The 144179-nt window shown below is 39.6% G+C and overlaps 3 protein-coding genes, 1 non-coding gene and 1 pseudogene across 4 annotated transcripts in view; 3 read left to right on the top strand and 2 right to left on the bottom strand.

The window, feature by feature from the left end:
• The window catches only part of RELN (reelin), a 561009-nt gene extending 554849 nt beyond the window's left edge, over nt 1-6160 (top strand). The window contains exon 64 of the mRNA XM_060195660.1: nt 5063-6160. Coding sequence (XP_060051643.1) covers nt 5063-5159 — 97 coding nt within the window. The 3' untranslated portion in view covers nt 5160-6160. The remainder of the gene's footprint in view (nt 1-5062) is intronic.
• A 38757-nt stretch (nt 6161-44917) lies between these two features.
• SLC26A5 (solute carrier family 26 member 5) lies at nt 44918-108475 on the top strand. Its single transcript, XM_060195710.1, has 18 exons — nt 44918-45123; nt 50271-50410; nt 55551-55661; nt 57193-57359; nt 58003-58167; nt 62129-62281; nt 67748-67830; nt 69778-69925; nt 73728-73841; nt 75030-75107; nt 77980-78075; nt 78702-78808; nt 84011-84080; nt 93879-93971; nt 96066-96173; nt 98231-98431; nt 101484-101538; nt 108294-108475. The coding sequence occupies exons 1-18, from the start codon at nt 44972-44974 to the stop codon at nt 108473-108475; spliced, it is 2223 nt and encodes a 740-aa protein (XP_060051693.1). The 5' UTR covers nt 44918-44971.
• LOC132540067 (small nucleolar RNA SNORA66) lies at nt 105990-106118 on the bottom strand. The gene has a single exon (XR_009551335.1). It is a non-coding gene; the product is annotated as a small nucleolar RNA SNORA66 (small nucleolar RNA).
• Nucleotides 108476-117965: 9490 nt separating the features above from the next.
• PSMC2 (proteasome 26S subunit, ATPase 2) lies at nt 117966-139073 on the bottom strand. Its single transcript, XM_007532678.3, has 12 exons — nt 138921-139073; nt 134412-134449; nt 131761-131842; nt 130804-130903; nt 128218-128349; nt 126921-126993; nt 126207-126302; nt 125329-125493; nt 122404-122491; nt 118536-118738; nt 118344-118440; nt 117966-118227 (listed from the first exon to the last, which is right to left on the bottom strand). The coding sequence occupies exons 1-12, from the start codon at nt 138988-138990 to the stop codon at nt 118070-118072; spliced, it is 1302 nt and encodes a 433-aa protein (XP_007532740.1). The 5' UTR covers nt 138991-139073; the 3' UTR covers nt 117966-118069.
• Nucleotides 139074-142726: 3653 nt separating this feature from the next.
• On the top strand, nt 142727-142908 carry LOC132539988 (small nucleolar RNA U3; annotated as a pseudogene).
• The last annotated feature ends 1271 nt before the right edge of the window (nt 142909-144179 follow it).

Below are 144179 nucleotides of genomic sequence, written 5' to 3'. Positions count from 1 at the left end.
GGTTATTACTTATTGTGCGTCATCTGCATATCATACTAGAAATTTTTATTTAATCTTTATAGCTCTCTGTGCTGCACTTTATCATATAGTATTTTCATCCTCAGTTATCAGAGAAAAGATACTAAGTTTCCAAAATTTGTTAGATACATGAGCCTACACTTATTTAAGGATAGCTTTCTTGAAAATTATCACAAGACTAAAGTGCACTGCCTCCTCTGGACAGAGAACTTTATATTGATTAGTTTGAATTGAAGTTTCCTATTTGCCAAAATTTACCTAAAAAGGGTGACAATCCATTGGAGTCTTACTTTCATGTTCATATAACGTCTTGTTTATTGTATCATCTGTTTCTGTAATAAACTAATTGTTGGGTAAAAATAACTAAATTTCTTTGAGCTCAAATTACTTCCACGAAGTCTCTATTTTTCTTCCATTTATTTTAGAATCTATTAAATTCTATGTAATGTTTCAGAACAATAAATGACCTAAGATAATGGCTCCAATGAAGAATGATTTTTAAAAATAAAATTTGTAATTGTCTAAACACTGTTAAGTCACTACACACACACACACACACACAAGAGAGAGTCATTAGTTCTTTAAAAAAACCTTTTAATATCCACTTTCCTATGCAGAAAATGGGAAGCACTTTATAATTCCACATTTTATCTACCTGTTCCCTAAATTCTCTTTGCAGTGGTGGAAATTTAAATAAACACTTTCAAGAAGCCATTGGTGTTCATTCTACTGTCTTCCATGATTTACTCATAATGGAAGCACTTGAAAATAGACCTAGTTCCATCTACAAACAGAACAAATTGATATCAGTGGTATACTTAACATACTTTAGAATATTACCTACTTTCACTTACCTTCTAATAAAAATTATTTTCCCCTGCAATTGCAATGAAGAAATAAATCTTGAAAATGTCATTGCACATATTACTACTTTCATTATAAGTGTATTTATAGAAATCCATCTACATGTATAAAAAATTGTCTCATAGATCTGATCCATTAAAAGAAATAGTAATTAGGAAATATTTACATTTATTTAAAAGTTCCCTAATGTTAGATATTTTAGTCGCTATTTAATAACCATGTAACCAGTAGCCGTTTAATAGCCATGTCAGCTTTTTAAATGATCCTAAAGGCAAATAGCATTTTAGCATACCTTCCCATAGTGCTTAATTCTTAAATGCTTATGAGCTGGAAAAATCTGCTTCATTTGACTCCAACCAAACTGACTCTAGAGGCACTTATGTTTCACATATCAAGTTTCTAGTTAATTTTCAGGATGCTCTGAAAATGTCATCATTTTTAACGTGAGTATATGAACACTGCACATCTTTAACAAACACCACAATAAATATTGTATACATATTAACATTTTCATGGGCCCAAAGATGTGCTACTAATAGACAAAATTATTTAAAATTAACAGGTATTCATAAACTATTACAAATGTCACTAAATTAGATAAAAACTTCTACATTGAGGGAGTCGGGCTGTAGCGCAGCGGGTTAAGCGCAGGTGGCGCAAAGCACAAGGACCGGCATAAGGAACCCGGTTCGAACCCCGGCTCCCCACCTGCAGGGGAGTCGCTTCACAGGCGGTGAAGCAGGTCTGCAGGTGTCTATCTTTCTCTCCTCCTCTCTGTCTTCCCCTCCTCTCTCCATTTCTCTCTGTCCTATCCAACGACGACGACAACAACAATAATAACTACAACAATAAAACAACAAGGGCAACAAAAGGGAATAAATAAATAAAATAAAATTAAATTAAATTAAATTAAAAAAAACTTCTACATTGGACTGGCTCTTGTAATATTAAAGATTTTCAACTTATTAATGTATTTTCCCACATATAAAGTTGGATAAAGCCAATCAGTTCCATGACAAAGATACATAACATAGAGAGAGGTTGTTTCAAAGCCATTAAACACACGTGATAATTTTTGTTAAAATGACCTTTTCCTTTGTTTCCATGTATTGATATCACATATCAATTTAGATTGCATTAAGATAACTAAACATCTTAAGTGTTGTGAGTTTTTCTCCTTTTTTACATGTAAAATATTTTAATTATCTTAAATTTTTTGGAGTACCTTATATCTTTAAACGTGTTTTTGATGGAGTAATTTTCATTGCTTTAACTTTGCAATTATTCCTTATAGTTAAAGAGTAATGGTTTACAACAGGAATCCAATCAGTAAGTCACCCAAAGTTCAACAAACATGCCTTGACCACCCATGGATGAGGCAGAAGGTTCAGTGCTGTGGTGTGGGGGTAAATGGGGACTGGGATATAGGTTGATACATAAACAGAAATTTGTCATAGGAAACCGTGACATAAATACAATCTCCACTTAAAGTAGAAAAGGAGCACTGCAAAAGTTCAAAATTAAGGTGGGGGAAAACAGTTCTGGAATGGGTGGAATGAGTGTATGTGGTGCTTGAGAAATAGTTCTGGAATGGGTGGAATGAGTGTATGTGGTGCTTGAGAAATAGGTAGGAATTCGGAAGCAATAGCAAAGATTGGCCAGTGAGGCAAGTAGAAGAAGCTCAAGTGTGAATCAAACAGTCTTTAGAGGATGTAGTGGAACAAAAAGTTTGGGAAAAATGGAATGGTATTAAATGTGTAGGGGACTTAAAACATCTGGCTAAACTGAGTAAAATGAGCTCCAGCGATAAAATAATTTGTATGCATGTTTTTGTTGTGTTTTTGTTTTTGTTTTTGTTTTAGCAAGGGAAAGTTTACTGAAATTGGTGTCCAAAATAGATAATATGCATGTATGGGATAATACACATAGAGATGTACAGTTATGCATTGTACATTCAATGATATGTTTTTGGTATTTCATGTTTCTCCTTCCCCATCCTCCTTGCACAGTAGCACTTTTTTCACTAAGGAAGAAGATCGGAGGGGTGGCTAGTTAAGTGATTGTGACAATAACCTGAGGAAAAGGAACAGAAAGTGATTCTAAGGTGCTGGAGGGAAACAGCTTGTGACAGTTTCAATATTTTCTGAATAAACATATAACAGAAGTTATTCTCTTGACACTTGATTAGTTCAGTAAATTTTCTCATTGCCTTTCTTTTTTCAATAACTGAACTTTACGTAGTTAGAAACTAGTACATATAGCAAATAAATAATGGATGATTTAATTTCATCCTTTAACTATAACATTGAAACTGGTCATCTTAGTTGATGCACATAACATTGTCAATCAGAAGAGAAAGGAGGAGGAGTAAAATTATCTGAAGACAAAATATATTTTTACTTTTTTCCCTCTGTAATACCTTCAGAATGTGTTCTTTATTTCCATTCTGTTGCTTCTAGAATTTTGATAATGTAGAAATCCAGATATAGAATTATTTACACTTTTTGTATATCAATGTGTTATGTATCTTTTTATCAGGTTTTCAGGTAATGCTATTAATTTTTGGTTAAACTTTGTAACTAATACAACTCACTTTGTATATTTTCCTTTACACAATTTTGTTATAAATTTTTTTTCTGATTAAGTTTAGCTACAGACTTTTTGTTTTTAAGTTTTTCTGTATTATGTAAGTGTTTGTATACTAAATCTAAGTAAAATACTTATTATGGTATGCTAGGTAAAACTGTCATTGTACACCTTTCCTGTATATTGGTCTTTAACACACTGTTCAATGAAAAGTTACATTTTCATTCATATTTACTCAAACTCAAGTTCATAACTTATTTACTTTTCATGATGGAATCACATCACATTACATTATCCCACTCCAGATGCATTTTATGGTTGTTGTCTTTTTTTTTTTTCTCATGGAAATAAAAAGGAAAAGCCTCTGGCATCAGACAGTATTCCAAAGAATCAGTGAAATTGGACAATACTAATAAGGTCATAGTATTAAAAAACACATTTTGATGTCACATGTAGACATGTTATCACTCAGACCAGTGCAGTGATAGTATAGATAACAAACCTCTTTAATTTTTTTTTCTTAACAGAACATTAACATCTGTCTCTACCAGTATCATTCAGTTTTCTCTAGTCTCCTAAAATCTGCTTTTAGTATTTTTGTCAGCTTCACATACAGTATATACACATGAAAATACATAAGCATGCATGTGGGGAATATATACACGAACACATAATTATACATTCAATTCACATTCTTTAAACTTTTTTTAGTAGAGTGTCTCTTTTAAAAGGTCATTATTATAGACTACCCCCAGTTGCTTATTGGTGAAGAAAGTAGTAACATTCAAAATTCTGAGAGAAGCTTACCTCACTTTGCCCCTAAAACTGCATAAAATAGGAAAATAAAGCTGACTCAGCTAGCAAGTTTTTTTGTTTGTTGGTTGGCTTGTTTGTTTGTTTGTTGCTTGTTTGCTTAGATTTTTAAGCTTTAACTGATGTTTAATAAAGAAATTAAATTATGGGGCTAGAGGGTAGCTCACCTGGGAAGGGGCCTGCTTTGCCAAACCCATGACACTACACTGAGGAAAGCTTTAGTACTGTGGTGTCTTTAGTACTGTGGTGTCCTCTCTCCCTCTACCTCTGTCTCTATCATTTTGATCATCTGAAAAAGTTGGTCCAGTGCAGGGAAGCCCTGATGATGACAAGAAAAAAAAAAATTAAATTATCTTTACCTACTTGTTGAAAATATGTTTAAAGGCATATTTGTTGAAAATATGCTTAAGGCACAGGTATAGTATATATTTCCTCTCAGATAAGATTCATTCAAATAAATGAAGTGGTCAGGAATAAATTTTAAAATCCCAAAACAATGTCAGCCCATGCTTGCTAGAAGTCAACGTAATTTACCATCTTTTCTGGTTTGGATCACAGTCATGAAAAGAAAGAGGTTCCCACAAAGCCAAAGACAGTAAATGTAGGTGTCAACCTTTAGCCAGTCTGTCCTGCATTATCAATGTCAGTATGACCTGTTCCACCTGAACATTTTTCAATAAATGTCAGGGTAACTTAAAACCTAGAGTGTTCTTGTGATGATGAGACTTACATGCTTTTTCTCCTTTCCCTCCCTGCCTCTCTATTCTTTCTGATATAACAGCACTCGCAAACAAAACTATATGATGAATTTTTCACGACAACATGGGCTCAGGCACTTCTACAACCGAAGACGAAGGTCACTTAGACAATTTCCATGAAGAATCAAAAAATCATTTTTCCTTCGAACGTGTGACGTGTTGCTTTCCATTCTGTTAAATCTCACACTGCATCTGATATCAGGAAATCTCTGCGAAGGACTTGGTGATTAACTGAAAGCCCTTCTCAAGACCAAGTGTCCACCACTTTCCTGCACTGTGAACTAATGACAAGTGACTTATTTTCTCATGAGTAAATGTCTTCATGTTGACGTGTCTGTGAAAATTGTGATCTGTTGTAATATCAGTTACAGTGGCAGTATTTGAAAATAAGAAATAGTCTAACAGGAAAAAAATTACGCACAAAAACTAAGAGATTTTATGTTTTAAAATGGCATTTAGTACAGTATTTAACATTCTTGGTCACAAAAATATTTAAGTGGACTCTATTTCAGCTCTGTATCATGTTTTATATGATTAAATTATCATGTCCTTTTATGTATTCTCTCCTACAATATAACACATTGACATTGTATTTACTTATTACTTCGCTGCTGAATTTCAGGCTACTTATATTATATGGAAAATTCGTTGAAGTACCTACTCAAGAAGATAGTTGTAAAGATATTGTATCTCCTTTAATATACTCCTTAAAATGTATGTTGATCTAGCGTTGTTTTGTGGACAAGAAAAGTGCTCGACCTTGAAATATTTTCTACTTAAAACTTGTGGATGAAAACCCTATCTCCCACAAAGGAGTTCCCATTTCTTTGTCTAAACATTTTTTTCAAGTGTTCTGTGGCTGATTTACTAACAGTAACTGCCATTTTGTGTCTGTGGTAACAGAGTGATTTGTAAAACAGTGGATGTTTTCATTGTATTCTATTTGTGGATTGTTTTACCTGCGGGTCAAATTCATATCTTCTGATGAAGTTGTACAAACACCAGCAACATGATAATGGCCCTGTATCCCTAAACTCTCTATTAACATAACTAAATGGTTCTACTGTAGAGTGAACCAAGCTAAAAGCCCATGCTTAAATAAAAATAATGTCCAGAAGTCATTTGAAATTCATTTGTCTTTACTCTTTTCTTTTTTCTTTTTTTTTTTTAAAGATTTTATTTATTTATGAGAAAGATAGGGGAGAGAGAGAAAGAACCAGACATCACTCTGGTACATGTGCTGCCAGGGATTGAACTCAGGACCTCATGCTTGAGAGTCTAGTGCCTTAGCCACTGCGCCACCTCCTGGACCACTTTACTCTTTTCTAATTAAGTTTTCTGTAGAATTTGTAAGCCTGGACAGGTTTAGAAAAGACAGTGTTGGGGGCAGGTTGAGCATACATGTTACAATGTGCGAGGACCTGGATTCAAGCCCTCACTTCCCACTTGCAAAGGGGGAAGCTTCACTTATGAGGAAACAGTGCTGCAGATATCTCTCTCTCTTTCTCTCTATCTCTCTCTCCCCTGCTCTATCTCCACCTCCTTTCTCAATATCTCTGTCTTTATGCAATAAATAAATAAAATGTAAATTTACTAGGATTTACTAAATATATTTACTAATATAATTACTAAGATTTTTGTTTGTCCAATAATAGCAATTATGAAGGCACATTTCAACTTCAGTCATTTTTCTCTTATCCAGCATTTTCTGTTAATCATTCTGTGATTACACTAAGAAAAGCCAATACACAGTTCTGAAAAGTTCCAACAGAGAAATTTCTCAGCCTGTTAGAGCACATGTTTGCTTGTCTGAGATCCCAGGCAGGAAGCTGATACCATATTATGCCAGAGCTGAGCAGTACTCTGATCCTCTCCTTCTCTCTAGCCCTCCTCTCTCATTCTCTTACTCTATTATAACAAATATATAAATGGTTTTTTTATATTTTTTTACTTTATATATTTTATTGGATACAGAGAGTAATTGAGAGGGAGGGTGGAGGTAGAGAAGAGATTTATTTTTCTGGATAACTTGAATCAAAGAGATTGAAGTCAACACAGAGATTCCAGACAGTAAGTGACTAAAATAAGTTCATCATTTTTCTAAATGCTAATAAGACTGCCCACAGAAAAGAGAGACACCTCTCTCCTCAGCACAGCTCTCTGCTACCTTTTCACTCCCAGAATACTGGAATCAGGCTTATGTTCTCCGGACAGAACACTGAGAGAGGCATCTCTTTTTAAAAAATCCATTAAAAAACTGAAATTGAAGAATTCTATTTTTAAAAAAATTCTGGCTCCCATATACATATGTCTTACTCATCCTAGTCTTTTTTTTTTAATATCTTTACTTATTTATTGGATAGAGACAGACAGAAATTGAGAAGGAAGGGGTTGTTACAGAGGGAGAGAGACAGAGAGACACCTACAGCCCTGCTTCACCACTCACAAAGCTTTCCCCCTGCAGGTGGGGGCCGGGGGCTCAAACCCAGGTCCTTGCGCATTGCAACATGTGCAGTCAACCAGATATGCCACTACCTGACCCCAAAGTCTTTTTTTTTTTTTTTTAATACCAGAGCTCTGGTTTCTGGTGGTGTAGGAAACCGAACCAGGGATTTGGAGCCTCAGGCATCAGTCTATTTGCATAACTATTAAGCTATCTCACTGTCTTGGGGAAGGTCAGTCTCTTAACTCATAAATTTCATACTCAACGTTACTTTATTTGTAACTAGCGTAATAAGAATGCTATTTTGTAAACAGTGCTAAGACAATTTCTTACTCAAATGACAAAACAAAAACTAGAGTCCTAAATATATCAGAACACAAAAATAAATCTCCAGTAAATTTATAACTGACAGGTGTAAAACTTTATGACTCTCAGAAAACAAATATCACTATTTGATCATGAAAAAGAACAATTTCTTAAAGATTATACAAAGTGTACCTTCTAAAATTAAGATTGAGAGATTTTGTGGTTTAGATTAATCTGTAAAATGTCTGCATTCCAGGACAAAGCATAAAGAAAAAAGAAGGAAAGGGGGGTGAGGGTATAGCATAATGGTTAAGCAGAAACTTTCATGCCTGAGGCTCTCAAGTCCCAAGTTCAAGCCCCCACACCACCATAAACCAGAGCTGAGCAGTACCAAATGGGAGAAGGTCATGAATGACAAGATATATACTCAACAAAGGACAAAACTAGAAAATACATAAGAAACTCATTAAAACAGAATAAAACAGCACACCTTTTTAAATGTGCAAATGATAAGAATGGGAATTCACAAAAGGAAAAACTGGAATAACAAAGATTTAAAAAGAAAGATGACAGAGGGGCCAGGTGGTGGCGCACCTGGTTGAGCGCATGTTACAATGCACAAGGACCCAAGTTCAAGCCCCGGTCCACACCTGCAGGGGGAAAGCTTTGCAAGTGGTGGAGCAGGGCTGCAGGTGTCTCTCGTTCTTTCTCCCTCTCTATCTCCCCCTACCCTCTCGATTTCTGTCTCTATCCAATGAATAAAGATAATAAAAATATTTTAAAAAAATTTTTTTAATAAAAAATAATAATTTGTTTAAAAAAAAAAGAAAGAAAAGAAAAGATGATAGTGTGACCTTTGGGACAAAATGGATGAAACTGGAAGTTATTACGTTTAGTGAAATAAGTAAAAGAGATGAAAGACAATTATGGCTGGTTTCACTTATGTGAATCTAGAAAACTGATACACATGAACTTGCAAAAAAAAAAGACAAAAGCAGAAGCAAGCAAACTATTTCTATGACTTATGAGAACTACGGTGATTACCTTTGGGAGGAGAAAGGATGAGAACGCAGACTTTATAGTGGATATGGTATGAAACTACTGGAATCTTAAAATCTTGTAACTCACTATTAATCACAAATGAAAAATAGGGGAAAAAATTAAAGATGCTCAACCTCTCTAATCACAAAGCATGACTTAAAGCACATGGGACTATAATGGTAAAGATCAGAATCTGAACATAGTACAGTGCTGTTGGGAAGAGAAATTCCCCTGTTCAAGTGTTCTCACACACTTGTACTTTTTTTCTGGCACAGCCTCACTTTATTTTTATTTATTTATAAAATGGAGATATTGACAAGACCATAGGATAAGAGGGGTACAGTTCCACACAGTTCCCACCACCAGAACTCCATATCCAATCTCCTCCCTTGAAAGCTTTCCTATTCTTTATCCCTCTGGGAGTATGGATCCAGGGTCATTATGGGGTGCAGAAGGTGGAAGGTCTGGCTTCTATAATTGCTTCCCCACTGACCATGGGCATTGACAGGTCCATCCAGACTCCCAGCCTGTTGTTTTAACCAGGCTGGCTTCACGGGCGGGTAACAGAGATGACCAGAGACACACGGCTGAGCTGAGAATGCAGTTTAATCTTTATTCACGAGCGGGCTAACATGTGCTCTCTTCTCTTTCTGCTCCCGCAGCAGAGAAGGACTCTTCCAGTACCTAGGTTAGGGGGCAGGGAGAAAGAGAGGCGCGAAACTAGCAGGGGCTAAACCACAATCTCCCAGAGGTGGGGGGGGGGGGGTGAGACCAAAACCGGTGTGAAGCATACAACAGTTCCCCCTTTTCTTTTTAACTAAATGACCATAGTATCAGGGGTGTGGGGTGAACAGAAACCTATATCATACAGGCATTTTTTTTTTTTTTAAAAAAAGAAACTGGCACAAACATGGAGGAACATGAAAGCCAGCAACAAGAAGCAGTGTGCTGCCAAGGGAAGGCCTGAGGGGGGCGTTTTTTTGCCTCTGGGGGGCGTTACTTGCCTCAACAGGCATTTTCTAGCATGGGGGGAGGGTGAGGCCTAGAGTCTCAAGGCAGCTGGCTGCAGTCAGTCTTTGAGAAAACCAGCAGCATAAAGGGAAGCTGCTAGTTTTGTGTAAAGTGTCCAAGAGGTGTACCAGTGAGTCCGATAGAAATGCCAATCCAAAGCAGATGTCCATGGAAGAATGTCAGGGGGTGGAACGTTGCATGAGGAAGGTCAGCTGCTGGAATTTCGCTTTTCTGTAGAGAACTTGACAGCTGCAATTTACTTACTATGAAACAAAACTTGTAGCAGGTTAGAAGTTTATCACAATTGATAACTCTATTACAATTGGAAGTCTTTTTTAGTATGATTTTAAGGTTGTTTAAAATTTAAACAATAGAATGTGAAAAGGTAAACATAAGAACCACAGAAAGAAAAAAAGCCTCATGCATGAGAATCATTAGCATAACCATAGTGCAATCTAACGTTTTTAACTGAGAAGGTAATCGAGAGTTTTACATATCAACAAGTCTAGTTAACCTTTTGTTACACCCATTCAAGATGGAGACACACCCTAGGTGTGTGCAGGTTTTTTTTTTAGACCAACTTAGTTAAAATATATTGATTTTTAACTAATTTTTACCTCAGACTTTAAATGTAAGTTAATTTTATCTTTATGAGAATTACGTTGAAAACCTTTTTCATTTAACTCTGTCTGGTAAGAATATAGCCTTAAAGTTACATTTTTAACCTTAAAGTTAATGTTTACCAAACTTTAAACACACACGTAAACATGGTCTTTAATACACAGGGAGAGAAACCTTTGTTACGAAGACAAGTTTCAGGGAGTGCATTGTCTAGCAGTGGCCTCTTGCGCAACTTCAGCTTCCAGGAATTGTAGGTAGCGATCTCTGCAGGAATCTCTGTGTATTCTAGCTTTTCTGCCTTCAGAGCTGAGTTGAGGATCTCGGCCAGGGGGCCCATTTTCAGCAGGGAGCCCGCAGTCTCCGGGTGGTCCGGGATCTGCCCAGACTTCATAGCAGGAGGGCGGGTGGGCCAGCCATGCAGAAGGCGAGGGCTGAGGTGCCCTGGGGTGGCGGCCAGCATGGGCTGCAGCCCTGCCTGCCATGCCTGCTGCCCTGCTCTCAGCAGCCAAGCAGCGTGGGGGAGCCCACGCCCAAAGCCCCGTGCCAGGCGGCAGAAAGCTGGCTCATGTGGGCTGGCATTGGGCTCTTGCTGGCTGGCGTTGGGCGGAAACCACAGAGTGGTCCAAAGATAAATGTTCCAGAAACAGCGAAACAGTCTCGTGAAGAAAGGGCAGAGGCCTTTGGAGATCTCTTCACAAGCAGAAGAGAAGACCATAGTGCATAGGTAGCCAAATTGTCACTTATCTGGAGGATGGGCAGGTCACGTCCCACGTTGTAGGCGCCATATGTTGTTTTAACCGGGCTGGCTTCACGGACGGGTAACAGAGACGACCAGAGACACACAGCTGAGCTGAGAACGCAGTTTAATCTTTATTCACGAGCGGGCAAACATGTGCTCTCTTCTCTTTCTGCTCCCGCAGCAGAGAAGGACTCTCCCAGTACCTAGGTTAGGGGGCGGGGAGAGAGGGGCGAGAGAGGCGCAAAACTAGCAGGGGCTAAACCATAATCTCCCAGAGGCAGTGTGTGTGTGTGTGTGTGTGTGTGTGTGTGTGTGTGTGTGTGTGTGTGTGTGTGTGACCAAAACCAATGTGAAGCATACAACACCAGCCTGTCTCTCTCTCTCTTTCCCTAGTAGATCAGGGCTCTGGGGAGGCGGGCCTCCAGGACACATTGGTGGGGTCCTCTGCCCAAGGAAGTCAGGTTGCACAGCCTCACTTTTAAGTGTAACCTCCATCATTGTCCAGCAATAGCAAGATCAATAGGTCAGGAGACAATTGCCGTTGAAAAGATAGTATGTTACCCACTCATGATTCTCAAGAGAATGACCTATCATGGCACACAGGGGTCACACAAAGGGGAAGTATCAAGGTCAGTGAGGAGGCAAGAATGAGGGGAAACTGGAGTAGGGCGGTAGCACAGAGGTTAAGTGCAGGTGGTGCAAAACGCAAGGACCAGTGTGAGGATCCCGGTTCCAGCCCCCAGCTCCCCACCTGCAAGAGAGTCACTTCACAAGCGGTGAAGCAAGTCTGTAGGTGTCTATCTTTCTCACCCCCTCTCTGTCTCCCCTCCTCTCTCCATTTCTCTCTGTCCTCTGTCCTATCCAACAACGACGACATCAATAGCTACAACAATAAAAATAAGGGCAGCAAAAGGGAAGAAATAAATAAATATTTTAAAAAATGAATGAAGAGAAATGTGGGCATAAACCTCTGTTGTAATATTCATGAGGAAAACAAAGCAAAGCAGGGTAAATAGGTTTAGGATTAGTTCAGATAATTTCTGTAGACTCCTGAGTATAGGAATTGTTTCCATTTGGTAGAAGGTTCCCAGAAGTATTGTTGCTGTAATTACAAATAATCAGATTCAACCTTGTATATTAAAAAGAAAAGGGGAGGGCTTATATTTGTGGTTTATTTACTTTATTTATTTCTTATCAAAGCACTGCTCATCTCTGCCTTATGATGGAACTGGGGACTTAGCCTGGGATTTCAGAGCCTCCTGCATGAAAGTCTTTTTGCATAACCATTATGCTGCCTCCTCCACCCTAGTGTGGATAACACATGGGGGGCCAGGCAGTAGCGCAGCAGGTTAAGCGCACATGGCGTGAAGCACAAGGACCACCGTAAGGATCCCAGTTCGAGCCCCCAGTTCCCCACCTGCAAGGGAGTCGTTTCTCAAGTGGTAAAGCAGGTCTGTAGGTGTCTGTCTTTCTCTCCCCCTCACTGTCTTCCCCTCCTCTCTCAATTTCTCTCTCTCCTATCCAACAATAACAACATCAATAACAACAACAATAACCACAACAACGATAAAAAAATAAATAAATAAAACAGGCCAACAAAAGGGGGAAAAAAAGCCGCCAGGAGCAGTGGATTCGTGGTGCAGGCACTGAGCCCCAGCAATAACCCTGGAGGCAAAAAAAAAATAATAATAACACATGGTAGTTAAAATGAATAAAACTAGAGTATACCTATTAATAACAATAGCAAGATGAGTCAGAAATTATAAATATAGTAAGATGTCACCTATCAGATTTTAAGACTTACAGATACTACACAATGCTACTGAACCATGCATATGTAGCAAAGAAGTTAAAGTATGTTTTAGAACAGTAAATACAAATTCATGGTGGTGGTGCCTCAGGAAGAGGAATAAGATGAGAAATGGGTGTGTGGAAGACTCAACTCTCTCTAAAAAGGTTATTTCGTTTATTTTAAGTTAGAATAAAATGTAATAAAAGAGTAAGGCTGTATTGAGTTATGTACTTTTATTATCCATTCTCATGTGAAGATCTAAATATTTTAGCAAAAAAGAAAAGATTGAGTAGGTTTTGCCTGGCAACTTCAATGGGGAAATCATATGCTAGGGATAAAGCAACATGTGAAAAACACAAAGGTGGGAACTAGTTTGTTCCCTTGGGGAGCTGCAGATCATAACAGATGAGGTGCTTACAGGAAGAGCCTTAGAAAAGTGGGCAGGGCCCAGTGTTGAGGAAAACAGAAATGACAGGTGACAGGCAGTGGCGCATCCAGTTAAGTGCACATAGTATTAAGCACAAGGACCCGTTATAGGATATGGGTTCAAGCCCCTGGCTCCCCACCTGAATCAGAGACACTTCACAAGTGGTGAAGCAAGTCTGCAGGTATCTATCTTTCTCCCTCTTCCCCTCTCAAATTCTCTCTATTCTGTCCAATAAAAATAGCTGCCAGGAGCAGTGTATTCATAGTGCCAGCACAGAGCCCCAGAGATAACTCTGGAGGCAAAAAAGAAAAAAGAAGGAAAGAAAGAAAAAGAAAGGAAGGAAGGAAGAAAGGAAGAGAAGAAGAAAGAAAGAAAGAGAGAGAGAGAGAGAGAGAAAGAAAGAAAGAGAAAGAAGAAGAAGGAAGGAAGGAGGGAGGGAAGGAAGGAAGGAAGGAAGGAAGGAAGGAAAGGAAGGGGGAAAGAGAGAAAGGAAAAAAGAAAAAATCAGAAATGAAAGACAGGGAGCAATTTCATATACTGACTGAAGTCAGTTTTAAATGTCTTGTGTTGGGATATTGTGCAGATGTAGTAGAACATGGGCAGGGCCCACAAAATATTATATTTCCATGCAAGTTTGATTTACAGATATCCACCACATTGCCCCCTCAGGGTATCGTCCATTCCCACGAGAGCTGAAACCCTAGCAACCATTGCTATGGAAGCGTTCTACCTTCCCAGAGTGCCTTGTTTTCTCCACCCCTTTTCTAGCCAATCCCGTCTGACTTGCCACTTCTGGAATTTCTCCCATAAAAGCCCTCCTGCTTCCTTCCACCTTTCTCTCTCTTGCTTTTTTCCTCTCTTTGGTGACCCAGAGAAGGGCTGTTAGGCATAGTGGGAGGTGGCCATTTTGCTAGCTCCACATGGCCTAAACCACCCTGCTCTCACCCATTTCTGGGGTGTCCATGTGAATAAAGATTTGTGTTCCTGCTCTGCTCAGGTCTCTTCTCTTTCCCCCACCATGCAACCTGACAGTCTTGAAAAGTACACGAAAGGCTGTATGTAAAATAGATGATCTTCGGGCAAAATTTCACTGGTTAAGGTGTGAAGAGAGATTAGAATCAGTTTAGAAAAGAATAGGGTTCTCATACAACACTGTGCATTGGATCCCCAGTACCCATTCAACCACTCATCTACCCCCAGCAACACCTAACCACCATTCCCTTGGCCTTGCTTTACTAGACTACATCTAGTCCAAGCTTCCACCTGTGTTTTTCCCCCTTTCCATCAGTAAGTGAGATCATCTAGCATTCACCTAAATTCAGGTTGGTTTTTTGTTTGTTTTGTTTAACATTTTATTGTGGGGTTAATTAATGGTGTATAGTAGAGCTGTTGACATATGGGTAAAATTATTCACCAAAGAAGAAATCCAAAAGACCATCAGACATATGAAAAAATGTTGCAAGAAATGCAAATAAAGACAACAATGAGATACCACTTCACTCCTGTAAGAATATCATAGATGAGAAAGGACAGTAACAACAAATGCTGAAGAGGTTGTGGGGGCAAAGGAACCCTCCTGCACTGCTGGTGGAAATGTAAATTTGTCCAACCTCTATGGAAAGCAGTCTGGAGAACTCTCAGAAGGCTAGAAATGGGCCTACCCTATTTCCCAGAAATTCCTCTCCTGGGAACATATCCTAGGAAATCAAACACACCCATCTTAATAATAAATAAATAAATAAAATCTGTGTATGCCTATGCTCATAGCAGCACAAAACCTAGAAGCAACCTAGGTGTCTAACAACAAGTGAATGGCTAAGAAAGTTGTGGTATATATCCATAATGAAATACTACTCAGCTATTTAGAATGATGAATTCACCTTCTTCATCTTGGACAGAGCTTGAAGGGATCATATTAAGAGAGGCAAGCCAAAATGAGGATGAATATGGGATAATCTCACTCATAGACAGAAATTGAGAAATAAGAACACAGCCAGGCAGTGGCACACCTGGCTAAGTGCATACATTACAGCATGCAAGGAAATGGGTTCAAGCCCCTGGTTCCCACCTACAAGGGAAAAGCTTCACAAGTGGTGATACAAGGCTGCAGGTCTCTCTCTCTTCATATCTCTCTCTCTGTCTGTCTGTCTGTCTTTATTTCCCCCTCCACTCTTAATTTCTTTCTGTCTCTATCCAACAGAAAAAAGAAAGAAGGAAAGAAAGGAAAAAGGAACAGATGAGTGGCTGAGCAAGTTGTGGTATATATACACAATGGAATACTACTCAGCTGTAAAAAATGGTGACTTCACCGTTTTCAGCCGATCTTGGATGGACCTTGAAAAAATCATGTTGAGTGAAATAAGTCAGAAACAGAAGGATGAATATGGGATGATCTCACTCTCAGGCCGAAGTTGAAAAACAAGATTAGAAAAGAAAACACAAGTCGAACCTGAAATGGAATTGGAGTATTACACCAAAGTAAAAGACTCTGGGGTGGTTGGGTGGGTGGGTGGGGAGAATACAGATCCATGAAAGATGATGAATGACATAGTGGGGGTTGTATTGTCAAATGGGAATCTGGGGAATGTTATTCATGTACAAACTATTGTATTTACTGTTGAATGTAAAACATTAATTCCCCAATAAAGAAATTAATTATTAAAAAAAAAGAAGAAAGAAAGAAAGAAAGAAAAAAGGAAAAGGAAAGGAAAAAAAAGAGAAAGTAAGAACAAAAAGGGAAGACACAAATAGAACTTGACTGGGCTTGGTGTATTACACCAAAGTAAAGGAATGTTTTGGAGAAAATTGAGAAATTTTATACATGTATTAACAACTTTATTTACTATAAACCATTAATCCCCCTCAATAAAATAAATAAATGTTCCTCATCTCACCATGAGTGTCTACAAAACATTTTCACTGGCAGTTTAGTTCCTTTTCCACCACCACGCACCAAGACCTCAAAGCCCACCCTCCCCAAACCCCTCCTTGCCCTTATTCACCAGAGTCCTTTGTTTTGGTGCAATACATGACAAAGTCTTACTTTGTGTTTCCCCTTTCTGCTCTTGTTTCTTAGGCTTTTTCTACTAGTGAGGTTATTCCATACTCATCCCTCCCTTTTTGCCTTATCTCACTGAACATGATTCCATTCAAAATGAGGCAAAGGAAAGGATTTTATCATTTCTCATAGCTGAGTAGTATTCCATTACCTATAGACCACAGTTTTGTTTTGTTTTTAATCTTTCTACCTTCTTTTTTTTAATTGTTTTTGTAGTTATTATTGTTGTTGTAATTAATGACATTGTTGGATAGGACAGAGAGAAATGGAGGGAGGAGGGGAAGACAGAGGGGGGGAGAGAAAGATAGACACCTGCAGACCTGCTTCAACATTTGTGAAGCAACCCCCCTAGAGGTGGGGAGCCAGGGGCTCGAATTGGGATCCTTGAGCCGGTCCTTGCGCTTTGCACCACGTGTGCTTAACCTGCTGCTGCCACCCGACCCCTATACCATAGCTTTCTTAACCACTCATCTATTGTTGGGCTTCTGACTTGCCTCCATGTTTGGGCTATTACAAATAGTGCTGCTATGAACATATATGTACATAAATCTCTTTGGATAGGTATTTCTGTTTTCTTGGAATGAATTCCTAGGATAAGACTTGCCAGATTGTAAGGTAGATCCATGTCTAGTGTTCTCAGTTATCTCCAGACTGTCTTCCACAATAGTTGAACCAATTTATATTCCCACCAACAGTAGAGTTCCCTTCTACTCCCACCACTACATCCTCACCAACACTTGTTTCTCTATTTTCTGATGTCTGACATTCTCACAGGTGTAAAGTGATATCGCACTGTTTTGTTTACTTTCATTTCTCTGATAATCTGTGACGCTGAGAATTTTTTCATATGATTGTGGTCCATATGGTTATACTTTTTGGTGAAGGTTCTGGGAACCCAGTGCACAATGGTATAGGAGAACCTAAGTTGCTGATGAGATCAGTGCACAGACACCTATCATGGAAGAATGAGAGATTGTACTCATGTGGCAATAACGATCTTATAAATCATTATTTTCTAAATAAAGCAATTTAAAAGTACAGAAAGAAATCAAGGAAAGTTAAAAATGCTCATCATATATGCAAGCTGTATAGAAACTACGAAGTAATAAATATATAACAAAAACTAAGAGGTATGAAAGAGATTTACAAGGAAGTATGTATTAAAAAAAATCATTCTGGGGAGCCGGGCGGTAATGCAGCGGGTTAAACACACTTGGCGCGAAGCTGCACGGACTGTTTTAAGAATCCGGGTTTGAGCCCCTGGCTCACCACCTGCAGGGGAATCCCTTCACGGGTGGTGAAGCAGGTCTGCAGGTGTCTACCTTTCTCTCCTCCTCTCTGTCTTCCCCTCCTCTCTCCATTTCTCTCTGTCTTATCCAACAACGACGACAACAAGAATGACTACAACAATAAAACAACAAGGGCAACAAAAGGGAATAAATATTTAAAAATAAAGAAAAAAGAAAAAATCATTTTGGGTCAGGCAGTGGCACACCTAGTTAAGCTCACACATTAAAATTCACAAGGATGTGGGTTCAAACCCCTGGTCCCTGCCTGTAACGGGCAAGCTTCATGAGAAGTGAAGCAATGTTGCAGGTTTCTCTCTCCCACTCTACTTCCCCCTCCCCCTCTCAATTTCTGTCTCTATCCAATAATAACTTTTTTTAATGTTTTAAAGAAAAAATAATCTTAACATTGTATGACAACATGCATATACAAACTTAAATCATTTGAAAATTTAAATCTGGGGGGTCGGGCGATAGCGCAGCGGGTGGCGCAAAGCGCAAGGACCCACATGGGGTGCCGGTTAGGCTCCCCACCTCCAGGGGGGGTTGCTTCACAGGCGGTAAAGCAAGTCAGCAGGTGTCTTTCTCTCCCTCTCTCTGTCTTCCCCTGCTCTCTCCATTTCTCTCTGTCTTATCTAACAACGACAACATCAATAACAACAACAATAACTACAAGGATGATAAAAACAACAAGCAAGGGCAACAAAAAAAGGAAAATAAATAAATAAATATTTAAAAAAAAAAAAAAAGAAGGGGAGTCAGGCGGTAGCGCAGCGGGTTAAGCTCACTTGGCACAAAGCGCAAGGACCGGCTCAAGCATCCCAGTTCAAGCCCCCGGCTCCCCACCTGCAGGGGAGTCGCTTCACAAGCGGTGAAGCAGGTCTGCAGGTGTCTTTCCCTCTCTGCCTTCCCTTCCTCTCTCCATTTCTTTCTGTCCCATCCAACAACAACGACATCAATAACTACAACAATAAAACAACAAGGGCAACAAAAGGGAATAAATAATTAAAAAAAAAAAAGAAGAAAATTTAAATCTGGATGTTCCAACTCAAGAGTTTAATAAAATACACTGAAGTATAAATTCCAAACTTCTGAAATATGCTACCATCTTTCAGATGTACTGAAAGGTATTTACTATGAAACATATAAAGTAAAAAAGTGAAACAAAAAAAAAAAAAAGCCTACATACATCCATTAGTTTAAGTTAAAGTTTAAACTGCAGGTGCTAATTCTGTCTCAGTGTTTGAGTTCTCCAATAATAAATTTTTGTAAGCTTTTTATGTAATAAAGACAAAGGAGGAGAAGGAGGAGAGGGGTCAGGAACTAGAATTAAGAGGTAGACCTAGGACAACAGCTGAGGAATCATTTTAAATTTTCTACAAGAATTTTACTGAAGATCCATGCTTCTCCAAAATAACTACTTCTTCACATACAAAATATAGTAATAAATACCAAAAATATATACTTTCACATTTCTTTACTGTGCAAAATATATATATATCAACTGACACTGAGGAATTCCAATTCAAAGGAGAAGCATGTTCTCATTTTTGCTGAACCTTCTATCTAGTCCTTTGGGTGCTTATTATAAGTGAATTTTTACAGGGTTTTTTTTTTTTTTTTTTTTTTTAGTCCAAGATGAATAGAAATGGGTACTGTCAATACAGACACAAGAGACCATACAATGACAGTGGGAAGGTCTGTCACTCTCCAGTGGTCTTATTACCTTATTCCAGTGTCTGGACTGACTGTGCAGAAATTCTGTCAGCACAGCAGAGGAAGAAAAGTTAAATCAAGGAAACATAACTTTTTATGGAGAGAGTACTGGTAGAATAACATGGATATATAAGTGAGTAATAAAGTTGCCTCAGTAAGACTAGAAAAAGTAAAACAAATATATACATACCTATGATATGTGTATATATATATCCAGAGTTATTATAAGATCCCCTTAATGTTTATCTGTAGACACCAGACATATTATAATAAGGTAGACACTTTTGAACACCTCTACAGTCACCTTAACAGAAGTTATATTCTTTTAAAGACTAAATAAAAAACCCAATCAATTTTATTCCAGTATAATTTTTTTCTAGAGCAATATTAATTTTTTTCATAGCACAACCAGGTGCGCCACCACCAAGCCCCCATTTTTTATTTTATTTTATTTTATTTTATTTTGCTTTATTTTTTGCCTCCAGGGTTATTGCTGGGGCTGTGTGCCTGCACCATGAATCCACTGCTTCTGGAGGCTATTTTTTTCCCTTTTGTTGCCTTTGTTGTTTTAACATTGTTGTTGCTATTATTGTTGTTGTTGTTGTTGTTGGACAGAGAGAAATGGAGAGAGGAGGGGAAGACAGAGAGTGGTAGGGAAAGAGAAACACCTGCAGACCTGCTTCACCTGCAGATGGGGAGCTGGCGGCTCGAACCAGGATCTTTACGCTGGTCTTTGCATTTTGTGCCATGTGTGCTTAACCTGCTGCACTACTGCCCAACCCCCAGTTTTTTATTTTTATTTCTGTATCAATAGTCAGACATTCAAATGTTATTCCAGTATAATTATTGCACATCACTATTTCAGGTTGATTCTTCAGGTCTACCTCTAAAGTTTCCTAAGTGAAACAAAATAATTACATTCTAGCATTTTCCATGTTTGAAGTTTGTTAAAACTACAAAAGATGAAAGCTGTCTTGAGGCCTTTTCCCCTAAAACATAATCCCACAAAACCAGAAGCATGCTCAAATGACCATAGAAAATCAGTTTTAAATCCTATAGATGTTAAGTAGACCTCATATGTGGATCATAAAGGGGAATTGAAGAGTTACTGAATACAAGACATTGTGATAAGCATTTACATAGTCCATTTACAAAGACTGTTACTACTGGGGGCCTGAAGGTGGCACACTGGGTTAAGCGCATATAGTACAACGACTGTTACTATAAAGTATAGCTTTTGCCTAAACGATTTACCAGTTTATAGTTCAATAAACTATGGTAAACCTCCAGAAACACTTCAAGAACCAAAAGAATGAGATTTCAGGTATTTGTTTAGGTGATTAATACTAATCACCTAAATACTTTGATATTTACTATGCCTAGATACTTGGCAGAAATGCCATTGTAGTTTTCTTTTTTTTTTAAAAAAAATCTTTTTAAATTATCTTTATTGGTTAGAGACAGCCAGAAATCAAGAGGGAAGGGGGTGATATAGCAAAGGAGAGAAACACCGGCGACACTGCTTCACCACTTGCAGGTGGGGATCAGGGACTTGAAACAGATCCTTGCACATTGTAACATGTGCACTCAACTAGGTGTGCTAACACTAGGCCCCGCCATTAAAGTTTTCTACTTCAATAGCCCAAATAATGTCATGGTAAGTGTGACACATAGCTCCTATGTTCAAGCTTCCTGTGAGACTGCATTCATAGACTAGTGAACTGAACTTATTACAAACCCTTAGTACATTAAAATGCTGAGATTCTGATATTTTAAGTATCTATCATAGTGTATCTTCCCTACCCTGCCTGGTTTGCCATGGTAGGTGAGTCTTTTTTTTTTTTTTCCTCTATGAGAGAGAGAGACAGAGAAAAGACCAGAACACTGCTCAGCTCTGGTTTATGGTGGTGCTGGGAACTGAATCTGGGACCTTGAAATCTCTAGCATGAACATCTTTTGCCTAGCCATTATGCTGTCTCCCAGCTCAGTCAATAAGCCTTTATAATAAGGAAAGAGACATGTTCTCACAGCAAGAGATATTTAGGAATGTCTAAATCAGAGAAAAAGTATTATGCCTGTTCTTTTTTATTTAATTTTTAATTTTTATTTATTTACTTTCCCTTTTTGTTGTCCTTGTTGCTTTTATTGTTGTAATTATTATTGTTGTCGTTGTTGGATAGGACAGAGAGAAATGGAGAGAGGAGGGGAAGACAGAGGGGGGGGAGAGAAAGACAGACACCTGCAGACCTGCTTCACCGCCTGTGAAGGGACTCCCCTGCAGGTGGGGAGCCGGGGGATTGAACCAGGATCCTTAAGCCGGTCCTTGCGCTTTGCGCCACATGCGCTTAACCCACTGCGCTACCGCCTGACTCCCTATGCCTATTCCTAAATGACACTTTCAGTTCAGGTTTTTTTTAAAAAAAACATTTTATTTATTTATTATTGGGTAGAGACAGAAAGAAATTGAGCAGGGAGGAGAAGACAGAGAGGGAGAGAGACAGATACTTGACGAAATTCAAAAGATGGTTTGGAAAGGCTATAGGACAGCAGATTTCTCACACTTTGCAAGTGTGAATGCAAAGTCATCAGATCCATAAAGAGAGGTTCTAGATCATAGTTAAGAACTATTGAGCTTTCATGTTACCAGGTGTAAGAACTCAGCTTCAAGCCCCTGGTTCCCACCTTCAGGGAGTGGGAAGCTTCACAAGTGGTGAACCTGTGCTGCAGATATCTATTTTTCTCTCTCCCTCTCTATCTCCACCTCCACTGTCAATTTCTCTCTGTCTCTATCCAATAAAACAAACAAACTATACAGGGAGCCAGGACAATAGCTTGATATTACACAGAAGTCTTTCATGCCTGACACTCTCTAAGGCCACAGATTCAATCCCAGTACCACTATAAAACAGAGCTGAAGGGGCCGGGTGGTGGCGCACCTGGTTGAGCACACATATTACAATGCACAAGGACCCAGGTTCTAGCCCCTGGTCCCCACCTGAAGGGGGAAAGCTTTATGAGTGGTGAAACAGCGCTGCAGGTGTCTTTCTCTCTCCCTATCTATCTTCCCTTCTCCTCTCGCTTTCTGGCTGTCTCTATCTAATAAGTAAAGATAATTAAAAAATTCAGGAACCTCACATCTCCACTATAGAGCCCCTACTTCCCCCAGTCCTGGAACCCTTGGACAGGGCCCACTTTCCCGTATGCCTCTCCCAATCCATACCAAATAATATTGCATCCGCCGATCACAACCTAACCAACGCAACGATTGCCACCTCAACATGCTTCACCTCAGACTGTGTCCAGAGACTTCACGAGTGGAATGACAACCCTTCAGCTTCATTACTCGGGTGAGACCTTTCCTTTCATAGTACACTCTAATTTCATCTCAGGTGGTTCACTTTCTAACAAAGTCCCATAACCTAGATATACACCAGTTTCTGTGAGAGAGAGCTTATGTTCACACGTATCCATAAACTACTGCAAAATATATACCTGAAAGCAGAAGTACACTAGAGTTTGCAGTGAGTACCCCCCTAACACTTCCTCTCCACTATTCCAAGCTTTGGGTCCATGATTGCTCAACAATTTGTTTGGCTTTGTATGTTAACTCTCTTTTCAATCACCAGGTTCCAGATGCCACCAGGATGCTGGCCAGGCTTCCCTGGATTGAAGACCCCACCAATGTGTCCTGGAGCTCCGCTTCCCCAGAGACCCACCCTACTGGGGAAAGAGAGAGGCAGACTGGGAGTATGGACCGACCAGTCAACGCCCATGTTCAATGGGGAAGCAATTACAGAAGCCAGACCTTCTACCTTCTGCAACCCTCAATGACGCTGGGTCCATGCTCCCAGAGGGATAGAGAATGGGAAAGCTATCAGGGCAGGGGGTGGGTTATTGGGTGGTGGGAATTGTGTGGAGCTGTACCCCTCCTACCTTATGGTTTTGTTAATTAATCCTTTCTTAAATAAAAAAAAAAAGATAATAAAAAAAATAAAAATGTAAAATAAAATAAACCACAGCTGAATAGTGCTCTGATGGAAAAGGAAAGGCAGGCAGGCAATAAATGTATTTACCATTTGACCCATCACTTCCAGGGATTTGCTCTAAAATTAACTTTCAAACATACAAAATATTCGTGTACAAGATTATTGATTGTTATATCATTTGCAACAAGCAATTTTGGGAAATTACATAAATATACAAACATAGGTGATTGTTTAAATATAGCTTGAAGGGAGTGCCCTCATGTGGAGAGGGAATCTTCAACACCAGTGCTTCCCTGTGCTCTGGTGCTAAGTCTCTTCACTGGAAACCAATGATGTCCCCTTTCCAGCCTTATGGCCTGCAGCCGAACAGTAGCTTATCCCTGTTGCTCTACAACGTGCAAAAACTCACAAAACAGGGGGAGGAGGAGTCCTGATCAACCAACTATGTAACACTTGCTAAAGTATATAACTAGAGGAAAGTTTTATATTGAAAACTTCCTATTAAACAAGTGCTACTTCTCACCTTTTTTTAGATGAATTCTCTCTTGCACCCAAAACAGTCTCTTTCCTTCCTTCCTTGACTACCCTCCCTCCTTAATTCTTTCTTTTCTGTTCTACTTTACCTCCCCTTCTAGTCCACATTTCTTGTAAATAGTATACATCATGTTGCTTTACTGAATACTTCTTTTTTTTGGAATTTAGCAAATTCTTTTTTTCTTTATTGGGGGGATTAATGGTTTACATTTACAGTAAAAGACAGTAGTTAGTACATGTGTAACATTTCTCAGTTTTCCGCATAACACTCTATAAAGAGTTGTTTTGTGAGTTCTCCCTCGAATGCCTTGGGAAGAACTGAATTCATCCCTCACTGCCCTGCGGCACAACAACCAATATTTGCAAGGCAGCTCATCAAGTTTTTCTGAATTTGAAAATATACCGGGGTGCTTTTATTTAAATAAGAAACATTTTTCTTGAACGGTATTCCTTCTGTGTCCCTTTGTTCTGAATGTCCCTTGCTTACTTCTTTAAAATTTCAGGAATCCCTTTTTGAAAAGTTCTGGGGCAGTGGGGGATGAAAGTGCTTCCCCATTTCCGTAGCTTGACAGAGCTAGCCTGGCAGAGCGCTGATAGCCGAGCTCGCCTCAGAGGTCGCAGGTGTTTCTGGGCCCCAGAGGTCTGCAGGGGTCCGGCGCTGGGCCTCTGGGCGGCTGGACCCCGGGGCTCCCCGGCTCGGGGCGGGGCGGGGCGCGCTTGGGTTACCCGAGCCCCTGGGGGCCGCGCCTTCACTGCGGGCTGGGCAGCTCCTCCCAGAGGCGCGTGAGGACTCCCTGGCGTCCAGGCGGCAGCGGCTCCGGAGAGCGGCGGGGCGGCGGCTCCGCCCAGGGCAGCCCCGGGGCAGCGCCGGCCGGTGAGTGCGCGCGGGAGGCCGCTGGGTCCTGGCGCTCGGGAGGCGGCCGGGGCGCAGGGGCCAAGCCGTGTGGCCCACCCAGCCTGGAATTCTCGCTGCCTTTCCTAAAGCCACTGTCCCTTGGCTTCTCCTCGTCTGTTTCTCACTTTCCTAAAACTAACATTCACATTTGACTTTCTCTAACAGGATCAAGTCTCCAAATCTGCTTTCCTTTGCAAATTTCTATTAACTCCTTCACCCTCTGCATAGATTTTTTACAAGAAGTTTGCGTCTTTACTACATGTTTGAGTCACTTGTATTCTAACCCTAGTCCTTGAAGTTTATAGTTTTGTCTTAAGAATTTCTCTAAGCCCCAAAACACACTCACCCTTGTCCAGAAGTTGTCTTAGTCCCAGACTATTTGTATCCCAATAGATTTTTTAAATATTTATTTATTTATTTTGTAGGAGATTGAAAGGGAGAGGAGAAAGGGAAAGAGGAGAGATAGAGAGACACCTGCAGCACTGCTTCACCACTTGTGAAGCTTCCCCCCTGCAGGTGAGGACAAGAGGCTTGAACCCAAGTCATCGTCATCGTGCATCGTACTATGTAAACTCAATCGAGTTTGCCACTACCCAGCCCCCCAGTAGAAACCCTCCCAACCCCTCAGTATTTCCCTTGGCGGTCTCCCTGGACACCAGGTGCGATCTCCGATTGTGCCAGAGTCATTTTTACCTGTCAGGGTTCCAGAGCAGTGGGAACCATGAATCCTAAGCTATCCTGGATCTTGAGCCTGGAGCCTAGACTTGTGTGTTCATGAAACTGCAAAGACTCCTGCCCTTGGAGGAGTCGCCACCTCTAGGGAAAGCCTTTCTTTCAGTACTTCCAATGCTAGCTAGCTACACTACCTTCCCAGAGGCTCGGATGTTCTGGTCCGAGAGGAAGACGCCTGGCTACTTGTGAAGACAGTTGGTCTAGAACTCACTTTCCTGATACTGACTGGTCCGCACTGAGTGGCCCAGGTCCTGTGGGGCGAGTATGCTGGATATTTGTTAGTGAAGATCACAACCTCTAAAATGAATAAAAATATATATAATAATAATAAAACGACAAGGATGTGCTACTGTGAAGAAGGCAGCACTCAGGCAATGGGATGGGTTAGATCTTTTCCTAACCGAATGTTTAGTGTGGATTCTGAAATTCTATCGGTTGATTTCGCCTATATATATGGAATATATATGGAATTGAAGCATATGAACTTGCAAAGAACAGTAAAAAAAAAAAAAAAAAAAACAGTAGTCTGTAAGACTTAGTAAGAACTATGGTGATCTTAGTGGTGGGGGTAGGGACAGAATTTTAGCGGTGGGTGTGGTGTAGAACTATACCCCTGTTATAATTTTGTAAAGGACTACCAAGTCACTAGTAAAAATTTTAAAAGAAAAATGTATGAATGGAAGTACCTACAAAAAATATGGCCAGGTTTTATAATGTTTTTATTTTTGTTTGATAGGAGGTGGCAGGGAGGAGTTGAGATTCAACTTTTTTTTTTTTTTTTTACTCAGTTTTGGTTTATGGTGGTGCAGGGGATTGAACCTGGGACTTTGGAACCTCAGGCATGAATGAGCCTCTGCATAATGAATGAGAGTCTCTGAATAACTGTTATGCTATTACCACTGTCTTTTTCTTTTCTGGAAATTGGGAACAATGTGCATAAGCAGCTATAAATATATAGCCTAAGGAAAGCTTGAAAGTGGAGGAGGATTTCAAATATACAATAGGAAGTATAAGCTTTTTATATAAAATTTGACTTACAGTTTTGCCAGACAATCCTAATTGTTGCAGTATTTGCTTTACAAGACTTTCAGGCTGGGGGCCAGAGGCTGGAGAGAGAAATTCAAACTAATTTGCATTAGAAAGAAACTTGGGGTAAGGAATTCCTAGGTAAAGTTGCTAGGGTTGATATCTTAAGTGCACTGCTGGAAAGCATTCTAGTCGATTAGGTAACACCTGAAGCCCCAATTCTGTTACGTAGCATTTCTTTTTTTCTCTCTTTAACTACTCTGAAACTATACAGAGTTACACTTTCCTCATTAATTTATGAGTGATACCAAAAGAATTGACTCAATCCTACCAGTATCTGAATGCCTTCCCCATGTGAGACTCTGCAAAAAGTTGCAGGAGAATGAAAATACAGGCTAGCTGAGACAGCACCATGGTTATGCTAAACAACTTTCATTCCCAAGGCTCCTAAATCACAGGTTCAATCCCAGGCACCACCAAAGCCAAAGTTAAACTGTACTGTTAAAAATAAATATATAAATTCATAACTGCAAAATACTGTAGTGTAGGGAATGGTGAGACAGAACTCTGATGGGGGAACGGTGTGGAATTATACCCCTGCTATCTTGTAATTTTGTAAATCAATATTTAGTCACTAATAAAACTTTATAAAAATTTAAAAAGTAAATAAGTAAATAAGAGCGGGGAAGACAGTACAATGGTTATGCAAAGAGATTCTCATGCCTGAGGCTCCCAGGACCCAAATTTAATTCCCTGTACCACCATAAACCACACCTGAGCAGTAGTACTCTGATAAATAATAATAATGACTGGTGCTGTGGCACACCTAGTTTAGTGCACATTATAGTGCACAAGGACTCAAGTTCAAGTCCCTGGTCCCCACCTGCAGGGGGAAAGCTTTACAAGTGGTAAAGCAGTGTTGCAGGTGTCTCTCTGCCTCTCCAGCTCCCCTACCATCTCAATTTCTAACTATCTCTGTCCAACAAATAAATAAGGAAAATAAAATAAATAAATAATAATAAATTTAAAAATAGAGTTATTTTCCAGTGGAGACAACAGTAGCCTGACTTGTAAGGAGTAGATACAGAATTACATTACCTTTTATTTACATTATGTTTTAGTTTGTTTCAAATAAAAATCAAAAGCAGTTCAGCTCTCATCTCATTCTGAATGTCATGGATGCCCCCTTGGTGTCCTAATCATGTTGTAATTTTTCTACCATTGCAGGTAGTTTGCATTTTAGCAATCACAAGTTTAAGGCTATCCTAGGGAATATTACTAAGGAGTTAAATTCACTTTCCCTAGCATTTGCACTACCAATGAATTAAGTCAGAATCAAGAAAGAAAACATGATAGTTTTCCTTTGATTTTAAATGATTGAAAGCTTGTGTGAAATAAGAGAAAGTCACCATGAATAAATTTAATCCACTGATGCTTCCTAAACTATTTTTTTTTTTTACTAAATCCACTCTTTTGAAGAAGAAATTTTAATCCTTCTTTTGGAAGATAGTTCCAAATGCCAATTTCAGAACATCTTTCATTGTAGTCATCAAAAACTATTAATGTCATCATCTTCTCCCCAATCTCAACCTTGAAGAGGATTGACCTTTTTTTTTTTTTTTTTTTTTTTTTTAATGATGGGCCTTTTTAAAATTTGGACAGTGTCAGGGATTTTTATTCCTGGAAAGAAGGAAAAGGTGAAGGAGAAGAAAAAAATAAATAAATAAAAGAAATATTCAGAAATGTTGTCTATCTTTTAGACAATTTGTGGAGCTCAGGTTTAAGGCCTCACTTTGTTTAGATCAGGACAGCAGGTTAGTTGGAGGGCAGATAAGTGAAGAAAAATGGAAACAAGCTAAAATGTGAGTAAAATCACACAGAGTGAATGTAATTAATTCATTATTGAATAAAAACAACTACTTGACTTTTTGAGTAAGTAGTTTGTGAATGGGAATTAGTAATTTTTTAACTAAAAATGGCAGGGGCCAGGTGGTGGTGCACCTGGTTGAGCGCACAGGTTACAATGTGCAAGGACCCAGGTTCAATCCCCCAGTCCCCACCTGCAGGGAGAAAGTTTTGCAAGTGGGGAAGCAGTGCTGTAGGTCTCTCTGTCTCTCTCCCTCTCTCTCACCCCCTCCTCCTTTCAATTTCTGACTGTCTCTATCCAATAAATAAATAAAGATAATTAAAAAATTTTTAAAAAGAAAATGGTTAAAGATTGACTAATTCCATTATTTGTTGATCAGGACCACCTTTCATCTTGAAAAAGATAAATCTCTAATTTTTCATTTTTTTTCTTTTTATTTTCTTTTCTTTTTAACCAGAGCACTGCTCAGTTCTGGTTTATGATGGTACAGAGGATTGAATTTGGGATTTTGGAGCTTCAGGCATGAGAGTCTCTTTGCATAACCATTATGCTATCTACCCCACCCTGGGAAAGTCTCTCACATGCCAATTTTTGTAACCATGAATTGCCAAGAGTGGTTGAGCTAAAAGTTTGAATTGCCCACTCTCACATGGTAATAGTTCACCTATGGGGGGAAAAATTATTTACTATATAATGTCAAATGCCATGGAAATCATTATGAAAGCACTAACTGTGATTTGGAAGAAAATTGATTAGTATTAAGAATGAACAAGGGCTGGGGAAGCAGCATAATGGTTATGCAAAAAGACTTTCATACTTGATTCTTTAAGATCTCAGGTTCAACCCCCAGCCCCACCATAAGCCAGAGTTGAGCAGTGCTCTGAGAGAAGAGAGGGAGGGGGAGGGGAGCAGAAAAGAAAGAAAGAAAGAAAGAAAGAAAGAAAGAAAGAAAGAAAGAAAGAAAGAAAGAAAGAAAGCGAGAGGGAGGGAGGGAGGGAGGAAGGAAGGAAGGAAGGAAGGAAGGAAGGAAGGAAGGAAGGAAGGAAGGAAGGAAGGAAGGAAGGAAAGAAAAGAATGGACAACATAAACAAATGCTTTGGGTAGGCAGGCTACCCCAAATCACACTACACTATCAAAAAAAAAAAAAAACTCACCTGACTACACATAGAACTTGCATGCTTAAGACCAGAGGTTTGATCCCCAGTGATATACCAGAGTGGTGCTTAACCAAAAATATTTTGGACATAAGTCTTTTCCAAAGAACAAACCAAGAATTGCCAGATTAATTTTCTTTTCTTCTGTGTGCAGAGCCAAGAAGTAGCTTTCACGTCTCCAGTTTTTAGCCCTACTAGCCAAGGCTTCACCAACCTGCTTTGGACCTCCCAGCTGGGGATCCTGTCCCCTGCCCATTGTATCTAGGTAAGTAAGGGACTCCCTGGAACTAGTAAAATGGGAAAGAATGTCATAGGTAGTGATGGACTTTATCTGGACTAAAGGGTTTCCTAAGAAATTTCCAGAGGCCTAAATCACACTCCAACTATGGGGGAAAAAGAAGTAAAAAAGTGAATGCCAGAACCATCACAGCACACTCTTTCCTTTGTACTTGGACCAACATAACTGACCTTTAGATATGAAACAACTTTGACTTGCCTTATATGTAGTTGGCAATTAGGTGATCGGTCACAACCCTAAAATGTCATTAGTAGACATTTATTAGATGAATAAATTAATGAAGATCACAGTTTTAATCTAAGCTCTGTCATTAACTAGGCATGTAATTATGAGCAAATTACAAGTCAATTCAATTTTTTTTTATGTATACAATCAGGATAGCATGTAAGGTTGGTGATTCTCAACTACTGTCCAGTCCTGTGCATTTTAATCACCTAGAGAGTTTAAACAAAAAATTACTGGGGCAGAGATTGATGTAATTGGAATGGGACACACCCAGATATCTCTAAGTATTTTGTTTGTTTTTATCACTGCCTCTAGAGCTATTGCTGGAGCTTGGCACCTGCATGACCAAATTTACTACTCACTGTAGCTATTTCTTTGCTTTCCTTTTTTCTTCTTTTCTTTTTTCTCTTCCTTCTTTTTCTCCTTTCACTTTTCTTTCTTTTCCCCCTTTCCTTTTTCTTTTTTGATAGAGATAGAAACTGAGAGGGGAGAGGAAGATAGGAAGAGAGAGAGAGACACTTGTAGACCTGCTTCATCATTCATGAAACGTCCCCCGTGCAGGTGGGAACCAGAAGCTTAAACTCAAGTCCTTGCACATGGTCACATGTGTGCTCTACCAAGCACATCACCACCCAGCTCCTCAATTTTATTTTGTTTTACTTTTTTTTTTTTTTTGTCTATTTTTACCAGAGCACTGCTCAGCTGTAGCTTATGGTGGTGCAGGAGCTTGAACCTGGTACTTTGAAGCCTCAGGCATGATGGTCTCTTTATATTACCATTAAGCTATCTAGCCTTGCCCCCCAATTTTTTAAGCCTCTCCACATACACCCAGGAAACGATGTCAACTTTGAGAATCACTGGGTAAAATGGTCACTGAGAACTAATCCTAAGAGGTCATATAAAGATAGTAAGCAGGACCACAAAATTCTTTGTACACGTTGCCTGGCTAGCATTGCATTCACTCAGTGGTAACTAAGCCCAAGTGTTTTTCTAAGCAGCAGTCCAAATCAACCAATTTCAGCCTCCTCACCAATTCAATATTCCCAGTGTTTTGCTGAGTCCTCAGCACCTAGTACATTTTGGTGGTCTGAATTACGTGTAATTCTGCCTACCCAAGGTGGGTCCCCAGAGACAATTATCTCTCTTCTTTCAGTATCCATGCCAGTGTTTAATAGCCTATTGAAATTTTCACCTGAGAGTGATCTGTGTCTTGTTCAGGTGAAGAAGAAAGGTGTCAGCAAGGGATAAGGATGATCACTTCGTTCATTGCTGAAATGCGAGCTCCTATGTCCGAACTGAGATAAAGAATGATCCTTACACCTTCTCAAGTAGTTGAAGACTATTGAGTTACCAGACTGGAATAGGAAAAAAATAGTACATTGTTTACCTTAATCATTTGTTGGGGCCTAGTCTTGTTGCTATGCATAGTAGGTTCCATAGATGTCCATGCTTTGAAAATTACTCTTGAGTTAATGTGACCAGATGGTAATGTACCTGCTAGAGTGGACACATTACCATAACCAAGGACCAGTGTTCAAGCCCCCTGTCCCCACCTAGAGGGGGAAGCTTCATGAGTAGCAGGTCTGCAGGTGTCTTATCTCCCCCCGCATCTATTTATCTATCTCTCCCCTCCCCATCAGTTTCTCTCTGTCCTATAGAATGAAAAGAAAATAATAATAATAATTTTTTAAGGGCCCACCAGAAGTGGTAGATTCATAGTGCCAGCATCAAGAAAGAAAAGCTCCATGGGTGGTGATATGATGCTGTGGTATCTTTTCTCTCTCCCTTCTAATTGTCTAAAGTAAAGAACAAGTAGTATGGCCCAATGAGATCATTCATTGTGAGGGGGGAAAAAATTAACCTCAAAACAAATAATTCAAAGTAGTTATAGATCATCGAAAAAAAATTTTTATCTAGTCTTTTTTAATTGAACCCTTAAAAAAAAACAAACAAAAAAAAAACCTCCCAAGCTACCAGAGTTTTAATTTCTTCCTTGATTCCTCATTCATTCAACAACTAACTAATGAAATCCCACTATGTGCTTACATTGCACAGCTTCTATGATCATCAAAGGAGGAGGGAGGGCAGAATACAAAGCAGTAGACCACATGGTGGTGGGGATTCGATGGTGGTGGACATTGTGGAATAAACGTTTTGCCTGAGAAAGCAATACGGAATATAAACCTGAAAAAGAAAGTTCTGAAGCTACTTGAAGTGGAACATTCTATGAATGAACTTCTATGAAGGAAAAGTGCTTGAGGCAGGTGTGTGCCTGATATTTTCCCAAACATCTAGGAAAGCTGAGTGACCAGGTGGGAAATAGAAGGAAATGAAGTCAACAAAGAATGGGACAGTTTGGAGGGTGCTAGAGATGGCCAGGTTTTATATGTCAAAAGGACAGAAGCACTAGATAACAAAATCTGCAATCATGAGAAGAATTAATACATTTATACAAAATATATTCTTAAATTATATTGTAGTTCAAAATAACTATATTGCTGGAAGGCTAAACTTAGCTTATGTGTTTCATTAGCTCTGCTCAAATAAAAATGTACATTGGGTTTCAATATTTAAAATTTAAGAAAGTGTTTGTAGAAATGTACTTCTCTTTAAGAACTGGAGGTGTTTAGGGGCAGGAAATGGTGCACCCAGTAAATGGACACATTGCCATGAGTGAGGATCAGAGTTCCCTCCTGCAGGAGTGCAGCCTCATGAGAGAAACAGAGAGGGAGAAGGAGACCACCACAGGACCACTCCACCATTCTTGAAGGTTTCCCTTTGTGTCGTGTTAGCATGAGGTGACCAGAAGTTCCAACCTGGGTCCTCAAACATGGTAAAAAGTGTGAACCTTCTACCTTCTGCAACCCACAATGACCCTGGGTCCATGCTCCCAGAGGGATAGAGAATGGGAAAGCTACTGGGGAGGGGGTGGGATATGGAGATTGGGCAGTGGGAATTGTGTGTAGTTGTACCCCTCCTACCCTATGGTTTTGTTAATTAATCCTTTCTTAAATAAAAAAAAAAACTAAAATGAAAGGGGAGTTGGGCGGTAGTGCAGTAGGTTAAGCGCACGTGATGCCAAGGATCCCGGTTCGAGCCCCCGGCTCCCCACCTGCAGGGGAGTCACTTCACAGGCGGTGAAGCAGGGCTGCAGGTGTCTATCTTTCTCTCCCCCTCTCTTGTCTTCCCCTCCTCTCTCCATTTCTCTCTGTCCTAACAACGATGACACCAATAATAACTACAACCATAAAACAACAAGGGCAACAAAAGGGAATTAATAAAAATAAATAAATAAGTAAAAAGAAAACTAAAAAATGAAAGGAAAAACTAAAAAAAAAAAAAAGTGTGAGCTACCTCCCAGACCCTTAATTTAAAGACAGTTTTCAGGGTGGCCAGGCAGTGGTGCACCTGGTAGAATGCATATATTACAGTGTGCAAGGACCCAGGTTCAAGCTCCTGGCCCCCACCTGGAGGGGAGATGTTTCACCAATGGTAAAACAGTGTTGCACGTGTTTATCTCCATCTTTCTATCTCCTCCTTCTCTTTCAGCTTTTCTCTGTCTCTGTATAAAAAATAAAGTAAAGGGGGCCAGGTGGTAGAGCAGCAGGTTAAGTGCACATGGTGCAAAGTACAAGGACCTGGGTAAGGATCCCTGTTCACATCCCGGTTCCAGCCCCTAGCTCCCCACCTGCAGGGGAGTCGCTTCACAAGTGGTGAAGCAGGTCTACAGTTGTCTCTTTCTCTCCCCCTCTCTGTTTTCCACTCCTCTCTCCTTTTCTCTCTACCCTATCCAACAACGACGACGGCAATAATAACAACAACCATAAACAAGGGCAACAAAAGGAAAAAAATAACCATCAGGAGCAGTGGACTCATAGTGTAGGCACCAAGCCCCAGCAATAACCCTGGAGGCAAATGAAATGAAATAAAATAAAATAAAACAAAACAAAATAAAATAAAAACAGAAAGATAAGCTGTATGACATTAGAAAAAAAAAAGAGTACTTTCAAATGGAGGACAACATTCAGTGAGAGGTGAATCATAGCAAATCACTGTGGGCTTGGCACATGCCCGCTAGATTGGCACAGACTTCCCTGGTTCACTTCACTCATCGTCATCACCTACCTGGCCCCCTGGGTGGCAGCTTTGGTGTGTGATTCCTATAGTAGACTCTTAGTGGCTTGGGTTTCATTTATCAACAAGGAACAGATCTGAAGGGGCCAGCATGTTTATGTGTCTATAGTTCCTGCCTCCTAGGTTTCTATGGGAATCCTGTGACCAAAAAAAAAAAGTGATAGCTTGGATTAGTCAAGCAACTCACCCACATCAGCCTCCTCTCAGTTAGGATAGTCTCATAGCTGGGATTCTCAAAAGTGTGAATATTAACTTTCACTTTTCCCCTCAAATGCCAAAGTTCTTTCATATTTGTGAATCACTCTTCTGAGAGGATGACAAGAGGTAGCTCCACTCCTATTATCAGCATTAGAAACTAATTTTATTGTGCTTGTTACAAAAAGAACAGTCACAACTTTGGAAATACTAGAAAATTCAGATCAAAAGAAAACAAAATTACCCATAATCCCACCAAGCAAAGATAAATTCTACTTACTATTTTTGTGGTAAGTGCTTTCAAATCCATCTTTCTACATCTACACATTTATATTAAAAATGTGTTCAATTGATGAAGGTTAGCTTGCAAGTGCACAACTTGCAAAATTGAAAATAAAAATGAATCAAAAATTAAATTTTCCCCTCTATCTCCCTTCCTATTTCTTTCTATCTGTCCCTGTAAAAAAAGAAAGGGGAAAATATTGGCTACCAGGAGCATTAGAGTCACCATGCAGGTACCAGATCCCAGCTATAACCTGGCAGCAAATAAACAAACAGAAACAAATAAATAAATATTTTAAAGACCTTGGTTTCAGAAGCGATCAAAATCCCCATGCTATTTCTCCTTATAAGCTTCAGATATTTCATCTGAAAAATGTGGGCAATTACATTGACACTGTGATTCTGTAATAACACAATCTCAACATATGCTAACCACTATAATTATGGTTAACTGTTATATGTATAAATAAGAAGCTCACATATATGTCTACTCTTTATCATTTTAAGTCAATTTATATATTTTATGTATTTATTTTCTAAGTTACTGATACTTCTATTTAAGCAATGTTAAGGCTCATTTTAAGTATTTTTTATTATCATCATATACATAAATTCACAAAAATCAGAAAACAAGATCTCACTTGTAGTAGAAAAAATAAAGGGGGCCAGGTGGTAGCGCAGCGGGGTAAGCACACCTGGCACAAAGGGCAAGGATCGGCATAAAGGTCCCACCCCGGTTCCCCACCTGCAGGGGGGTCGCTTCACAAGTGGTAAAGCAACAAAGTTGATTAACTATATCATGGTACATATATATTTGGGAATTGTATGCATCCATTAAACATTATGCTTCCAGAGCTGTGTGTTGACATGGCAAAACATTTATAGGACTAAGAAAAAATGTTTAGGAGCTGGGAGGTGGTGCGCTTGGTTAAGCACATACATTACAGTGTGCAAATACCCAGGTTTAAGCCCCAAGTCCCTACCTGCAGTGGGGAGCTCACAAGCATGGGAATACTACAAGAAGTATCTCCCTCTCTCTCTCTCTCTCTCCCCCCTCTATCTCTCGCTCCCTATCTACCTCTCCTTTCCTTCTCAACTTCTTTTTCTCTATTCTAAATAAACAAATAAATAATTTTTTAAAAAATTTAATGCATAACTAAGACAGTACCACAGTCATGTAAATATATATTATGTAAGTATAAATACATAAAAAACCATGTATAATTTATGCATGACAAAAATTTCCATAGTGGTCATATTATTACTTTTATAATAGAATAAAAAGTAAAATGATTTATATATCAAATACCTTTGATCTTATTACCAAAATGATATTTTCTTCTCATCAGTCTCTTGCTCCAATGCCCAAAACTTTTTTTTTTTAATTTATAAAGTGGAAACGCTGACAAGTCCATAGGGTAAGAGAGGTACAATTCCACACAATCCACCGGAACTCCATATCCCATCTCTTCCCCTGATAGCTTTCCTATTCTTTAGCCCTCTGGAAGTATGGACTCAGGGTCATTATGAGGTGCAGAAAGTGGAAGGGCTGGCTTTTTTAATTACTTCCCCGCTGAACGCGGGTGTTGGCAAGTCAATCCATACTCTGAGCCTGTCTCTCTCTTTCCCTAGTGGGGCAGAGATCTGGGGAAGCGGGGGTCCAGGACACACTGATGGGGTCGTCTGCCCAGGGAAGTCCGGTTGGCATCATGGTAGCATCTGGAACCTGGTGGCTGAAAAAGAGTTAAGATACAAAGCCAAACAAATTGTTGACTAATCATGAACCTGAAGGCTGTGATATTGCAGATGGAGATTTGGCCCAAAAGTTTTAATGTCCTTCCATATATTCCATCATTCCTTTCTTTTTCTTTTCCTTTCTCTTCCCTTTTTTTTTTTTAAGTTTAAAATGTCATTTGTTCAGGACTAGGGTTATAGCATAGTAGTTACACAAAAGGATTTTAATGCCTGAATCACAAAAGGTCACAAGTTCAATTCCCAACATCTTCATAAACCAGAGTTTGGCAATGCTGTGATATAAAAAGGGGGAAAAATGATTCATTTGAAAAAGCAAATTTCTTCACAAATCAGGTTTTGGTGTACATTGGACTGTGCACCTCAGAGTGGTTGTGGTGTATTAGACCAAAGTAAAGGACTTGGGTGTGGTAGAAGGTAGTTTTCGGTCCTGGAACACATTAGTGGAGGAGGATCTAGGTGAGGGGAGATATAGTCTTTTTCAGAAAGCTGAGAAGTTATATTTACTGTTGACTATAAATCACTAATCCTCCCAATAAAATAAAATTTAAAAAAGAAAGATGAAGCAGTAAAATAAAGAATTGTTATTATCTTCTAAAAAACAAAGTAAGTTACTAATCTACTATCACAAATATGTACTACATGGCATAGAGTACAATAGATTTCTTACTGAAACCTGTTGTTTTCTGAAACATTCTCTCTTTTTTTCTCAATTTAACTGGGGTGTTAATGGTTTACAGTAGAGTAGTTGATACATAGGTACAACTCGCATCTCTGCATGACACTCTCTCCCTCCACCTAGGCCCTCTCCCATTATCAGTCCCCGTACTACTCTAGTGTATACCTCTGCCTCCTCCCTAGAGACCTTTGTTTTGGTCTTATGTTTCATCTTATGTTTTCCCTTACTGCCCTAGCTTCCTAATTTCCGACTATTAGTGAGATTATGCAGTATTCATCTTTCTCTTTCTGATTTATCTCACTCAACACGACATCCTCAAGATCCCTCAAAGATATGGCAAAGGAGATGACTTCATCATTTTTAAAAAAATATTTATTTATTCCCTTTTGTTGTCCTTGTTGTTTTACTGTTGTAGTTATGATTGTTGTTGTTGATGTCGTCATTGCTGGATAGGACAGAGAGAAATGGAGAGAGGAGAGGAAGACAGAGAGGGGGAGAGAAAGACAGACACCTGCAGACCTGTTTCACTGCTTGTGAAGTGACTCCCCTGCAGATGGGGAGCTGGGGATTCCCCACGCCGGTCTTTGTGCTTTGTGCCATGTGTGTTTAACCTGCTGCGCTACCACCCAACTCCGGACTTCATCATTTTTAACAGCTGCAGAATATTCCAGTGTGTATATAATACCATAACTTTCTTATGCTTTCATCTATTATTAGATAGCTGGATTTCTTCCAAGTTTGGACTATAGCAAATTGTGCTGCAGGGGCCAGATGATGGTACAGCTGGTTGAGAGCACATGTTCCCAAGCACAATGGCCTGGGTTCAAGTACCCGATCCCCACCTACAGGGAAAGATGTATGAGTGGTAAAGCAGTGCTGCAGGTATCTCTGTCTCTTCCTCCCTCTCTCCCTCTCTCCGTTTTTTCTGTCTCTATCCAACTGTGTTGCTATGAACACAGGTGGACTTAGATCTCTTCAGGGAGGTGTTTTTGGCTAAATCTCTAGGACAGGAATTGGGGCATAAGGTAGGTCCATTCCTGTGTTTTGAGAAAGCTCCAGACAGTTTTCCACAGTTGGACCAATTTACATCAACAACATCAGTGTAGGAGAGTTCCCCCCCACACACACACACACACTCACAATCTCTCCAGCAGTTGGTGTTTCTGTCTTTTCTAATGTACAACATTCTCACAGGTATATTTCATTGTTTTTATTTGCATTTCCCTAATCATCAGTGACAATGATTTCTTTTTCATATGGCTGTTGGTCATTTGTATCTCTCCTTTGGAGAAGATTTTGGCCATGTCCTCCCTCTATTTTATTATTATTATTATTATTTTCTTTTTACCAGAGCACTACTCAGCTCTGGCATATGGTGGTACTGAGGATTGAACCTGGGACTTCCTCCTGTTATTCAGTGGGGTTGTTTGCTTTTTCTTATGCCACTGCTCACTTTAAAGATATCTTTAAAAGCTGAGAAATTGCTGACCCTGAAGATCTCAAGACTTAGCACACATAAGACCTTTAGTCGAGTCCCAATATCAGGAGGGAATATCATGAACAGCACTAGAGGAATTCCAAGGATGGTTAAGCCATGCTATGGTGTCTCTCCTCATTCTACATTTTCCTTTCTTTTCTTTGCTCTTTCTCCTTACTGCTCCTTCTAGAAAGAAAGGAAAGGAGAGAGGGAAAGAAAGAAAGAAAGAAAGAAAGAAAGAAAGAAAGAAAGAAAGAAAGAAAGAAATGGAAGAAAAGAAAAGGGGAGGGAGAGGATAGGAAGGGAAAAGGAAAGAAAAGGAATGGAATGGAATGGAATGGGATGGGATGGGATGGGATGGGATGGGATGGGATGGGATGGGATGGGATGGGATGGGATGGGATGGGATGGGATGGAATGGAATGGAAGCTGCTTAGTGATACCATGTTTTTACATGACCCTATAGGTTCATTCTCTGATACCACATTATAAGAATGAAAAGAAATTCTTGAAAGGACATATATTGCTACAAAGACATTAAATTAAAAGTTTCATGAGGCCATCTATCATAGCTTATTCGTCTCTAAGGGAATCAAAATTACATGTTACATCCAAACATGTAAGAAGGGACTCTGTAGATTATGAATGAATGAATGAATGAACATATAAGACCTTGAGAAATAGAGCTGGCAAACTAAATAAACATAAGGCTTACTTAAAGGGTAATGGTAAATATATAATAGATTTGGATACTTCATTCAAATGCTTTATAATTATTACATTAATCTCCAACGCAGCATTATTAAAACTAGCTAAGTGAATTACAGAATATCCGTGTAAGCACCATATTATAGTTATTCATAAAACAAAAGAATGAGGGAGTCAGGTGGTAGCATAGGCACATGGTGCAAAGCACAAGGACCAACGTAAGGATCCTGGTTCCAGCTCCCCCCCCCCAGAGGAGTCGCTTCACAAGTTGTGAAGCAGGTCTGCAGGTGTCTATCTTTCTCTCCCTTCTCTGTCTTCCCTTCCTCTCTCAAGTTCTCTCTGTCCTATCCAACAAGGACGACAACAGTAATAACTACAACAATAAAACAACAAGGGCAACGAAAAGGGAATAAATAAATAAATAAATATTAAAAAAAAGAATGAGGCAGCTGGGAAGGTAGCTCAGCAGGTAGAATGAAAAGCATGTATTCATGAGGCCCTGGGTTCAATGCCCAGCACTATATATGCCAGAACAGTGCTCGGGTCTCTCTTCATCACTCTTTCCCTGTCTCTCCCTCACTCACTCTCATAAAATAGTTTTTTTGTTTTGTTTTGTTTTGTTAAGAATGAGTAAGTTCTTAAGTTCTTATATCTATAGAGAGATCACCAAGATGTATTATTACATGGTAGTAGCAAGGTGTTAATAGTGTTCAGGTGTGCTTCCATTCTTGTGCAGCGTATATATTCATAGCAACTGTATAGATACTATCTCTGGGAAACATAGGAAACTGACACCACGGTTGCCTTCCAGCCTTGGAATGGAATTGAGACTAATCTTTCTGCACACCCACTGAGCCATGTGAGTATATTAGTGATTCAAATAAGCAATTAAAGAAAAACAAAAGAAAAACATTGTCCCCATGTACAAATGAGCAACCTGAGACCGAATTTATAAGTCCAATGTCCTGTCCATAGTAATAGTCATTGCAGTTATTGAGCACTTACTATGAGCCAATCTCCAGGACTGGTGCATTATAAATATTTTCTTAGGGGCTTGGTAGTGAGTGGCACACCTAGTATAGATTGCATGTTACCATGCAAAAGGACCAAGATTCAAGCCCCTAGTCCCCACCTGCAAGGGGAATTTTCACAAGCAGTGAATCAGAGCTGCAGGTCTTTCTCTTTTGTTCCCCCCTCCACATTTGCTTTCCTTCTCAATTTCTCTCTCTAAAAAAGAGAGGATAAAATGGTTCAGGTCTTGTTTTGCAGGCACTGAGCTCCAGCGATAACCCTGGAGGCAATATAAAAAAGAAAACTAGAAATATTTTCTTATTCTTCATAGAGCTATCATCATGTCTTATTTTTACCCTAGTATAATTTATTATCTAGTCCAAGATACTTTTAGAAGTAATAATTTATCTGGGATAGCAAATTTAAGTCAAAATTTGTGTTCATTCTTCTTTGAGAGGTCAAACAACTCAACAGATGTCCTATAATAATAGCAGAACCAGAATTGGAACTGAAGTCTATGTGATTCTATACTTTTTAATTTTTATTTATAAAAAGGAAACACTGACAAAAAAACACTGGGGTACAACTCCACAAATTCCCACCACCAGAACTCCCTACCCCATCCCCTCCCTTCATAGCTTTCATATTTGGATTTATCCCTCTGGGAGTATGGACCCAGGGTTATTATGGGGTGCAGAAGATGGAAAGTCTGGCTTCTGTAATTGCTTCCCCACTGGACATGGGCATTGGCAGGTCAATCCATACTCCCAGCCTGCCTCTCTTTTTCTTTCCCAAGTAGGGTAGGGCTCTGGGGAAGTGGGGCTCCAGGACACATTGGTGGGGTCTGCCCAGAGAAATCCAGTTAGCATCATGTTAGCATCTGTAACCTGGTGACTCAAAAAAGAGTTAACATAGAGCCAAACAAATTGTTGACTAATCATGAACCTAAAGGCTGGAAAAGTTCATATGAAGAGTTGGGGAGGGGGGACAGTCTCTGTTTTGTAGTTAGTAGGCCTATTTTAGTTGTATTCCAAAAAGCCCATGACAATACTAGTTTTTTTGTTTGTTTGTTTTCCTGAGCCTGACATCTGATCTGCAGGTGGATCTAAGTTATTGTCTGGGGAGATGATGTCATGGCTGGTAGAAGGACCAGAAAGCTGGATCAGGGAAGAGAGTAGCTCCCAAATATGGGAAAGGTGTATATATATTGTTGACTATAAACCCCATCGATTTGATGTGATCTCCTTCTAACTTCTCTGAGCAGATCAGGAAATGAAGAAATAAGTATCTTGCAAAAACATATTTAGCTATTAAGTGCCAGGTCTGATCTCTAAACAATCCTTATAAAAACCTACCATACAGTATTTCCTTTCTGGATATTATCTAAGAATCCACTGGCAAAACAAACAGACAAATAAATAAATAAATAAATAAATCCACTGGCAGAGGAATTTAAGGAGAAGGATAAATATAAAAGAGGAAAAGGATGGACAGTGAATCAGGCTAAATACTCCAGCAACCTCAACTCCTACCACTCAAATGCAATTGTAAAGCATTTAGTCAACAAATGTCTGGGAGCCTACAGTTAGTTTTATGACTTGGTGATTTATAACTTCAATCAGCACACTTATCTGTCAGATAAGGGTCTAGTCATTTGATCTCCATATGGTGGTTTCTTGGTTACTTTCCCTCTCTTCTCTTGATAAAGTGGTTATTGATAGCCTTCAAGGCTTTAATTATTTAATCATTGTTGATAAGTATTAAAAGTTCCCCAATTAAATGTTAAATGGGAAACTGGGGAATGTTATGCATGTACAAACCATTGTATTTACTGTTGAATGTAAAACATTAATTCCCCAATAAAGAAATAAATTTTTAAAATTTTTAAAAAATTTTAAAAATCAAATTAGGGAGTAGGGCGGTAGCGCAGCAGGTTAAGTGCAGGTGGCGCAAAGCACAAGGGCCGGCCTAAGGATCCTGATTCGAGCCCCTGGATCCCCACCTGCAGGGGAGTCCCTTCACAGGTGGTGAAGCAGGCCTGCAGGTGTCTATCTCTCTCTCCCCCTCCTCTCTCCATTTCTCTCTATCCTATCTAACAACGACATCAATAACAACAACAATAACAACTACAACAACAATAAAAAACAAAGGCAACAAAAGGGAAAATAAATTTAATTTAACAAAAAAAAATTTTTTTAATCAAATTAAACCTACAGCTAAGCTGTTAGTCTGAAGGATCTTTCCCCCTTTCATTAACAAATAAATCCTAAAATATACACATATAAATACACACACACTCATTCTTGAGCGATGTTCAGCAGGTCTCCCAAGTACCCGAGGCAAGGAGGAAGTGAGCTATCTGTCAGAGAAATGCCCGGCACCCGGGCACAGTGTGTGACGGCCCACAGCAGGAGCCCAGACCCAGTTGATCACAGCCTCACCTCAAGATTTCTAGGATAGTCACATTTAAAAAAAAAAAAAAAGTTCCCCAAAAGGACAGTCTTTCTTATAGCATTCTCTTCTCCTCCCTAGCTTCAGCTCTTCCCCACAGTCCTTTCCCTTCCAGACTGAGATCTCTTTATATTACTTAAACAGATATCTCAAGGAGATTATACACAATAACTCAAAAAATTCTTGATAGAAGATCCCAGCTCAAAAATATCTGAGAGCCCCTCTTTTTCTGTGTCTTTCTAATCTATGGAAAGTTACAGGCACAAGATTTAGCAAAGAAAAATGTAAGATACCTAATGCTGAGACAAAAACATAAAATATATATATATATATATGAATATGCCTCAGACATGTAATGCTTTAAATAATATACATATCCAAAAGTTGTTTATTGCCTATCAAACATTCAAAATGAACTGAGCATTCTATATTTTCATTAAGTGTGGTGGATATTCTTACTTTTGTTGTGAGACTATAGATAAGACTTTGAAATAACTAGATATTTTCATCTCTTGTAACTTTTTTTTAACCAGAGTACTCCTCAGCTCTGACTTGTAGTGGTGCCAGGGATTGAACCTAGGAGCTTCAAATGAAAGGCTACTGCATAAACTTATACTCTTATCTCCCCTCATGTAGAACTTCTTACTATGTAGTTCAAAGATGTACATACATAAATCCAGTAATATGCATTGCACACAATTTATTTGCAACCTATTCAGTCTTCTTTTTCTTTTGATTGTTTCATTGGTTGAATGAGTGTGGATATTAGCATAATCATCCTCTAAGTCAGTGATTTTGAACCTTGGCTGTGCACTAGCATCACCTGGAGAACTCTTGACTGCTTCCCAGACCAATTAAATCAGAATCCCTGGCAGCAGAATCAGGCATCAGCAGTAGCTATTTAAAGCTACCCAGGTGATCCTAATGTGTGAACAGGGCTGAGACCCAGCACCTTAATTAAAGTGGCAAATTCAATAAAGCATATTCACTCCTAAATTATGTTTTTCTATTTCAGATTTATCTTCAATTTTTTCAGTGATTTCATTAAGTTATATACCATATTATGTTTACTGCAGTTTATGATTATAACATACTATACATTATAAAATTTACCCACCAAAAAAAGTGAGTAGCTCTCATTCTTGAAAAAAAAATCTGTAGATAAGATTATTTACTTCCACCCACCTGACCCAGGTGGATATATATTTAGTGTCTATGTATATATATTTAGCACCAAAGCCTGTGTCACCTCTGAGTCCCTATTGATATGAGCTCGCAGCTCCTGGTCACAGATGGGAACATTGCAGTCTGCACACATTTCAGGACCAGTCTTCCTCAAGTGACAGGGCAGGATACCCCAGCTTCCCTTTGGAGACTGGAGCAGCTTTATGGTAAGGGCAAGGTCCTGGGAGGGTCCACAAGATGGCTTAAGATGATGTTCCTGATGGAAGTGACAAGTAACACCTAGGATTTTAGTGGGGTCTACATTATTCTTGATTTTTACTGCATTTGCTGGCAAACGCTAGAAGAAGAAGAACTGCATTTGCTTGTTTGGTGATTCTAGTAAGGATTGTCATAGAGAAAATAATTGTCCTTTAGTTGTTGAAATTTTTTTGCCAGTATACCTCTTGATCAATTGTATACAGTGTTTCTTCTAAATATTATTAAGGCTTGTCAATAATACTGCTACTGTCAAAAGAGATTAAGAGAGTAGTATTCCACTGTGTATATGTAGCACTGCAACTTTCTTAACTACACATCTGTTATTGGTCATGTGAGTTGCTTCCAAATTTGGGTTATTGAAAGTTGTGCTGTGAACATAGGTATACATAGATCTCTTCAGCTAGGTGTTGCTGTCTCCTTTTTCATTTCATCTGTACCTGTCATATGCAAAGCATACTGTTAGGTTCTTTGCAGTATCTATAGATGAAGTTCTCAGAAGACCTTAGAATAACACCAGGAGAAGATGCTAGAGAACAGTTATCAGTAGGATTTTCAGCATCTGAAATAAAATTGTGTTTTCCTCCCTTAGTGAAACTCTGGAAATGCTTGTCTCCTGCTGTTGATGGACTAATTTCAGAATACTATGGATCATGCTGAAGAAAATGAAATCATTGCAGCAACCCAGAGGTACTACGTGGAAAGGCCCATTTTTAGTCACCCAGTCCTCAAGGAAAGACTGCACACAAAGGACAAGGTTTCAGATTCCATTGGAGATAAGCTGAAACAAGCATTCACGTATGTGGTATATTCTCTGTCCTATATCCTTTATTCTGTCACTCAGGAAAGTAAGAACAGATGTATAAAGAAAATATGGTGAAGTAGAAAAACAGCAAATTGTGAGTGAGCATTCCTGATTTGCAGAGCTGTCCACACAGTTCAGTCAGTGATAGTTGATTACTCACAGTTGTCATCATGTATTTCACCAATTTATTAAATTCCTGCTGTGCTTTACATCTTCGTTTTTGTTTGTTTTTCTTTTGCCTCCAGGGTTATGGGGCTCTGCTGCCACTATGAATCCACTGCTCCTGGAGACCATTTTTTCCACTTTTTATTGGATAGGACAGAAGTAAATTGAGAGAGGAAGTAGGGGGAAAAGATAAAGGGAAGATAGAGGAGTGGGGAGAGAAATGTAGACACCTGCAGGCCTGCTTCACTACTTGTGAAGCAACTGACCCCCCTGCAAGTGGAGAACCAGGGCTCACACCCAGATCCTTGCACAGGTCCTTACGCTTTGTACTAAGTGCGCTTAACCCGGTGTGCTACCGCCCATCCGCGTGACTTACAACTTTGTAAAGGTTTATAAAAACAACTATTTTCGGGAGTGGGGCTGTAGCGCAGCGGGTTAAGCGCAGGTGGCGCGAAGCACAAGGACCGGCATAAGGATCCCGGTTCGAACCCCGGCTCCCCACCTGCAGGGGAGTCCCTTCACAGGCGGTGAAGCAGGTTTGCAGGTGTCTATCTTTCTCTTCTCCTCTCTGTCTTCCCCTCCTCTCCATTTCTCTCTGTCCTAAAAAAAAAAAAAACTATTTTCGGGGCAGGTGGTGGCGCACCTGGTTGAGCGGCACATGTTACAGTGCCCACGGACCCAGGTTCGAGCTCCCAGCCCCCACCTGCAAGGGGAAAGCTTCACAAGTGGTGAAGCAGGGCTGCAGGTGTCTGACTTTCCTCTCTATCACCTCCTTCCCTCTCGATTTCTGGCTGTCTCTATGCAATAAATAAATATAATAAAAAAATTTTTTTAACTATTTTCAAATTCTCCTTCCACCTTCAAAATAGCCAACTTTTTCCCTTCGTTTCTCTACAATGTTCCAACCACTTTTATTTTTAAATATATATATACATATATATATTTGCCTCCAAGGTTTTATATTTTTATTAATGATTTATAAGATTATATGATAGGGAGTTGGGCTGTAGCGCAGCGGGTTAAGCGCAGGTGGCGTAAAGCACAAGGACCGGCATAAGGATCGCAGTTCGAATCCCGGCTCCCTACCTGCAGGGGAGTCGCTTCACAGGCGGTGAAGCAGGTCTGCAGGTGTCTATCTTTCTCTCCTCCTCTCTGTCTTCCCCTCCTCTCTCCATTTCTCTCTGTCCTATCCAACAATGAGAACAACAATAATAACTACAACAATAAAACAACAAGGGCAACAAAAGGGAATAAATAAATAAAAATAAATAAAATAATAAAAAAATAAAACAAAAAAAAAGATTATATGATAATAGGAATATAATTCCATACAATTCCCACAACCAAAGTTCTGTGTCCCACCCCTGCAATGGTAACCACCATAGTTCTCCCAACATCATAGGTATGGGTTGACTGTATGTATATATATATTTTAAGTTCATGTATTTTAGTTATCTATATTCCATGTGAGTAAAATTAGCCCATAATTGCCCTTCACTTCTTTACTTCCTTCACCAGCCATAATCACTGGCAGTCCCATCCATTTAGTCAGAAAGGACACATTATAGTTTTTTGTTTTGTTTTTAACTGCTAACAACTGCTCTTATTTTTCCAACCTTAACTTCTACCTGATTTGGCAAAACCTGAATCTAGGTCTTCAGTCAAAACTGTCAATAAGCCTATGAGTCTTCATTCTTGGAGACATGACACAGTCACATTGCAGGCCTGAAAATATTAGTAATGCATGTGTACCTAATATATGTGTTTATTGGTTACCTCTAAACTCCAAAGCCAAACTATCCAACTGCTGCCTACTGAGACCTTGAGGCCAGACCTTTTGTGTTTGTTAAACAGCTTCACAGTGACCCTATGACTCAAGTATGACCATCAGAAGAAGCTTTGAATTCATATGCTAGAGTCACACTATTTGAATTTTAAGCCTAGTTCCAAACACCTACCAGCTATGTGCTTTATTTTTGCTTTATAAAATGGGAATCATAACAATACATACATTACAGAGTTACTGGGGATGCTGATATATGTAAAGTCCAAGACTTGTACAAGCACTATATTAATGCAACTATTAGTATCTTTGATTATTGATACGACCAGCAAAACAACTGGCTAAGATCCAGAACATAGTCTATGTATCAATGCTATTTAGGCCATATATAAGGGTTAATTATAAAGCAATAATTTTTTAATTTTTATTTCATTATCTTATTTTAAAATGTTATTTATATTTTATTCGGTAGAGAAAGAGAGAAATTGAGAGAGGAGGAGGAAGTAGAAAGGGAAAGAGAAAGACACTTGCAGGCCCACTTCACCACTCATGAAGCTTCCCCCACAGGTGGGGACCAGGGGCTTAAACCTGGGTCCTTGGCACTGTAATGTGTGTGATAAATCAATCTTTTATCAGCATAGCTTTCTTTTTTTTTCTTTTGCTTTTTTTTTAATTGGGGGATTAATATTTACACTTGACAATAAATACAATAGTTTATACATGCATAACATTTCCCAGTTTTCCACATAACAATGCAACTCCCACTAGGTCCTCTGCCACTAGGTTCCAGGACCTGAACCCTCCCCACTACGCACCCCAGAGTCTTTTACTTTGGTGCAATACACCAAATTTATTCCATCAGTATAGTTTTCTACCTAAGCAAAACAATAAGACATAGACTTAGCCTATACACCAGAGCCATGGGCACTGTATTTACCTAGAAATAGACCCTAAGTAATTGAGCACATGTGAATAAAGCTTATACTACCTGTATAAATGCCCTTTATTTTGTAAAGGAAAAAAACTGAATGAAAATACACTGATTCTTCATTGCACGTTTAAAAATGAACTTCATGTGGTCTGGGAAGTTGTGCAGTCAATAAAGCACTGGACTCTCATTCATGAGGTCCTGAGTTCAATTTCCAGCAGCACATGTACCAGAGTGATGTCTGGTTCTCTCTCTCCTCCTATCTTTCTCATGAATAAATAAATAAAATCTTTTAGAAAATTAACTCAAGGAAGTCAGGCGGTAGCTCAGTGGGTTAAGCGCACATGGAGCCAAGCGCAAGGGCCAGCATAAGGATCCTGGTTTGAGCCCCCTGCTCCCCACCTGCAGGGGAGTCGCTTCACAAGCGGTGAAGCAGGTCTGCAGGTGTCTATCTTTTGCTCCCCCTCTCTGTCTTCCCCTCCTCTCTCGATTTCTCTCTGTCCTATCTAACAATGACGACATCAGTAACTACAACAATGATAACTACAACAACAATTAAAAAAAAGGGCAACAAAAGGGAAAATAAAAAGAAAAGAAAAAAAAGAAATAAAAAATTAACTCAATTAGTAAATATTTCTCCTGTTTTACTTTTATGCCAACTCACAAAGATAATTTAAGGATTTCAACTATTGTCTTAAATAGCTTTTAGGGCCAGAGATGAAGCTCAATCATAAACTGTCTTGCATGTGTGAAGCCCAGGGTTCAATACCTCATACCACATGAGAGAATAACAAAGATGAAATAAAGAAAACTCCATGTTGGAGCAGTACTTTACACTCTCCCTCTCTCTTCACCTCTACCTCATGATAGATAGATAGATAGATAGATAGATAGATAGATAGATAGATATTAGGATATCTTGTTTATTTTTAATGTACTTTTTCTCTTTTGTATTACTGATTAAATAATAATTTATGAGATTATAAAATTATAGGAATATAGCTCCCATTACATCCACCACCAAAGTTCTGTGCCTTCCTTTACACACCTCCACAATAAACACCATAGTTCTCACAAAGTCTTAGATGTAATTTGGTTACTTGTTTTTTGTGAGTTCTTCTGATTCAATTCTTTATAATGAGTGAAACCATCTGGGGCCACGATTTTATTTTAATCCATGATAATTTCTAGAGCATTATTATAGAACCAATTCAGATATTTCCATCAAAATCAAATTATCTATGGAAAAAAAGGCAGTGCAAGGACCCGAGTTCAGGACCCTGGGCCCTACCTGCAGAGGGAAAGCTTCAAGAATAGAGAAGCAAGGCTGCAGGTGTCTCTTTGTCTCTTTCACTCTCTCTACTCAATAATAAATAGATTTTTTAAAAGAATAATTTTGATACATACTCCCAGAGAGGATGAAATGATAGGAGAAGATCACCAGAGAGCTCTGAACTCCAACTTCTCTCCAGAAAGAGAAGAGGAAAATTTAGGAAGGAAATTCAGAAGTAGTAATAGGTGTGGGTGTGACTTGAAAGGGAAGTGAGGGCAGTACCATAGGGGGAAATGGAGACAGATATAGATATAGATACAGATACAGATACAGATACAGATACAGATATAGATACAGATACAGATGATACAGATACAGATACAGATATAGATAGCTATAGAAATAATAGTCAACTCATATCTGCAAGCTTAGGAGAACGACTATAGCTGCCAATGGAAGGAATGGGGATACAGAATTCTGGTGGTGGGAAAGGAATAGAATTATACCCCTGTTATCTTATTATTTTTTAAATCAATATTAAGTCACTAATAAAATTTTAAAAAGGAAAACTATAAAAAATAAAATTGCTAGGGGCCAGGTAGTGGTGCACCTGGTTGAGCCATGTTACAATGTGCAAGGACCCAGGTTCGATCCCCTGGTTCCCACCTACAGGGAGAAAGCTTCACAAGTGGTGAAGCAGGGCTGCAAGTGTCTCTCTGTCTCTCTCCCTCCCTATCATCCCCTTCTCTCTTGATTTCTACCTGTTCTATCCAATAAATAAATAGAGATAATTTTTTAAAATTATAAAAATAAATAAATAAAATTGCAAGAAGTAGCTTTCCGTATTTATGATCTCAGCAAAGTGAAAAGGTTATTCTTTATTACCAATTTTTTTTCCTTATTGCTTCAAGACATGAGGAAGAGAAAATGCTTCAGTATTTGTACCACATAAATATTCCTCATTTTTATATGTCTTTCTTTGTCCTCCCAGATGTACTCCTAAGAAAATAAGAAATATAATTTATATGTTCCTGCCCATAACTAAGTGGCTGCCAGCATACAAGTTCAAGGAGTATGTGTTGGGTGACTTGGTCTCAGGCATAAGCACAGGAGTGCTTCAGCTTCCTCAAGGTCAGTAGTGTATACTTCTCCCTCCTGTTTTTTTTTTTTCTTTGTTATGTCCTTGTTAACATCTCCTGAAAAAAATTGTTGAATTTCTGTTGAATTTTATCACATTATTCTGGTAACTTTTACCTGTCTAAAAGAATGCTTCAAAAACAACTTACCATTTGAAGCCCCCAGAAATATTAATGGTAGAATGCGTTTGGTGCTATTTTGTAGCTCTGCGCATTTAGGAAGTGTGTGGACGTCACCTTAATCTCTTGCTCATCAGTCCCTCAGTATGAAACTATCATTGTTAAGGCTGGATTGTCATTATTAAGTTTCCTGATAAGCCCATATTTTAATAACAAGTTGCTATAATTTATTGGAGTCCTCTGAATTTGTGTGGCTGTATATATTTAAGAAAATTATATATATTTAAGAAAATACTCAATTTATTCATCTATTAATGCATATTGATAAAATATCTGTCTGAATCTCCCTGCATGGAACTAACTGAAATTAAACCATCATAGAGAGACATGAAGAAATTATAGTACATATACAGTTTAAAATATGTATGAAAAAATACAAGCACTATAATAATAGGAATCCTACTGAAGTATTAAGTCTCAGAAACCTTTTAAGAAAGTGAGGTTTGAGTTGTGACCTGAAAGATAAATAGTAGGCAAGTAAAGTGTGAGTGAAAATGCATTTCAGGCAGAAGGAATAGCAGGTGTAAAGACATGTAGCAGGAAAATAATTGGGTGTTTGAAGGCTTAGTCTGAAGAACTACAGAAAGTCAGCGTGCTATGAACATAGGAAGCAAGGTGGGAGGGGGCAGGTCTGCCAAGCCCCAGTTATCACTTAAGGTTCTCATTCTGAATGCTATGAAATCTCCTAGTGTGCTTTTCATGGGGGCTTTTTGTTAGATGTTATTAAAATTACTGTCTGAGGAATTCATTTGGTAGCTGGGTGAGGTGACAAGATGAATGTGAGGAAACCAATTAGAGGTGACAGTGACTCCACTTAGGTAAAAGGTGATTAAGAACTTGAATACTTTTAGGTCAACTCGCCAAAAATCTATTCCCTTTATAATTTTCACAAATTATTATGATACCAATAAATAATTAACCAATTGATCAACTTGTTATTAAGAATCAATTCTTGTAATACTCAAGTGAGCTTATATGAAATCTAATGAATCTATTAATCAAAGCCCTTAAGCCAGGTTTAGGGAAGCCTTCCACAAGTATTTTGGTACCAGCACTCCAAGGATAATAAAAAGAACATCAGCAAAGGCAGGAGAAAGGATAGAAGTTCAAAATCTGAAACTTGGAAACAGATATTAGCCTGACAGTCAAGTTGGTCTGACAGATCTACAGAAATGACTGCAGTGACTGGCTGCAATTAACTCCTATAAATTAATACATCAAAGAAATCCCCAGGAGTGTTCCTGTCTGGGTTTTCACTAATGTGTCATCCCATAAAATTTTTTCACCTGTTATTCTTCTATCTTGATTTTAGAGTGGCAGTTATAAAACTGGTAAGACTTGAAATAATATGTGTTCTGTTGTATAGTTAAAATCAGCAAGCCTGTTTATTGAATTAAAAAGGGAAAATGAGAAAGGTGTATAAAGGATTTCTGTAAGATGTCTGGGCTGATGACTTGTATAACTCGGGCAGTGAGGAAAAAGGAATGGTCAGGAATGATGCCCTCTCTTATTCCACCAAAGCAAAGGATTCTGGAGAGGTTGGGGGTGGAAAGCTTTCAGGTCTTGGTGCATGATGGTAGAAGTACCAAGGCTGGAGGGCCGAGTGGTAGCACAGTGGGATAAGCGCAAGTGAAGCAAAGTGCAAGGATGGGCTTAAGGATCCTGGTTCAAGCCCCAACTCCCCACCTGCAAGGGGAGTCACTTCACAGGTGGTGAAGCAGGCCTGTGGGTGTCTATCTTTCTTTCCTCCTCTCTGTTTTCCCCTCTTCTCTCTATTTATCTCTGTCCTATCCAACAATGACTACAGCAATAACAACAATAATAACAACAACAAAAAAACAACAAGGGCAACAGAAGGGAAAAAATAGCTTTCCAGGCACAATGGATTCATAGTGCAGGCACTGAGCCCCAGCAGTAACCTTGGAGGCAATAAATAAATAAAGTACCAACGCTGGGAATGAGAGTTTTCTGCAGATAGATACCTATCCTGGTAAAATGAGAAATTTCACTCATGTGCCAACAAGAGTACTTAGTGTAAAGTATTAATCCCCACATGATGGCAGAGGAGGACCTAGAGGGGGTTGCACTGTTATGTGGAAAACTGAGAAATGTTACACATGTACTAACTACTGTATTTTACTGTTGACTGTAAACCATTAATCTTCCCATAAAGAATATGTATATATGTGTAGTAAAAAAATAAAGTAAAAAATATTAATCCCTTTCCCCAATAAAAAGAAAAACAAAAAGAATGACTTAGTGTCTGAGAAATAGAGGCATCAATTCAAACTGAGAATAACCAAGAGCCTGGCAGAAAAAGTAACAAGTAATATAAAGCAAGACACCAATAATAAACTATCAGAATGCCAGGGATAAATAGATCTCAAAGCTTTCTCAAATCATAAAAAGAAATCATATGGCTATAATACAACTATGGGAGAGCTGAAAGCAGACATAATGTCAAGTCAGAAGTTTATATCTAACGTAATGCTAAGAAGTAGCGAAGTGTCTGTTTTATTTGGGACATGGTTCCTCAACCTGGAAACATGCATCGTATTTGCCTTGGGTACTAGGGGCCTGTCCTATGTGTTGTAAGTAAGAATTCACCAATCACAGGAGCCATCAGAGTGAGAGATGTACACCCTCCCCAAGGGAGGATGCTTCTGGAGAGGATCAATAAAGAGTAGAGGTCAGCATCCTTGGCTTCTACATCATGTAACTGGTAATCCCAACATGTCTCCAGATGTTGGCAAATATCCCCTGGAGGACTGAATCACTTAGTTGAAAACCATTATGAAGGGAGTCTGCATGGTAGTGCACATGGATGTATGCACGTCACAGTATACAAGGACCCAGGCTCAAGCTTCTTGTCCCCTGCAGGGGAAAAGCTCCATAAGCAGTGTTGCAATTCTCTTTCTTTCTCTTTCTCTCTCTCTCTCTCTCTCATTTTATTGGGGGTTTAATGATTTACAGTACAATTGTTGACTCATGGATAAAATTTCGCATCTCACCATGACAGGTGTTTGCAGAACAGTCTCACCCCCAACTTTGGTCTCTTTCCGTCATGATGCACTGGAACTTGAAAGCCTCCCTTTCTTCACTGCACTCCACCCCTAGCCCTCTCCCTGCCCTCCTTCCCTAGAGCCGTTTGTTTTGGTGTTGTACACCAAACCAGTCCAAGTTTTACTTCGTGTTTCTCCTTTCTGTTCTTGTTCCTTAAATTCTGCCTAAGAGGGAGATTATCCCATATTTATCCTTCTCTTTCTGGCTTATCTCACTTTACATGGTTTCTTCAAGCTCCATCCATGATGAAGTGAAGAAGGTAACTTCATCATTCTTAATAGCTACGTAGTAATACATATATATATATATATATATATATATATATATATATATATATATATATATATCTCACAACTTTCTTAGCTACTCATCAGTTGTTGGACACCTAGGTTACTTCTAAGTTTGAGCTATTACAAGTTGTACTGCTATGAATATAGGTATACATGTATCTCTTTGGATAAGTGTGTTTGTTTCCTTAGAACAGGAGAGCAATGGTCATAAAGTAGGTCCATTTCTAACATTCTGAGAGTTCCACAGGCTACTTACTCTCCACAGGGGTTGAACCGATTTACATTCACACCAGCAGTGCAAAAGGACTCTTTTACCCTTAACCTCTTCAACATTTGTTGTTAACTGTTCTTTCTGATGTATTACATTCTCATAGGAGTGAATTGGTATCTTGTTGTTATCTTTATTTTGCATCCCTCTGATAATCAGTGACTTTGAGCATTTTCATGTTTGTCAGCCTTTTGGTTCTCCTCTTTGGTAAATATACTATCCATATCCTCTCTCTTTTTAAGTTTTATTTATGTATTTATTATTTTTTATTATTAGATAGAAACAAAAAGAAATTGAGAGGGGAGGGGAAGATAGAGAGAGAAAGAGAGGCCAGGGGTAGGTAGCATGATGGTTATGCAAAGAGCCTCTTTTATTTATTTATTTTTCTAATATTTTTTCCGCTTTTGTTGCCCTTGTTTATTGTCGTTGTTATTGTTTTTATTGCTGTCATTGTTGTTGGATAGGGCAGAGAGAAATGGAGAGAGGAGGGGAAGACAGTGTGGGGGAGAGAAAGATAGACACCTGCAGAACTGCTTCACCACCTGTGAAGCGACTCCCCTGCAGGTGGGGAGCCAAGAGCTTGAACCTGGATCCTTATGCTGGTCCCTGCGCTTTGCGCCACGTGCGCTTAACCCGCTGTGCCGCCACCCGGCTCCCGCAAAGAGCCTCTTCTGCCTGAGGCTCCAAAGTCCCAGGTTCAGTCCCCCACACCACCATAAGCCAGAGCTGAGCAATGCTTTGGTAAAATAAATAAATACATAAATAAGTAAGTAAATAAATATTAAAAGAGAGAGAGAGACTTATAGCCTTGCTTCACCACTCATGAAGCTTTCTCCCTGGAGGTGGGGATGAGGGGCTTAAACCCTGTGCACTCTAATGCTATAATGTGTGTGTTTAACCAGGTGCGCCACTGCCTGGCCCCTCCATATCCTTTCTCCACTTTTGTTTTTGGGGTGAAGGTGTCAACTTTTCCCAGTGGATAACTGGGTATCCACCACTGCACACATCAAGTAAGACCTTCTGCTTTATCAATTTAGACTGGAACTTCTCAACATAAAATGTAGAGCTACAAAGAGGATGATAATAGAAGGACTAATAAGTTTAGGGTAGAGGAGAAAGCATAATGGTTATGCAAAAGACTTTTATACCTGAGGCTCCAAAGTCCCAGGTTCAATCTCCCACCAGAAATGAGCAGTACTCTGGGGGGAAAAATATTCTGTTTGAACTAATATGTTTTTCACTTATCCATCAGAGATAAAAATCCAACCGAAAATATCCAGAAACTTCTGTTTTCTAATGACCTATTTATCTTTCTGTTATTTTTACTTCTACAGGTTTAGCCTTCGCAATGTTGGCAGCTGTGCCTCCAGTGTTTGGCCTCTACTCTTCATTTTACCCTGTTATTATGTATTGTTTTTTTGGAACCTCCAGACACATATCCATAGGTAAAACCTTATACTTGGTATTTTAGTACTATTCCTTTTAGATTTCAAAGCTTTTTACTGTGCCAAGGAAATAGCACATTGTTGTTCTAATAACATCTGCTTATCTAAGGGTACTAAAGGGGTAGATGAAGGAAGAAAGGGGATTTGGGGGGGGGGGTTAGTGACCCACAGTAAAGGGAAATGGGACTTTAGTAGTGGGTAATGTGTGCTGATATATATTTTGAGGGTGTTGAAAAATTACATCCCTGAGACAAGAGTTTTGTGTAACCTTTCCTCAACAATATCAATTTTAAAAATAATAATGAAGGACAGCAAAATAGTTCACTTGGATTTGGTCTACTTTGTCATGTGCTCAACCCAAGTTTAAGACCAAGTTTAATAATAATAATATAATACTTCCCTTGAAGTTGAAGAAACTCAGAAGGTACCAGTGCTGAGTGAGATTATCACCTATTATCACACATGCAATAATATTTCAGCTATCGGGGCCGGGTGGTGGTTCACCTGGCTGAAAGCTCATGTTACAGTGCTCAAGGACCTGGGTTCAAGCCCCCACTCCCCACCTGCAGGGGGAAAGCTTCACAGTGGTGAAGCAGGGCTGCAGGTGTCTCTCTGTTTCATTCCTTGTCTCCCTCTTTCTCTTTATTTCTGGCTATCTCTATCCAATAAATAAATAAAGACAAAATTTCAGCTATCACTAGTAACAAATATCTCCCCCCTCCAACTTTAGCAGATTAAAAATTCCATCGTTTTATTTATTGTCTCTAACAGTTCCTGTGGGTCTGGATTTGGGGAGAGCTTAACTGACCAGTTCTGGCAAGGGGTCTCTTCTTCTTCTTCTAGCGTTTGCCCTTCTTCCGTAGCCAGTCAACAGCGTCAGGTTGAGCCTGATGTCTGCTTGTTGCTGGCTTTGAAAGTGACTCGGATCCATGTGGATTCAGTCGGCTAGGAAGGATTGTCAGTTTCCCCAATAAATGGGTACTCACGGGATGCACCACGAGAAGGTCGATCCAAGGGGTCTCTCATGCAGTAGAGAATCTAGTTGGGAGAATATTAAGAAGACTGAGTCAATGAAGCTCTCTCCTCACATCTCTTCCTCCCTCTCACCCTCTCAGTTCACATCCAAAGAGTTATCCCGGTGGTCCTTATTGGAGCTTTGCTCTCAGATGGTGGATCTAGCTCTCTGGTATTTGCTGCACCACCCTTGTAACCTAATCTCAGAAGTCACACAGTTACTAACCTATACAAAATCACCTAGATTCAAGGAAAGAAGAATTAGAGTACATCTTACTTGGGAAATGTCAAGGGTCTAGAATAGTGTGTGGGCTAGAGGATATCATCATTATTATTTTCTGACAATACAATCTATACATGTGCAGCTTACATATAAACCAGGAACAAAATGCTTGAGAATAATGCAATTTTGATTCATTGATGATTTATTGACCTCACACACATGTCTCTTGGCATACTGGCAACAACATCACATGCACTGAAAGTGGTTTCCTTGACTAGTACTTCATTATTTCAGGTCCGTTTGCTGTTATTAGCCTGATGATTGGTGGTGTAGCTGTCCGATTAGTACCAGATGATATAGTCATTCCAGGGGGAGTAAATGCAACCAATGGTACAGAAGCAAGAGATGCCTTAAGAGTGAAAGTCGCCATGTCTGTGACCTTGCTTTCAGGAATCATTCAGGTAAGGCTTGCATATGAGGAATTAGATTCTCACTTGTTTATTTAACAGATATCTCTTAAACATTCTGTCTAGTCAGCTCAGGTTCATCGCACCCAGGAACACTACTCCACCTGCATCCCTTACTCTCATAAACACTTATTAGGAACTAGCAAACTCCATTTGAGTACTTGGGAGAGCCTCAAAGCAAGAAATGCCTGAAGCAGTGTTGGTTATTAATGAGAAGAGAGCACCTCTTATCTGGTTGGAACAGGAAGTGATGTGACTAAATGTATCCTCAGCTCCTTAGGACAAAAATGGTATAGGTATGCTCTCTGGAGCATGGGCCATTCCACACCTCCCGTTGTTTTCTGTGTGGGTTGTTAGCTAATGCTATAGGTACAAGTTGGTGATGTTAGAAAGTGATTTCAGGGCAAGAGAAACAGTATAATAATTATGTTAAAGAAAAAAAAGACATTCATGCCTGTTGCTCCAAAGTCTCAGGCTCTGTCCCTAGCACCACCATAAGCCAGAGCTGAGCAGTGCTCTGGTTAAAAGAAAAAAGAACAAGAAAGTTATCCCTTAGTAATTTTTGTATGTTTTCTGTTGGCTATAACTTCCCAGTCTATCATGTGATTTATTTGTTTCTTTGTCATTAAAAAAATAGTTTTGCCTAGGTGTCTGTAGGTTTGGGTTTGTGGCCATATATCTCACAGAACCCCTGGTCCGTGGATTTACCACTGCGGCAGCTGTGCATGTCTTCACCTCCATGTTAAAATACCTGTTTGGAGTTAAAACAAAGCGTTACAGTGGGATCTTTTCAGTGGTATATGTAAGTAAGCGACTTCACATCGGTTTTTTTCTTCCTTATCCACCCCCCTTCTCTTCTGTATCTCTGATCAGCAAAGTACACTCTCCCCCACCCTAAGAATTTCAGTAAGATGGAAAAGATTCTTTATTCTAAAACTTTTCAGGGAAGACTAACATGGGAAATCAAACCTTAAGTTGCATTTTATTTAGCGGGTGATATTGCCCACCTCCCAAGGGATTTTTTTTCCATTTATTTATTTATTTTGGTTAATCAGCACAATTTCACTTCTCTCCGCAGACCTTCTTCTTCTCTCTCTCTCTCTCTCTCCCCTTTAATTTTTTTAAATTTTTTATTGGGGAATTAATGTTCTACAAAATACAATAGTTTGTACATGCATAACATTTCCCAGTTTTCCATATAACAATACAACCCCCACTAGGTCCTCTCTCTCTCCTTTAATTTAAGATAGAGGGGAAAAGAGGGAGGGGAGAGCAAAGAATGTGTCAGTCAGCATAGCAGCTGAGAGGCATGGTATGCATATGTGGTACTCATATCCTCCTGCATGGTAAAGTGTGTGCTCTACCAAGTGAGCTATTCTGGGCCCCAGTTCCTTATGTAATGACTGTGTCTTCACACTAATTTGCAGAACAGATAGCTTTTTTATTGAAACCAAATTATGTCTCTTTTGGGGGACTAACAAATAATTTAAGAATATTGCAGAATAGCATTGCTCTTTTAAAAACTCCAGAAGGTGACATAGACGCTAGAGTTTTGGACTCTCAAGCATGAGATACCAAATTCAATCCCTGGTATCACATGTGCCAGAGTGGTGTTATGATTCACTGTTCGTTCTCTTCTCTTTCCCTCTCTCTCTTTCTCTCTTTCTTTCTCTCTCTCTCCCCTTAACTAAGAAATCTTTTTTTTAATAAAAGCTGCTTATTCAAACAAGCAAAATAAAAAATCTATGAGATTAATTAATGCAATTAACCAAATTAATCTAATAAAATATATGTAAACCCTTGTGCCCAATTCACAAAGTAAATAGAACAAACACACCTTAGTATGCTCTAAACATCCTATGTTCCAGGTGAGCACTAACTATATTTGGGGTACTGAGGCTGAACATGAAGAGAAAACTAAGTGACTTCCTTCTCTAATCTCTGGGCTTCCTTCCAAACTTCAGCACTCTGTTACCTTCAAAATCCACCTGATTCTTCATTCATCTACTAATAGTGACTTCCTTTTTTACCTTGGGATTGTTATACTTAGGTCAGTCCTTATGTTCAGGACTTAGGTCACCCCTAATGTTCAGGACTCAAGAGTTTCTTTCCTGAATTTTGTAATGCTATATTGAGACATTAACTTAAAAAATTAAGACTAGGGGCCAGGTGGTGGCACACCAGGATGAGTGCACATGCTACAATGTGCAAGGACCCGGGTTTGAGCCCCCGGTCTCCACCGGAAGGGGGAAAGCTTTGCAAGTGGTGAAGCAGGGCTGCAGGTGTCTCTCTGTCTCTCTCCCTCTCTATTACCCCCTTCCCTCTCAATTTCTGTCTGTCTCTATCCAATAAACAAATAAAGAAAAAAATTGACTATAAAGTTGTGGGGGTTATGTGCTGGTTTATCTGACTAAGCACACAGATTACAGTTTGCAAGGACTCAGGTTCAAGTCCCAGCCCCTACTTACAGGTGGAAAGCTTCATGAGTGTTGAAGCAGTGCTGCAGGTGTCTCTCTTCCTATTTCCCCCCTCTCAATTTCTCTCTGTCTCTATCCAAAATAATTTTTTTAAAAATCTATAAAATCTGTGAGCTATTAGGGAGTTGGGCGGTAGCACAGCGGGTTAAGTGCATGTGGCGCAAAGTGCAAGGACTGGCATAAGGATCACGGTTCGAGCCCCCGCTCCCCACCTGCAGGAGAGTCACTTCACAGGCAGTGAAACAGGTCTGCAGGTGTCTATCTTTCTCTCCCCCTCTCTGTCTTCTCCTCCTCTCTCCATTTCTCTCTGTTCTTTACAACAACAACGGCATTAATAACAATAAAAATAAATAAAATCTATAAAAAAAATCTGTGAGCTATTTAAAACACTTCCTGTGGTCTGGGAGGTGGCGCAGTGGATAAAGCATTGGATTCTCAAGCACAAGGTCCAGAGTTCAATCACCGGCAGTACATGTACCAGAGTGATGTCTGGTTCTATCGCTCTCTCCTTCTATCTTCATGAATAAAGAAATAAAATCTTTTTAAAAGTAAATAAACGGGGGTCGGGCGGTCGTGCAGTGGGTTAAGCGCGTGTGGCGCAAAGCGCAGGGACTGGCGTAAGGATCCCGGTTCGAGCCCCCGGTTCCCCACCTGCAGGGGAGTCGCTTCACAGGCGGTGAAGCAGGTCTGCAGGTGTCTATCTTTCTCTCCCCTTCTCTGTCTTCCCCTCCTCTCTCCATTTCTCTCTGTCCTATCCAACAACGAATTGCGTCAACAAGGGCAATAATAATAACCACAAGGAAGCTACAACAAGGGCAACAAAGGGGGGGGGGGGGAATGGCCTCCAGGAGCGGTGGATTCATGGTGCAGGCACCGAGCCCAGCAATAACCCTGGAGGAGGAAAAAAAAAAAAGTAAATAAACACTTCCTAATTGGTGAATACACAAAGAGAGTGATTTTAGTCTGAGAACTTTTTTTATTGATTAATAAACCAATAAAGGATAAGAGGAGTGCAGTTCCATACAGTTCCCACCACCAGAGTTCCACACCCCATGCCTTCCATTGGAAGCTTTTCTCTTTTTTTTAATATTTATTTATTATTTATTCAGTTTTATTGCCCTTGCTTTATTGTTGTAGTTATGATTAATGTCTGTTGTTGGATAGGACAGAGAGAAATGGAGAGAGGAGGGGAAAACAGAAGGGGGAGAGAAAGATAGACACCTGCAGACCTGCTTCACCACTTGTAAAGTGACTCCCCTGCAGTTGGGGAGCCGGGGGCTCGAACCGGGATCTCGAACCGGGATCATTAGGCCGGTCCTTGCACTTTGCGCCACGTGCACTTAACCCACTGCGCTACTGCCGGACTCCCCATTGGAAGCTTTTCTATTCTTTATCCCTCTGGGAGTGTGAACCGAAGCTCTTTATCGGGTGCAGAAGGTGGAAGGTCTGGCTTCTATATTGTTTCTCCGCTGGACATGGGTGTTGATAGGTCTATCCATACTCCCAGCCTATTTCTATCTTTCCCTAATGGGGTAGGGCTCTGGGGAGGTGGGGCTCCAGGACACTTGATGAGGTCATCTGTCCAGGGAAGTCAGGTTGGTGTCATGGTAGCATCTGCAACTTGGTGGCTGAAAAGCATTAAGATATAAAGCAGAACAAATTGTTTAATAGTCAGGAACCTAAAGGTAAGAATAGAGCAGATGAGATATGGGGGTCTCCATTTTGGAAAACTAATTTTTGCGTGAGCCCAACAGCTAACATGCAGCTGGATTAAAGGTATTGTCTGGGGTCCCCACCTGCAAGGAGATTTGCCTGAGCACAACAGCTAACATGCAGCTGGATTAAAGGTATTGTCTGGGGTCCCCACCTGCAAGGAGATTTGCCTGAGCACAACAGCTAACATGCAGCTGGATTAAAGGTATTGTCTGGGGTCCCCACCTGCAAGGAGAAAGCTTTGCAAGTGGTGAAGCAGTGCTGCAAGTGTCTCAGTCTAAGAACTTTTATTGGATATAATAGAAATATCCAATAATGGCAGCCAAGGAGGTAGCACAGAGTAGAAAGTGTTGAACTCTCAAGCATGAGGTCCTAGGCTGAATTCCCAGGCACTGTATTTGCCAGGGTAATGTTCTGGCTCTCTTTTCCCCCTTCTCTCTCCTTTTTATAAATAAATTAAAAACTCAGCTTGTAATAGCCAATAACTGCTGGTTTGAATTAGTTCAGTAGAGAGTCTCCATTTACTCAGAAGATATTTCTTGATATAAACATCCAGTGTTCACTGTGTTACAGAGTACAGTTGCTGTGTTGCAGAATGTTAAAAACCTCAACGTGTGTTCCCTAGGCGTCGGGCTGATGGTTTTTGGTTTGCTGTTGGGTGGCAAGGAGTTTAATGAGAGATTTAAAGAGAAATTACCAGCACCCATTCCTTTAGAGTTCTTTGCGGTAAGTCAACTTTCTCCTGCCTACACCTAAGTATCTTCCAGGGGAGGAATAGAGTTAGAATTTTTATCTCTCATTCTGCCCAAGAGAATATTGTACCTTGTCAAGGGGGGCTTTTACAAATACACTAACAAGATCAGAAAAAAAGTATTGATTATTTTACAACTGGATTTTTTTAATATAGGTAAAGACACTCCCTATATGTGGAAAAGTTTTCTTCCTCAAAATTTTTGTTGTACTGATACATCCAAGTAGCTCACTTGGATCATACATTGCTTTGCCATGTGTGTGGCCCAGGTTCAAGCCCAGCCTCTACCATATTGAAATAAGCTTTAGTGCTGTGGTTTCTTTCCCTCTCATTTTCTGTGCCTGTCTCCCTCCTTCATACTAAAAATAAGCCAAATATTGTCCATTCTCTAATTGTTTTATAATGCATACATATTTCAATCACCTGAAAAAATTAAACTATTTTCCTTTTCAAAAGGTAAAAATGACAAGTGTTCACAAATTTCTTGGTTTTTGGCACTCAAGCTAAAAGAAAAAAACTAAACATTCCACTCGTTAATTAAGTCCAAACAACTTAATACATATATGTATTAAGTGTGTCTAACCATCTAGAAATTGTTTTTTTAATAATGCACATAAATTGAGATGAAAAGATATTATATTTTTATATGACCACAAGTATTATTAATGGGGTGTTAAGTGGCTGCTTAGCATTTCAAAACTAACTCCTCAACCCTTGGAATCAAGTGAAGCTGCTACCCTCATTTCTTGTTCACCCTTGTTTTTGCTTAGTACCTGTTATTATCGCAGCAGCCACTTTGCAAAGCCACTTTGACCACCTAGCTTTACAAAGATATTCCTTCCCAGCATAAGCAGTGTTGAAGCTATAAACTACTTCAAACTAGGATTTTTGTAGAGTCCCTCACTGTACAAAATTATGTCCCTTCAAAATTATGTCCCACAATGTCCTGGCGAGTTCCCATTGGTACCTGAGGTGACTGCATGGTTTGGGAACATTAGGACAAGAAATAAAAAGTCAAGGTATCTGATCCAAACACAGTGAAAGTACTAGTCATGAAAAAAAAAAAAAAAGAAGAAGGAAAGAAAGATAGAAAGGGAAAGAGAAGGGAGAAAAAAGGGGAAGAAAAAATGGAAGGTAAAAAGGAAGGAAGGACAGAGGGAGGGAAGAAGGAAAGAAGGGAAGGAAGAAGGGAAAAGAGAGAACTGGCTGGTATAACTCATAAGAAAAAAAAAATCCCTTTGGTCCTTTTCTTTGCTGTGATCTTGTCTGTGCTTGGTCAGGACTTTCTAGCAGTTCCAAAACCTGCCCTCTCACTAGGTTCCTGTTTCTTCTTGAAGTATAGCAAGAGGCTTTCTGCTCCTTTGCCATGCAAGACATGCAAGTGCTAAATATGAAATAAAGGATGAAAAATTGCCTTTCCTGGCTTGTACTGCTAGTTCTATTCATTTTTAGATACTCTTTAAAAACTTCTTTATGTTGCCTGGGATGTGGTACAATGGATAAGTCAATAGACTCTCAGGTATAGACTCATAAGTTCGATCTCCAGCATAGACTGTGCCAGAGTCATGATCTGGTTGTCTCTTTCAAACAAACAAATAAATAAATACATATCTTTTAAGAGAAAATAAAATGAGGTCTTTAAAAACAAATTGTCATTTGTATTTCTCAGAAAGCTGGTTCTTTGTTATTTGTATCAGTATAATTATAGTACACCTAATTTTTTTTTCAATTTCTTTCCCAATTATCCCTTAGAGCAAGCAAGAGAAGCCATACTGAAAAGTTCAGAACAGTCTTTGGGACTACCTTTAAAAACAAACTTTATTATTCATCAGAAAATATTTTTGAGCTTTGAAAATCTTACAGTACTTCTGTTTACACTGATAAGAAAAGAGTTTAAATTATTTACCACTACGACATAATACTGATGCTCCAGGAACTTGGGCCATATTTATCCTGTGAATTTGACTTTTCTGGGAACTCTCCTAGTTTGATTTGTGCAACAAAAATCTGCAGATAAGGAAAACACATATTTACAGCCAACAAAATAAGGAACCAGAAGCCTCAGTCACCTTGGGCTCTCATACTGCTATTTTTATTAGTGATTTAATATTGATTTACCAAATTATAAGACAACAATGGTAGAATTCCCTACCTTTCCCACCACTAGAGTTTCTGTCCCCATTCCCTTCATTGGAAAATGCAGTAATTCTCCCAAGATCATAGATATGGGTTGATTGTTACATATATATAACACTATATATATATATATATATACATATATATATATAGTGTTATATATATGTAACACTATATATATATATATATATAGAGAGAGAGAGAGAGACTCATTTTTTGTCTATAGTCCTGCATTCTCTTTCTTTCTAAGTCACACCTATACCTCTAACTCTTTCTGAGTGTCTTTCCTTTTTTTCCCTCTTCTCTCAGGGTCATCTTTCCCTAATATTTCTCCCTCTTTGGGAGTGTGTACCAAAATTATTTTTGGGGTGCAGAAGATGGGAGTTTTGGCTTCTGAAATTGCTTCTCCACTAGACATGGGAATTGGCAGGTCAATCCATACCCCCAGGCTACCATTTCCAATAATAAGATCATCAGGGTTGGTTCCTTGCAATTGCCATCACTGTGAGGGGCTAACTTCCTTCCCTAAGTATGTGTGTGTGTGTGTGTGTGTGTGTGTGTGTGTGTGTGTGTGTGTGTGTGTGTGTGTAATAGGCCATCCATTCTTCTTCTTCTAGCATTTGCCCTTCTTCCGTAGCCAGTCAACAGCGTCAGGTTGAAAGCTGTCAGGAGCTGCTTGTTGCTGGCTTTGAAAGTGAGGAAACACTCACGAAAGACATGTCTCTGATATCTGATTACTGTAAAAAATGGCGACTAATCCCTAGCACTGCAAAAACGGTATCATCTGTTTTCCATCTACACCATGCCTCGGCCTCGTGTGAGCTTAATGTGCAGCTTGACGATACGAGAATCCGGCATGAAGCCCAGCCAGTCTATCTTGGCGTTACTCTCGATCGCACTCTGTCATTTCACAAACATCTCATAAAAACTGCAGCAAAGGTGGGCGCGAGGAATAACATCATTGCAAGACTGGCCAGCTCCTCATGGGGCGCGAGCGCTTCCACACTACGATCATCATCTCTGGCATTATGCTATTCCACTGCAGAATACTGTGCCCCAGTATGGTTCCGTAGCCCCCATGTCCACTTGGTCGATTCCAAATTATATTCCTCCATGAGGATAATTTCTGGAACCATCCGTTCCACCCCGGTTCCATGGCTGCCAGTTCTTAGCAACATCACCCCGCCAGATATTCGTCGGGATGCGGCATCATCTAAGTTCATTTACTGCATCTACGCTCCACCGGACCTGCCAATATACGCGGATATCTTCACCCACCCTGTCCAACGCTTGACGTCTCGTCACCCAATCTGGTCCCCTACGCCTACACTGAACTTCTCTGTTCCAGACTCTTGGAAACAGAGTTGGCAGTCAGCTAAGGTAAAGAACAAACACCTCATCACAGACCCCTGCAAGCGTCAACCCGGCTTTGACCTAGCACGTTATGACTGGGCCCTCCTCAATCACTATCGAACAGGCCATGGCCGGTGCACCGCTATGTTCCATCGCTGGGGAGCCAGAGACGACCTGAACTGCCCCTGTGGCTCCAGACAGACTATGACCCACATAGTCAACGACTGCCACCTCTCCAGATTCAAAGGAGGTCTCGAAACTTTACATCATGCTCAACCTGACGCTGTTGACTGGCTACGGAAGAAGGGCAAACGCTAGAAGAAGAAAGTGACTGGGATCCATGTGGATTCAGTTGGCTAGGAAGGATCGTCAGTTTCCCCAATGAATGGGTACTCAAGGGATGCACCACGAGAAGGTCGATCCAATGCATCCCATTAAGTTCCATAGCATTAGTTCCTGGCATGGAGAAAATCTCTCTTCCTTCTGCTATTTTTTCACTTCTTAGACTTCTCTCAGGAATTATTATCCACAACAAAGTCTATTTCCTGGTTTTCCAGGAAACCTTAAGTATAGAGGCATTCTGTGTGACAAACTGCTTCACCCTGTCTGTACCTGAAACAGTAAAAGACAACTATGGTATACTGATGGAGATCTCAAATAACATTTAGTGCTACTGTCCTAACAGCAGGGTCTTCACTACAACTGCAGATCCTAACATACATTTATAAAGCTATATTGTTATTGTACCACCCACACACCAGCACAGTGCACATTTTTTAAAATTTTTATTTATTTTTCCCTTTTGTTGCCCTTGTTTTATCGTTGTTGTAGTTATTATTGTTGTTGTTGATGTTATTGTTGTTGGATGGGACCGAGAGAAATGGAGAGAGGAGGGGAAGAGAAAGATAGACACCTGCAGACCTCCTTCACCGCCTGTGAAGCAACGCCCCTGTATGTGGGGAGCCAGGGCTCGAACCAGAATCCTTATGCGGGTCCTTGTGATTCGCGCCACGTGCGCGTAACCCGCTGGGCTACCACTCGACCCCCCACAATGCACATTTTAATGTCCTTTATTCATGTCATCTTGGCCAGAAGCTCATTTTATCTTCCCCAAAGTCAAAGACAACTCCCAAAAGGAATATATCTTTTTATCTTTATATATTGGATAGAACAGTCAGAAATCAAGAGGGAAGGAGGTAATAGAAAGGGAGAGAAACAAAAAGAGACATCTGCAACAATGCTTCACCACTTGCAAACCTTTCCCCATGCAGGTGGGAACCCGGGCTTCAGCCTTGGTCCTCGCACGTTGTAACATGTGCGTCACCACCCAGGGCCTCCCAAAAGATTTTATGCCCCCTTTTTTTGTTTGTTTTCCCAGACAGTGATATAGAAACGGGGAGAGAAACAAAGGAGTAAACATTTCCAGGTCACTGTGGAATATGTATACATTTTGGGGGGTAGGATTATTAAAAGGAGTTAAAATTGCTGAAAGCTAACTATCATTTTTCTTTTCAAAACTGAAAGTTACCAGGCAGAGTAGATAGCATAATGGTTATGCAAAGAGACTCTCATGCCTGAGGCTCCAAAGTCCCAGGTTCAATCCCCATGCCACCATAAACTGTTAAAAAAAAAAGAAAAGAAAAGAAAACTAGTTAACAGTTACTTGAGAGTAATCCAGGTTTGAGCCCAGCCTTTATCACACTGGAGTAAGCTTTGGTGCTGTGGTGTCTTCACCTCTCTCCCTCTGTCTCTCTTTCTCTGTCTCTATTTTTAACTGAAAAAAAATTCAGCCTGTAGCTGTGCAGCCTCAGCAGTGAAAATAGTGATAATTATAATAATGATAAACATTAAAAAGAAGAATAGATTTGGCAGACAAATTATTAGAAAATTATTTTGTGTAGTGTTGTTTTAATTTTCATCTACAGAGGTACATTTAGATTTTTGTGTTTCAGGTGGTAATGGGAACTGGCATTTCGGCTGGGTTTAACTTGAAAGAATCATACAATGTGGATGTTGTTGGAACACTTCCTCTGGGGTAGGAAAAATAGTTCTACTTTAAGTAACCATGTGACTTGAAGAACGGATTTATTATTGTTTCTAATTCCTGCTTTAATCTTCATTTTTCCTCTATGTGCCAAATAACTGATAACTTGGGGTGGGTGCTCTATGTATGTGTTTTTGTGGTGGTAAAATTCACAGCAAAATGTACCCCTTTAATCATGTAAGTGTACAATTCAGTAATGCTAAGTATACTCACAATGTTATAAAGCAGGTCTGGAGAAATTTTTTATCTTATGAATCTGAAACTATGCTATTTAATAATAGCTTCATTCTCTCTACCCTCCGGCTTATGTCAGTCACCATTCTGCTTTTTGTCTCTTTGAATTTGACTTTTCTAAGAACGCCTACCACTTCCAAACTCTCAAAAAACTATCTTCCTCCTGTACCAGGTGAGCAGATCTACCTGTCTACCTATCTCAGCTGGGGGAACTGCAGGGACTACTACAGCCAGTATTGAAGCCTGAATACATGCCAAACATCCAAGACTCGTCAACTGAAAGTTCTGTGGCTCATTGTTTCAATGAGTGTTTTAAACCATGTATTTTATCTAGCTCTACATTAAATTTTAATTTGTCTTTATATTTAAAGGAACAAGAGTGACGACTGTCTACCTGGGCTCTCTCTGGCCTTCCCTCACTCTCTCTGGCTGCCACTCTCTTGAGTCTCTTTCTGTCTCTTATGCTCTTTTTTCTCTTGGCTGCTTTTTCTCTCTTTCCCAAAGAACAGAATCAGACATTTGCCCAATTTTGGACACTAACAGAATTGAACACACTTCATGAGACTTTGCTATTGGTCCCATCTAAGCATCTCCTAGAAAGCAAAGGGAGTAGGAATTGCTCTTTAAACAAGAGTTCACTACACGGAGCAAGTGTTGAAGGCATAAGCTTGAACTCTTCTTCAGAACAGTACACTTGTGGGGGGGGGGGGGGGCGGAGGATCCTTTTAAAAATCCACATACTAAGTATATTATGATGATGATACTAATAATAATGATAGAATTTACATGTTGAATTAGGGAAGGTGGCTCAGAAGTAAAAAACCTGTGTGTATGGGATCATATGTTCAGTCCCTGACACTACATATGCAGAGTGGCACTCCAGTCTGTGTCTATGTGTCTCTCATAAAATAAATCTTTTTATTTTTCATTTAAAATACTGAAATTCAGATACCACTGTGATTTCTGTCTAGTAATTTCCTTTGCCTATTGTATTATACTCAAATATTTTATTTTTCTCTCTGTATGAAGAAAACACCTTTTTTCCCAAAAGTACTTTATATTTCTGGAACTTGGCTACCCAAAAGCATTACCTGGAGTGTTGTTTAAAACCAAGCAGAGGATTGGAATGACAGCATAATAATACAAAAGACTATCATACTTGGGGCTCAATCTATCTGAAGCACCACCATAAACCAGAGCTGAGCAGAGCTCCAGTCTTTCTCTCTGTGTATCTCTCACATTAAAGTTAAATTAAATAGCAAGAAAGAGCAGTGAATACAGCTATACTTGCATAAGCAATATCCTTTAAAATAGCTCTTGTCCCACACCCTCCCTCCTCAGACTTTGGTTCAAATGTCTTGTGGCATCTGAGCACTTTGCTGATCCTCTCTTCTTCATGTTCTGTATCTTACTTACACCTGCCAGACAGGTTGTCATGGAGTGTGCAGTTACTCTTTTTCTAAACAAAACAGCATTTGATCTCTGCTGATCGTCCATTCAGGTGGAAAACCGGCACTCTGGGGGTGTGGCCTAGAGAGAAACTCTGTGTCAAGGAAGACAGTCCTTTTTAACCACCTTGAACAAACCCGAATCCTACCACTGATCATTCATCTGCAGTTATTGCGCCCTAAAATGATTTTTTATGGTAGCGTGTTCTCTTCCAGAGGTCACAACACGCAGATTAAAGTCAGTTTGACCTTTCAGATTACTGCCTCCAGCCAATCCCGACACCAGCCTCTTCCACCTTGTGTATGTGGATGCCATCGCCATAGCCATCGTTGGATTTTCAGTGACCATCTCAATGGCTAAGACCTTGGCAAATAAGCATGGCTACCAGGTTGATGGTAATCAGGTAAAACATCATCAATTTTCTGAAGATTTTTCATAGTGCTACAATCATCTTCTGTGGAAGGCAAATGAACAGGGTTTCCCTGTCATAGTAGAAAAAAAAATTGATAGTTTGCTGCTTTGTCATATGCATGACCTGGGTTCGAGCCCAGTCTCCCCACTATATCACCACATTGAAGGATATTGTGATCTCAATCCTTCTCCCTCTCTCTCTCTCTCTCTCCCTCTCTCTTTCTCTCTCCCTCTCTCTCACTCTTTTTAATTTTTTTATTTATAAAAAGGAAACATTGATAAACCATAGGATAAGAGGTGTACAACTCCACACATTTCCCAACACCAGATCTCCGCACCCCATCCACTCCCCTGATAGCTTTCCTATTCTTTAAGCCTCTGGGGGTATGGACCCAAGGTCACTGTGGGGTACAGAGGTGGAAGGTCTGGCTTCTGTAATTGCTTCCCCGCTGAACATGGGCATTGGCAGGTTGATCCATACTCCCAGCCTGTCTCTCTCTTTCTCCAGTGTGGAAGGGCTCTGGGACAGAGCTCCAGGACACATTGGTGGGGTTGTCTGTCCAGGGAAGTCTGGTTGGCATCATGCTAGCATCTGGGACCTGGTGGCTGAAAAGAGAGTTAACATATAAAGCCAAACAAATTGTTGATCAATCATGGACCTAAAGGCTGGAATAGTGCAGATGAAGATTTAGGAGGTCCTCCATTTTGTAGATAGATAGTAGGTATATTTCAGTTAAATTCCAAAGGGCCTGTGGCTATACTAGTTTGTTTTGTTTTGTTTTTTCTTTTTTCCCCTGAGCCTGAAATCTTATATGCTAATGCATCCAAGTTATTGTCTGGGGAGATGATGTCATGGCTGGAAAAAGGACCAGAAAGCTGGATCAGGGAAGAGAGTAGCTCCCCAATATGAGAATGAGAAAGGTATATATATATATATATTGTTGACTGTAAACCCCATCAATTTGATGTGATCAGGGACCCATATTCACCTTAGGAGCCTATGTGACCTCTGCATCCATGTAGGTCTGAGCTCACATTCTGTGGTCATGAGTAGGAACATTCCAAGCTGCCCCAATATCGACCTATCTTCCTCAGGTTCCATCCTTCGGAGAATGGAACGTTCTCTACCATTGTTGATCCAAGTTGAGGGCAACACTCTCTTTTTGTCTTTGTCTGTTTGGGGGAAAAAAGTTTTCATGGAGCAATGAAGCTTTGGTAATTACCAAAAAAAAAAAAATTGACGATGGAGGTATTTGAGGCTTCTACTTATTCAACACAACAGCTTTTCCATGATTTATGTACTTTAGATCATCAAAGCTCTAAGGTACAGAGTTCAAGGTCACCCTTCTAGGGAGGAGACCAGCTAGAAAAATGAAACCTCTACTCTGAAACTTAGATTCGCCACAGTCCTATAGATGTTATTCCCTATTTTGTTTTTTTAGATTCGCCACAGTCCTATAGATGTTATTCCCTATTTTGTTTTTTTAGATTCGCCACAGTCCTATAGATGTTATTCCCTATTTTGTTTTTTTCCTGAATACTCAGGGGTTTTGTTTGTTTTTGTTTTTCTTTATTAAGAAGATTAATGGTTTATAGTCAACAGTAAAATACAGTAGTTTATTTTTCTCTTAATTGGGAGATTGTTTTATAGTCGACAGTAAATACAATAGTTTATACATGCATAACATTTGTCAGTTTTCCATATAACAATACAACCCCTACTAGGTCCTCCTCTGCCATCATGTTCCAGGACCCCAACCTCAACCCCAGAGTCTTTTACTTTGGTGCAATACACCAAGTTCTGCTTTGTGTTTTCTTATTTTTCAACTTATTTTTTCTTTATTTGCCTCCAGGGTTATTGCCAGGGTTTGGTGCCTGCACCACGAATCCACTGCTCCTGGAGACCATTTTTTCCCCTTTTGTTGCCCTTGTTGTTTTATCATTGTTGTGGTTATTATTATTATTGTTGTTGTTGCTGTCATTGGATAGGACAGAGAGAAATTGAGATAGGAGGGAAGACAGAGAGAGGGAGAGAAAGACACCTGCAGAACTGCTTCACCACCTGTGAAGCAACTCCCCTGCAGGTGGGGAGCCGGGGATTCGAACTAGGATCCTTTCAACTTCTTTTTTATTAGTAGTAATTTAATAATGATCAACAAATTTGTGGGATAAGAGGGGTACAATTCATACAATTCCCACCACCAGAGTGCCATATCCCACCCCCTCCATTGGAAGGATCCCTATTCTTTACCCCTCTGGGAGTATGGATCAAAAACCTTTTGGGGGCACAGAAGGTTAGAAGTCTGGCTTCTATAATTGCTTCTCTGCTGGACATGGGTCTTGACAACTTGATCCATAACCCCAGCCTGTCTCTGCTTTTCCCTAGTGTTGTCCCTGTTTCTACAGCTCACAGCCTAAGACTAAAATGTTTTCTTCAGAACCTATTTACTCCATAGGAAGACTTCTTGTTGTTCATTCAAGTAAGAAATCAGACATTTCACATTCATACAAAATGCAGTAATCCCACCAAATAGACCCAAAGTTTCCCAGAAAGCAAGGATTCACACATTGTCTCAGGAGGACAGTGATATATAATTATTAATCAGCAATAGGCCAAGAATTTTAAAGGTGCAGGTAGTTCTATGCACCAATAACTTTCTCTTGAATAGAAATATTTTCCATTTTGCTATAATTTTTTTTAAATAAAAAGCATTGTCAGGGATCAGGCAGTAGTGCAGCAGGTTAAGCACACATGGCACTAAAGCGCAAAGGCCAGCCTAAGGATCCCGGTTTGAGCCCTGGCTCCCCACCTGCAGGGGAGTCGCTTCACAAGCGGTGAAGCAGGTCTGCAGGTGTCTCTCTTTCTCTCCCCCTCTCTGTCTTCTCCTCCTATCTTCATTTCTCTCTGTCCTATCCAACAAAGACGACATCAATAACAGCAATAATAACTACAACAACAATAAAAACAAGGGCAACAAAAAGGAAATAAATAAATATTTTTTAAAATGTTTTTTAAAAAATCGTTGTCATTATAGATAGTGTTTAGGAAGAGAGAACCTGGGTGTGAGCACAGCATTTATCTCCAGCACAATAAAAATTCAAACTGCTACCTGCAGGGGAGTCGCTTCACAGGCGGTGAAGCAGGTCTGCAGGTGTCTATCTTTCTCTCCCCCCTCTCGGTCTTCCCCTCCTCTCTCCGTTTCTCTCTGTCCTATCCAACAACGACGACAATAATTACTACAACAATAAAACAACAAGGGCAACAAAAGGGAATAAATAAATAAAATAAAATATTTTAAAAAAAACTTTAAAAAAAAAATTAAAAAAAATAAATTCAAACTGCTTGCCCCTAACTTATTTTATTTAATGTATGTAAAATAATATATAATGTAAAGATAAATTTATTTCCTATTGTATAATAATTTTTATATAATAATTTTTATTTTAAACTCATACTAAACAAACGTCTTGCATCTGAAAAGAAAGATTTAAAAATCTTTTTTAAAAACATATTTTTAATTTTTTTATCTTTATTTATTTGTTGGCTAGAGATAGTCAGAAATTGAGAGCGAAGGGGGTGATAGAGACAGAGAGACACCTGCAACATTGCTCCATCACTTGTGAAGCTTTCGAAACCCCTGCAGGTGGGGACTGGGGACTCGAATCTACCAGATGTGCCACCACCTGAGCCCCTAAAAAAAATCTATACTACTGCCAATATATATTAGATAAGCCAGCATGCCTCTCTTCCTGAAAAATAACTAAATCTTGTGCTTTGCTTCCACACGCAAAAGGAGCTCATTGCCCTGGGACTGTGCAATTCCATTGGCTCACTCTTCCAGACTTTTTCAATTTCATGTTCTTTGTCTCGAAGTCTTGTCCAGGAAGGAACTGGAGGGAAGACTCAGGTGTGTATACAACAGATCTCTAGGACTGGTGACTTGGTAATTAAACTTTCGTTCATGGATCCCATTCTGAACCCAGAACTGCTCTACCTGAAAATCCATGCCCCGGTGAACTGCATCAGAAAAGTCAGAGAAAGGCATAATTAGTTTAACTGAATCCATAGGAAAGGGTATATTCTCTCTCTAGTCAAATTGGAGGATCATGCAGCACTACCTGCTAGTAGTAAACCTCAATGTCAGACATCAGATGTCATAAAAACCTGAGACTGAGTATGAACAGTTTGCTAGCACTATTTGTTTGTTTAATTTTTATTGATTTATTAGATAGATATAGGGAGAAACTGAGAAGTGAGGGGAGATAGGGAAAGAGACAGAGAGACGCTTGCAGCCCTACTTCACCACTTGTGAAGGCTTTCCCCCTGCTCGTGAGGACTAAGGGCTTGAACCCAGGTCCTTGCACACTGTAATGTGTACGCTTAACCAGGTGTACTACCACCTGGCCCCCAAAGTTAGCACTGTTCAGTAGAACTGTCTGAAAAAAGGAAGAAAAAAAAAGCTCTCTGCAATGATTCAAGCATTCAATATATACATTATTCATATCAGCAGGACTAGCAATATGTAATTTTTGAGCACTTGAAATGTGGCCAGTGCAACAAAGACCTGCACATTTTTTTTTATTATTTATAAAAAGGAAACACTGACAGAAACCATAGGATAAAAGGGGTACAACTCCACACAGTTCCCTCCTCCAGAACTCCATATCCCATCCCCTCCCCTGATAGCTTTCCTATTCTTTATCCTTAAGGGAATATGGACCCAGGGCCATTATGGGGTGCGGAAAGTAGAAGGAAAGAACTGCACTTTAAGTTTAGTTAATTGTATTTTAATCTAAATAACTCCACTCAGATAGTTAACACTTGAAGTCTTCTGACCTTTGTAGGTCTTAGTTCAATGCCAGATAGCTCTTTTCACTATACAGCTCAGTATGTCAGGATAGTTAAACAATTCAGTTTCTGTTCATAAGAGAAATGAAAAATTTCACAGTGGGAAGGAGTTGCAGCTATAGGTAATGGTTTAGATCATTTATTGGGATTCATAGTTTCTTGATCTTCCTATGGGATCATCAAAAGACTAAGACCACCCTGTGCCGTATCTTCCTAAAGTCCCTTCCATGTGTCTTCTGTCTTTCAGCTTGCAGGTTGCTTGGCCTCACTGATGATTCTGCTGGTCATATTAGCCACTGGATTCCTTTTTGAATCATTACCTCAGGTGTGTAACTTGGACTTGGCATGAGGTTCTTCTATATATAGATATCTAATTTAAAAAAAAATTTTTTTTGCTCTTTCATGGGTTTTTTTTTCTTTTCTTTTCTTTTTTATTATTATTGGGGAATTAATGTTTTACATTCAACAGTAAGTACAATAGTCTGTACATGCATAACATTCCCCAGTTTCCCATATAACAATACAACCCCCACTAGGTCCTCTGAATCCTTCTTGGACCTGTATTCTCCCCACCCACCCACCCCAGAGTTTTTTACTTTGGTGCGATATGCCAATTCCATCTCATGTTCTACTTCTGTTTTCTTTTCTGATCTTGTTTTTCAACTTCGGCCTGAGAGTGAGATCATCCCATATTCATCCTTCTGTTTCTGACTTATTTCACTCAACATGGTTTTCAAGGTCCATCCAAGATCGGCTGAAGACGGTGAAGTCACCATTTTTTACAGCTGAGTAGTATTCCATTGTGTATATATACCACAACTTGCTCAGCCACTCATCTGTTGTTGGACACCTGGGTTGCTTCCAGGTTTTGGCTATTACGAATTGTGCTGCCAAGAACATATATGTACACAGATCTTTTTGGATGGGTGTGTTGGGTTCTTTAGGACATATCCCCAGGAGAGGAATTGCAGGATCATAGGGTAGGTCCATTTGTAGCTTTCTGAGAGTTCTCCAGACTGCTCTCCACAGAGGTTGGACCAATTGACATTCCCACCAGCAGTGCAGGAGGGTTCCTTTGACCTCACACCCTCTCCAGCATTTGCTGCTGTTACCTTTTCTGATGTATGACTTTCTCACAGGAGTGAAGTGGTATCTCATTGTTGTCTTTATTTGCATATCTCTGACAATCAGAGACTTGGAGCATTTCTTCATGTGTTTCTTGACCTTTTGGATCTCTTCTGTGGTGAATATTCTGTCCATGTCCTTCCCCCATTTTTGGATGGGGTTATTTGTTGTCTTGTTGTTGAGTTTGGCAAGCTCTTTATATATGTTGGTTATTAATCTCTTGTCTGATGTATGGCATGTAAAGATCTTCTCCCATTCTGTGAGGGGTCTCTTGGTTTAGGTAGTGGTTTCTTTTGCTGTAAATAAACTTTTTAATTTGATGTAGTCCCATAGGTTTTACTTGCCTTAGTCTTCTTTGTAATTGGATTCGTTTCACTGACGATGTCTTTAAAATTTATGCGGAAAAGAGTTCTGCCAATATTTTCTTCTAAGTATCTGATAGTTTGTGGTCTAACCTCCGAGTCCTTGATCCACTTGGAATTTACTTTTGTATTTGGTGAAATACAGTGGTTCAGTTTCATTCTTCTGCATGTTTCAACCCATTGTTTCCAATACCATTTGTTGAAGAGACTCTGCTTTCCCCATTTAATAGTCTGGGCACCTTTGTCAAAGATTAGATGTCCATAGGTGTGTGTTTCATGGGGTTTTATATGATTCTAGTAGAGCTGCGTGAGAAAGGTGAAGTAGGTAGCACCAAAATCTTACTCCACAGTCTACCAGCACCTGCCCACAGAATTTAGAAAGTTATCTCATTATCTCTGGATCTCAGCTTCCTTAACTGCAAAGTGGGGATTTTAACTGGCTAATCTCCAATGTCTATTCTTCATTGATTTTCTTTTGCTTATTTATTTATTTACTTATTTGAAAGACAGGAGAAGAGAGAGAAAGAACCAGACATCACTTTGGTACATGTGCTGTCAGGGATTGAACTTTGGACCTCATGCCTGAGGGTCTAATGCTTTATCCACTGTGTCACCTTCTGGACCATTTCATTGATTGTCTATAAGTTTAGACTTTCATTTTTAAAAAAAAAAATCTAAGATGGCTTGCATTTATACGACATTTTACTAATCCACTTAACCCTGTACAGATCAGGAACCATGGAAGTATAAAATAAAAATCAGGGAGTCAGGCAGTAGCATAGTGGGTTAAGCGCACTTGGCACAAAGTGCAAGGACTGGGTTAAGGATCCCGGTTCGAGCCCCCAGCTCCCCACCTACAGGGGAGTCGCTTCACAGGCAGTGAAGCAGGTCTACAGCTGTCTCTCTTTCTCTCCCCCTTTCTGTCTTCCCCTCCTCTCTCCATTTCTCTCTGTCCTATCCAACAACAACATCAGTAACAACAACAATAATAACTACAACAACAATAAAAAACAACAAGGGCAACAAAAGGGAAAATAAATAAATATAAAAAATTAATAAGAAGAAAATAAAAATCATAAATTGGGAAAGAGAGTGTCTTGCAGACATCGGAGATGAGAGGTTTTGCCTGTTTGTCAACAACTGTACTATAAACCATTCATCTATATTACACTTTATTGGGGGGGATCACAATATAGAAAGGCCATTGGAGGGGCCAGGCTGTGGAACACCTTGTTGAAGGTACACAATACCATGCACAAGACTGAGGTTTAAGCTCCCAGTCTCCACCTGCAGGGGGGAAGCTTCAAGGGTGGTGAAGTAGTGCTGCAGGTGTATCTCTGCCTCTGTCCCTTTCTAGCTCTCTTTTCTCTCTCAATTTCTTTCTCTATCCTAAATAAATAAATAATTTAAAATAAACATAAAAAAGAAAAGGCTCTGGGTGAAAGAAATAATCCCTCAAATACCAAATTTAATTCTGAACTTCTTGACCACCATGTAAGTCTGCTACTAGGATATTAGTCTCTTATTTTCCAAGGCCCATTTTAGCCAACCAAGTCCTGAAAATCCAGGTATTCCTGGCTCCAAATGTACCATCATGTTGCATAGGAACTGAGTAGGGAGAACATGCAGGGAGAGCAGAAAGAGGACAGTGAGGACAGGGAAACAAAGGACTCTTTGGATACCAGGAAAGAGAGATGTGCTGTGTTTCAGGCTGTGCTGTCGGCTATAGTGATCGTCAACCTGAAAGGAATGTTTATGCAATTCTCAGATCTCCCCTTCTTCTGGAGAACCAGCAAAATAGAGCTGGTAAGTAGCAATGATGATCATAAGGGGACTAAGTCAGAGTAACAAGTGAATTTATGCTGATAAAAATATGAGAGATATAGGTTTAATGCAGTATTTAAACAAATGTGATTGTGTCCTTCTGGACAAGATGGATGGAACTGGAGATGATTACACTTAGGTAAATAAGGAAGTGAAAAACATCTACCAAAATGGCCTTGCTCGTATATGGTATATAGGGAATTGAAACGCATGAATTTACCAAAAAAAAAAAAAAATGTTTCCAAGACATTATGAGAACTATGGTGGTTGTCAATGGGAGTTGGGACATAGAACTTTGTTGGTGGGTGCGATGTGGAACTCTACCCCTATAATCTTATAATCTTGTAAACTGTTATTAAATCACTAATATAAAATAGAAAGAAAGAAAGAATTACAGTTAGTTGTCATATGCAGCATCCAGTTAGACCAGGTAAACGTTGGTGTGTGTGTGTGTGTGTGTGTGTGTGTGTGTGTGTGTGTGTGTGTGTGTGTGTAGGTGTGTGTATTTGAGCCTCAGACAGGAGAGTCTCTTTGCATAACCATTAAGCTATCTACCTCTTTGGCAGCTTTTAACAGCATACTATCTAAATCTTTCTGTCTTTGTTTAGACCATCTGGCTTACCACCTTTGTTTCCTCCTTGTTCCTGGGATTGGACTATGGCCTGATTACTGCTGTGATCATTGCGCTACTGACTGTGATTTATAGAACACAGAGGTGAGGATGCGGGTTGAAATGGCTGTGAGGGTCTGGCCTGTGGTTGCAGCAGAGACTTTAATTTATTTATTTTTCTAGTTCATTTTTTTCTTTATTGGGGATTAATGTTTTACAGTCAACAATAAATAAAATAGTTTGTACATGCATAACATTTCCCAGTTTTCCACATAACAATACAATCCCACTAGGTCCTCTGCCATCCTGTTCCAGGTCCTGAACCCTCCCCCCAACCCACCCCAGAGTCTTTTACTTTGGTAGACTTTAAATGTACACTAAAGGCACCAGGTGACAGCATGACTGGTTCAGCCCACAATTTACTATACGTAAGGACTCAAGTTCAAGCCCCTGCTCCCCACCTGCAGGGGAAAACTTCATAAGTGGTGAAACAGTGCTACAAGGGTCTCTCTTTACCTCTCCCTCTCTAGCTCTCCCTCCCCTCTCAATTCTATCTCATCAAATAAAAGAAAGGACAGAATGACTGCTGAGTGTGGTGCATTCCTCACTGAGGCACCGAGCTCCAGGGATAACCCTGTTGACAATAAAAATATATCACTTTAAAAAAACAATAAGGGGGCTGGACGGTAGCACAGTGAGTTATGTGCAGATGGTGTAAAGCACAAGGACCAGCGTAAGGATCCCAGTTCGAGACCTCAGCTCCCCACCTGCAGGGGAGTCGCTTCACAAGAGGTGAAGCAGGTCTGCAGGTGTCTATCTTTCTCTCCCTTCTCTCTGTCTCCCCCTCCTCTCTCGATTTCTCTTTTTCCTATCCAACAATGAGAACAATAATAACAGCAACAACAACAATAAACAACAAGGGCAACAAAATGGAAAAAAATACCCTCCAGGAGCAGTGGATTCGTAGTGCAGGCACCAAGCCACAGTGATAACCCCGGTGGCCAAATAAATAAATTTCGGGGTGTCTCTCTCCTTCTCCGGCAGGGTGTCCTCCAGGGGAAAGGTAACGGGCTGGTTCTTTCTCGCTCACGACAGGGGTGACACGAAGTAAAAGACACCAGGGGACTCTTAGAGTGAATCTAGAATCTGAGTCCTTGAGTCCCAGAATCCTAGAGTCCGTTTATTGGCAAAGTGGACATGAGTTAAATAGAAAAGCAATGGAGGTAATTATTGTTGCAATATGACAGAAATTACAGGTTTCTTAACAGTCAGCATGCCCCTAAGGTAGGGGGTTGGTATGACAGGAATTGATGAGATACAAGACAGTTATTTTCCATAACACAAGCAACTTAATTATCCAAAGGTATTTGAGAGAAGCATAGGGGTTAAACCCGTAGGGTGAGACAGAGAGAAGATGGATATCAAAAGGCCATATAGTTTGGAATTTCTCTTGTCTGGGCTCTGAGGTGTGTGATGAAGTGTGTGATAAGGTGTGTTCTTCTGTGATCAGAAGGTGACTTTGAATAAGTGAATCTGCGGCCATGTGGCCTGCAGTTAATGGAGGGAAGTACTGGGGTATCTGTGGGCCTGAGAGTCAAGAAGGAAAGAACCAAGTCTGAGTTTCCCCCCTTATGCTCACCTCGGTTGAGAGAGACTTACCAAGAGGTTATCTTCTCAGACCTCCATCCAAAGATGGGGGTGGTTCTCCCTAAGCTCTATCAGGCTCACACATGTTCCCAACAAATAAATAATAAGAAGAAATGCATAGTGAAGCTTAAAATGGCAAAAGTGGAACGTTTTCTGTCAGTGTGGAAATAGCAGAAGACTCACAGGACTACTTGACTACACAAATAGAAGCCAAATAAGTTCAGCATAGTCTTGCCAGATGCTCTGCTGGTTAGTCTATACTTCCATTGATGAGTTTATTAATTAGAGTCTATTTGTCATCATTATCCTGCCACTTGATCCCCTATCAGTGTACAGACTTACCCTCTTCTAAATGAGCAGTGAACTCTCCTCATTTACTTGGGTGGCTGATGTTGACATGGGTTTTGATTGCAGGGAGATGGACCATATGCTGGCCATCAAATGTCCCTTCCTCCACCATGAACCATTATTGTTTATAATCTTTTTCCTCTTGGAGAAAACTTAGGATTGGGGAAGGTATAAAAATCACCTTTAAAAATTAAGTTGGGTGTAGGGTAGTGGGGCAGTAACTTACTGGGTACTGCACATACCTTGCCATGCATGCAATCCAGATTCATGCCGCAGCACTATATAGAAAGGCCGAGATCTCCCGGACCTTGTGTGTAAAGTACTCCCTACTTGAGTAAAACAGTGACTGAGGATCAGTGACATCACACATTCACAAAACCTCAGTTCCCCTCACCACCACCAAAATAAAATAAGGCCAGGGAGGTCATTCAGTACCAAAGCATCTGCCTTGCATGCATCGGGCACGTATTGGTAATTTTGCTGGATATTTGTATTTCAGAGATTGGGAGATGAGCACTGAGAATACTTGCTTATTTTCACCTAGCACAATTTACAGAGATGGCTAGTGGCTTGTCAACTTTGGTTTGGTATCCAAACACCAGATCTTCTCATACACAATGATGAAGGTATAATCAATGTATTCAGCAGTTTTTGAATGTCTCCCCTATAGAGACATGTGGGGGCTCTAAATGTGACAGAGATTCTGTCCCCAAAGAACTCACAGTTCAGTCAATGTAAGAAATCATATTATAGTAAGTATAATTTTCATCAAATACATACTTTAAGGGTTTACAATATCCTTAAGAGGTTTCTAAACTTTAAGGGTATTGCTATCATTAAGACTTGGTCCTGGGGACCGGGCAGTGGCACACCAGGTTGAATGTACACATTACCAAGTGGAGGGACCCAAGTAGAGCCCCTGATCCTCATCTGCAGGGTGGGATGACAAGCGGTGAAACAAGTCTGCAGGTGTCTTTTTCTCTCCTCCTCCTCTCTGTCTCCTCCTCTTCTCTCAATTTCTCCCTGTCCTATCTAATAAAATGGAAAGAAAAAAATTGGCTGCCAGGAGTGGTGAACTTGTAGTGTTAGTACCATTAACCCTGAAAGAGGATCCTAATTATAAAAAAGTAATGGTGGCACTATTTATAATTATTTATGTGTAAAAAAAAAAAAAACATGCTTTATGCCATCTTATTTCATTCTTGCAAACCTGTCACTTCTAGCATTCGTGTTTCATGGATGTGCACACTGAAATTAGATTTACTTCCCCAAGATCACACAGTGATTGATGAAGTTGTGGCTCAAGTGTGGATTTATGTGAACCCCAAAGTTGACTTTCAATGATTACTTTATTATCTTGAGGGAATTATAGTTATCAGTGCTTCAGTAGTTATAAGCAAGTTACAATGTGATAATAAAAAGGGATGCCAAAATAAAATCCCCTGAGAGTATCTAGAAAGAGACTTTCTCCTGTTATCATTAAGGAAGGAGTGTCACTGGAAGATTAAACAGTAGGTTTATGTGGTCCGGGAGGTGGCACAGTGATAAAGCTTTGGACTCTCAAGCATGAGGTCCTGAGTTTGATCCGCAGCAGCAAATGTACCAGAGTGATGTCTGGCTCTTTCTCTCTCCTCCTGTCTTTCTGATTAATAAATAAATAAATAAATAAAATCTTTAAAAAAATAGGTTTATGCTGGAAGCAGTGATATTTGGAACTGATGAATATGGTTGATGAATATGGTTCCAGAGCACTTCAGGATAACCCTTTTCTTATCCGTTTGTTGAAGTTATTATCACTGCAGACCCTGACTCACTCAGCAAGATTTCACCTTCCCCCTATGCAACCAGAATTGCACTCTGGCCTTCCTCCCACACCTTACATGCCTCCCTGGTATTTGTGTACTTGTGAAATCTAGGTGTTCAACTCTTCTACTTCCCCCAAACTCTAGTCTGAAACAGATGCACAGCATTTTGAGTTTCTCATAACTGATCACTCACTTAACAACTTTGAATGTTATCTACATTATCAATCATAATGCTGTATTTGCCCAGAGATGTCGCTAGACTGCACTTCTTGATTACCTCTGCAAAACTCTCTGACCTTTGAACAAATCGCCTAGCCCCACTGAGCCTCACTTTTTTAAAAGCATTTTTTAAATTTATTTATTTTTAATGAGTGAGAGATACAGAGAGAAAGATACAGAGAGACCAGAGCACTGTTCAGCTCTGGTTTATGGTGGTGCTGGAGATTGAACCTGGGACCTCAGAGTCTTAGGCATGAAAGTCTTTTGCATAACCATTCTCTATCCCCAAACCTGGGCTTCACTTAGTGGTCCACACAGTGGCAGGGATAATATAATATAATCCAGTAAGATCTCTCTTTGTATCTCTGTCTCAATGGAAAAGCGGCCTGCCTGAAACAGGGAACTCAACATCTCTGCGATTCCAGCTCCACACACAAACACAGAGTCAATCATATCATCATTACAGAATCTAATTTGAATCATCTTAACCTATATAGAAAGGAACTGGACCTCTCAAAAACATTTATACTCTGTTCAAAACAAACTTAGGGAAAGGTCTATGTTAATTTAGAGTTCTATTTGCTTTTATTTATTTATTCTTTTTTTTTTTTTTTTTTTACCAGAGCACTGCTCAGCTCTGGTTTGTAGTGGTGTGGGGAATTGAACCTAGGATTTTGGAGCCTCAGGCATCAGAATCTCTTTGCATGATCATTATGCTATCTACCCCCATCCCTTGTTCTATTTGCTCTCCACACCTTTTATATGATTAACCCCTTCCTAACATGAAGCAGACTCTTATTCTAAATGCAAAGAAAAAATCTCTCCCATGGTAGAGTGAAAGTCTAAAGATAGTTCTATCTAGTGAGTGACATGAGAATTTAAGTTACGTGTGCTCCTGGTGTGATTTGAATTCTGCAAACCTCAATTTTGCCCCCATCTGTAAATACCTAAGTCACTTGTCCTGACCAGACTTTTTGTGTACAGCTTGGTGTATATGGTATGTGTGTGTTTGTGTGTACGTGTTGCATACAAGTTGGTGTTGGTATGTGAAAGAAGCATGCAGTGTGAAGTATAAGTTTCTTGTTTCTCTGTTGTCTGTGAAGGAAAACTATGTTGTGTGAGATGTGTGGGGTGTGGTATGCTTGGGATAGCACAGCGAATGAGATACTCTTGGAGGATCAAGCCTGCCTGAGTTCTCAAGTAAAGACATTCACAGTGTATAGCTAAATTAAAAATTCCTGCTCCAGTCAATACAATGACATTTTAATATATTCTCTCTTATCTTTAGTCCGAGCTACAAAGTTCTTGGGCAGCTTCCTGAAACGGATGTATATATTGATACAGATGCGTATGAGGAGGTAAGACCTTTTTCTTTCATCTTAAATGATTTAAGCATGTGATGTGATTAGTTAGCCTAGCACAAAAGTGGGTGTCAGAGGGAGGGAACTGCATTCAATTTACAGTCTACATTATACATTCATTACTCAATCTCTAACAATTTCGACTTCTTTAATGAGGACTATTATGAATATTCTTGGAACTAAACCACTTGTCTACAAAATACTAAGAAAGCCATATGTCTACAGAAAAAAACAGACTTTTGAGGGAGTTGGGCAGTAGCGCAGTGGGTTAAGCACACATGACACAAAGCGCAAGGACCAGCAGAAGGATCCCGGTTCGAGCCCTGGCTCCCCACCTGCAGGGGAGTCGCTTCACAAGCGATGAAGCAGGTCTGCAGGTGTCTATCTTTCTCTCCCCCTCTCTGTCTTCCCCTCCTCTCTCCATTTCTCTCTGTTCTATCCAACAATATCAATAACAACAACAACAATAACTACAACAATAAAACAAGGGCAACAAAAGGGAATAGATAAATATAAAAAAAGAAAAAGAAAAAATATTTTTAAAAAACTTTTGAGGAGAGTTATATGTACCTGATTTTCTTCTAATGAATTTAAACTTAAAATATAAAATTTATTCATACAAAACATAGGTGACAGGACAATGATTTATCCCACTTCATTTTTAATAATAAGAATTTCCTTGATTTTTTAATGTTCTTTTGTCATGTGAAATCTCAAAGACTTCTACAAAAACCTTTTAGTTTTGTTTGTTTGCTTTGTTTTATGCTTGAGAAAAAAATTCACAGACTCACTATAATGTACTAGGATATGAAACTAGCATTAGGATTGTTGTTTTTTCCTCCTTCTAAAGAATTATGTGCTAGCTTACTCATTTGCAAACTGCATCCTAGAGTTTTAATAGACTTCTTAATAAAATAGTCAATCTCACTTGGATTCAGTTAAGTTCCTCCCTATATTAGATGAGTCAACCAGTATAAACTTCTGTTCATTTCACTTGCCTGCTTCTCATAGTCATAATCTGCTTCTCATAGACTTTCCACTCCTATCCATTTCTTCTTGTCCTTTCATTGTCTTCTTTGTGTTCATGGTATAAAAGGAAACAAGTACTTTCAAAAGAAAGTGGGTGGCTTGTGGCACACCTGGCTGAGCGCGTATATCACCATATGCAAGGACCTAGGTTCCAACTCTGTTCCCTTCTACAAGGGGGAAGCTTCAGAAGTCGTGAAGCAGTGTTGCAGGTGTCTCTCTTTCTCACTCCCTATTTCTATCTCCTCTCTCAATTTCTATCTGTCCTATCAAATCCAAGCAAATAAATAAAATAAAAATTTTACATGACCACTGGGAACATTTTTATTTGTTTATTTGTTTACTAGGTAGAACAGAGATATTTAGAGGGCAAGGGGAAATGGAGGAGAGAGACAGAGAGACTCCTGCAGCACTGCTTCATCTTTTGTGAAGCTTCTCCCTGCAGGTGGGGAGCAGGGGCTCAAACCCAGGTCCTTGCACGTGGTAATAAGTGCCTCAACCAGGTGTGCCACCACACAACCGTCTAAAAATACTTTTTTAAAAAAGAAAAGGGAAATTATGTGACTCAAGAGTTACTCACAGGCTAGGATGGATGCTTTGCCATGTGCACAGCCAGGTTTGAACCCTAGCACTGCATAGGATTACTCTGATACTGTAGTATTTCTCTGTCACTCTCTGTTTCTGTCTCTTTTTAAATATATTTTTATCTATTTTTATTTTATGTAGAGACTGAAGCTGAGAGAGAAGGGAAAGAGAGTGAGAGAGAGAAACACCTGCAACACTGCTTCACCATTTATGAAACTTCCCTTCCTGCAAGTGGGGACTGAGGTCTTGACCCTGAGTCCTCATGCACTGTAATGTGTGCACTCAACCAGGGGTGGTACCAGCTGGTCCTTTCTGTCTCTCTCTACATATGTTTATATGTGAAAAAGTTGGCCCTGGACCTGTGAAATCACATGCACAAAACCCAGCTTCTCAAAACAGGAAAATATGGATAGATAGGTAAATAGATGATAGATAGATAGATAGATCAATAGATAGAAAATTATGTACATCTGAAACTAATGTTAGGTTAATTATAGCTCAGTCTTTTAGAAAGTAAAAAAAAAAAAAGGAGTTTAGTGGTTGTGCATCTTATAAAGGGCATGCATTGCAATGTTCAATGACCCAGGTTCAAGCCCTTGGCACCCACCTGAAGAGGGAAAGCTTCAGGAGTGGTGAAACAATGCTGCAGCTGTCTCTCTTTCTCCCACCCTCCCCTACTGATTTCTCTCTCTGTCTATCCAACAAATTAAATAAAATAAAAGGTAAAAATAAACATGTGTATTTTGTTGCCCTTGCTGGTTTTTTTTATCATTATTGTGGCTATTATTGTCGTCGTTGTTGGATTCGACAGAGAGAAGTGGAGAGAGGAGGGTAAGACAGAGAGAGAGAGAAAGATAGACACCTTCAGACCTGCTGCACCACCTTTGAAGCGACTCCCCTGCAGGTGGGGAGCCGGGGGCTGGAACCGGGATCCTTAAGCTGGTTTTTGTGCTTTGTACCATGTGCGCTTAACCCACTGCACTACCACCCGACTCCCACAAACAAGTATATTTTAAAGGCTTTTGTTCTCATTGATCCTTCCTATAGAACACTAAGCTTGAATAGCATGACATTATTTTATGTAAACTTAATAGGATGGGGCCAGTGGATTTGCTCTCTTGATGCCAAGTGTGCTTAACCAGCTGCCGTTACTGCTGACTCCCGAATTTACTCACTTGGATATTGAGCTGTTCTGCCATGTGCACGCTCCAGAGCCCAGCTTCCAGCATTGAAGGAAGCTTCAGTGCAGTGATCTCTGGCATTCTCTCTCTGTTTCTGCCTCCCTGTGTCTATCTTTAAAATAAAATAAAATAAGGCCAGGTGGTAGCGCACCTGGTTGAGCACACATGTTACAATGCACAAGGACCCAGGTTCGATCCCCTGGTCCCCACCTGCAGATGGAAGCTTCATGAGTGGTGAAGCAATATTGCAGGTGTCTCTCTGACTTTTCCTCTATCACTTCCTTCCCTCTTAATTTCCAGTTGTTTCTATCCAATAAATAAAGATAATTAAAATAATAATAATAAAGTAGACCACTTGTGAAGCAACTCCCCTGCAGGTGGGGAGCCGGGGGCTCAAACTGGGATCCTTATGTTGGTCCTTGCACTTTGCGCCACGTACGCTTAATCTGTCCTGCTACCACCTAACTCCCGCCAGAGGAGACCACCTGGGACTGAAACAAGGCAGGACTAGAACGACTACAGGAACCCACCAAATCACCGGTGAGTGCAAACACAAGTGGCTGGTGACAGAGAGGAGCCTAGGGAGAGACTAAATGACTGGTAACAGTCCGGCGGTTTACCAGTTGAGACACCACCTCCAGTCTGTTCCACCAACAAGGGGACAGCTGAAGGGAGGAGAGGACCCCCCCAGAGACTCACCAAGTGCAACTCTGAGTCTCCATTGCTACTGCACTCAGAATCTGGAGCAGTGGGAGGGAGGGACACCTGAGGACAGAGATCTAATCAGGAAACTCAGGAGAAGACCTATACCTCGGTGGCATAGCTGTGGGGCTATGAATGTCTCTTTGCATAACCACTGGACTATCTCTGCCACACCCTGCCACACATCTCTTGGTCAGGAGTCAGTGATAAAGCTAAGAATTTGCCTACTTATAGTTGAGAAGCCCTTAGGCTCCCATAGCCTACAGAGAAGAAGAAGAAGAAGAAAAAAAAAGAGGCTTTTAAATCACTGAGCTCCAAATCAGGGATTAAAAGACTATTGAAACAACTGTTAACTTCCATCACTGTGAACCCTTTAATTACCTTACTTAGACACAAGTCAATCCAGGAAATAGTGTTCATTAATTTGAAAAGTACTAAGAGAGGTAACTCATAACATAATATATAAAATGGGTAAATCAACAAGAAGAAACATTGGAGAAACTAACCAGGACAAAGTACCAGCTAAAAGCCCCCCAAAGGGTGAAGAACAAAATAACGAGTTCAGCATCCAAACATTAGCTAAGGAAATAATCACAGGAGTGAGTAAAGAGTTTGAAAGAATTGTAGTCAGAAATACAGGAACAACAAATGAGACTATGGAAGAAAACATTATCTCAAGGTTATTAGAGAGCTGAAAGCTGAAATAGCTGAGCGAAGAACACAACTAGCTGAACAAGCTAAAACAGTATCAGAACAGGGAAACAAAATAGATGAACTGCAGAAAACAGTAGAGGGCAAAGAGAATAGAATCAATGAGGCTAAAGACAGAATTAGCAAGATTGAGGACGAATTAGATACAACTAAAAAAGAAGTAAGATATCTCAAAAAAGAGATTAAGAGATGCTGAAAAGAACAACAGAGACCTATGGGATGACTTCAAAAGAAACAATATACGCATTATTGGCTTACCAGAGGAAGAAAGAGAGGGAGAGGAAGAAAGCATTCTTCAGGCCATAATAGCTGAAAACTTCTCTAGTCTAGACAACATCAAAGACATAAAGATTCAAGAAGCCCAGAGGGTCCCAAACAGAATTAACCCAGACTTAAAGACACCAAGACACATCATTTTTAGAATGGAAAGGAATAAGGATAAAGAAAGGATCCTGAAGGCTGCAAGAGAAAAACAAAGACTCACCTACAGAGGAAAACCCATAAGATTAGCAGCAGACTTCTCCACACAAACACTACAGGCCAGAAGAGAATGGCAAGATATCTATCGAGTTCTCAATGAGAAAGGCTTTCAACCAAGAATACTGTATCCTGCTAAACTGTCATTCAGACGAGAAGGAGGCATCAAAACTTTCTCAGACAAGCAACAGTTGAAGGAATCAGCTATCACCAAGCCTGCCCTGAAAGAAGTTCTGAAAGCTCTTCTATAAACAGTTAGACCATCATAAATAGGACATATATCAGAATACTCTAAAACTCTACAAGAATGGCGTTAAAATATCTTCAATCTTTGATATCAATAAATGTCAATGGCCTGAATTCACCTATTAAAAGACACAGAGTAGGAAGATGAATCAGAAAATACAACCCAACAATATGCTGTCTACAGGAAACCCACCTAACTCAATAAGACAAACACAGACTTAAAGTGAAAGGATGGAAAACTATTATACAAGCCAATGGCCCACAAAAAAGGGCAGGAACAGCTATTTTCATATCTCACATGATAGACTTTAAAATAAATAAGGTTCAGGTGGCACAAAACACAAGGACCGGCTTAAGGATCCTGGTTCGAGCCCCCAGCTCCCCACCTGCAAGGGTGTCGCTTCACAGGCGGTGAAGCAGGTCTGCAGGTGTCGATCTTTCTCTTCCTCTCTCTGTCTTCCACTCCTCTCTCCATTTCTCTCTGTCCTACCCAACAACAATGACATCAACAACAACAATAACTACAACAATAAAACAAGAGCAACAAAAGGGAATAAATAAATAAAATATTTTTTAAAATAAAATAAATAAGATTTAAAAAGATAGGAGTGGACACTACTTAATGCTCAGAGGGTCAGTCAATCAAGAGGACTTAACAATCATTAACATCTATGCATCCAATGAGAAGCCATCTAAATACATCAAACGTCTACTGAAAGAGCTACAGCAATATATTAATAGCAACACAGTCATAGTAGGGGACTTCAACACCCCACTCTCTCAACTTGACAGATCATCCAGGCAGAAAATCAATAAAGACATAAGGGAGCTAAATGAAGAGATAGATAAGCTAGAACTATTGGACATTTTCAGTCATTCATCCCAAGAAACTGGAATACACATTTTACTCAAATCCACATGGGTCATTCTCAAGGATAGACCATATGTTAGGCCACAAAAACAGCATCAGCAAATTCAAGAGCATTGAAATCATCCCATGCACCTTCTCAGACCACAGTGGAATGAAACTAACACTTAACAATCAACAAAAGATTAGTAATAGTCCCAAAATGTGGAAGCTCAACAGTACACTTCTTAACAACCTCTGGGTCAAAGAGGAAATCAAGGAAGAAATCAAAATGTTTTGAGAGTTCAATGAAAATGAAGACACAAGCTATCAAAATATTTGGGACACAACTAAGGCAGTACTGAGAGGGAAGTTCATAGCTATACAAGCACACATTAGGAAACAAGAAAAAGCACAAATAAATAGCCTGATTGCACAACTTAAAGACCTAGAAGAAGAAGAACAAAGGAACCCTAAAGCAACCAGAAGGACAGAAATCACTAAAGTTAGAGCAGAAATAAATAACCTTGAGAATAAGAAAACCATAAAAAAGATCAACGAAAGTAAATGTTGGTTCTTCGAAAGAGTGAACAAAATCGACAAAACTTTAACCAGACTCACAAGAAAAAAAAGGGAGAAGACCCAAATAAATCGGATAATGAATGAAAGAGGAGATATCACAACAGACACCACAGAAATTCAACATATCATGCGAGGCTTCTATGAACAACTATATGCCACCAAGCTAGAGAACCTGGAAGAAATGAATGATTTCCTAGATACCTACCAACTTCCAAAACTAAGTAAAGAGGAAGTGGGTAACATGAACAGGCCCATCACAGTCAATGAAATTGAAACAGTTATCAAAAATCTTCCCAAAAATAAAAGTCCTGGACCAGACAGTTTTACAAATGAATTCTACAAATCCTTCAAAGAAGAACTAATACCTCTACTTTTAAAAGTCTTCCAGAAGATTGAAGACACTGGAATACTCCCTGCCAGCTTCTATGAAGCTAACATCACTCTGATACCAAAAGCAGACAGGGACACAACCAAAAAAGAAAACTACAGACCAATATCTCTGATGAACATAGATGCGAAAATATTGAACAAAATTCTAGCCAACCGGATACAGCAGTATATTAAAAAGATTGTTCATCATGACCAAGTGGGGTTTGTCCCAGGCATGCAAGGTTGGTTTAATATACGTAAATCAATCAATGTGATCCACCACATCAACAAAAGCAAGACCAAAAACCACATGGTCATATCAATAGATGCAGAGAAAGCCTTTGACAAAATACAACATCCCTTTATGATCAAAACACTACAAAACATAGGAATAGATGGAAAATTACTGAAGATAGTGGAGTCTATATATAGCAAACCTATAGCCAACATCATACTCAATGGTGAAAACCTAGAAGCATTTCCACTCAGATCAGGTACTAGACAGGGCTGCCCACTATCACCACTAATATTCAACATAGTGTTGGAAGTTCTTGCCATAGCAATCAGGCAGGAGCAAGGAATTAAAGGGACACAGATTGGAAGAGAAGTCAAACTCTCCCTATTTGCAGATGATATGATAGTATACACAGAAAAACCTAAGGAATCCAACAAGAAGCTTTTGGAAATCATCAGGCAATACAGTAAGGTGTTAGGCTACAAAATTAACATTCAAAAGTCAGTGGCATTCCTCTATGCAAACACTAAGCTAGAAGAAACTGAAATCCAGGGAGTCGGGCTGTAGCTCAGCAGGTTAAGCGCAGGTGGCGCAAAGCACAAGGACTGGCATAAGGATCCCGGTTCGAACCCCGGCTCAAACCCCGGCTCCCCACCTGCAGGGGAGTCACTTCACAGGCGGTGAAGCAGGTCTGCAGGTGTCTATCTTTCTCTCCTCCTCTCTGTCTTCCCCTCCTCTCTCCATTTCTCTCTGTCCTACCCAACAACAACAACAATAATAATAACTACAACAATAAAACAACAAGGGCAACAAAAGGGAATAAATCAGTAAAATAAATATTAAAAAAAAAAAAGAAACTGAAATCCAGAAATCAATTCCTTTTACTTTAGCAACTAAAACAATAAAATATCTAGGAGTAAATCTAACCAAAGAAGTAAAAGACTTGTATACTGAAAATTATGAGTCACTACTCAAGGAAATTGAAAAAGACACAAAGAAGTGGAAAGATATTCCATGTTCATGGGTTGGAAGAATTAACATCATTAAAATGAATAGACTACCCAGAGCCATATACAAATTTAATGCTATCCCCATCAAGATCCCAACCACATTTTTAGGAGAATAGAACAAATGATACAGATGTTTATCTGGAACCAGAAAAGACCTAGAATTGCCAAAACTATCTTGATAAAAAAGAACAGAACCAGAGGCATCACACTCCCAGATCTCAAATTGTATTATAGGGCCATTGTCATCAAAACTGCTTGGTACTGGAACATGAATATACACACTCACCACTGGAATAGACACATTGACCAGTGCAATAGAATTGAGAATCCAGAAGTGAGCCCCCACACCTATGGACATCTAATCTTTGACAAAGGGGCCCAGACTATTAAATGGGGAAAGCAGAGTCTCTTCAACAAATGGTATTGGAAACAATGGGTTGAAACATGCAGAAGAATGAAACTGAACCACTGTATTTCACCAAATACAAAAGTAAATTCCAAGTGGATCAAGGACTCGGAGGTTAGACCACAAACTATCAGATACTTAAAAGAAAATATTGGCAGAACTCTTTTCCAAATAAATTTTAAAGACATCTTCAATGAAACGAATCCAATTACAAAGAAGACTAAGGCAAGTATAAACCTATGGGACTACATCAAATTAAAAAGCTTCTTCACAGCAAAAGAAACCACTACCCAAACCAAGAGACCCCTCACAGAATGGGAGAAGATCTTTACATGACATACATCAGACAAGAGATTAATAACCAACATATATAAAGAGCTTGCCAAACTCAACAACAAGACAACAAATAACCCCATCCAAAAATGGGGGAAGGACATGGACAGAATATTCACCACAGAAGAGATCCAAAATGTCAAGAAACACATGAAGAAATGCTCCAAGTCTCTGATTGTCAGAGATATGCAAATAAAGACAACAATGAGATACCACTTCACTCCTGTGAGAAAGTCATACATCAGAAAAGGTAACAGCAGCAAATGCTGGAGAGGGTGTGAGGTCAAAGGAACCCTCCTGCACTGCTGGTGGGAATGTCAATTGGTCCAACCTCTGTGGAGAACAGTCTGGAGAACTCTCAGAAGGCTAGAAATGGACCTACCCTATGACCCTGCAATTCCTCTCCTGGGGATATATCCTAAGGAACCCAACACACCCATCCAAAAAGATCTGTGTACACATATGTTCTTGGCAGCACAATTTGTAATAGCCAAAACCTGGAAGCAACCCAGGTGTCCAACAACAGATGAGTGGCTGAGCAAGTTGTGGTATATATACACAATGGAATACTACTCAGCTGTAAAAAATGGTGACTTCACCGTCTTCAGCCGATCTTGGATGGACCTTGAAAAAATCATGTTGAGTGAAATAAGTCAGAAACAGAAGGATGAATATGGGATGATCTCACTCTCAGGCCGAAGTTGAAAAACAAGATCAGAAAAGAAAACACAAGTAGAACCTAAAATGGAATTGGCGTATCATACCAAAGTAAAAGACTGTGGGGTGGGTGGGTAGGGAAAATATAAGTCCAAGAAGGATTCAGAGGACCTAATGGGGGTCGTATTGTTATATGGGAAACTGGGAAATGTTATGCATGTACAAACCAATGTATTTACTGTTGAATGTAAAATATTAATTCCCCAATAAAAAAAAGAAAAAAATTTAAAAATAATAATAATAAAATAACACTATATGCTGACCTTTAGCAGATTTCATATTAGTATTCTAGTTGGAGCAGGGAGATGGTTATAGTTTAGATTCTGAATATTTCAATGTGTTAAATTCACTAATGTCTTATTTCTCAGGTGAAAGAAATTCCTGGAATAAAGATATTCCAGATAAATGCCCCAATTTATTATGCAAACAGTGACCTGTACAGCAATGCATTAAAAAGAAAGGTGAGTTACAAGAAATTAAGAGTAATTATTTCTGAGGAGAAGATCTATGAGTTAACTGGACTGTTAGGATCTTTTAAAAGTCTCCAGTACCATTTTAACTATTTTCAAGTGTACAATTCAGTGGATAATATTTAAGTACAGTCACATTGTTTTGCTTTTTAAAAAAATTTATTAGTGGATTAATATTGATTTACAAAATTACATGTTAACAGGGGTAATAATTCCATACCATTCCCACCACCAAAGATCTGAATCCTCAGTCCCTCCATTGCAAGCCACAGCAGTTCTCTTAAGGTTGCAGACATGAGTTAACTATCATCTCTACAACTATCTGTCCACATTTTTACTTAATTGCCCTCTTTTTCTTCCAGGTCCAATCCTCTCTTCCCCTCCAAACCACACATGACCCAATTACTACATCCAAATGTTCCTCCCTTTTTCCTCCTCTCTCTCTGGGTCCTGATGGAGCTGGAGTTCAGAGCCCTCTTAACCTTTTCTTCCTATCTCATCTCCCCCATTTGGGGTATATATCAAAATTGTTTTGGGTGTACAGAAGGTAGTAGTTCTAGCTTCTGTAATTGCTTCTCTGCTGGACATGGTGTTGGCATATTGATCCATACCCCTATTCTGCTTCTATCTTTCCCTAGTGGGCTAGATAGAGCTCTGGAAAGATGAGGTTCCAGAACACGTTGGCTTGGTCGTCTGCCCAGAGAAGTCAGGATGGAATCATGTAGCATCTGTAACTTGGTGTCTGGAAGGTGGCAGGATATAAAGTGAGACAAAATGGTTAATGAACAGGAACCAAAAAGTAGGAATAGAGCAGATGGGTGGATGGAAGTTAGGAAGTCCATTTGGGGGATATTTCTAGGGACCCACAACTATGGTAGTTTTTGCTTGAGTTTGATAGCTAACATGAAGTTGGATAAAAATATTGTCTGAGAAATTGGTGTCAGAGTAGAGAAGAGGGCTAGAAAGTTGGATTTGGGGGAGTCGGGCTGTAGTGCAGCGGGTTAAGCGCAGGTGGCGCAAAGCACAAGGACCGGCATAAGGATCCCGGTTTGAACCCCGGCTCCCCACCTGCAGGGGAGTTGCTTCACAGGCGGTGAAGCAGGTCTGCAGGTGTCTGTCTTTCTCTCCCTCTCTCTGTCTTCCCCTCCTCTCTCCGTTTCTCTCTGTCCTATCCAACAACAACAACAATAACTACAACAATAAAACAACAAGGGCAACAAAAGGGAATAAATAAATAAAATAAAATATTTTTTAAAAAAAGAAAGTTGGATTTGGGCAGTGAGTAGCTCCCATTCTTGAAAAAACAAAAATCTATAAATAAAATTAACTATTTACCCTCATCCACTGACCCAGGCCCATATAAATACATTTATATTTATTGCAGGAGCATATGTAACCTCTGAGTCCCTATTGGTCTGAGCTTGCAGCTCATGGTTACAGCTGGGGACATTGAAGGCTGCACTCATTTCAGGAGCAGTCTTCCTTGAGTGTCAGGGCAGGATACCCCAGCCTCTCTTTGGAGATAGGGACTGTCCCTACCATCACAGCATTATGGTGAGGGCAAGGTCCTAGGAAGGCCTGCAACGGGGCTTATAATTAATGACATTCCTGATGGAAGTGACCAGTGGTGGTGGAGAGATCCATCAGAGGTCTAGGCCCATTATATTTGTGTGGGAATCCAAGGATCCACTGACTAGGGCCTCAGATGATGATGTGGTACATTTATGTTGTTTTACAACCACCAATATTTATCCTTTTTTTTTTTATACTTTTAAAAAAATCTGAGAAAGAAAGGTGAAAAAATAATTTTTGGTTTCCTACTCTAAGTTTAAAAAACACCATTAAAAACTCTCTTTAGTACTCTAGCTTCTGCTTATCTCGAATTAAGTCCAAAAGTAAAGGATGTTACTAACGTTCTTTTAATATGGAAATAACTCAGTTCAGGGCATCTGAAAGAAGGTAGAGTGGGGTTAGGCAATCCCATGACACAGAAACCAACCAGATGGGAACACTTGAAGATCAATCGTATTTAAATGTGTCCCTGGAAGCCAAGAAGTTATTTACCCATATTGCTTTTCTTTGAAGACCGGTGTAAACCCAGCACTCATTATGGGAGCAAGGAGAAAGGCCATGAGGAAGTATGCTAAGGAAGTCGGAAATGCAAATATGGCCAATGCAATGGTTGTCAAAGTGGTGAGTGAGGTCTTTGTTGTCATTTTCCCTTCCTTTTTTATTTTTTTAAGAAATCTTTTTTAATGTATTTATTTGTTGGATAGAGGCAAAGAGAAATTGACAGGGAAGGGGACATTTAAAGAAGGAGAGAGAAAGAAAGAGAGAACTGCAGCACTGCTTCACTACTTACGAAGCTTTCCTGACACTCTGCAGATGGAGACAGTGGGGAGGAAGGGGATTGAACCCTAATCCTTAAACACTTCCCTTCCCTCTTGATGTTTCACCTCCCACCCTTTAATGCCTGAAGGAGAATATCTTTTTTTAAAAAAAAAAATCTAATCTTCATGTAGTTGAAACAATTATGAGGATGCTTCTGAGATGAGTAGCACTATGAACCCAGAGAAACAGTGTTTGTCATAGATCCCTGCAACTGATAGTACAAATGTGTAGAGGTTGAGTTTTGCTCTTCAAGCTTATGACTTGTGGCCTGTCATGCAGAAGTTAGTGGGACTATTTTAGAAGGGGGGGGCAGTTTTCAGCAAAATAACTTGTTTGGATAGTGTGCTGCTAGGCCACATGTACTCCCCAGATTTGAGCCCAAACCCCTTACTACAATGAAGGAAGCTTAAATACTGGGGGGCGGGAGAGGGGTTGCGGGGGGGGGGGGGGGTGTTTGTTTCCCTCTGTCTCTGTCTTGATGTTTCTATCTGAGGAGGAAAAAAAAAACTTAGTCAAGAGCAGTAAAGCCCCAGAGACCACCTGCCAAATGAAGAAGTTTGGTAAGTTAGAAAGAAATGAATATGATGGGGAGTCGGGCTGTAGCGCAGCGGGTTAAGCGCAGGTGGCGCAAAGAACAAGGACCCGTGTAAGGATCCCGGTTTGAGCCCTGGCTCCCCACCTGCAGGGGAGTTGCTTCACAAGCGTTGAAGCAGGTCTGCAGGTGTCTGTCTTTCTCTCTCCCTCTCTGTCTTCCCCCTCCTCTCTCCATTTCTCTCTGTCCTATTCAACAACAATGACAACAATAATAACTACAACAATAAAGCAATGACGGCAACAAAAGGGAATAAATAAACTAAATAAATGTTTTAAAAAAAGAAGTGAATATGATGATTGAAAAGAGTGGACTTCATTAAACAAATACATACAGATGACAGAAGAAAGAACAAAGGTCCAGGGATGAAGCTCAGTAGATTGCATGCCTTTTATTTTATGAGGCCTTAGGTTAAATCTTCAGCACTACACACAGGGGATTTAAATAAAGAAAAGAGGAGCCAGGCAGTGGCACACCTGGTAAGTGCACACATTATAGTGCACAAGGACCTGGGGTTCAAGCCCCTAGTCATCACCTGCAGGGGGAAAGCTTCACAAAGCAGTACTGCAGGTATCTCTGTCTCTGCCTACTTCTCTATCCCCCTTCCCTCTAAATTTCTCTACATCCAATCAAATAAATAAATTTTTAAAAAAGAGAGATTAAAAAAGAAAAGGAAAACAAAGAAGATAGAATTGTATGTATAAGTTTGGAGTATAGCAATTATTATTATTATTTTTTTTTTTTTTTTTTTTTTGCCTCCAAGGTTATTCCTTGGGCTCGGTGCCTGCACCATGAATCCACTGCTCCTGGAGGCTATTTTTTCCCTTTTGTTTCCTTCTTGTTTTTGTTTTTTTTTAATCATTGTTGTAGTTACTATTGTTGTTATTGGTGTCATTCTTGTTGGATAGGACAGTGAGAAGTGGAGAGAGGAGGGGAAGACACAGAGGTGGAAAGATAGACACCTGCAGACCTTCTACACTACTTGTGAATTGACACCAGCCACCCACCCTGCCCCGCCCCGCCCCGCTGCGGGTGAGGAGATGGAGGTTCCAACCCCGATCCTTGAGCCAGTCCTTGGCTTCTTGCCACATGTGCTTAACCCGCTGTGCTACCGCCCCACCCCCGGTTTAGCAAATATTTTAGGAAAGATTTGTTATAGTTGGTAGCTTGAAGTTACAAAGACTAATTTTTCTCATATAAAGTTTTCTCAGAACCAAATATGAGTTGGTTATTATATAATCCTGGTTTGGTTTAATTTTTGACATAGGATGCAGAAGTAGATGGAGAAGATGGCACCAAACCTGAAGAAGAGGAGAATGAAGTAAAATACCCCCCAATTGTTATCAAGAACACCTTCCCTGAGGAAATCCAAAGATTTATGCCCCCAGGGGATAACATCCACACTGTCATTCTGGATTTTACACAAGTCAATTTTATTGATTCTGTTGGTGTAAAAACTCTGGCAGGGGTAAGCATCATCTTGAAACCTTGAGTTAATGGGCGGGGATAGATAGCATAATGGTTGTGCAAACAGACTCCATGCCTGAGGCTACAGGTCAGACTCCATGCCTGAGGCTACAAGGTCCCAGATTCAATGCCCGCTGCACCAACATAAGACAGAGCTGAACATTAATCGGGTAAAAAAAAAAAAACAGTGAGTTAATATCTCTGTGCCCAGCCTCACAATCAGTAAAATCAAAATTGATCTAAGGTCCCTTTCCAATTCTTAAAATTCATTTATGTTTTTGTTTTCAAATTTTTGGTTGTAAAATTTGTATAAAAATATACAAAATGGGAGTCGGGCGGTAGCGCAGCGGGCTAAGCGCAGGTGGCGCAAAGCACAAGGACCGGCATAAGGATCCCTGTTTGAACCCCGGCTCCCCACCTGCAGGGGAGTGGCTTCACAGGCGGTGAAGCAAGTCTGCAGGTGTCTGTCTTTCTCTCCTCCTCTCTGTCTTCCCCTCCCTCTCTCCATTTCTCTCTGTCCTATCCAACAACAACGACAACAACAATAATAACTACAACAATAAAACAACAAGGGCAACAAAAGGGAATAAATAAATAAAATAAATATTAAAATATATATATACAAAATAAAGAGCATGATTAAAAATAAATAAATAAATAAAAGCTGGGTCTGGGTGGCAGTGCAGTAGGTTAAGCACACATGATGCAAAGCGCAAGGACCGGTGTAAGGATCCCGGTTGGAACCCTCTGCTCCCTACCTGCAAGGGGGTCCCTTCACAGGTGATGAAGCAAATCTGCAGGTTTCTTTTTTTTAAAAAAGTATATTGAATTGCCTGTTCTTTTTTAATTTTTTTAAATTATCTTTATTTATTTATTTGGATAGAGACAGCCAGATATAGAGAGGGAAGGGGTGATAGAGAGGGAGAAAGCCAGGAGACACCTGCAGCCCTGATTCACCACTTGTGAAGCTTTCCCCCTGCAGGTGGGGGCTGGGCACTTGAACCCAGGTCCTTGCTCACTGTAACATCTGCGCTCAACCAGGTTCACCACCACCCAGCCCCTAGGTCTGCAGGTTTCTATCTTTCTCTCCCCCCTTCTCTGTTTACCCCTCCTCTCTCTATTTCTCTCTGTCCTACTCAACAACAATGACAGCAATAACAACAGTAATAATCACAACGATGAACAACAAGGGCAACAAAAGGGCAAGAATAGCCTCCAGGAACAGTGGATTTGTGGTGGTGTAGGCACAGAGCCCCAGCAATAACCCTGGAGGCAAAAAAGAAAAAAAGTCAAGATCATATTATTACTCCAAGTAACTCAGCTCCAACAATGATCAATTTATAATCAAGTTTGCTTTTCACATCCAGTAGTCCCTTTTCTTATTTATTTTTATTTTTATTTATAAAAAGGAAACACTGACAAAAAAAAACATAGGATAAGAGGAGTACAACTCGACATGATTCCCACCACCAGAACTCCGTATCCCATCCTCTCCCCATATCCCTCCTATTCTTTACCCCTCTGGGAGCATGGACCCAGGGTCATTATGCAGTGCAGAAGGTGGAAGGTCTGGCTTCTGTAACTGCTTCCCCACTGAACATGGGCATTGACAGGTCGATCCATACTCCCAGCCTGTCTCACTCTTTCCCTAGTTGGGTGGGGATCTGGGAAGCCCGGCTCCAGGACACATTGGTGGAGTCATCTGCCCAGGGAAGTCCGTTTGACATCATGTTAGCATCTGGAACCTGGTGGCTTCCCCGTAGAATCCCAGGTTGAAAGCTGCTTCTTGGGGCCCGGTGGTGGCGCACCTAGCTGAGCGCACGTCACAGTGCACAAGTACCCAGGTTCGAGCCCCCGGGTCCCACCTGCGGGGGGGGGGGGGGGGGGGTGGGGATTCACGAGTGGTGAGGCAGGGCTGCAGGTGTCTGTCTCTTTCCCTCTCTATCATCCTCTTCTCTTTCAATTTCTGGCTGTTTCTATCCAATAAATAGAATTAAAAAAAAATTTTTTTTTAAAAAGCTGCTTATTTTTGGAGCTCACACCAGGTATTATCTCCAAGTCACCATCTAGGCTCCGCCCCCCTTCTTATTTTGAAGTACACTCCAGTCATTTATCACCTGTAAAGAATTCAGTATAGGGAGTGGGTGGCGCAGCAGGTTAAGCGCAAGTGGCACAAAGCACAAGGACCAGTGTAAGGATCCTGGTTCGAGCCCCTAGCTCCCCACCTGTAGCGGAGTCACTTCACAGGCGGTGAAGTAGGTCTGCAGGTGTCTTTCTCTCCTCCTCTCTGTCTTCCCCTCCTCTCTCCATTTCTCTCTGTCCTATCCAACAACAACGACATCAATAACAACAACAATAACTACAACAATAAAACAACAAGGGCAACAAAAGGGAATAAATAATTTTTTTTTATTTAAGAAAGGATTAATTAACAAAACCATAGGGTAGGAGGGGTACAACTCCACACAATTCCCACCGCCCAATCTCCATATCCCACCCCCTCCCCCGATAGCTTTCCCATTCTCTATCCCTCTGGGAGCATGGACCCAGGGTCATTGTGGGTTGCAGAAGGTAGAAGGTCTGGCTTCTGTAATTGCTTCCCCGCAAATAAATATTTTTAAAAAAAAATATTTCAGCATAGATTTTTACAATATTTTTAAAATATCACTACTGGGCAGAGGGTGGATAGCATAATAGTTATGCAAACAGACTCTCATGCCCAAAGTCCCAAGTTCAAGCACCCTGTACCACCATAAACCAGAGCTGAGCAGTGCTCTGGTAAAAAAATAAAAATAAATAAATAAATATGTCACTACTTTAATGCCTCTGTAGCTCCTAGATAAAATTTAACATAAATTCTTGGATAATCCTGTCCAGATAAAGTAAGAAAGTACAAACTTATTATTAAATTCAAGAATGCATAATAATTGAGGCATAGTAGTTCAAATGAATGAACTAGAATATATTATATTACTGAGTGTACATTACTGGAAAGAGACTTGCATTTGACCCAGAATAAAGAGAAACTAAACTTTATTTCCACATTATTACAGATTGTAAAAGAATATGGAGATGTTGGGATATATGTGTATTTAGCAGGATGCAGTGGTAAGTACAATTTTGAATGGATACTTTTAACATTTGAGGTTTTTTTTTTTCCTTTTTAATAATTATATCAGGGGGGAGTCGGGTGGTAGCACAGCAGGTTAAGCGCAGGTGGAGCAAAGCACAAGGACCAGAGTAAGGATCCTGGTTCGAGCCCCCAGCCCCCCACCTACAGGGAAGTCGCTTCACAGGTGGTGAAGTAGGTCTGTAGATGTCTGTCTTTCTCTCCTCCTCTCTGTCTTCCCCTCCTCTCTCCATTTCTGTCTGTCCTATCCAACAACGACGACAACAAGAATAACTACAACAATAAACAGCAAGGGCAACAAAAGGGAATAAATAAAATTTTTTTTAAATAGTAAATATATTAGGAAGAATTTTAATTTTAATATCCTCTTGAAAACCATCCTAAGACTTACCTGTTGTTTTCACCGGGCTGGCTTCACGGGCGGGTAACAGATGACCAGGGACTCATGGCTGGGTTGTACGCAGTATCTCTTTATTCATGCAGGACACAGTGCAATCTATACCAAGCTAAGCTAAACTAAACTAAAAAATACAATCTTGTCCTTATAAATATACTAACTAGCCCAGTAGGGTGGGAACAGGATGCGATGCAGAGAGGGTGGAGAGAAAAGTGACTGGTGAAAATCAGGGTATGACAAGGAGAGGGGGTGGAGCAGGTGAGAATTCTACCACTAAACCACCAATGCCCTGGAGGGAAGGTGGTGCTTGTTAACAGAGGTTATGTAAATAGAATGAAGTGGTTATGTAAATAGAATAGTGTTAAGCAGGGGGAATTAAACTAATGAAACAGAAGGGGGTTTTAGAAGCATACCAACAATTCCCCCTTTCTTTTTAACTAATGGCCATAGTTTCAGGATTGTGGGGTGAACAGAAACCTATATCGTACAGGTGTTTTCAAAGAACTGGCATAAGACATGGAAAATAAAATAGGCAAGCAGCAATAATCAGTGTGATGCCAAGGGGAAAGTTTCTTGCCTCAAAGGGCAAGGCCTAGCAGGCAAAAGGGTATTTCTTGCCTCTGGGAACACTTCATGCCTCTGGGGGCATCTCTTGCCTCAAAGGGCGTTTCCTACCTCTGTTGGCATAACCTAATAAGGAGGGGGAGGTTTCTTCCTCTGGGAACAGAGCCTGCAGGTGAGGGGACATGGTCTATAAAGTCTCAAGACAATTGGCTAAAGTTAGTCTTTGAGAAACACAGCAGCGTGTACCAGTAAGTCTAATGGAGGTGTCAGTCCAAAGTAGCTGACCACAGAAGAAAATGCCAAGGGATGAAACGCTGCATTTCTGTCTCGATGGGGAATGTCGGCCACCAGAATTCTGCTTTTCTGTAGAGAGTGATCTTTGGAGTCTGTGAATCTGTTTCTTCAGGTCGTGCCAGGTCACATCATTGGTTTCCGGGGGTGTGTTGTAGTCATTCCATCTTGTGGGCGATGTCAGAGAACAGGATCCAAATGGATTTCCAGGAATTCCATTTGATTAGATGCTTTTTCATGTGAAGACTTGACAGCTGAAAGTCACTTACTTGTCAAACAAAACTTGTAGCAGACTAGAAGTTTACTATAATTGATAACTCCATTATAATTGGAAGTCCTTTTTAGTATGATTTTAAGGTTTGTTTAAACAGTTTAAACTCAATAGAATGTGGAAAGGTAAACAGAAGAACCACGGTAGAAGCCTCAGGCATGAGAATAATTAACATAATCATTGCACTATCTGCCCCACCCATAACTCATACTGTTTCAGGATTAAACGTTTCAGATTTATGCCAATACGTAAAAAAAATAAATCAAAGGAGGAAAAAACAATTTTTTGGATTGTTTCTGGATGTCTCTAGAAATCATGGCTGTGTCTAGCACTTTTTTTTTTTAAGTCAATGTCAAACAAAAATTCAGTCATTCAAATCACTCTCTTACGAAACAGATCTCACCATGTAGCATCAAGAGTCCCCGGAGGGCATCCTAGCCCAAAAAGCTCCTCGAAATTCCATTTAGGGTGCTTCTGACTGTTCCTGCTGGATTGCTTCAGGCACCCATTTTTAAAAGTGTCTTCCCATCAAAGAAAGAATCCAATCAGGAGAGTAGAACTAACCACGTGTCTCCATTCTTGGGGACTGCCAGGGTACTGGAGAACGCTCCTCAAATTAGAGTAGTCCTTCTCCATGGAAAACATGCAAGAAGAAGTCCAGAAAGTCCCAGTGGAAATCCCCATGCATATCCCAAGGTCTACGATACGGTCATAAAGAACCAAATTGTGGCCCAGAGCAAAATGTCTTCCTTTTCCTCAGGAAACATGGGCGAGGGAATCCAGAAAGTCCAAGGAGAAATCTCAGTGCATCTCCCAAGCTCTATGATTAGGGTCACAAGAAACCAAAGTTCCTGGTCAGGGAAACCAAGTGTGGCCCAGAGCAAAATGTTCCAGAGACAGAGTAACTGTCTCATGATGAAACAGTAGAGGCTTTGGCAAACCTCTTCATAAGTAGAAGAGAAGACCATAGTGCATAGGTAGGCAAAGTCTTCACTTATCTGGGAGTTGCGCAGATCCAGTCCCTTCGTGGTCGCCATACGTTGTTTTCGATGGGCTGGCTTCACGGTCGGGTAACAGATGACCAGGGACCCATGGCTGGGTTGTACGCAGTATCTCTTTATTCATGCAGGACGCAGTGCAATCTATACCAAGCTAAGCTAAACTAAACTAAAAAATACAATCTTGTCCTTATAAATATACTAACTAGCCCAGTAGGGTGGGAACAGGATGCGATGCAGAGAGGGTGGAGAGAAAAGTGACTGGTGAAAATCAGGGTATGACAAGGAGAGAGGGTGGAGCAGGTGAGAATTCTACCACTAAACCACCAATGCCCTGGAGGGAAGGTGGTGCTTGTTAACAGAGGTTATGTAAATAGAATGAAGTGGTTATGTAAATAGAATAGTGTTAAGCAGGGGGGATTAAACTAATGAAACAGAAGGGGTTTTTAGAAGTATACCAACACTTACCTGAAAGTAGTCATCTACAGACATTCCTATCACTATTTAAGGCTATTCATGGCATGCCTCCAGAACTGGAGTTGCAGTAAAAGAGATAATACAATCATTGTTTTCAGTTTGTGTGTTTTTCAGTAATAACTGCATGACTGCCACAAATATAACTACCTATAATCTTTAAGGTTACCCTATCTAAAAACTTTTTTCTTTCTTCTTAAGGATTTTATTAATAAGAAAGATAGGAGGAGAGAAAGAACCAGACATCATTCTGGTGGTACATGTACTACTGAATATTGAACTTGGGACCTCATGTTTGAGAGTCCAATGCTTTTTCCACTGAACTACCTCCCGGACCACAAACCTCCTATTTTCTTAATGTATGTGACTGTTGTGATTATTTTTACACTGAGACTCCAGAACTTCCTATGTCTACTTGGTTTTACATTAAATTTTGACCAAAACCATGTTTTTAAAATGAAATTTACATAAAGATACCATTTTTTAACTATCAGGATGGCAGAAGTTAAAAATGATTGGCTACATGATCTGCAGGCAGATTGTTGGGTAGCACGTGCTCTCGGGCATTGCTGGTGGGAGAGCAAAATAGAACAGCCCCTATGGAAGATAGACTGGCATTATCTTTCAGAATAACAAAAGCATTTATTTGCCTTTTAACCCAGCAGATTTATCAATGTACTAGAATAAAATGATACTCTGTGGTTCTTCATCACAATACTGTCTATAAAATTCTAAGACTAGAAAAACTTTAAGTGTCTGACAAAAAAAGGCCAGTTAAGTAAACTAAGGCAATTACACAGTATAGAATACCATGCTGTGATTTTAAAAATCAAGTTAAAAGATTATATAACAGATATTCATTTTTAAAAATTTTTATTACAAAGGGAGGGGAATGTAACTTAACCATAGCTGAAAACAACTTTGTAACTTTGATTTGAAAAGACATTATCAAAGAGAAATAAAATATCGCAAGTTCACGGGAGTCGGGTGGTAGCGCAGTGGGTTAAGCGCAGGTGGCGCAAAGCGCAAGGACCGGCGTAAGGATCCGGGTTCCAGCCCCCAGCTCCCCACCTGCAGGGGAGTCGCTTCACAGGTGGTGAAGCAGGTCTGTAGGTGTCTATCTTTCTCTCCCCCCTCTGTATTCCCCTCCTCTCTCCATTTCTCTCTGTCCTATCCAATAACAACCACATCAATAACAACAACAATAATAACTACAACAACAATAAAAAAGACAACAAGGGCAACAAAAGGGAAAATAAATAAATTTTTTTTTTAAATCTTTTAAAAATATATCGCAAGTTCTAATACATGAACTTATTAATGTCTAGGTACTCATTAAGCTCTATTCTCTGTAATCATTCAAAGATCAAGATTATCAAAGTAAATTATTTTATTTTACTTATTAGACTATAAAAATTCAGTAACTGACAGTAACACTATAGTAGGATAGAAAGGACCACCTCAGTAGCTTCTGAGGCTAACACATTTCTATCACCACAATGACTTTAGCAAGCCTGGCTCCCCTCATTTCTGCAACATTATACACAATGATGGATTCTACACAAAAATATATCTAGAATAACATATGTATGATATCACTTAATTAAGGAAAGGAGAAAATATATTTATCTTTATTTACATAAAGAACTACTAGGGTACTAGGAGATAGCTCACCTGGTAGAGTATGTGATTTACAATGTGCTAAGCCCTGGGTTTGAAATAGGAGCACCATGGATAGGGCTAGGATGTTCCTAAGAGAAGTGGAGAGGTGTTGTGCTATCTCACCTCTTTCTCTCAGTAGAAGAGAAAGAAAGAGAGAGAGAGAAAGAAAGGAAGAGGGGAAAAGGGAAGGAAGAAGTACGGGGAGGGAGAAGGAAGGAAGGAAGGATGAATTTCAAAAATGGGTAGTTGGAGAAGTGGCTCAACTGGTAGATGACTGGACTTTCATAACTAAAGTTCCCAGTTTGATCCCTGGTACTGAAAAAAAAAATATATATATATATATATATCTTTTTTAAATAATTTTAAAAAATTTAACTTTACTTATTTATTTAATTTGGTAGGACAGAGAGAAATTGAGAGAGAAAAAGGATGGGAGAGAGAGAGAGACGTAGAGACACATATACTACTTCACCACTCGTGAAGCTTCCCTCCTATAGGTGGGGCCCAGGGGCTTGAACCTGGGTCCTTGCACATGGTAACATGTGCACTTAACCAGGTGCACCACCACCCAGCCCTAAAATATATCTTTAGAAGTATTTATTCACTCATTAGTTATAGAGGAGAGAGAGAACCAGACTCTCACCCTGGCACATGTGATACTGGAAATCAACCCCAAGTCCTCATGCCTGTAAGTTCAGCTCTCTAATCACTGCACCGACTCCTAAGTCACAATAAAATAAGTCCACTTTTTTTTTTAATTTGGGCTCAGGAGGCTTCTGCCCAGTGGTGTTGCATGTATGTAAGCCTCTGGATTTATTCTCTGGAGCTGAAAATACTGAAAGTAATTGTGACTAGAAGTATGTTGATACTGAAGTATGACAGAGACTGGTGTGAATCTTTTACTATATTACTTTAATATTCAAACTACATAGGATGGGTGGTCCGGGAGGTGGCTCAGTGGATAAAGCACTGGACTCTCAATAGTGAGATTCTGAGTTCAATCCCCCGCAGCACATGTACCAGAGTGATGTCTGGTTCTTTCTTTCTCTCTCTCTCTCTCTCTCTCCTCCTCTTTCTCATGAATAAATAAATAAAATCTTTTTTAAAAAAGAAAAAAAGTATATGGAGGCAGAGATAACTTGCCTGTTAGAGTTTCTCCTATGACTGGGTTCTAGTCCTGGCACTCCATGAGGGTACCATTGATGATCCTGAAGGAGCTGCATGGATAAGGAAGCTGTGCTGTCATGTTTCTCCTCTTTCTGTCTCTCTCTCCTTAGATAAAGATTTTTTTTTTTAATTGGGACTGTGAGGATCCTCAGCATTACTGAGTATGTCTGAAGCCCTGAGTCCATGCTCCAGCACCATATAAAAATGAATTACATAAAAATGTGACTATTGGGAGGCCAAATAGTGGCCCTCTCAGTTGAGTGCACACATTATCATGCTCAAGAACCAGGTTCAAGCCTCTGCTCCCCACCTGCAGGGGTGGGATGCTTTATAAGTAGTGAAGCAGATTTTCACGTCTTTCTTTCTTTTTTTCTTTCTTCCTCTCTCTCTATCTATCTGTCTATCTACCTATCTATCTCCCCCATCCCTCTAAATTTCTCTCTGTCCTATTAAATAAAACAGAAAGGGGGTGGGGGAGAATGGCCACTGGGAGCCATGGATTCATAGTACTGGCTCAGAACCCCAATGATAACCCTGATGGCCAAAAAAAAAAGACTTAATTTTTTAAAAGATTTTATTTACCTGGGCAGAGATAAAGACCATAATGGTCATGCGAAAAAACTCTCATGCCTGAGGCTCCTAACTCTCAGGTTCAATCCCCCGCACCACCATAGCTAGAGTTGAACAGGGCTCTGGTTTAAAAACATTTTTTTTTTTAAATTTACCTGACATGAGAACCAGAGCATCATCACTCTAACACTTGGGACCTCATGTTTCCAAGTCCTACATTCTAGCCATTGCTCCACCTCCCAGCCTGTGACTTTTTCTTTCTTTTTTTTTTTTTTTATACATGTTTGTTCAAGACTAACACCCAGAAGCATGAACTAATCTTCTTTTCTTCTTTTATAGCACAAGTTGTGAATGACCTCACTCGAAACCGTTTTTTTGAAAACCCTGCCTTACTGGAGCTGCTCTTCCACAACATTCACGATGCAGTTTTGGGCAGCCAACTTCGAGAGGCGCTTGCTGAGCAAGCCTCAGCTCCTCCTCCCCAGGAGGATACAGAGCCCAACGCCACTCCGGAGGCATAGAAGGGGCATTAGCTTTTCATAAATACAATAACTTTACCAGGCAATAGATGTTTTTTCCCAAGGCTAAGTATTAGTAGTCAAGGCTTGATTTGGAGGGTGAATGATGCATAGCAAGATGTACCTTCCTTGTGCTTTATTTTTATTGAAAATTTCAAATATGAATTGGCCTCCTGCCTGCATTTATCATGTAGTGACATTTCTGTTACTTTTTAGTATCTGACCTGTAAATCAGATGTGCTGTCACCAGATGAGTAGTGAGTGGTACCTTGGTTTTGTAGTTGTTGATCTACAGTTTCTGTAAACAGAATCGTCCAGCAGATGGGGCAAGCCCATGATTTTCTAAAAGTTATTCTTTTTTTTTCTATTAATTTATTTATTCCCTTTTGTTGCCCTTTTTATTGTTGTAGTTATTATTATTGTTATTGATATCATTGTTGTTGGATAGGACAGAGAGAAGTGGAGAGAGGAGGGGAAGACAGAGAGGGGGAGAGAAAGATAGACACCTGCAGACCTGCTTCACCACCTGTGAAGCCACTCCCCTGCAGGTGGGGAGCCGGGAGCTTGAACCGGGATCCTTACTACAGTCCTTGCGCTTTGTGCCACCTGCGCTTAACCCACTGCACTATCACCCAACTCCCAAAAGTTATTCTTTTAAAACAACCTTTTATGGGGACCAGGTGGTGGTGCTCCTGGTTGAGTGCAGAGGTTACAGTGCACAAGGACCTGAGTTCAAGCCCCCGGCCCCCACCTACAGAGGGAAAGCTTCACGAGTAGTGAAGCAGGGCTGCAGGTGTCTCTCTCCCTCTCTGTTCTGGCTCAATTTCTGGCTGCTTCTACCTGATAAATAAAGATAATAAAACAAAAAAAAACTTTTATTAATTATAGAAACAATGTAAGTGTATTTTGGAGAAAATAGACAAAAATAAGAAAATGAAAATATTGTATTGCCACCAAAGATTATCACTAACAACTCGAATGTATATCCTTCCAGATCTTTTTCTATGCATATGTACTCTGTATTCACATCTTTCAACTACAACATCATCTTCTACAGTGTTCTGCTGTTTATTAATTTTTAGTAAGCAATATCCCTTCTTATTCCAGAACATGTATACCTCAGACTGTATTTGAATTTCACCAGTAGTCTCCAATTTTCTTACAGGTTTGTTCAAGTTTTCATTTTGTAGCCTTACATTGATCATATCTTTCTAGGTTCCTAAAGTCTTTTTATTAAGTCTGACATAGTCCTTTCTTTTTAGTGACATTGACTTGCAAAAGGGGCCGTCACCTTGTAGAACCCTGCTTTGTGAAAGTGTCCAGTTACTCATTTTATGTTTGAAAGTTTCCTTGATACCTTAAGTTTATTTTATCGTAACTCTTTTATTTTGATTTACTTATTTATTTTACCATAGCATGGCTCAGCTATGGCTTATGATGTGGGGAATTGAACTTGGGGCTTTGGAGTTTCAGGCATGAGAGTCTCTTTGCATAACCATTAAGCTATCTATCCCTACCCTCTAGTTACTTTCTAAAGGTGTTACTTAGTTTATTCCTATACTTCCTGTATTAACTAAAATATAGAAATTTTATCTAAATATTTTATTGATTTGAATAGGATTTTTTTGCTAGGCTATGGCATAGATGAAACACATGCTTCAGATATCAAAAGGCATATCCTATCTAGCCTATTATTGAGTCTAGATCACTGTTTTATCTTGATCCCTATTACCCATTCACCCAGGGGTTTGGGGTTTAACATCAAATGGTATTCCTTTTGTAGATCAGTAATTTAATTAACGTTTATGATTTTTTTCCTAATTCTCTCATTTCTTCTGTATTTATTAGCTGATGTCACAATATAAATTACAGCTTTCCTGCTCAACTTGAACTATTTGGTCATCCACAAGTACAGTAAGTTAGTTGTCTGTATGGGGCTTCTTTGAAAGGCAAGCTGGACATTATATTACTTATCAACTTCCAAGTAATAAGCTGATTTGATCAATGGTGACAAATTAGGCTCTTTTAGAATTCTCGCTTTTTTTTTTAGTATCATTATAGAATCATGAATTTTTATAGTTTCAATGTTATTCAGTCTTACTAGTTGTTTTGGTGCTCATATTGTCACAGTTGTGGCCCCTAGGACCCCCAGCTTTGTGGTTGTTAACAGTAAAGTAATAAAGATTTTAAGAGGTACAGTTTAATATCTTCACTAAAAATCCTTAGTAGTTAACAGTTTATCCTTTTACAAAATTCAGCATTAAGCCTATAATTTAGATGCTTATTCCAATCAATTTTCAAATTGATATAGAAATATGGAATGTTCTAAAGGAGGGGAGAACCTTCAAGGCAATTGATCATCAAAAGTTCTTGTTCTTACAGTTCTTTTTTCAAATAAATCTTGGGACTTGGGAGGTAACAGAATGGATCCTCAAACATTAAGTCCTGAGTTTGAACACTAGCATTGCATCTGCTAAAGTGATACGGATTGCCTCTCCCATAAATATACGATTTTTAAAAAATAAAATGAATATTTTTAAACTGTTGATTTATGTTTAAAGAAAGACCAACCAAAGCACTGCTCAGCTCTGGCATGTGGTGATGCCAGGAATTGAACCTGGAACTTCTGGAGCTCTTACATTCCTTACTCATTATATCAACATACCAAAGTGAACTTGTCATAAAGTCACTTCTGTTAAGATTTTCTGCTAATAAGCATTTTGTCCTTTTTATATGTTTTCTTATGGAATCCGTATTTTAGTTTTCATAGAGATAACACAAGAGAAAATTGTTCACATCCCAGCAAGAACTACACTAGCACGAGCCTACTTGAAACCAAACTATGTGGTTTGTTTGCTTTAATTACTGTCAGGTTTGCCAGTCACTTTATTAATTTAACTCAAAGAAGAGCTCACCTTTCTCATTACTACTTTACATAGAGTGAAATTAGATTTCCATCCAGTTATTTCCTTTGCAATCATTACACATAAGATCAGATACATCTGCTTTCTAATACAGACTGCCTTCTGAAAGAGCATATAGTTGTAGAACTTCAGCTGATACTAGGAACTTTTATAAAAGGGTCCACATCATTGCAGTCATTAAAGTGGAATTTACAGATTTTTAAACTATATATTTTGCTATATGTTCTTTAGCACCACTCTTCAACAAATACTTTACACAGAAAATATCCAAGTCCTAGGTCCTAACAGAATGAAAAATAATGTACATACTGTTGAATGTAAAACATTAATTCCCCAATAAAGAAATAAATTTAAAAAAAAGAAAAATAATGTACAAAAATATATGTCTACATCTTAACATTTTGGATTTAACTTTGCTGTTCTTAAATGTTTAAGCTATTTTGGTTAGAATTCTACTGTGTATATAGGAAGCATTTAAGTATTAGTGGAGGAAAGTGTGTTTTTGTTTCAGCATGCCTTTGCATTTCAGGATCTACTTTTTATGTAAATATATTGGAATGTAAAATTACTTCATTTAGTACAAAATTTCCTGATTTTTTTTTTTCACTTAGTCAAGCTTCTCCATCTTCTTCCTGAACATTAATGGCTGCTAGTCTATACATGTCTGTGTTTCAGCTCTATGTCAAATATAGGTCCATACTGCCCTATCAAAATGAGTATACCACATTGATACAGGGACTAGACTAATCTTACTTCTAGGTTACACAGCAACCATAATGTCAGGAAAGTCCCATATAGAGAAGTCCTTTGCTTTATTCAAATCAATGACAGTGGTTGAACTTTCTGCCTTATGAATAGATAAATGAAGTATGTTTGAAAACAATTATGAGCCCAGATTCAGCAAACTCCTAAGGATGGGGTACCTTTTTATTACCAAAGTTCTTTTGGCTATTTATTTATAACATCATTTATGGGCCATACAAGGTTGTCTACTTAAAAATTAGCACTTAATATTGCTATGAGAAAAGTTCATGGACTGGGTGGTTGGTATATTTGGTTGAGTGCATGTCATAATACTCAAGCACTAGGGGTAGGGCGGCAGCACAGCGGATTAAGTGCACTTGGCACAAAGCGCAAAGACTGGTGTAAAGATCCTGGTTCGAGCCCAATATTTGTTTATTTTGGACAAAGAAATTGAGAAAGTAGAGTAGTATGATTTGAGTGCTGTTATAAGCTGATTTGAAAATGGGTAAAAGTGGTATCTAGTTCTCCAAACATATAGCCAACCCAAATGCTTACAATGTTAAAAAAACAAACAAGCAAAAAAACCCTAGTTATTACACAATGTAGTATGTGTACTCAACCAGGTGTACCACCTCCCAGCTGAAAGTGCCATTTATTCAATTTTGAGTCCTGTCTGCAGTTGCCTTGGCAGATTCAAACCACTATACATTCCCCACCCCTGCCATGGACCTTGACCCTGTATAACTATATGGGAGCTGACAATTGGATCCTAATTAACTATCTTATTTTCAGTAGGACTTAGCAAAATAATAAAAGACATGAATCCTCTGTAAGCCCTGGGAGTAGCACATTTTCTAATGCTCAGATAACATCTAAAACATCTACTCCATATGGTTGATTATGTACCCTTATCTTTGTAACAGAGAAAGGGGACTATCTCCAAAGAGATAGATAGATAGATAGATAGATAGATAGATAGATAGATAGATAGATAGATTGACTGACTGACTGACTGACTGATTCTGGGGGCTGAGGAGATAGCATGTTTATGTAAAAAGACTTTCATGCCTGAGGCATCAAAGGTCCCAAATCCAATCCATAGCACCACCATAAGCCAGAATTAAGGAGCGCTCTGGTTAAAAAAAATGCACCAAAGTAAAAGGTGGGTGGGGAGAATACAGATCCAAGGATTCAGAGGACCTAGTGGGGGGTTGTATTGTTATATGGAAAACTGGGAAATGTTATACATGTACAAACTATTGTATTTACTATTGAATGTAAAACATTAATTCCCCAGTAAAGAAATTTAAAAAAATTAAAAATTTTAAAAATCAAAAAAAAAAAAAAAAAGGTTCTGCATTCATGTGTGTATGGAGAAGGTAGCAAACCTAAGGAATGTAGCCTGGAGTAAATATTAGGTGAGCTGGGGCAATAGCATGGTGGTTATCTAAGGAATATGTTAGGTGTTAAGAGAGTGTGGATAGGGAGTGGGCCGTTGTCTGGGGGTCAGGGGAGGGAGAAAAGTGACAAAGAAGGCACCATGATTGTCTGTTCCTTTAATCTATCTAAATTCTATAATCAAACAAAACTTAACTTGGTGTGAGCTTGTTTGTTTTAGTGAGTGTGGAACTGGCAGTAGTCCTTTCTAATGTACCTTTCAAGAATGCATTTAGGATTCAATGTTTAGAGCCTTTGTAGTAGTTTGAGTATTGTTATAAACTGACTTGAAAATGGGTAAAAATAGTATCTAGTTATCTAAATATATAGCCAACCCAAATGCTTACAATGTTTTGAAGCCACCCCCCCCCCCAAATTCAATAAAATATTCAAAAGTTAGCATTGTACCAGGTAACCTGCCTACTTACTTAAATATAAGTTTGACCATCTTGAAAAACTGTTTTGCCTTTGGGAACAACTGTTGTTTTTTTTTTCCTTTATTATAATGGTATGTAGTATTTCACTTTATGTAATCAATGAAACTGAGCTTTGTGGAAATTGTTTTATAAATCAAATCACATTTTTTTAAATGTTACGTGTTTTAAAAGAACATTATATGTTGTTCTAAAGTCATAAATTCCTTGGGTTGATTTACCAGTACCAATGTAAGTATAAACATAGATATGAATTGATGCTCATGTCTACACAAATACATGTACATACATATTTTAGGTAAAATTACAACTGAATTCTCTTTTCAAATAGCATGCAAACATGCTACACTTGTGTTGATGGTATATGTAAAGACATGCATGCAGAAAAACCCATTTTTCAAATAACTGATTGTACACCTAATGCGTACGTAGACTTTCACCAGGGAACTAATTGGAATGTCACTACTCCTCAGAACTTTAAACATGTTAGGTTGCATGTGTGGTTCAAGATGTATGTGGCTATATGAAAAAATTATCAATGAGTAGATCCTAATTGCTTGCATTTATCAAAACGTTAAATAACGTTAGTCGACTGTGTTTATTACAACCTAAAAAATGGTTGGTTCTATCCAGAAAAAATAGGGCAGTTATAGAGTTTTTTTTTTTCTAATTAAGCTAAGCTTATGGAAATGAAAAGTTAAAGATATTGGCTGGGGATTATGAGGGCTTTAATTTTTCCGCTTGAAAACATCCATACTTAAATGTTTTAATGCAACACAGTATTTCCTATGTAATCAACTTATTCTTTTGTGAACTAGAAATCTATTCAGATTTGCTATTTTGCATTATTTATGAATGAACTGCAATAAAAACATTCTTTATTGTGCTTGGTCTCGGTATTTATGAGTTCTAGGGTAAGGAGGTAGTTATGGTGGGTGGCAAAGAAGACTTAGCGGTTGGGTAAGAAATAATTTTCGGGGAGTCAGGCTGTAGTGCAGTGAGTTAAACACAGGTGGCGCAAAGCACAAGGACCGGCATAAGGATCCCGGTTCGAACCCCGGCTCCCCACCTGCAGGGGAGTCGCTTCACAGGCGGTGAAGCAGGTCTGCAGGTGTCTATCTTTCTCTCCTCCTCTCTGTCTTCCCCTCCTCTCTCCATTTCTCTCTGTCCTATCCAACAACGACAACAACAATAACTACAATAAAACAAGGGCAACAAAAGGGAATAAATAAATATTAAAAAAAAAAAAAGAAATAATTTTCGGTGGGGATAGATAGCATAATGGTTATGCAAAGAGGCTCTCATGCCTGAAGCTCCAAAGTCCCAGGTTCAGTTCCCCACACCACCATAAAACAGAACTAAGAAGTGCCTGGTAGGCGGTAGTGCAGCGGCTTAAGCACACATGGTGCAAAGCACAAGGGTGGGCATAAGGATCCTAGTTAGAGCCCCGGGCTCCCCACCTGCGGGGGGGGGGGGGGGGTCACTTCACAGGTGAAGCAGGTCTGCAGGTGTCTTATCTTTCTCTCCCCCTCTGTCTTCCCCTACTCTCTCCATTCCTGTCCTATCCAACAGCAATGACATCAGTAACAACAATAATAACTACAACAATTAAAACAACAAGGGCAACAAAAGGGAAAATAAATAAAATATAAAAAATAAAAATTAAAAAAAATTAGTAAGGAAATAGCTCAACTGGTAGAATACAAGACTCATACAGGTGAGGTCCCTGTTTTAAGAACCAGTCTTACATGTACCTCAGTGGTACTCTGGCTTCTCTTATCCTCAGTCATGCAAAACTCTGTCTAATGTAATTAGAGAGCAGGAGAGAAGCCAGGTGGTGGTACACCTGGTTAAGCGAACACATTACAATGCACAAGGATCTGGGTTTAGGCTCCTGATCTCCACCTGCAGGAAGAAAGCTTCACGAGGGTGAAACAGGGCTGGAGGTGTGTCTACTTCTCTCTACCTCTCCATCCCCTCTCAATTTTTCAGTCTTTACTGAATAACAAATAAAAACCTAAAAAAGAAAGAAAGCAGGAAAGATAGCACAATGTATGCGAGAAGACTCCAGTCGCAGGTTCAATCCCCCATATGCCACCATAGGCCGGCTCTAATAAAATATTACATCAGATGCTTAAAAAAAAAGGTTGGCCAAAGTTTTATCATTCAACGTAGTAAGGAAAAAAAAATAACATCAAAAAATAAATAAATAAATAAATAAAATAACATCAAAATGTATGTTATGTGCCAATAAGCTATTTTGGTAAGATTACAGGAAGCTACAGCACTTCTCCCAAGGTTGCAACTATGGTTTAACTATTATTTCTACAACTGTCATATATATACATATATATTTCCCACCCTCCATGGTCCCATCTCCTCTTCCTTTCCAAGTCACACTAGCATCTATTATTACTTCCAAATGTCCTTCCTTTTTTCCTCTTCTCTTACTGGGTCCTGATAGAATTGGAGTTCAGAGCTCTCTGAATCATTTCTCCCCTGCTGGGAGTATGGGCCAAAATCCTTTATGGAGTGCAAAAGATGGGAGTTCTGGTTTCTATAATTGTTTCTTCACTGGACATGGATGTTGGTGGGTCAATCATACCCTCAACCTATTTCTATCTTTCCCTAGTAGGGTAGGACTCTGTAGAGGTGAGTTTCCCGGGGAAGAATTAGAGCTTTAGGGTGTCACAGAAGTGCTTTTCTAACTAGACATAGACACAGTCACTTAACATTATAGCCACCAATTAATTAACCGCAGATGTAACTGTAGTCCCATATTGGATCATAACATGCAGCTGAGGTGTGTAGCAGGCTGTGCCACCTAAGCTTTTTTCTTGCCTCCAGGGTTATCGCTGGTGCTCAGTGCCTGCACTGTGAATCCACTGCTCCTGGAGGCTATTTTTCCCCCTTTTGTTGCCTTTGTTGTTTATCGTTATTATTGTTGTTGTTGGATAAGACAAGAGAGAAATTGAGTGGAGGGGGAGACAGAGAGAGGGAGAAAAAGACACCTGCAGACCTGCTTCACCTCTTAGGAAGTGATCCATCTGCAGGTGGGGAGCCGGGGGCTCAAACCCAGATCCTTAATGCCGGTCCTTGCGCCTCATGCCATGTGTGCTTAACCGCCCTACCCCCATAAGCCTTTGTAATTGCACTCAGTGATGCTTGTACAGCAATGTGATCACCTAGAGAGCATTTCTCAGGGTATATCCTTGTTGCTAAGTGATTCGTGACTACCTTTTAGTAGGACTTGATTCTTCTAGCATTTGCCAGAACTTGATTAATGTAAACTAGGACTTGATTAATGTAAACTAGGAGCATCTGAATACAGCGCTTGCTAATTGTACTTCCCTATCATGATGGAACTGACAAACATGAACTTGAACTCAGTTTTGCTATATGTAAATTAGGTAGAAAAGCTTTTGAACCCATAAATCAAACTCCATCTGACCAAGCAGATAGTAGGATGCAATGAGATAAGTTATGCACAGCACCTATGTAGCAAATTCCTACAATATAATGCTAATTGCTTTAAGGAATTATACTGTGATATAAATACTAGTAGGTAAAAAAAAAGAGCCAGGGAAACTGCACAGCAGTTACACAACACACTTTCATGGCTATGGCTCAGAAGTCCCAAGTTTAATTCCCAACACCACCATAAGCCCAAGCTGAGCAGTGCATAGTCAAAAGAAAAAAAGGAAAAGAAAAACTGAAGATAGTCAACATACAATAAACTTTTTTACCTAATGACATCAAATTTCAGTTTTGTTTTGTTTTTTTAATTAACCAGAGCACTGCTCAGCTCTGGCTTATGGTGGTGCGGAGGATTGAACCTGGGACTTTGGAGCCTCAGGCATGACAGAGAGTTTGTTTTGCATAACCATTATACTATCTACCCCTGCCCAGATTTTAGCTTTTACTGTATTAAAAAAAAAGACATCTGAAAAAGCATAGTTTTGAAACCATTTATTTTGTATGTGAAATGGTTATTAAAAAGACAACATAATATAACATCCAGGTTTCAATTAGAAGTATTCTCATGAAGCTTTTGGGGCTCAGTTGTACGTCATATAGCGAGGAGTAGCGCTAAATTTGGCATAGGATTTAATGACCTTATTTACAGCTTCCAAGAAATCCTTCTCAGTAGCAATTTTTCGCCGTGCTCTGATGGCAAACATACCAGCTTCTGTGCAGACACTTCTAATCTCAGCACCTTTTTCCAAAAAGAAAAGAAAGGAAGAAGGAAGGAGAAAGGAAAGAAAAAAAAAAAGTTTAATTAAATCAGCCTGAACAGAGGCCAGCAAATAAAAGCAAGATTTTTTGACTTACCAGTGCTATTTGGACACAGTCGTGCGAGCAATTCAAATCTGATATCTCTTTCAACACTCATTGAACGAGCATGAATCTTAAAAATGTGAGTCCGACCCTAAGGATAAATAGAATTGATAAATTTCAGAGTGGAAAACCATCACAGGAAGAAAAAAAAAATAAATACTCTTCTTAAATGGATGATTTTCTTACCTCTAGATCAGGTAAGCTAAATTCAATCTTTCGATCTAGTCTCCCTGGCCTCATCAGTGCTGGGTCTAAAGTGTCAGGCCTGTTTGTGGCCATTAGCACTTTAATGTTGCCTCGAGGATCAAAACCATCCAGCTGGTTGATCAGCTCTAACATTGTTCTCTGAACTTCATTGTCACCTCCAGCACCATCATCAAAACGAGCCCCTGAGAAGAAAAGGAGGGTAAGATAAGTTCATTGAGTTCACCTTAAAGAAGCACCATGCATAACCTGAAAATAGTTTTGAGGGAGTCAGGCGGTGTGCAATGGGTTAAGCGCACATGGTGCAAAGCGAAAGGACCAGCGTAAGGCATAAGGATCCCGGTTCGAGCCCCCAACTCCCCACCTGTAGGGGAGCCATTTCACAGGTGGTAAAGCAGGTCTGCAGGTGTCTTTCTCTCCCCCTCTGTCTTCCCCTCCTCTCTCCATTTCTCTCTGTCCTATCCAACAACAATGACATCAACACAATAATAACTATAACAACAATAAAAACAAGGGCAACAAAAAGGAAATATTTTTCTAAAAGAAAATACTGTAAATCTCATCTTAGATCATGCCTAAACAAACACCATCAATTTTAAGCAAGTCATAAAAGAGAAGGCAGTTTTACAGATACAAACAAACAAAACTGTACTAATTATAAAATGGATCAGGGTGGTGGAGCACATGGTTGAGAACACACATCACAGCACACAAGGACCCAGGTTCAAGCCCTTAGTGCCCACCTGCCAGGGGAAAGCTTTGAGTGGTGAAACAGTGCTGCAGGTGTCTCTCCCTCTCTATCCCACTCCCCTTCCCTCTCAATTTGTCTCTATCCAAAGTCAATTAATAAACCAAAATATTTATATATAAAGTGAATCATTGCCTTAAAAAGGAATCATCTTAAGATTAATTAACACTATTGTGTTTTTTGTTTTTTAATTTTTTAATTGGGGGATTAATGATTTACAGTAGACAGTAAAATAGTTGGTACATGTGTAATTTTCTGTTTTCTGCATAACACTCTAACCCCCAACCTAGATCTTCCTTCACCATCATGATCCAGGACCTGACACCCCCAGAGTCCTTCACTTTTGTGCAATAAATTAATGTAATATATACCTGGGTGAAGCAACAGAATACATGCAAACTTTACCATCATAATGGTGCTTGATTATATGTAAAGGCTATTATACTATATGAAATTTCTCTAAACTGTCAATAAAATGACTGTCAAGCTGGGTGGTAGGTGGTACAATGTACATGCCACCAAGCACAAGGACCCGGGTTCAAGCCCCTAGTCCCCACTGCAGGGGGAAATTTCATTAGTGGAGAAGCAGCTGCTACAGGTGTCTCGTTCTCATTCTCTCTCTCTCTCCCTCTCCCCCCCACCCCGGTCTCCCTTTCTGCCCTATCAAAAAAAAAAAAAAAAAGACTGTCTAGAGGCCAGGCAGTGGCACCTAGTAGTGTGCACACATTGCCAGGTGCAAGGTCAGGGTTCAAGCCCCTGCTCCCCACCTGCAAAGAGGAAGCCTCTCAAGTGATAAAGCAGTACTACAGGTGTCTCCTTCATTTCCTTTTGACCTCCTCTTTCCCATCTCAAATTGTCTCTATAAAAAAAAAAAGAAAAAAACAGCTGCCAGGTGTGGCAGATTCACCATGCATACACCATGCTCCAGCAATAGCCATAGAGGCAATAAAAAAATGATAAATGACTACGTCTGTAATACAATAAAACTATAACATACTGTCACACTGACTTGTATAAATCAGAGTATACTAGATTCATGTCAACCAAAGTAGCAAAAACAACTTCCAAATATATACTTTCCTTTTTAAAATATAAAATACATACTACTGTATTAATCATTATTTGTTATAAAATACAAAACATAGAAATATTTAAAATGAGATTAAAATACAAAGAAATATTATCCTGTTTTATGCACAGCCCACTGTGGAAAACATAACTTCAGAACATTCTGACACCATAAGGTCTATTCCAATAATACTATAAAAATAAATTTAAAATAAAATCTTCAATCTTATTATATTGATACATTGTGGTCAAATTACAATCCTTGAACATACCGACATAATTTCCAAACCAGCAATGCCATCTAGTTTAAAAGCAAGACATTAGATAAACCTAATCATCATCCTTGAGCAGTGTTTACAAGATTCCACTATATTTTCAACTCATTTTCTGTCATGACAACTCTTGGGAGCCGGGCAGTAGCACAGCAAGTTAAGTGCATGTCAAGGACTGGCTGGTGTAAGGATCCTGGTTCGAGCCCCCGGCTCCCCACCTGCAGGGAGGTTGCTTCACAGGCAGTGAAGCAGGTCTGCAGGTGTCTATCTTTCTCTCCCCCTCTGTCTGCCCCATCTCTTTCCATTTCTCTCTGTCCTATCCAACAATGATGACATCAATAAACAACAAGGACAACAAAAAGGTGAAATAAATAAATAATTTTAAAAAATAAGAACAACTCTCTGCATATAGGATATTTTTCTAAATATTATGGAGTATTACTATTACATACTGCATAAATAGCCAAAGCCAATAGGACAATTTAGGTTTTCCAAAGTCTATCACATTTATTACTTAATTTGAATTTCTCAAAAACCCATGTGATAAGGCAGAAATTACTACTTCCTTTCCAAGATGAGCAAATTGAAGTTCAGAGTTAGTTAAAATGATGTCTAGGCCACAAAAATAACACTGTTATTTCATCAAATTTATAAAGCTAAGAATAACATTTTATGTATGCTTTGTGAAAAACCATGCTTAAATAATGCCCTGGTGACTTCTTAACATGTTAAATGAAGTTGCATTCCAATTTAGGATTTGTTTAGTATGAATACATAGGTTGTACCAATTAACGTAGGTTAAGTACAAAGAAAAAGACTTAGAAATAGTAGTGAGCTCAGGGGTCGGGCTGGAGCACAGCGGGTTAAGCGCACATGGCGCAAAACTCGAGGACCAGCGTAAGGATCCCGGTTCCAGCCCCCGGCTCCCTACCTGCAGGGGGGTCACTTCACAAGCGGTGAAGCAGGTCTGCAGGTGTCTCTCTCCCCACCTTTGTCTTCCCCCCCCCTTTCTCCATTTCTCTCTGTCCTATCTGGCAACAGCAACATCAATAACAACAATAATAACCACAACAATGATAAAGCCAACAAAAAGGAAAATAAATAAATTAAATATTAAAAAACAAAAGAAAAGAAATAGTAGTGAGCTCAGGCAGAAGTTGAAAAACAAGGTCAGAAGAGAAAACAGCAATAGAACCTGAACTGGAGGTGGTGTACTGCATCAAAGTAGAAGACTGGGGTGGGTGGGGGGTAGAGGTCCAAAAAAGATGACAGAGGACCTAGTGGGGGTTGTATTGTTATGTGGAAAACTGAAAAATGTTATGCATGTACAAACTATTGTATTTATTGTCGAATGTAATACATTAATTCCCTAATAAAGAAATTAAAAAAAAAAAAAGACTCTGGGGTGGGTGGGAGGGAGAGTACAGGTCCAAAAAGAATGACAGAGAACATAGGGGGGGTTGTATTGTTATGTGGAAAACTGAAAAATGTTATGCATGTACAAACTATTGCATTTACTGTCAAATGTAAAACATGAATCCCCAATAAAGAAAAAAAATAGTAGTGAGATGTAAAGTTACTTTTCTCCCCTATGATAGAACTCTTTTGGTATGAATCTGTGGCTCCAGTGTGCCAGAGATCACAAAAGATTTGGAATTAGAATTCTGTACAAAATTAGCATACCGGGAGAAATCTACATATAGCACTTTTAAAATTCTATTAAACTTGGCCCTAAAGTAGTTTTTCACACCACCATTCCTACCTCCAATAGCATCAATTTCATCAAAGAAGATAAGGCAGGCTTTTTTTGTTCGAGCCATTTCAAAGAGTTCGCGAACCATTCGAGCTCCCTAATGAGAAAAATATCTTAATTCAGAGTTGGTTTTAAGGTCTTTAAAAAATGTATCATATTTTAAAATTTTTAATATTCCTATTTATTAGCCTCAAAACAACATTAAATTCACAGTTTTGTATCTAATAAATAGTTGGCAACACTAAGATTTGAAGAGGGTCAAATAAACACTGTTAAACAATGATTATCCGAGCAGTAAAACCTGGGAAAATAAAAGCAGATGATCCATCACTTAGAATTCCTGATAAGTAAATTTGATTTCTAAGTTGAATGTCTCAACATATGAAATTCATTTCCTAATTTTATAAATATACTAATTTTAACTATTTCAGATACAGCATGTATAGTCTTAGACTTTTTCTATAATGAAAAATGTCAATACATGTGTATAGGTGTGTACAAACATACACACAAGCATACGCTGTTCTCTCCCTCTCAGCAGGACAGAAAACAGGGCCCCTGAAATGAGAATAGTTTTAAATTACCAGGCATTTTTAGAATGTTTATGTTACAGATCAGCTCTATAGAAAAAAAAAGTTGGTGGCGGAGCCAAGATGGCGACTTGGAGACAACACTTGGTGTGAGCTCCAGAGAAAAGCAGCTTTAAACCTGGGATTCTTGGGACAGGGAAGGATTTCTGACCATCGGTGCCACCAGGTTCCAGATGCTACCATGATGCAAACCAGACTTCCCTAGGCAGACGACCCCACCAATATGTCCTGGAGCCCCACTTCCCCAGGGAAAGAGACAGGCTGGGAGTACGAGTGGACCTGTCAATGCCTATGTTCAGCAGGGCAGCAATTACAGAAGACAGACCTTACACCTTCTGCACCCCATAATGTTCCTTGGTCCATGCTCCCAAAGGGATAAAGAATAAGAAAGCTATCAGGGGAGAGGATGGGATAGAGAGTTCTGGTGGTGGGAATGTGTGGAGTTGTACCCCTCTTATCCTATGGTTTTATCAGTGTTTTCTTTTTATAAATAAAAATTATATATATTTTTTAAAGTTGCCTTTCTTAGTAGGGAATAGGGATTAAACTGATCAAAGTTAAGCAGCTGCATATTTCCAAATGACCACAAGGGGGAACAGGGAGATGCAGTAGCACACAGGATTTGCATGCAAGAAGTCTCAGGTTTAATCACTAGTACCACCAACAGGCAGAGCTGAGCAAGCTCCTGGGTTTAAAAAAAGATCAGGACTCAGGCAGTAGTGCAATGGGTTAAGCGCAGGTGGCACAAAACACAAGGGCCGGCATAACGATCCTGGTTCAAGTGCCCAGCTCCCCACCTGCAGGGGAATCGCTTCACAGGCAATAAAGCAGGTCTGCAGGTGTCTTTCTCTCCACTCTCTGTCTTCCCCTCCTCTCTCCGTCCTATCCAACTACAATGACATTAATAACTACAACAACAACAAAAATCTTCTCCCATTCTGTGAGTTTCTTTGGCTGTGCAGCAGACATGATGGGCCTAGACCTCAAATAAATCCCTCTCTCCATTGTTATCGGTCATCTCTATGAGGAACAACAAAATAGACCCCTTTGTGGGCCCCCATAGGACCTTGCCCTCAATGTGGATCAACAACGGTAGAGAATGTTCCATCCTCCAAAGGGAGGCTGGACAACATACTCTATGCTACATCTGAGGAAGATGGGTCCTGATATTGGGGCAGCTTGGAACGATCCTACTCATGACCACAGAATGTGAGCTCAGATCTACAGGGATGTAGAGGTCACATAGGCTCATAAGCTGAATGTGGGCCCCAGATTACATCAAATTAATGGTGTTTACGGTCAACAATATTTATACCCCTTTCCCATATTAGGGAGCTACTCCCTTCCCTGACCCAGCTTTCTGGTCCTTTTTCCAGCCATGACATCATCTTCCCAAACAATAACTTAGATCCACCTGCATATCAGATTTCAGGCTCAGGGAGGAAAAAAATATATATATATAGTCATGGGCCCTTTGGAATATAACTAAAATATGCCTACTAGCTACCTACAAAACAGAGACCCCCAACTCTTTATCTGCACTATTCCAGCCTTTAGGTTCATGATTAGTCAACAATTTGTTTGGCTTTATATGTTAACTCTCTTTTCAGCAACTAGGTTCCAGATGCTAGCATGATGCTAACCAGACTTCCCTGGACAGACAACCCCACCAATGTGTCTGGGAGCTCCAATTCCCCAGGACCCCACCCCACCAGGGAAAGAGAGAGGCAGGCTGGGAGTATGGATCAACCTGTCAACACCCATGTTCTATGGAGAAGCAATTACAGAAGTCAGACCTTCTACCTTCTGCAACTCACAATGACCTTGGGTCCATACTCTCAGAGGGTTAACGAATAGGAAAACTATCAAGGGAAAGGATGGATATGGACTTTTGGTGGTGGGAATTGTGTGGAGTTGTACCCCTCTTATCCTATGGTCTTGTCAGTGTTACCTTTTTATAAATAAAAGAAAAGAAAAGAAAAAAAAGAGCATGGTCCAGGATGTGATGTAGTAGATAAGGCATTGGACTCTCAAGCTTGAGGTCCTGAGTTCAATCCCAAGGAGCACATGTTCCAAAGTGATGTCTGGTTCTTACTCTCTCTGCTATCATTTCTCATGAATAAATAAATAAATTAAATTAAAAAGGTAGGAAGGAACGACGGACCAAATGGCTATCAGATGAGACTGGTGGCTTCTCAATTTCTAAACTACTAATAATCACTCAAGAGATTTCAGTTCTCAGTTTGCTTTTTTTTTTTTTAATGTATAATTGCCGTTTTAATTTCATCTATGACTTACAAATCCTTTGGAGAGCTACATACGTTTTGTGATTGATTTACTTTACCTCACCAACATATTTCTGGACAAGTTCAGATCCAATGACACGGATGAAGCAAGCATCAGTTCTGTTAGCAACTGCCCGAGCACAGAGTGTCTTGCCTGTACCAGGTGGACCAAAGAGCAGCACACCTTTAGGAGGCTCGATGCCAAGGTTAACAAATCTCTCTGGCTGTGATGGAGACATAATTTTTGAGGCTATCATTTCTATATCAATATATTTAAATGAAAATTAGTTCCACAATGTCTACATCTAAGAATTTTACTTATTCTTATAAAATCTAAATGACTTATGTATAGATACATATATATGTATGTACAAATATATGACTGGCAGCACTTTAACGACTTCTACTATGTAGCCTTAGTAAAATACTTTTCCTAATTAAAAAGTTACAATGTTTAAACAACAAAAGTATTATTGGGTAGTTAATCTCTTATTTTTCCATTATTTTCCCAAGATTAATGTTTCAATTTAAGTCCATTTCCTCTTGTTATTATTAAAGCACACGGTTTCTTTCATAATCACCTATAATGCAGCTGGCATATTGCAAAAGTTACACTTCTATTTCCTTTATGCCTTTAAATAGATCTTTCCTTTTTTTTTTAATAGGTTGAATGTAGCTGGCATATTGTAAAAGTTATATTTCTACTTCCCTTATTCCTTTAAATAGAAGATCTTTCCATTTTTTAATAGATTGAGCTATTCAATCCTTTTGCTTTCTCACTCCTAAAACTTAACAACTCTCCACAGCTCTATCCTTTCAACTATGGTAAGACATAAAAACTTGATACTATCACAAAAGCAATCTAAGTGGTCAGTACATAAAAGAATGACACATCTTTATGAAAAGAAACTTAAAAGAATCAGATGCAGCCTCTTACATGAAGTAGTGGGGTTTCAACTACTTCTCGAAGTTTTTCAATCTGTTCTTTACAGCCACCAACATCACTGTATGTAACGTCCGGTTTTTCCTCCACCTAAGAGAGGTGAAAATGTACAACATGTAACCAAGCTTGTGAATACTAATCCAAAAGATCTATCCAGAAGAGTAAACCCAGAACCCTAAAAGAAAAGTCAAATTTAAAACAAATAAAGAACTTATCACTTATTAGAGCAGAGCTCTATTAAAAAAAATTTAAATCTTTCACCTATGAAAAATATGAGTTTACTCAGGGGCCAGGTGGTGGTGCACTTGGTTGAGTGCACATGTTACAGTGCACAAGGACCCAGGTTCGAGCTCCTAGTCCCCACCTGCAGGAGGGAAGCTTCACAAGTGGTGAAGCAGTGCTGCAGGTGTCTCTCTGTCTCTCACTCTCTCTCTATCCCTCCTTTCCCTCTCGATTTCTGCCTCTACCCAATAAATAAATAAAGATAATAAAAAAAAATTTTTTTAAAGAGATTACTAAATGTAGAAATTAGAAAGGGCTGCGGAGATAGCATAATGGTTATGCAAAAGCCTTTCATGCCTGAAGCACCAAAGTTTCCAGGTCCAATCGTTAGCACTACCATAAGCCAGAGCTGAGCAGTGCTCTGATAAAATAATGAATGAATAAATAAAAATCATGCTATTGCCTTTCCCTTTCATGGATTCTTACCTGCATCATAGTAACAGTTGGGTCAATCTTAGGAGGCAGTGGAATGTGAATTTGATACTTGTTTCTGTCCACTCTATGAAGATAAAAACAAAACAAAACATATTACTAACATATTCCTTAAACTTTCAAATTGTTTGATTCTTTCATTTTCAAAACCATACTTTAAACAAGCAACAAAGAGACAAGAGTCCTCAGCATTATAAAAAGAAAAACACAGCATTCAAGTTCAGGACACTAGGGAGTCAAAAGATGCCTCACCTAGTAGAATACAGAACATGAACTACCAAGCATGCAGACATGGCTTTGAGCACCATGAAAAGAGGGAGCTTCAGAGCAGTGGAACAATGCTTTGGTATCTCTCCCTTTCTCTGTCCCTCCTCTCTCCCTCTCAACCTCTACATAACCTAAAAAAGAAAAGACAAAGATGGAAATAAGTTCAACACAAATGGTGGAATTGTGCAGGGCTGAAACTCCAGTGAGAAATCTCTTGGTGGAAAAAATAAAATTCTCAGGACAGTAAATGAAAACCAGCACAAGAGCAAGGTAATCCTTGACGTTTGAGGAAAAGATTTTTTTTTTTTCTTTTACTGAGTGAATTACAGTTTCTAAATATACTAACTACATGAGTTGATCCAAGTCATTCTAACATGTGAAACTACAGAGAAGCCAGCCAGGAATGTGAAGAAATTGATAGAGAAGTGGACTCTAAGTCATCAGCTCCCAGGTTTGATCCCCAGCATGGTCTGTGCCAGTGAATGCTCTGGTTCTCTCTCTCGCTCATAAATAAATGCATACTTTTAAAAATGCATAGAGTAGGGGGAAAGAAACAGGTGGGAGGAGCAGGAGCATGTAAAGAAGAAAAGGGATAGGGATTCGGGCAGTAGCGCAGCAGGTAAGCGCACATGGCAAGGACCCCAGTAAGGATCCCATTTCGAGCCCTCGGCTCCCCACCTGAGGGGAGTCGCTTCACAGGCGGTGAAGCAGGTCTGCAGGTGTCTCTCTTTCTCTCCTCTCTGTCTTCCCCTCCTCTCTCCATTTCTCTCAGTCCTATCCAACAATGACATCAGTAACAACGACAATAATAATAACTACAACAACAATAAAAAAACAAGGGCAACAAAAGGGAAAGTAAATAAATATATTTTTTTTAATTTTTAAAGAAAAAGAAGAAAAGGCATTTAACTAAAGTTCTCTAGTAGATTACCCCTTGGTATACTGCAACATTCAACTCATTCATTCATTCAAGAGCCAAAGATGTGTATATAACAATAAGATTTATTATAAACAGAAATCTTACCCAACTCTCATCCCTTCTTCAATGTCAGTTGGTGCCACCTGGTCACTAAGGTCCACCACAAACTTGGCAAACTGTTTCACATTTATAATGTACTTCGGATCCTCTGAATCAGCATTGATTATCTTTGTACACCTAAAACAGCAAGTTTGATTAAAATAAAGCACCTAAACCACTTATAATAGATTCAAATAACCAAATTCTCTGCAAAACTGCAGGTATTGAGTAGGTCACTGTTAAAGATCCTTTTTTATATATCCTAAATAACAATGGACTACTCAACTTTATACAAGGCATAAAAAATGTAAAAGAGGGAGCTGGGTGATGGCGCAAAGCACAAGGACCAGCCAGTGTAAGGATGCTGGTTTGAGTCCCTGGCTCCCCACCTGTGGGGGGGGGGGGGGTCGCTTCACAAGTGGTGAAGCAGGTCTGCAGGTGTCTACCTTTCTCTCCCCTCTGTCTTCCCCTCCTCTCCCCATTTCTCTCCCTATCTCTTCCTCCTCTTTCAATGTCTCACCATTCCATCAAAGCAAATTAATAAATATATTTTTTAAAATGTCTAAAAAAAAGTGGCACACCTAACTAAGCACATGTTACCAAGCACCAGGGCCTGGACTCAAGCCCTCTTCCCCATGTGCTGGGGGAAGCTTCACAAGCAGTGGAGCAAGGCTGCATTCCCCCTGCCACAATTTCTGTGTGTCTTATACAAAATAAATAAAGATATTTTTCTAATTTCTTTTTCTTAAATCCCTTCATTAGTAGTGGTCTTCTAGATCTTAAGTAGCTCTCCTTTTAATTTTCTCTGTAAAATAATGTCTTAAAGCAACTTAAATAATTAATTCATCATTTTCTTGAATTTACACTTTGAAGCCACTTCTATTTTCTTGATATGTTCAGTCATTCATATGTAAGATCATGCTCTTTTTCAACCTGAGATGAAAATTTTCTCTTAATTTTTAACTATGTAATTATTTTTGTGTCACATAGTAAAGACCAATTTATATGCCCACATCCTAAAAGAGTAATCTACTGCTTTCCTTCTATATTATCTAAAACAAAATGAAAAAAAAAAAAAAAAGTAGAATTTATATTAGAAAGTTGCTATGTAAGTTGCAGCAATAAATATGGAGGAATACAAAATTATCTCTGAATGGGTATATAAGTAATGCTGACAATAAGGTAAAGGTTATGTCTTTGAGATGCAGGCAGAAGAAACTGAACAAAATCACCTTTCATGAAGGCAAACTAATAGTACCTAAAATGCCTTAAAAGAACCAAGAAACAATCTAAATATACAAGACTTAGCACCAATAGAAATATGAAAATAGGAAAGAACACCCAACACACCCATCCAAAAAGATCTGTGTTCACATATGTTCTTGGCAGCACGATTTGTAATAGCCAAAACCTGGAAGTAACCCAGGTGTCCAACAACAGATGAGTGACTGAGCAAGTTGTGGTATATATGTACAATGGAATACTACTCAGCTATAAAAAATGATGACTTCACTGTTTTCAGCTGATCTTAGATGGACCTTGAAAAATTCATGTTAAGTGAAATAAGTCAGAAACAGAAGGATGAATATGGGATGATTTCACTCTCAGGCAGAAGTTGAAAAACAAGATCAGAATAGAAAACACAAATAGAACCTGAAATGGAATTGGTGTATTACACCAAAGTAAAAGACTCTGGGGTGGGTGGGTGGGGAGAATACAGATCCAAGAAGGATGACAGAGGACCTAGTGGTTGTATTGTTATATGGAAAACTGGGAAATGTTATGCACGTACAAACTATTGTATTTATTGTTGAATGTAAAACATGAATTCCCCAATAAAGAAGTTTAAAAAAAGAAAGAAAATAATCAGTTAAAAATACTGAAAGTTAGTGTGTCTAATGAAGAGAAAGTGGGAAAGATCACTTTTACCATATAATTATATTTAAGTCTTAGTGAAGAAGCAGGAATACTGGTAACTCAGAAGAGTTACCATAGCTGATATAATGAGCAATTTAACTTTTTACAGCCATAGTAGAGTGGTTCAGGAGGCAGGACAATAGGTAAAGTATTGGACTTTTTTTTTTCTTTTTATCTATTTATTTCCTTTTGTTGCCCTTATTGTTTCATTGTTGTAGTTATTATTGATGCCATCGTTGTTGGATAGGACAGAGAGAAATGTAGAAAGAAGGGAAAGACAGAGAGGGTGAGAGAAAGACACACTTGCAGACCTGCTTCACCACTTGTGAAGTGACTCCTCTGCAGATGGGGAGCCGGGGGGCTCGAACCAGAATCGTTACGCCAGTCCTTGTGCTTTGAGCCATGTGCGCTTAACCCACTACACCACCACCCGACTCCCAAGTGGTTGACTTTTAAGCATAAGGTCTGCAAGGCCATGTGCCAGAGTGATGCTCTGATTCTCTGTCTTCTCTCATAAACAAATGAAGCTTTGAAAATAATAATAAAATGTGAAACTGGAAGAAAAAAGAGAAATAGAAAAAAGGAGGGAGAAAAGAGTAAGGGGGGGGACTTTTACTTATATTAAAAAGTACTTTGAAGTATAAATAAAACAGATTTCCAGAGCACTATGCATACCTAGCAACCTGCAAAGGCTGCTCACTCTGGAGTGTTTGCTTATCTGCAGCCAAATCCCAGAGTGCAGGGGGGGCCAGGCCAGTGTCAGACTCTTTGATACCTACATAAAGAGAGATTACAAAATTTACTGAAATGTAATATAGCAATCTCTCTCAACCTCAGTACTACCAGTATTTTGGACTAAATAACTGGGGGTGGGGTGCTGTGCATTATAGAATAGCTAACAGTTTTCCTGGTCTCTAGCCACCAGATGCTACTAACACCTCCCACCCCAAGTCATGACTGCTGCTGAACACTGTCAGTTGTCTCCTGGGCAGGTGGAAGAAGTCACCCTGGTAATGAACCACTGCTCTAAAGCAGTTCCAAGCCAATATTTAGCACTATATATATATGTGGCTTTTTATGTGAAAGTAAAATGCTATAAAACTTCACCATCTATGTTCATACCCAAGAAGAAATACTGTCAACTACCAGGCAATATATCAATTACTTGAAATAATTACCATGTGAGATCACAATTTTACTCAATAAGAAATTCTGACTTGTTTATTAGTTTACTCCCTTTGGCTGTATCCGAAGCAAACCCTCCTCGTTGTTTCTTAAATGCTTAAACATTAAACTTAATTGTAAATATAATAACATAAATTATTAAATGAGATCCAATTTAACATATTTTTAATCTGTAATTCAGAAGTGACATTTGCATTTCAATTCCTTTAATAGAATCAATATATTACATTAAAGAAAGAAAACAGGGCAGGGGTAGATAGCATAATGGTTATGCAAAGAGACTCTCATGCCTGAAGCTTCAAAATCCTAGGTTCTAAACCCCCATACAACCATAAGCCAGAGCTGAACAGTGCTCTGGAAAGAAAGAAAGAAAGAAAGAAAGAAAGAAAGAAAGAAAGAAAGAAAGAAATGCATCAAGAGAGGAAACAAGAATAATAAGATCTATACCAGTGAGTTCATTAATTTTCTTGAGAAGTTGTTGAATGTCATCTTCCACCTGCTTGATCTGCCTAGAGTAAGTACTCTGACCCTAGGAGACAAAAATCAATGTAATTAGAACCTCAGAATACCAATAATTTATGAAAATATAGACTAAGGCTAGGAAAGTTTTGCAAACTTGAATCAACAGGTTCAACCCACAGTACTGCACTTGACCAGAGCAGTACTCTAGTTGTACATATTCTTATGAAATAAATGTGTTTTTTTAATTCTTTTTTAATTTTTTAAATATTCATTTATTTCCTGTTGTTGCCCTTGTTATTTTATTGCTGTAGTGATTGTTGTTCGCCTGACTCCCGAAATAAATGTTTTTAAAATAAAATTAGGTTAGTCGGGTGGTAGCGCAACGGGTTAAGCGCACGTGGCGCGAAGCGCAAGGACTGTAGAAAGGATCCCGATTTGAGTCCTAGCACCCCACCTGCAGGCGAGTCGCTTCACAACTGCTGAAGCAGGTCTGCAAGTATCTTTCTCTCCCCCTGTCTTCCGCTCCTCTCTCCATTTCTCTCTGTCCTATCCAACAACAATAATAATTACAACAATAAAAAACAAGGGCAACAAAAGGGAATGAATAAATAAATAAATAAATAAAAATAAAATTAGAGGGGTCTGGCGGTAGTGCAGAGGGTTAAGTGCAGGTGGCGCAGAGCAAGGACCGCCATAAAGATCCTGGTTCAAGCGCCCAGCTTCCCACCTGCGGGTGGGGGAGGTGGGGTGGGGGTGGGGGTCACTTCACAAGTGCTGAAGTAGGTTTGCAGGTGTCTATCTTTCCCCGTGTCTTCCCCTCCTCTCTCCATTTCTCTCTGTCCTATTCAACAGTGACGACAACAATAATAACTACAATAATAAAACAACAAAAGAGAACAAATATTTTTTTTAAATTAGAGGGGGTTGGGCTGTAGCGCAGCGGGTTAAGCACACAAGGCGCAAAGCACAAGGACTGGCTTAAGGATCCCCACCTGCAGGGGTGGGGGGATAGGTTTGCAAGCCGTGAAGCAGGTCTACAGGTGTCTGTCTCTCCCCCTGTCTTCCTGTCCTCTCTCTACTTCTCTATCCTATCCAATAACAATATCAATAACAATAATAATAACAGCAATGATAAAACAAGAGCAACAAAAGAGAAAAAAATAAAGTTAGAGGGGCTGGGCAGTGGCACAGCCAGCTGTCTGTACACATCACCATGCACAAGGACCTGAGTTCAAGCCAGCAGTCCCCACCTGCAGGGGGGAAGCTTCACAAGTAGTGAAGCAATGCTGCAAGTGTCTGTTTTTCTCCCTCTTTACCTCCCCTTTGCCTCTCAATTTCTGCCCTATCAAATATTCTTTATATTACCTTTATTGGATAGAGAAAGTTAGTAATTGAGAAGTGGGGGAGTATAGAGAGGGAGAGAGAGACACCTACAGCACTGCTTCACCACTTGCAAAGCTTTCCCCATGCAGGTTAGGCCAGGGGTTTGAACTCAGGTCCTTGCGCATTTTAACATGCTCAGATAGGTGTGCCATCACCTAGTCCCCTATCAAATATTTTTAAAATACTATAAATAAATAAATAAATCAGACCAAAAAAATTTAGTTTTAATCCTAACAGTTATTGTCCTGAGCTTCATAAGTGAAGGCAGAGGGAGTAGATAATTTTTTGAAATAATCCTAAACCACTGTTTTCTCCCCAAAACAAGGCAAGAAAAATAACTAAAATCATGTCCGAAATTATCCACAACTATTTCTATGGATTTTTTTTTTTTTTTACTTTATAGCTATACTTTTTTAAAGCTTTGGAATATTTCTTAAATTAATTCCTTTTTATGAGAGGGACACCAGACACCACTGAGCTCTAGCATATGGAGCTCTCAGGTATTGAGCCTGAAGCTGCCGTGAGCTTAGGCATGCAAATCTTGTGCTCATTCAACACGGTAATCTCCCTGGTCCCAGTTACACAGGTTTAAATACATAAACACTTGTAAAGTATTTCCAGTATCTTAGTCTTGACACAGAATTTAATTAAAAATAGTATGAATATAATCTATGGGCTGATAAGACAGCTCACCTAGATAGTGTATCTGCTTTGTCAAGTGCCCAACCCAAGTTCAAGCCAATTTGGTTCTTTGGCATCTTCCCTCTCCCCCATCAATCTTTCTCTTTCTATCTGAAAAAAAGTTACCTCAGTGTCAAGGCCCCAGTCACAGCAATAACAAAAAATTCAAGTTGAGACAAACTAAATTATTTACTCTCTGATTTAGTCTAGATAAAAAAACTTTAGGCAAGTAACTTGGTAGAGTTCAGAAAAGATTAGCATAAGCTGATAGGCATTTTCTAATTATTTTGGAAGGACAAACAACTTATTTCAATATTAAAAAAATCTATTAGGGGCCAGGTAGTGGTGCACCTGGTTGAGCGCACATATTACAGTGCTCGAGGAATCAGGTTTGAGCCCCCAGGGGGAAAGTTTCATGAGTGGTGAAGCAGTGTTGCAGGTATCTCTCTGTCTCTCTCCTTCTCTATCACCCCCTCCTCTCCCAATTTCTGACTGTCTCTATCCAATAAATAAATAAATAAAAATAATAAAAAAGTTAAAAAATCTATTGTGTATGCATTGAAAGGACTTACATAAGTCTTCAGCAAGGCAATATCCCCTTCATCCAGAGCTAGAAGAAAAACCATACATGCATAAACGAGATTCAAACAAGTAAAACTAGAGCTGACAATTTTTTTAAAAGATCTATTTATATTTATTAAGATAAGAGAAAGAACCAAAGGCTCATTCTGGCACATGAGTTATACTGGTGATGTGACTGAACTCAGTTCAGGACCTTACACTTTTTGAATCCAACACTCTAGTCACTATGCCTGCTAGTATTGACAACTGGCTGCTAGTGTTGACAGCTACAACTCTTCTATGTTTAATTTCAAATTACATTAACTGAGAAATATCAGTGCAAAGTTACAGTGAAATAAACACAAGCATCAGATATTTCCTGGACTCAAGGAACATTTACCTAACTGGGTGAAAGGAGAATTGAAAAAGCACTTAACACAGTTCTTGAAGTCTCAAGGAACCGCAACACAACACAGCACAACACAAGAACAGGGAGGCCCCATAGGACCTTGCCCTCAAACAGTGGATCAACAACGATAGAGAATGTTCCAGCCTCCAAAGGGAGGCTGGACAACATACTCTATGTCCCACGTGAGGAAGATGGCTCCTGAAATTGGGGCAGCTTGGAACGTTCCTACTCATGACCACAGAATGTGAACTCAGATCTACAGGGATGCAGAGGTCACATAGGCTCCTAAACTGAATATGGGCCCCAGATTAGATCAAATCAATGGGGTCTACAGTCAACAATATTTATATACCTTTCCCATATTTGGGAGCTACTCTCTTCCCTGATCCAGCTTTCTAGCCCCCTTTCCAGCCATGACATCATCTACCCTTCCAAGACAATAACTTGGATCCACCTGCATATCAGATGTCAGGCTCAGGAAAAAAAAAAAAAAAAACTAGTATAGTCACGGGCCCTTTGGAATATAACTAAAATATGCCTACTAGCTATCTACAAAACAGAGATCTCCCAAATCTTCACCTGAAATATTCCAGCCGTTAAGATTCATGATTAGTCAACAATTTGTTTGGTTTTATATGTTAACTCTTCTTTCAGCCACTAGGTTCTAGATACTACATGATACCAACTTGGACTTCCCTGGGCAGACAACCCCACCAATGTGCCCTGCCCTACTAGGGAAAGAGAGACAGGCTAGGAGTATGGATATACCTGTCAATGCCCATGTTCAGTGGGGAAGCAATTACAGAAGCCAGACCTTCCACCTTCTGTACCCCATAATGACCCTGGGTCCATACTCCCAGAAGGATAAAGAATAAGAAAGCTGGGAGTTGGGCGGTAGCATAGCAGTTTAAGCACACGTAGCATGAAGCGCAAGGACCAGCCTAAGGACCCCAGTTCGAGCCCCCAGCTCCTCACCTGCAAGGGAGTAGCTTCACAAGCAGTGAAACAGGTCTGCAGGTGTCTCTCTCTCCCGTCTTCCCCTCCTCTCTCCATTTCTCTCTGTCCTATCCAACAACTATGATATAAATAACAACAATAATAACTACAACAATTAAAAAAAATGGGCAACAAAAGGGAAAATAAATAAAATAAAAAGAAAAGAGAATAGGAGTGGTCTGGGTGGTGGCGCAGTGATAAAGCTTTGGACTCTCAAGCATGAGGTCCTGAGTTCGATCCCGGGCAGCACATGTGCCAGAGTGACGTCAGGTTCTTTCTCTCTCCTCCTATCCTTCTCATTAATAAATAAAAAAATAAAATCTTAAAAAAAAACAAAGAAAAGAAAAAAGTAAAGCTATCAGGGGAGGGGATGGAATACGGAGTTCTGGTAGTGGGAACTGTGTGGAGTTGTACCCCTCTTGTCCTATGGTTTTTGTCAGTGTTTCCCTTTTATAAATAAAAATTAAAAAAAAAATAGGGGGACCAAAAAATAATGAATCAAAACAGCCTGGTTGGTCCGGGAAGTGGCACAGTGGATAAGCACTGGGTTCTCAAGAATGAGGTCCTGAGTTCAATCCCCAGCAGCACATATACCACAGTGATGTCTGGTTCTCTCTCTCCTCCTATCTTTCTCATGAATGAATGAATGAAAAATAAATAAATAAATAAAACAGTCTGGATACCAGTAAGGCCATTCATTCCCTAAGAAATCTTAGGAAAAGCATTTAAAACTTAATCAAGAAATAGAAACGATACCAACTTACCGTCACACTGTTGCTTTAAAGATCAAATAAGATGTGAAATGCATATAAATTCTATACATAGTAGTCATTAACTGCATCCACTTTAATATTATAAATATACTCACAGATAACGTACCTAGAGAAAGACACATCTGTTAAACCTTGGTGTCTAGGATTCCTCCTAGGTGTCTAAGTATGTCTGTGATGGTTACAATGTCATAAAATATTTCTTAGGGAAAGTTTGGAGCAGTGTAGAAATGGTGCTAGAAAAGTCTTAAGTTGTCTACGGTCATATCACCCTGAACACGCCCGATCTTGTCTGATCTCGGAAGCTAAGCAGGGTCGGGCCTGGTTAGTACTTGGATGGGAGAAAAGGCTTAAGTTGTCTAAGGAAAAAATAAGGGGGGGGGGGGCCGACGGTGAAGTAGCTAGCGTGCTGAACTTATAAACATGGCCCTGAATTCAATCCCTGTAATGCACCAGAGTGATGTTTTGTTCTCTTTCTTTCTTTTCTCTACCATTAACAAATCTCAAAGATGAAACTACAGAGTTACTAGTAATAAATCATGTATGAAAACAGTGTACAGATTTCATGCATGTGGATAAAGGTGTCAAGTGGTTTAGTCTCCATGGAGAGTAATTTGGCACTATCAAAATTACAACTCCAGGGAGTGGGGCAGTAGCACATGGGTTAAGGACCAATGGAAGAATCCAGGTTCGAGTCCCCAGCTCCCCACCTGCAGGGGAGTCGCTTCACAAGTGGTGAAGCAGGTCTGCAGGTATCTTTCTCTCCCTCTCTCTCCATTTCTCCGTCCTATCCAACAATGATGACAACAATAATAACTACAACAATAAAACAAGGGTAACAAAAGCGAATAAATATTTTTTAAAAAATTACAACTCCATTTCTACAATGGAGTTGCAGCTTGTGTTTGTGCATGTAGTAGATGTTACAGGTACATAATTATTCACTGCTGTATATCGCCAACAGATTGCAAATGATATATTATAATCCACAGCCCATCTATAATTATACATATATATCATATAATATATATTATTTCAGAGGCAGGAAAAAACTCCTAAAGAAAAATGTGTTGGTTCCCACATTACATATATGGAGAGTTTTTTTAAAAATTCCGTTTTAGTAGACTATTCCTGCCAGGCATCATAATAGATTTTGAGACCAACTGAAGCCATCATGAATCTTAACATATACTTCTGGGTATATACATGTGTGTATATGCATAGTCTGCACACCTAATAACATAGGACATAAGGCAGATAGCACTCACTCTTTATATAACATGAACTTATTCCTAAAACATATTAAGATCAAAAAATGCAAGATATACACAGTAGGATACATTAGGTAAAAAAGGTCTCTTTCAGAAGTTTAAAGGGGGCGCTTGTTTTTCATTTGCAATTATGTTGTGTAAGTCAGGTAGCAAAAAAACAGTTCAACTACAAAGTTTCTGGTGTGAGGAAACTAAGTAGAATTAGCATTCAAGGAGCCGGGTGGTGGCGAACCTGGTTAAGCGTGCATACATGTTACAGTAAGCAAGAATTAGCATTCAAAATAACAAGAGTTTGTATATACGCCTATAGATTTCATTCGAGAAAAAAGACACTTATCAGTTATCTCTGAATTTTGACTCAGATGAATGTATTTTCTAATCAAAAGAATCGTTTTTTTTTTTCACTACTTATTACCAGAGCATTACCAGAGCATTACTCAGCTCTGCCTTATGGTGGTGCCAATGACTGAACCTGGGACCTGGGAGCCTCAAGCATGAGTCTGTTTGCATAATCATTAAATGTTAACCTACGCCACCACCACCCCAGCCCACAAATGATTATTTTAAAACAAAACAAAACCAGAGCACTACTCAGCTCTGGCTTACGGTGGTGCGGGAGATTGAACCTGCGACTTTGGAGCCTCAGGCATGAGAGTCTCTTTGCATAACCATTATGCTACCTACCCCCACCCAGGAAATTTTTTTTTTTTCCAAATGAAATGATGTCTCCGAATCCTGCCCACAGTGGCAGATCCCAAGAGGATGCAGGTGAGCCGGCACAGCCCGGCAGGGGCCCTTTCAAGGCCGACAAGGCCAACCCGGCGTAAGACTTGCTCTGGACCGAGAGCTAAATATGAATAAATGTTTCGATGGGCGGAAAGTGAATCCCGAGTTTGGAGCAGGCGACGGGTGACAGAGGAGGCAGAGAAGTTACAGTGACCCACGACCCAGACGATCACCCAGGGGCAGCAAAGGGTCTGTCGGAGGACGGATCCGGGAACACAAATCAACCTCCCCTCCAGAGCCGCGTTTGGTCCCGCCTGGGCCACGAGTTTCTGCCTGCAGTCAACCAACCTCTGATGGGCTTGTCGTCCTTCTCGTCCTCTTTGGTTTTCCGCTGATCTGCACCGAGATAATCCGGCATTTTGGAAGATCCTAGGGCTATGGCTCCTTTGTGATTACACAGCACCTTCTTCGCTTCCGGTGGTGTCTTCCTTTTTCCCTTCCCTACCGGAAGTACAGCCGGATGCTTTGGGTTCCTTTACTCCGCCGGCGAATTGAAAGAGTCCTGGGGAAAACGCTCTGGTTCCCAGGTCCCAACTATGGAGAGTAATAAGAATCCCCTTTTAGAAAAGCATAATCATCTACCCTAACTCTTCACCTTGGCGAGTTTCCCCGAGCAACAGATTTCGAAACTAACTCGGGCTGTGTCACTAAACTTAAATCCTGATTTGGTCATTTATACATATATTCCTGGGTAATTAGATAATGCACCTTAATTTCTGTTACCAACAGAATCGAGGAGGCAAATTATAAGAGCTTGCAAAATACTTAGACACTCAATAAACATCAAATAAAATTAACGTAAGCGCTGTTTGTTAATTTGATGTAATACGAAGGATGAAGAGGGAGTAAATTGTTCTGAAATTTGAGGCAACTTTCAAGGAAGCAGTCCTCAGATAACGGAGAATCATGGAAGAGAGATTTTGAGAGAGAAGAGATTGAGCAGAGATGAAGAACTTCCAGACTATTGTGTGCATTAAAGGACACAATCAACCGAATAATAATAGTTTTTAAAAAGCAATCTATAAGACGGAGGGAAATATTTTAAAGTTACATGAGGGAAATATTTTAAAGTTACATGTCTGACAAGGGACTAACTCCAGAATATATAAAAAACACTTTCTAAGAGCCATGTAGTAGCTTACCCTTACACGGTCCATGCTAGAGGGCCCATCAGTGAGGCAGTGCTGCAGGTGTCTATCCTCTCTGCCTCTCTCTTACTCTGATTTTCTCTGTCTCTCCCTTCTATCTAAAAAGGGAAAAGGGAAAAAGAGACAGAAAATGGCCGCGTGGTCCAGGAGATGGCTCAGTGGATAAAGCATTGGATTCTCAAGCATGAGGTCCCAAGTTCACTCCCCGGCAACACATGTACTAGAGTGATGTCTGGTTCTTTCTCTCTCTCCTCCTATCTTTCTCATTAATAAATAAATAAATTCTTTTAAAAGAAGAAGGAAGGAGAGAAAGATAGAAAGAAAGACAGGAAGGAAGGAAGGAAGGAAGGAAGGAAGGAAGGAAGGAAGGAAGGAAGGAAGGAAAGAAGAAAATGGCCACTAGAAGCAGTAGAACCTGAAGGTACCGAGCCCCAGTGATATTCCTGGGGTGGCAAACACACATACACATACACCTCAATAACAAGAAAGCAACCCAACTAAAAAGTAGGCAAAGTTGTCTTGGAGAGTGGTGCAACAAGTAGAATGCCAGACTCAAAAGTGAAATGAGGTCCTAAATTTGATCCTTGACATCACTTTTGCCAAAGTGGTGCTCTGGTTCTCTGTCCTTTTTTCTCTTTCTCTCCCTCTCAATTAAGTAAGTAAAATTTTAAAGTAAGCAAAGACATCTCTTTGGATAAGGTAGATATACAATTAATTAGTATGCACCTGGAAAGATTTACTCACCATCACCAGTTATTAGAGAAACACAGAACCATAGTGAGAGCCCTGGGAAGTGGTATAGTGGGTAAAGTGCTGAACTCTCAAGCATGACACCCTGAACTCAATATCCAGTATTGAATATACTAGAGAGAAATTTTGTTTCTATCTCTCATAAACACACAAATCTTTTTTAGAACAAAGTCACAGCATAATACCATCTCAGCCCAGTTAGAACAACTGTAATCAAAAAGAAAGAAACAGTAGACCAGGAGAGAGCTCAGTGGATAAAGCACTGGCCTCTCAAGCATGAGGCTCCAAGTTAGATCACATGTACCAGAGTGATGCTCTGATTCTCTCTCCACCTGCCGCTCCACCCACCCCACCCCACCCAATCTCATTAATAAAGAAATCTTGGAAAGAAAAACAGAAACTAATTGTCAATGGAGATGTCAAAAAAAAATAAATAAAATGAATGTACTCAATGCAGCATGCTGAACTGTACACTTGATTATGATTGAGGGGCTGGAAGGCTGTTCAGTTGTACAGCACCCACTTTGCATGTGAGAGAGTCTTAGTTTGATCACTGCGACCAGGTGGGAACAACAGGGAGCTCTCTATAGATGCTCACTTTCTATATATCTTAATCTTTCACACACACACTTGCTAAAACTGGGAAAGATTATTTTAAATAATGATTGGAAGATTTTATTTTATGTGTTATTTCTATAGCCTTTATTTATTATTAAGATTTTACTTATTTATTAATGAGAAAGATAGGAGGAAAGAGAGAATGAACCAGTCATCACTCTGGTACATGTGCTGCCAGGGACCAAACTCGAGACCTCATGCTTGAAAGTCCAATGCTTTATCCACTGCACCATCTCCTGGACCACTAGTTTTTAAAATTTTTTTCTTTTTAAAATGTATTTATTTATTATTGGATAGAGACAGAGATAAATTGAGGAGGTCAGGTGGTGGCGCACCTAATTGAGCACAAATGTTACAATGCACAAAGACCCAGGTTTGAGCCCCCGGTTCCCACCTGCAGGGGGAAAGGTTTTCGAGTGGTGAAGCAGTGTTTCTAAGTGTCTCTCTATCTCTCTTCCTCTCTATCTCCCCTATCCTTTCAATTTCTGACTGATTCCAATAAATAAAGATAATTTAAAAAATCCTTAAAAACAGAAAAGAGAGGCGTCGGGTGGTGGCACACCAGGATGAGCGCGCATATTACAATGCACAAGGACCTGGGTTCGAGCCCCCAGTCACCACCTGCAGGGGGAAATCTTCACAAGTGGTGAAGCAGTGCTGCAGGTGTCTCTCTGTCTCTCACCCTCTCTATCCCTCCCTTCCCTTTCAATTTCTGACTCTCTCTATCCAATCAATAAATAAACATAATTTAAAAAATTAAAAAAAAAAAACAGAAAAGAGGTGCGTCAGGCGGTAATGCAGTGGGTTAAGTGCAAGTGTCGCAAAGCGAAAGGACCAGCATAAGGATCCTGATTCGAGCCTCCGGCTCCCCATCTGTAGGGGAATCGCTTCACAAGTGGTAAAGCAAGTCTGCAGGTGTCTTTCTCTCCCCCTCTCTCCATTTCTCTCTGTCCTATCCAACAATGATGATATCAATAACAACAATAATAATAACTACAACAATAAAAAACCAAGAGCAACAAAAGGGAATAAATAAATAAATAGACATAAAAAAAAAAAAACAGAAAAGAGGGGTCTGAGCAGTAGTGCAGCGGTTAAGCACATATAGTGCAGAGTGCAAGGACCAGTGTGAGGATCCCAGTTCGAGCCCCAGTTCCCCACCTGCAGGGTGATTGCTTCACAGGTGGTGAAGCTGGTCTGCAAGTGTCTTTCTCTCCCCATCTCTGTCTTCCCCTCCTCTCTTGATTTCTCTCTGTCCTATCCAACAACAGCTATAACAACAATAACAACCACAACAAGGGCAACAAAATGGGAAAAATAGCCTCCAGGAGCAGTGGATTCGTAGTGCTGGCACCGAGCCCAGGCCCTGGAGAAAAAGAAAAACAGAAAAGAGAGAGAAAAATTGACAAGGGAGGAGGAGATAAAGTGGGAAAGAGCCAGAGAGACACCTGCAGCACTACTTCACCACTAGTGAAGGGGCTTGAACCTGCACTATAATTATGCACTGTAATGTGTGTGCTTAACCAGGTGCACCACCACTTGGCCCCTAGTTTTTTGTTTGTTTGTTTGTTTGTTTGCTTGTTTTGTTTTTACTAGAGAAGTTCCTTTGACTGTAGATCACTGGAAACCATGAAGAGGATATAAAGCATTCTCTTCTGAGCATGAAATGGGCTTTAGGTGTTGCTTTTTGCAACTGCCTTTTACCATTGACGATCACTCTTCCCTCCTTTTAGGACTAGAAGGAGAGAATGCCTTCTGAGAAAAAAAAAATTATAGTGGTTGAGACAGAGTTAGGCAAGTAGCCCAACTGGTAGAGCAACGGACTTCCATGGCTAAGGCTCCCAATTTAATTCTGGTGCTGTACATACCAAAAGTGGTGTTCTGCCTTGTGTCTTTTTCTGTCTCATGTAAAACTCTCTCTCTTAATAAATGAATAAATGAATAAATAAATAAATACTTTGAAAATTATTGAGATAAAACTTTTATGTTATCTATAAAGCATGGGAATGGCTCAGTGATGGAATGTAATATACACAAGTCCAAGGTTCAGTTCTTATTACTATATATGCCAGAGTTGAATGATGTTTTCATCTCCCTCAAAGAAAATTACAATAATTTGTTTTCTGACAGGGTTTTCACTGGAGCTTCATGTATGCATGATTCCTCTACTCATAGCAGATTTTTTATTTTCTTTTTAGACAGATGATGAGAAACAGAGAGGGTAAGAAGACTAGAGAAAAGGAAAGACACCACAATACTATTCCATGGCTCATGAAACTTTGGAATCAATGTCTGGTGGCCGGATGTCCTAGAGTACAGCAATGTATGCACTCTCTTTTGGGTGAGTTATCTCACAGGTCTGTGTATTTTAAAATAATTAAAACCACTTCTGTGGTCTTACAGATGATGATGAGTGTGGATTTGAGAAAAATAAAGCAAACTCAGGTACTTTGTGTCTTAGAGTCTTTGGTTGGATTAGTAAATAATGAGTTTGGAAGAAGTTTGAGTACAGGTAATCTGTTTTTTATTTAATGTCCATTTTGGAGTGACAGTTTTGCCATACAGTAGATTGGCTATTTCAACATACTTGCCAGGGAAATTGTAAATGCTAAAGAATAATTCGCTGCAACTCCATGAGATGTGAATGCATGGATTCTATCAGTCATCCCATGACACTAATTTGTGCTTGTCTTTTCCATTTTGATTTATTCAAGTAGAGTATATGGGAAAATCAGTGGTTAGGTTCAAATATATATATTTGAATATATATATATATTTGTAGGAATTAAAAAACATTAGGAGCTGCTTTAGAAAAGTATGTCCTGAGGCTGAGTGTTGGAGCACCTGACTCAATGCACATATTACAATGCACAAGCATGGGGGTCAAGCCCAGTGTCTGCAACTGCAGGGGTGGGGGGTGGTGGGGAGCTTCATGAGTGGTAAAGCAGGGCTGCAAGTCTGCAAGTCATCTCTATCCGTATCTAAATCCCTATCTCCCCCTTTTCTTTCAATTTCTCTCTGCATCCATAAA

The sequence above is a fragment of the Erinaceus europaeus genome, chromosome 8 (assembly GCF_950295315.1).
Source record: "Erinaceus europaeus chromosome 8, mEriEur2.1, whole genome shotgun sequence".
Classification (NCBI taxonomy): Eukaryota; Metazoa; Chordata; class Mammalia; order Eulipotyphla; family Erinaceidae; genus Erinaceus; species Erinaceus europaeus.
This window is presented reverse-complemented; position numbering and strand designations above follow the sequence as displayed.

Excerpts from the sequence above, each read along its gene's own strand:
- SLC26A5 (XM_060195710.1), top strand. The coding sequence starts at position 44,972 with ATGGATCATGCTGAAGAAAATGAAATCATTGCAGCAACCCAGAGGTAC. Across the intron at positions 45,124-50,270 it reads AAGCTGAAACAAGCATTCAC|ATGTACTCCTAAGAAAATAA; the intron begins GTATGTGGTATA and ends TTGTCCTCCCAG. Across the intron at positions 78,076-78,701 it reads GAACCAGCAAAATAGAGCTG|ACCATCTGGCTTACCACCTT; the intron begins GTAAGTAGCAAT and ends GTCTTTGTTTAG.
- PSMC2 (XM_007532678.3), bottom strand. The coding sequence starts at position 138,990 with ATGCCGGATTATCTCGGTGCAGATCAGCGGAAAACCAAAGAGGACGAG. Across the intron at positions 134,450-138,920 it reads GGACGACAAGCCCATCAGAG|CTCTGGATGAAGGGGATATT; the intron begins GTTGGTTGACTG and ends TTTTTCTTCTAG. Across the intron at positions 126,303-126,920 it reads CAACTGTTACTATGATGCAG|GTGGAGGAAAAACCGGACGT; the intron begins GTAAGAATCCAT and ends CACCTCTCTTAG.